Raw genomic sequence first — 144179 nt, 5'->3', positions numbered from 1 at the left:
ATGGCGAGCTCAACAAGAGCCAGCACTCCTGATCAATGCCAGCGCTGCCAAAGGAGATCTTGATGAGATTTACAGACTAAAGGAGTCTGCGCCTTCCCTTTCCCTCCCTCTCCCTAGCCACATCTCTGCAAAACGTCCCAAGCCATTGTTTTCTGTTTCTGTCACTATGCCATTAACCTAATTAGCCACAGGAAACAAAGAAATCCAGACAGTGTTTAATATGCTGAATTTCCAGAATGACTTGCTGCAGCTTTTGTCTGTACACAAGAGGATGCCATAAGAAGAGAAAACCAGAAAGTTTATCTAAATTAATTTCTGGGAATCAGAAATAAGAAACACAGATAAACACTCATTAGAAAGCCCTACTAATTTCTGCATTAGCCTTGATTTTATTTTATTTTTTGAGCAAAAAGTATTTATGGTGCGTTAAACATTCAAGTTTTAAAATTTCAGCATTATGCAAACCTATAGTTACATAGCAGAGATATTAAAATATTACCACCTTGTAATAGTATTTTTTTTAAGGAGCTGGCCATCATTCTGTTAGCATGTATTCGTCTGGTTTATCAAGTTTAACAATTGTGGTGTGTCTCTGGACTATAGGGCTAATATAATTAAATCCTATTAACACATCAGGAATAAAATCCTTTAATAGGCACATGAGGCTTTGAGAGGCAGCTCATTCCTGAGCAGATTTAATATCCTTAAATTAAGCAAGTGTGAATGGGAGGATGAATCTTATTAAAAACTTAAATCTGATTATATTTGAAAATTATTGGTTTCTTAATGCAATAAATTATCCAATACAGACTAGAACAAATAATATATCCTAGCTTCACATAACTCCACTCTATAACAAGTGACAAACGAAATTAAGAATGACTGTGGGGCAAAAAGGAAGGTCTTTTTATAAAAGTCATTTTGCATAATGAAATACTTAAATCATTTTAACAAACACTGGGGGAGGGGACGGAAGATATATGTGCAGATGAGAGCATTAGAACAAGACTCATTTTTCCTGTTCAAAAAGGGAACGCAAAGACAGTCAGATTGGGGTTTTTTTCCTCTAAAAATGCCATTCTGAGGAATTTGTTGTAAATTTTGAAAAGAAAAGCTGAAGCTTATGTTGGTGGGAGCCGATTCCTTTTCCAGAAGGCTAATGCAAATGTAAACCATCTGCCACACATTCTGCTGATAAAGCTGTACTTCCGAACAATGGACCAACAGCACTGGAATACTAAAACATTAGCTCAACATTAGGAAAAAGTTTTGAAAGATATTATAACTTCCAGAAAATAGAGGTATTTTTACTGTCCTTTCATGCAAGGAGAAATTACATAGTATATATACATATACACACATTATATACAGGAATACTTAGGGAGAGGTAAGGGTGTCTGTAATAGAGTCCTCTGCCAAGGCTAAGGTATAAATCACATTAATCACTTAAACAGAAATGCCTCAAAGCTTATAAATAGCATTGCTAATTTAAGTGAGAACTGGAGATCACCATTAATCGTCGAGTACTGAGTGTGTTTGGGTCTCTTACTTTTAACGCTGGGTCATTGCAAAGCGTCAGCAAGTAACAGCCAAGCAAGCAATAGTTTGACAATCAGTAGTATGAGGTCTTTAATCAGGGCAGTGGACACCATCAAAATCCTAATGAATCAAATGGAAAGCCCCAGTGGATTTTCAATCTGGTCCTATGTGACACATTTATGAATGGAAGAACTGGGGACCAGAAATCTTTACTTCCAAATCAGGTTAAGGAAAATAATTTTCTGTGTACGCATGCAAACAAATAGTTAATGTGAAGAAACAACCACGAAAAAAGAATGTTTTTATGGAGGTAAGAAGCTATACAGCTGATTAAATAACATTCCCCAAAATTGTTTCTTCTTAAACTATGTTGATGATGGTAGGCACCAATGTAAGAATCTGTAGTGAAAAAAAAATTACGGTATTTCTATCATGTAATGCAGCAGCTTAAAAGCATTCCCCTATTTCACCGCTGTAATACACTCTTGAGTGAATTCCAGGCTTGGCATAGGTCACCACATATGTATTCACCTCAACAACAGATCTGGATATAATATAGCATGATCTTAAAATGCTAATGATTTAACCAGAAGACTTCAATATCTACTAGTTCCCCTGTGTTAATTATTCAGGCACCAAGCTGGGGGTGGGAGGACAAAACCATGTAATCACAATTTCTCTAAAATCTCTATAATGGCAAAATTTCTCTAAAACATGACACCAGTAATGCAAGAAATATTTTTCTTTATTTTACACAACTGCCTACCAGAGCTGATGTTGTTTCATACAGTAAGCAGGCAGCACTAAAAGGAAGCATCAATAACCCAAATCTCAGAGATACATACATGATTCTGCAAGTCCACCTCCATGTGCACTTGGATAACTTGAATGTCTCTTTAGCTAAAAAGTGTCATTTAATTGCAGGAAACAGTGTTGTGACTTTTTAAACAGTAGTTGTCTTGTTCTTCCTCAAAATTAAGGTTTAAAAAAAAGTCACAACTAGTCTTCCTGCAACTACTGCCTCAAGTTGTATGTGTTTTTTACATTACTGGCAATTTTCCCCAATTCTCTTATTTAAGTAAAATAGCAGATACATGTGTGTTCAATAAACAAAATGGATTATTCTAGAATAAACAAAGTAACTCTCCACCACCACCACCTTTGGTTGCCAGTACTCATTTCTCTTTAAATCTGAGGCAAAAAAGCCCCTAGAGTTCTGGTTGTTTCTTAGATGGATGACAGATTTTGTTCTAATTAATCTAGAGCACTGTGTATAGAAACGACTGCAAAAGCAAACATGTCTATTAACAAAAAGCAGTGATTACTGCTTGGCATTTAGCCAGTAACTCTACATAAGCAATGAATTGATGCCTGCAACTGTCTCAGTGCCATATGGGTTCTGCTGTAGCAATGAATTGGATCCAACGCAAGGTTAAGATGTGTCAAATTTAACTGGGGTTTAATTGATACTGGTAAAGAGGCTCTAAATAAAGAAACAGTGTGTGCGCTATTAGAAACAGGATGCATGTCAGCCTGCATCCCCCAGCTTGTTGGCAACAAAACTATGCTGAGATATCCAAAGGAGTTTCCAAACTCCTCTTTTTTTTTTTCTTTCTTTCTTCTTTTTTTATTTTAAGAAAAGAAAGAGACAGAGACAACAAAAACGTTAGGGTAACAGGTTTACTAGCACTTAATTGGAATTGAAAAACAGAACACTAATCAGGTATACAGGGTTACCATCCTCATACGTTTCTCTTTTTTACATCCCAACAAATCTCACAGCAACGCCAGTCATTTTGCCTGATTGAAAATCCAAGCTAACATTTTGATTCACTTATTTATGAAGAAAATATCCCTAAATTACACAAGTGGTGAGATTGCACAGCTTAATATTCGAGAGCTAAAAATGGTAAAGTTATCTCCAAGAAAGATTATCTTTTCTTGAAGAGCGAGAAAATACTGTATGACCCCTAACCACCCTCAGAAGTTATTCATTGTGTATGATCGTTATTTTTTGTTCCACTGACAGCTTTGGTGCAAAGAGCTTTTTATACAAAGTGACATGTACTTAGAGCATAAAGACCTGAATTGCTCAGTGGGAGTGGATTAGTGCCTGGCCCGGGAAGCTGCAGAGACTTATTCCCATACCTTTTGTGGCCGGAGCAAGCCAGCGACAATGGGGTGCTGTAAACATCAGGGCTGGCCTCACAGCCCAGGACCACAAGCCTGGCTGGCTCCTGCTCTGTAAAGGATCCTGCTCTCTCCATGAGGCCAAATCTCACCCTGAGTGGCAGCAACACCCAAGGGAAACCCAGGACCGGTCACCCCCCAACCCCTTCCAGGCATCTCCAAAAACGCTGCAGTGCCCAGGCTGCATCCAGACCCTTCTCTCCTGCCAGGCTCAAACCTGAGCTGCTAAAGTGCCACTGTCTTTGGTGGCAAATGCTGATATTCAGACTAACAGCCCCCTCCCCCCACAGATCTCAGGAGAGGAAAGGGGATAAGGTGACACAGAAAGAAGAACAGAAACTACTCTAGGTTTGCAGCTTTTCCCAGCAAGGAAGAAGATGGCAACACCCCTGAGTTTTTCCACAGTTTTCAACACCAACTAAATTCCCTGAAAATAGATGAGTGGCCTTTACTTTTCATTTCTCACAGGATCAGGCCCAAAAACATTGCCTATAAATACCTGATGGGAGGCAGCAAAGACAACAGAGCCAGACTCTTCTCAGTGGTGCCTAGTGGAAGTATGAGCGGTAACAGGCACAAACTGAAACACAAAGAACTTCACTTAAACACAAGTATGAAATATTTCCACAGTGGGAGTGATCAAACATAGGAACAAGTTGACCAGAGAGGTTGTGGAGTCTTCAACCCCGGAGATCTTCCAAACTCAGCTGGCCACAGCCTGCAGCAACCTGTTGCAGCTGCCCCTGCTCTGAGCACAGGGTCAGACTGGATGGTCCCCAGGCATCCCTTCCCATCCCAACCACTCTGTCACTTGGTGATGCCATAAATTAGCATAATTTTGACACTGAGCCCAACCATCACCTTTCACAATACAAAAAAGTAGTGATAAAGAAAGCTGGTAAGTAAAAATATGGAAGTGCGGGATTTTTTTAAGACTTCCCGTCTTCCACTTGTTGCATTTCCAAAGATATATGACTTCCTTCTAACTGTTCCTCATACTCAAGTGGCAGCAGCTCATAAATATCTCTAGTTTTCTTAAATCTGTTTTGATTTACTTGCTTCAGAAAGAAAAAAGAAACCACTGAAGCTGAGACCATGCTGAACCTATGATGGCTCAACTACATCCATCTTTCATATTTTACTTTTTTTTTTAATTAGGCCACCTCTTTACCTCATGTTGGAGCAATGCCTGGTGGTGAGGTCCATATGGAAAGCCAGGATTTCTAGGTTTATCTCTGCTAGCATTAATACCTACTCTATTCTAAGAACAACCTTGGTATCTGAAATTCTTCAGTAATATCTTTGCTTCTTCCTCCCAGAGCAGTATACTTTAAGTTAGTTTTTATGAATAGTTTGGCATTATACGTCAAATGGTATCGAGCTTTTATTTGATAGCCTTTAGTCTTTTTACCTGGACATTGAGCTCTTGCGATGTTCTATGGCTATTCTGACAACTTTTTACCACACTGCTTTATAGTGCAACTAACATTTTTTATAATTATTTTGATACCTTTTGCCACTAGTGGCAAATGTTTTCTAGTAATTGTAATGATTTCTTTTCACTTTGCTTTGCTGGCCATGTTCTAATCCTGTAGGTAGCTTTCTGCGTTGTTTTTAACCCTGCAGGGAATAATGACTGTGTGACATATTCAGCAAAGGAACCATTTACAGTAAAAGGACGTTGTTCCATTACTTATATTAAGAAACAAAGACCCAAAAAAAACCAAGACAGGGAAATGGAGTAAAACCAACTGTATCTGTACAGCTAATGTTTGAATTTTGTCAGAAAGACGAAACAGAGTTGTTGTTCTCTATATGCAGACAGTGGAATCAATACTATGCTACAAACAAACATATGACAAAGAAGAAAAAGTTGCTTGTTGCTTATTAATGCCCAGTAATATTACGTGCTCTATATATTTCAAGAAAAATGCAAGCCCCAGTCTCATGCAGCCAGGAACACATTGACGAAAGAATTATCTACTACTGTATATCTTTAATGCCCCACCGACTGTCTTGCCTGAAAAGTAGGAGCTTGATTTTCTTCCTCTCCATCCTTTCAAACACCGTGTGTGTCTGAGAGACAAGATTGCCATGTTACTGCCAATTCTCTAATACACAGTCTTGTACACTGGAAATCAGTATGGAACACTGCACTCATCTCCCCTAACTTTTTACAGCCTTTAAACTGACAGTCTTCTGACTACATTTCTTCAAACAATATTGCCATCTGACTGATATCAATCAAACATATTGCCCTTTGATGTCAGAACTCACAGAGTCATCCCACTTGACTGAATCTTGATTACCTCTCTATTCAGAAAAGTAATGTGTTGTTCCTCAAAAAATAAAAAGCATAGCCACTCCGCATATTTAATAAAAGTACTATTGGCTCCTCTATTAGGAAAATAATGCCAAAAACATTAACTTTGAGATTCCAACTTTGTGTACCTGTTTTGCTTCCTGAGTGGAGGTAAATTTTTTATAGCGTAGTATGGAATGGAGAATAAACATTTAGAGATTTAACCTCTAATATCAGGTTTTCATCTGTTTTGGTTCCCAAATTTCCCATATCCCACTAGTCCTACAGTACCAGTTATAGAAGTGGACATGATTGTTGATTGACAGTGCTATTCCATATGTATCAAAGCAGGGGAGATGCTACCACCCTTTTTTTTTTGTTGCTGCTGTTTCTTTTTTGTTCGTTAAAGCATGACTCAAAGACAGAAGCCTTTGCTCAACAGGGGAAAAAAACCAGATATCAGATTCTCTGTTTAAGTCAGATATGAAAAACTGCACTAGCAGAGGCACGAAGGATGGGAGTCCAACTAAAAGCCTCAGAAACACTGATCATGGTAACTGCTGCATTCAGGCAGTCCATGTGGAAATTAAAAGAGACTGGATAGCTTGCAATAAAATGTCAAAAAAGAAACGGTCTACAAAACTGTGCTGAAAACCAGAGTCATAACCTGGAGGTTCTCTGATGCTAGGGATTTGGGTTTGGGGTTTTTCTTGCATTTATGGTTTTCCTGTGCTTTACTTTAACCCCTGCAGTATTCTCTTCCTCTGTGTTCTTCTCTTTGATTCAATGAATGCACACCTTTCCCTCAACAAAACAAGAGACAACCTCAAACATTACACCCATTGCTCCATCCCTCCACCCTCCCAGAATGATGGCAAGAACAGCAGACTTGCATCCATAAGTCAGAAGACAACATTTCAACAAAATTACCTTTGCAAGAAGATAATTTAAGAGCTGTCCCAACAGATGAAGCCATTGGCCATCTTTCAGCCTGAGGCTGAGGTTAAGTAAACGTTGCTCTACTCCTGAACAGAAAAGACCAGTTGCAGGATGCGAGAACAAAGATTGCCTAAGCATACCAAAGATAACTGCTTGCAGAGCAGGCAGAGAGTATAGCAAAAATCACTTTCTCCTTAAATTCTTAAGTGCTGAGGAGATAGGAAAGATTCACAACCTTAAGAAGTAGGCAACACAAGTCACCATCAGATGCAAATGGCTCCCAAACCTGTGGATAACAGAACTAAAAAGATTAGTTTCAAAAGATCCCTTCTAAGACATAGGACCCCAGGCAGCTAAACTTCAAAGCATTTTAGAGGAAAACATCTTTTGATAGTAAACTAGTAGTTACAAAAAAAAAGAAAAAGAATTCAAGGAGAGCAACCAACGACCTTCTGCACCTTCCTAAGCTTTGTGTTTTGTCCTTTATCTAACTGGATGGGTTGTAACCATTCCTGACTTGGTTACTGCCATACCTGCATTACAGTGCCTGCCCAGCATGCTGCTCAGACTCACTGCATTAGCACAGTGTCTATGGTCTGTGTTTCAGACAGCGTTGACTGTCTTTTGCTTATGTCCCTCATGAAAATTCAAGTCTTTTGCAATGCTTAGCTTTTGCTGCACTCTCACTCCATCACTGTTGCCAATACATAAAGTTCCTTGGCACATCAGGGCAGACAAACTGTTTCTCTGGATGGCTCATTTTTCCAGAAATGACATGTGTCACAAAGCACCTCAGACTCCTTAAACCCTGCATTCATTCCCAGCCAGTCAATATATTCTCATGCCCTTGTACACAACCTTCAGTCCTTGAAAGGAAGAAAAATTAACTTTTATAAAATCAGTCCTCAGTATTCCTAGCATAACTGACTGTACTGTCACACCTAAAGCCTCTGCTTCCTCAAACAGCCTTCTCATCCTTTGGGGGGTAGTGGGGGGGAAGAATAACACCCACTTTCTTAATTCATACCCTCAGAATAAGCATAAGTATTTATGGAGGTAGCAGAACTCCATGCCTTCAGAATTATGTCCTCTTTTTGCAGGAGACAGACACTCTGAACACTCACAGCATCATTTTCCATTTCTGGGCCAAGCAAATTGCCCTAGCCACTCTTCACTGAGTCTGATCAAGCAATAGGACTTGCTTGAGGCTATACATAATTCTTAAAATTGTACTTTGAAGAATGATTTTAACTCAAAAGCGTGGTGGGCTTTTTTTTTTTTTCATTTCAGTCTAAATGACTTATGCTGACACATTATTTCTACTGGTCAGCTGAATAAAAAGATTGGAGCTGCCAGACATTACAGTACATGGGTAGTGCCAATCAGAAAAAAAACCACAAGATTTACAACTGTGTGGGTAGTTTATATCTCTGTTAGTCTTCTTTCTTAGTCTGCTTTTTCCAAGACCATTAAAAATTTCTTTGGAGTTGTACTTATGACACAACTTCTAATATATTAAGAGAGAAGTATCAGTATGAGTTTTCTTTGCTTTTTGCTGTTCTTGCAGACACACACACTCCCATCCCACAAGGAAACATTTCATGCATCCAGTATTCACAAATGCTCCACTTACTATCCCAGTTTTATTGCCTGGCTGAGCGTGTTTAAGCAGAAGCACCAGGGAAAAACTCCAGGCACTGAGGTAAAGACCTCAGGAGCGGAGGTGAGCAGGGCTGCCCTCAGGCTCCTCATGGGGAAAAATGTGGCAGAACCACCCCCACCACCCCCCAGCCATCACAACCTGCACCCGGGCATGGCCCGGGCGTGTGGTGAGGGGTTGCTCACCCAAACCAGCAAACCACAATGCTCAATTGCATTAGGAAATGCAATTCCATCTGGAAACGAAAAAGGCTGTAGTATTACAAGATCATTGTATTTCCTATTTCCCTAGCTCCTCACTTGCCCAGCCTCTCTTCTTTCTTTTTTTTTTTAATCTAAGAACGCATTTGCCTTTGACTGTAAACAAAGAAGAATATAGAGAGAGCTCAAGAATCCAAATCCTTCAATCTATAACTGCATCTATGAAGTGCTTAACAACTAGCGCAAAAGAGCTCCAGAATGACAGTAGGAAAAGCATAAATGTGACTGAAATGGCATCTACAAAATTAAGACTCACATCTCTGCCACTTCCTAGAAGCATCGATTGCAAGAAAATTGCATTAGAAGTCCACTAGCATGAGAAGCCACCCCCCTCCAAGCCACTAATAAAACAGCCCACTGGTGAATGGTAGATTTTGCATCATTCAGAAAAAAAATAAAAATAAAATTTGAGGAGCTGAGCATAGTATATAACAACATTGAATGGTTATTATGCTCTGGTCAGATGTTAGAAAGCTGTAAAAATATGACACCTGCTTTCCAGAAGAAAACCATACTTAAATGGGGCTTATGTCTCTTAAGTGTAAGCAATTCATTTTTTAAGGCACGCTCAGTCACTATTTTTTCAGACATACTTCTTCTTTTCCCTTCTGACAGCCTAACCATAAATCTGTTGTTGCATATCTGATGGATACCACTCCATCCTCTGTAGGAGTCATGGTCTACTTACAGATAAGGAGGCAGTTCCACCACGAAGTCCAAATCATGATCTGCGTTTTCAACACTCCTAAAATACTACACTATCCCACTTCCTTCTTCAGTCCGATCCCAACCTCTTAAATAATTGAGTCCAAGTTTCCACATTATGTGCAGAGTCGCTGCTATTTAAAAGCAGCAGGGAAATTAAAAACAGTATGTCATTTTAGAACAGATACAAATGACAATTAGGATGGGCAGAGATATGCAGGCTATGGACTGGTTTAACAAGGAGAAAATCCATACCCACCCCCAGAAAATGCTCTAGTCAGTGCAGGAAAGGTGTGAAATCCAAAAATTAAAAATCTACCTAAAGGCTGCCCATCCATCCACAGGACTAATGTGGGGGTTGGTTGAAACAGCCAGTTCTTTACTAAAGTCTACTGAGCGCAGAGAAATGGGAAGGTAATATGAAAGTTTACTCTGGTGTTCTTTAGGGAATTAATGAAAAACATAGGGAATAATTAAATAATATTTTGGTCGGGTGAGATGTCCATTTTAGCAATTCAGAGGACAAAAGTATAACTTGAGAAGCTACTGGCAGGCAGTTCCAAAAGTCAAGCACAAAAAAGGTTAGCACCAGAGGATACAATAAATAATAAGTTTTAATCTACCATCCAGAGTACTGTATTGTTCTTTAAAAGCTTACACATTGCTGGAAAACTGTATGCAGTGCTGCCAGAATACATTTTCAATAATATGTTTTTGGAATTGCAGTTCTTGCTTTTGGTGCTCATTTAAAACTGGCTGTTTCTTTTGTAACATGGCTCATCATGTTTTGCTGTTCTGGACCAATTCTTTCCTTCTTGATTTGATTTTTCTTGGATGCTCAGTCTCCAAACAACTTATCTTCTAATTGTCACATTAAATGCAGCACAACAGTCCTACTTTGGGGTATTAAGTATTATTTTTTGAGGGCCTGTCAGAAGGATTGACCTTCCACTCTCTTGACTTGAGTCAGCGGGCTGTCACCAAAGTCTATGCTGAGCCTTTTCTTTTTACATATTTTTCCATCTCTGTATTTTGTCCCTGAAGGTTGCTAACCTCCCAAAAGTCAACAGAGCATCACCTCTTACTGATGGTTCTACAGGCCAATACATCCAGGTACCTACAGCATAATTACACTCCCATGCAAACAAGAGGTGTTGTATCTCAGTGAGGGGGTTTATAAACCGTGTAGTTACCAATACTTCATTTCAGTTCTTAGCCGCTGTGACAATTACCCCCAGGAAAACTAAGCATAAATGCTCAATTTTACCCTTCAGCAGTTCAGAACCAATTGTTTTATGAACTCCATTATGAAGTATTTGTTTATGGACACGTTCCTCTGGACCAGAATATTTGTATTTCTCTACTATCAGCTAGGATTTCTTTCCCACCCCAACCCACTATGGCCAAACTTTGGACAGGCAACAGCACAGGCCAGGGACTATTAGTAGATTGCAGCTCCACAACACAAAAATTTTGAGTCTATTATTCCCATTCTGCAAGGTCTCATCAAAAATTAGCTTTTAACACAGTGAAATACTCAGGCGGTCTAAGCCCTGAAAAGATACACGTTGGCTGTTTTAATTATGAAGCTCAGAAAAGTTTTAGCCACATAAAGTATTTTAAGCTAGAAAAAAAAATACAAAGAAGAAACCATTTATAACTGTCTTTGCAACCAGTTCTGCACTGTCTCAGCCCATTTCACAGAAGCATCTCTGTTCAGCAAAGCAATCATGGACACGTTTAAATTAAGCACTTGCTTAGGTGCTATCCTGAACACAGGTAGTATTTGGGCAGTTTTTATAAATCGGCAGCCCTGTGAAAATTTGGTTGATATATATTTTTGCCTTTTTGTTTGCAAAGGCAGAATACAACCATTAGAGCAGTCATTACAAAACATTGCCAACTGTAGAGTGATGAAGACAAATATTGATAGGACCTTACCTGCCTCTCGTTCCGGCTCTGCAATGTACTCACATCTCATACATACAAAGGATGCGATCCTCCTATGTCATTCATTATTACACTCCTTATTTTAGGACCTTCTAGATTTTTTTGCTATAAATATGCATTTTCAAACAAGACTGGCTCCAAGCTATCCTTTTGACATCAGTGGGACCACTACAGCAGTTCTTTGAAATCTTCGTTCCTTGAGACGGGTTCAGTCTGCTCCAGTACTCCTGCACCGGTACGTAAGAGCTTGCAAGACAAGATATATGGCACTGGGTATTGCTATGAAGCGAGAAGGATTCTCACTCAAGCATGCACGTGCAATAATGTGCTGCAATTGCCAACAGTCCTTTCTATTTAAAAATTTACTCCCTTTCACATCACCTCCAAGCACTAGTACAATAATAGAGATACCTGCAAAGAGGAGCAAAAGATCTTTACAGATCCTCCTGCCCTACCGTAATTTACTGCCTTTACATTCCATCCTGATGGCTGGTTGCTTCCTTCATCACCATTGTGCTTTTTCCATTATGACAGAAAACGATGAGGCAAGAGGAAAAGACCTGCAATCATGAAGCAACCCAGCGATAGCCCAGCTAATAACATGAAATAAAATGCATTGTGCTTCCCTGCTCCTGTAAGAGAAAATGATGAAGCACAAACCCAGCTCTCATCATTCAGCAGTCTGGCTTAAGGATGGGGGAAAAAAAAAAAAAAAAAAAAGAAGAAGATTAAGGAAATAGACACCACATGAAAATAGACACCACATGATGGCCAAAGAAAAAGATTTTGGACTGTGTCATAGAAATTGTCCTGTTTTTTTCTATTACATAATGGAGCGGGTTTAGGTCCATCTTTGTACCCACACCTGCGAAGTTGTCAGACCTGATAAAAGCGAAGAGATACTATAGTACCTGACAATAAATCACATTCTCAGCAAGCGGGAGCAGCCATCATGTTTCAGAAAGCACATGCATGTTCCAGTTTGCCTCCAATAACTCACAATCAAACTTCTTGTTGCATTTTCTATAGTCCAAGAAAAACATTGATGATTGGAATGCAGGAAGATAGTTGCTGCCTTCTGTTTACTTATTTGCTATAAGACTGCTCAAAACAACAACTTTATTGGGCTTAGCCTTTTCCTCAGAAGCTAAACTGTTAGAAATATAATCCAATAACATAAGGAATGTCTTTGCAGTCCATTTCATGATCTTTCGGCAAGAATTGTGGGGTTTGAGCATACTTTCACCATTTTTTTCCAAAACCAAAAAGAAGCATTTCTCATTTTCCACAAAAACAAAACAAAAAAAAAGGTTTGAAAAGCTCTGACTTTCCACATTTATTGCCCCTCACCATCTTTTCTGACAGTGGCTGGACTTTGGAATCCAGACTTTTATTTATCCCTTAAGCAGTCTGACTTCTTGGGGAAACCCACAAGAACAGCTAAAACCAGCCTGCAAAGCACGAGAAGCCACCCGAGCCTCACCAGTTCGGTGGCTAAGGGGGGCACGGTGCCAGCGCGGGGAGCTGGTCACCTACCAAGCGCTTTGCACGCAGGTGTGCCAAGCCCCTCGCAGCAAGCGGTGAAACATGGCAGCATGCTTTGGCTCACGCTCGATCCGCATAGCCATCTCAAACGGAAATGGCCAAGCTGTCCTCCACCTAGCCTGGGCCACAGGATTTTCTGAGCTTTTGAAAAGAGCGAGGAGCCTTCAGTCTCTGCTACTCTGCCTTCAGACGCTCCATCTGAACAAGAAGTGAGTGCCCTTGGGATCAGAGAGGGAAGAGAGCTAAACCTCTTCCGCCAAAGACATTACCAGGCTTCCCTGTTTTTCACTCCTATGATTTTATAGTTAAGTAAACACCATTTTTTGAGAATATTGCAAAGCATTGGGTACAAGCTGAGTAGGTATATTATCAACTGAGGGTTTTTTCTTCAAATTTCCTTCCATCTTAAATACATAATATTACATTCAATTTCCATTACTTTTTTTTTTTGCTATTTGTGTTATCTCTGCCTTACTGTGCATACAGAGACTACATATTCTTTGCTATTTTATAGAGAAGCTCTTTGAAAATAAGCAAAGGCATAAGTCAATTTATGAGATACAGAAGTGTATTAGCCCCTGAAATTGTAGCTTCCCATATTACTGTAGGTCCACATGCAGCATTTTCATTTTTATCAGTGTTTCATCAGAGTACAGTGATAAACGGATGTTGCATACCCCCAGGCTCACAAGCAGTTGAGAGAAAATTTGCCATAATAGGAATATATAAATGCTAGATTTTTTATAAATACGCTGTGTCATGCAGCTGTGGATTGCAGACATATATAACCTATTAGTATTAGAGGCACATACATATTATATAACTTCATCCTAATAATGCATTTAGAGTCTGAATAAATCAGGGTATATGTGATGAGCTTAATTATAAAGAGACAAATTAAGAAGTGCATAATAATCTTCAGCTCAGAAGCCAGCACCTACCATGGTGGCCTTCTGCATAGGAATGCATTTTCTACTTAAAAACCACTGTGCTCCATAATTTGGAAGGAAACAACCTCCTTTGTCATGTTTGCATCCATCCAGCAAACGGAAACTAGTGATTAATGCTTCAGATATTTTCTGCAACGAGAGAATCCACTTCCTCCATACACTTTGATTAACTCTCTCTTAATTTTATGTTGTATTTTGATAAAGGACATTGTACCCATCTATCAGGCCTGGTCTTAATCTTCATAACTAATCCAGTCTCTGAAATACTCCAGCTTCATGTAAGCCATTAGTATTTGTATACAACTGTATTACCAGCTGCTGCAGAAATAAAGGAGCTCCTTGCAGCCAGGCTACCCTTTCTAAAAACCTCAATATTTTCTCTTACAGGACAAAACATAATCAAGACAAGGCACCAGAATTCATCGTGTAAAGCGATATTCATTGGGCAACTTTATGGCAGCAGCTTTATTTCCTGCCAGTTGCCAATATATTGGATTACAAGTTGCTTTCTCTCCGAATCAGTACAAGTGATTTTTTTCCACACGAGGCTTTCCAATACACCCAGTAACGGGGAGAGCCCCCACTCAGCACCGCGCTGTGGGATGCTTTGCCAGGGAGGGGTGCGAGGGGCAGCAGCGGAGGCACCGGGGCTGGCCCTGCCACCACCACCACACTCCATCCCACCTCACGCAGGCCACCTGGCCAGAACCCAGCCCATCCTGACTACCTTCCCAGTCCACACCTTCCTAAAACCAGTGAGCACGCAAAGCACTCCCTTCTCCATCCCGGAGCTGAACTCCTAAACCTCCACAGTCCCCTCTGTCATCTCCCCATCTTCCCTTCCCCTTCTCCGCTACTTCCACCTCAATCCATCTCAGCAGACACCTTGCATCTCCCACACCCTGCGGTCCAGCCAGAGGACAAAAGCCGCACCAGCAGCCATAGCTGGGGGGCTCCTGCCTGTGAGAAGCAGGTAGACTGCGCAGGGACCCCGGGCAGGGCTTGGCTAAAGTGCTTGCCTAAATAAAAATCAAATACCAAAAAGCCACTCCCGATTTTAACTCTAATTTGAATATTTTTGCAAACACTTGTTGAACGAAGCCAACAACTCACCAGCAGCACCTAATGCTCCAGGAGTCACTGCATCACTCCTCAATCTGACAAGCAGTATTTATTCCCTGCATGCTCAAAATGGGACACATGCTGGAAAACCTCTCAACTCCCAGCACTTAGGAGCCACAGTACAAAGCAATGTTTGTTTTGAAAATAAGATTACAACATATACAGTGATTCATAAATATTTGCATTTTAGAATTGTTTCTGCAAATGAATTGGCAAGTCGATCCATGAAGGGAAGGGATTCTCCCCCTATAAAGGCAACAAGCTGCAGAATTGTAATTAGCTTCCTCCTTAGTGCCTGTGAACCCTGGCCACTCTTCCTCTCTCAGAGCTCTTCCCTCATGATGTGCAAGGGAAAAACTACTGATTTTTCCTTTGTGTGTCTTCTTGGAGCTGTGTGGTAAAGGCAACCATTCCCAAAAAGCAACAAGGATGGCAGGAATAAAGCAACAGTCCATTTCAAAATAAAGATGGCATTTCATTCAGACTCCTGCAGTTCCTTCCTTGTATCGTACAGGAGAGTATATATACTGGCTGCCACAAAGAGACAACCGGCTCCAGCTCTTGCAGCGCACAAATCCACCTGTTGGGTTCCAGACAGAAGAACAACCAGTCTTACAAATGCTATTTACAGTGACGTTGAAGAAATCCCTAGTAACACTGGGAAAACCAGAAGAAGCTTAATTAGCCTGCGACACCAGGATAATGCACACCCTCAAGGGGTGCTTTTCCTGAAGTCCAGGTACCTAGAGTGTCAGTCCCACATGTTGTCTTTACCCTGCCTGACCTAAGGCCATGCGGAGGATGGAGATCCTTCCCCAGGCTGCAGAACAGCAAATCAAGAGTACCTGGGGAGGAATTCACGAGTCACTTCTCTCTCTTTCCTCAAACACCATGGAAAGAAAAGAAAGGAACTTCAAAAGGTTAGTGGTGGGGATCCAGGTCACAAAACAACGATGACACAGCAGCCCAAAGGCGAGGTGGTAAACATTAGCAGCGCACAAAGCAGTGACAGCACTACATGGAGACAAAAAGACACCTAAGGCTATAGCTCACAGCCAGAACACCATGAGACAGCCCTCCACTGCCTGGTGGATATCCTACCCAGCAAAGGTTGCTCTCCCAGGCCTCCAGCATAAGGGTTGACCTCTCCTACGAGAAAACGGCATGTGCAGGATTTCACTTGGGAACAATCACTCTCAAGTCCTCTTCTCCCCCACTCCTTTCCACATACAGCTCCAGACAAACAGGCACACACGCTCCACGGTTTTGCTCTTTTTCCTCACCGAGTTGGAATCTCAAAGAGTAATTCGGGCAAGAACACACAAGGCAGAAGTTGGTGCTGCAAACCCATCACCCAGTGGGCCCTCCCACCCAGCCAAAGGGACAGTGCTGTCTTCAGGACTAGTTTGCTTGTCAACTAAACCAGGCTGAAGAGAGAAGATAAGCGTGTCTAAAAACAAAGATAGATTAACACGTTTACCAACACCACAAAGGAACTGTCCACGTTTACCTGACACAGAATAGGTCCCTGTTACTGAAACGATGGGGCATACAAGGGTGCCCCGATGTGCCTAACCCGGGCAGCCAGAGGCACCTTTCAAACCAAGTTGAATCCACTGCACATGCTTAAACTGCAGGAGAGTTTCCTTCTCCATTTTGGACATCAGCTCCTTTCTCTCCTTAGCCCATGTACCTGGCAAGCTCCCCGAGATGTCTCCCAAATTCCGGCAAGTATACCAATTTCGGATCATTTGAATGAGGCTGTTGCTAAGCAACACCTTTTCTCTCTCTCTTTCGTTTGGGTGTTGGAGGGTTTTTTTTGGTTCAATTACACTTTAAAAATCCAGGGTGTGCTGGATATGAGCAAAAAGAGAAGATGCTGCTTAAAGTTTTACTAATGCTTTCACAGATTCTTTAACAAAAAAAAGTTAAAATTCAAAATTTTCAAGTTTTTTTGCCAAAACAACAGCTCAAAAGATGCTCATTTCTGTGGGAAACTAACTGTATTTCCTATACTCAGCCTTCAAATGAAAAAAAGTGCGTTTGTTAACAAATTCTTACCTATAGCCCATCTTATACTCTGGGGGCTCCAGTGTTAATCAGCCTCCTTACATCCATCCCTTCCTTCCCACCCATAATTCTGCTCACATGGGTGGATGTTGAAGGACCCTTTTCCCTTACTCTATTATTGTAAACACATGAAATAAAAAATCCACATAAGAGATGACCCAAAGCATGCAATACTAGGGGGAGATCTTCTTTTAATTCCGACAGATTTTGGATCAGACCCCAAGAAAAGAGTCGGGCCATTTATAAATTTCCTTGCAGACACTGCACATAAAATTATGAAGCCGTTTCTGTAAAGCGGCTCATTAATTTAAAAGGGTGGCTGATCCCTGAAGGGAAGACCCACTTCAACAGGAAGGTTCTGATGTCACACCGGGATTTCATTAGTGCACCAGCTAGAAAAGATGCTAAAATAAAATGTAAATAACTAACTAATTATGCATGCACTACAAAATGGAGCGCCTCCAAAGTAATTAAAAATGTCCATACATGGCAATCGGAACTGTAAGCTGAGCACAGAGGGTTCGTGCTCTCCAGCTATGACAACTGAGTGATCACGAAGAGTTTCTAGGCTGCGATGGGGCAAAAAGAGATGGCATTTCCTAAGTGTGCCACCTGTGACTAAGTTTAAATTAATAAAATTACAAGGGATTGAACCATTGTCAAACCAAGACATTCCAGGTTGTCCTTGTCTATCAGAGAGCACATGTTAAGGAAGGCTGAAGTCTTGCATTAACAGAGAAATAAAACTGGATTGTTTGTAACAGAGCTGAACCTCAGTAAAGACAAACACAGTTCTGTATATTGCCAGTGAAAATGATGGGAGCCACAAGAGAGGATGAACATGGCGACAAGTCAGGAACTAAAACATTTCCTCTTCCCTTCGCCAATTAATGACATGAAAATAATAATAAAAATATTCTACCTGTAAAACCAAAGGATTCAATGTAAATGCTTCATTTTTTTTAGAACTCCTTGTTAGACCTTTTTAATCCTTGGCACAAAGAGATGTCATTCTGAAATTATTTTCCTTCTAATGAAAGTACCATCTTTGCTAGGAGATGTAGGAAACTTCCTTTGTAGAGAACACAATTATGCAGAATGGCACAAATTTTGCTGTCATTTGTAATCCTAAAACTCCTGTGGAGCTATTGAAGCTACATGGGCATTTCAGAGAAGAATCTATTTTAACTCTTAGACACTCTCCACTTTTTTTACAGCAAGAGCTGTCACTTCCCACTCAATTCTTCTGCTAAAACATCACTTCTCCTCTGCTGCAATCTGAACTGAGCCCCATTCTGTCACAGCACTGCAATGCTCAATACCTGGGCCACAGATTTTGTACCTTAAGTCAGGTCACACCTGTAGGAGCATCACTAGCAGCCAGCATAAACACCTGGCTCCTCAGGCTCAGTGTTTCCCTTCTCAAGCCTCCCTTCTGTTTTGATTTAGAAATTGGTTGTCCTGGTTTCAGCTGGTACACTGAGGAAGAGCCTCTCATGTCTCTCATTTTTGGCTGGCTGTTGCGGGTGCTACTGCTACACACTTTTTTGTCATATCATAGTAAAACAAGAAACACCCCTCGGTTTTAAGGTTCTTTATGGTTCACACTATTGGCACCCAAGCCAGTGTTTCCTCTTATAAATCAACTTTGTGCTTCATGCAAATGTCTATCTTGTTGCCTTTGTCATATCTATTCATAACTTCATCTACTCCCAGTGTATATCTGAAAATGCTTCTATCCAGGAAAGCCAGTTTCCTCCTCCTTCCTTCTTTCCAGAGTTATTTAAAGCCTTGCATGTTACAAGAGGCATTCCAGCTCAATCAGCAACAATTTTACATATGTTTGTATAATTCCTTATATGTCACAGGTCTCTTCTGTTTAAATCACAGCAGATTACAAACCCTTGGCCACCATCTCCCCCAGGCTGGTCTCTGTTTTACCTCTCTTGTGCCTTTAGGCAGAAAGCAGAGCTCAGCAACACCCCAGACCAAAGTCCTGCTCCAAAACAGCATGGGGTCTAGTTACCAGGTATCCCCCTGCAAAACAATAGCAGTCAACATCGCAATTGTTGTAGTAACCTAAATTTTGGAACACAAGCTAAATAAAGCATAAGCTGCTTTAACTGTGTGGTTTTGGTGTATTTCTCAAGTCAGGTTTCTGATGTATGCTCCTGGAGAAAGCACCACTGTTCCCCCACTCTCCCCTCAGGCCAGCAAAGCCTGTTTCATTAATAACTAAGGCTAAAAGACAAATAAATCCGAGGCAAATAAACATACTTTCCCAAATCCGGGAAGAGCTGATGGTCTGGAAGAACAGTGCCTTACAGTAAGAAGATCCTAAGATTTTCATAGGCTGGCCTGCACTTTCTGTGCAGTGGGTTTTTTTTTTTTTTTAAAACAGTGATGTTTGTTTACCTCGGGTGCTTGGGGTGTCTCAGCCAGGGCTCATTTTTGTGTGTTTTAAGGGAGGGAGCACACTCCTCAGGAGGGAGGCGCAGCAGAGATGCACACCAGCCTGGCCGTGCAGCAGCGGAAAGCATGGACCCTGCCACGCAAGGGCCAAGGAGGGCTCACCTCACACGAAGCCCCTGCCTCACTAGCAACATACGTTACATACATAGCATGTGGTGGTTGCCATGGCAACCACCTTTATTTTCCCAGGCAGAGTACGCAGATGCGTGCAACCCACCAACTCGCTTGTAAATTGTTTCCTCAAGGGTTCAGTAACTTATGAAGGCTCCTCTCCAGAAGTTGCTTGAAGCGTTATTAAATAAACTTTTGGGGTATTGCAACTACACCTGTGCCAAGCAAGGCAGGTGCCTGCCCAGAGAGAAAAGGGGAGCAAAGGGGCAGGAGGTGGGGTGTGCTGGGGGGCAATGGCCATTAGGCACCTCACCCCCTTTGGAGCTCCCACAGAGCCGTGGAAATAAAGGGAAGCAGCTAAAAGGAGGGATGTCCTATGTAGAAGAATGTATCACAGAAATACAATTTCAGCTTAAACATATCAAATATTGTGACCTGATTGATCGATTATAGCAGGTTTCTCTGGAGCCACTATTTTAAGTCCTTAAAACACATAGGGGTTTTTTTTAGTAGCATGTGATTTTAAAAACCACCTGCAAGTTTAAAAATGTACTAGATTGAAGCTGAAAATTGAGAAGAGGACATGAACAAGTACTTTGGTACAATTATTAAATAAAACTAAATTTTCGTTCCAAAGTTTGAGGTGAAAATTAAACGCTTTAATACAGGCATACGCTGTATACCCTTTCAGAATCACACCCAAAAGAATTTAGAAATCCTTTGTGCATAAAATTTAGTTACCCAAATAAAATAAAAAAAAAAAAAAAAAAAAAATCAATGCATTCACAGTCAATTACTTCTTTGCCTTCGTAAACTTTCCAGAAATAAACATACAATTATTAAACCAGACTTCAACAGAGCAGAAGATTTCAAGTGGTGAACACTGGACACTGAAGAGATGACAGATCCAAAGGGCAAAACATACTCAAATTTTTCTGGAAGGCGTTTGCTGTGTGAGCAGAGCATTTGCAACTCTGTGCAGTCTTTGGCATTTTCTTTTTTTAGAAAATAAAGCAGGGGGGAGAGCTGCTTCTGGTTTACAGGCTACAAGACAGGATTTGCAACATGCCATATTTTGTGTGGTCTAGCAAGCTACTGCTGGTTCAGGGAGCATACTATTTGCAACTGTTTTCCTGGATAATAACACCACGTGCAAGTGTTTTCTAACAGAGTCATATAGAAGCTTTATAATCCAAATGTATAAATACTCAAATAAGCTTGTGCTAAAGCAGGTAAGAAATGCTAGAAGGAAAACAAACAACAAGAAATCCCCTTTTCTTGGGGAAGGAAGAGAAAAAACAAAAAAAAAACCTGAGAAGAGTGAGGGAAGGTGCTGCTACTATTTTTCTAACGCAGTGACGTGGTTTGTGAGGACCTTTACATTCCTGTGAGATAATGTTAAATTATTACCATGCTTATATCCATTCAAATTATTAAAAAGATTATTTAAGCCATCTCCTACCAAAGACTTGATCTGGAGGTAGGAATACACAGGAAAGAAGATGCTTCACTGCTTGCTATATTCTGGAAGTATTACTTAAATTACATTCAAGTCATCAGATAATTATGAACTTTCTTTTCCTTTATATTTATATGGAATATTTATTGAATTGCACAGTATGCTTTTACAATAAAGTGCTTTTTACGTCGGTTTCTTTGTTCCTCCAAAATAAAACTGACAGTTATCCTTTTATAAGCTATTCTGAGAACATTTTCTCTTCTTTGAAACTGATTGATGCACTACTTTAAATGTTCCTGCAAATATCGTTTCAATTCAAGTTTCTGCATAATGTAATAAGAAGATAAAAGAATTCTATACTTCAACAAGAGACATTACAAAGCAACTAGAGACATTATCAAGGGCATTAACAAGCTCCTAATAGCAATAAAACCTTTTAACTGTCTGATGTAGAACATGCTCCCACCAAACCACCACATATTATGGTAATTGGCTCCAATTTCTGAATCTTTCATTGTAAAGTTATGGAGAGTTAGGTAGAACTGAAAAGTGAACCTGGAATCCACAGTTTAGTTGCTTATCCTTTCTTTATTGTTATTATGGTGTTTTCCTTACAATACACAGAATCAGCATGAGTCCCAGCTGCTGCAGCAGCATTTTATATTCCACTCTAAGGAATTCTCATCTTATTCTTGTTTCTCAACACTTAAATGTAAATGGTTTTAGTCCTTCTAACAGCTTATCATTTAAAGACTATTACAACGTGTGAACTGGTCATATCTCAGCCACTTTGTATGTCCATTCACTGGAACACTGGAAGTTTAGACAATCAAATACAACTTAACTTCAAGGCTCTCATTTGCCTTAGGAAATAACACGATTCCTGCCTTTCTTTTTCGGGTTCTCCCCTCAAAACTCAGGCTTCAGCCAGAGTCCCATGAAAATAAATACAAAATTCATTAAACTACAAAAACGGAACCAGAACCTGCAGCAGAAAAGTGGAGAAGTGACATGAGGCTTTCTAGTGATTGACCTGCAGCATAAAGCCATATGTCCTGCTGACATGTCTATCATACCACACCATTCTTCACAGGCTGGCAACCCTATTGGTATCTAGAATTGTGCTCTGAAAAAGAAGCTGTCATTTCATGTCTCTGGAACAATCCCAACTTAATGGGCAAAATGGCAAGAAACAAAGTACAGCAAAAGAAACTACAAGGCAAAAAAAAAAAAAAAAACACACCACCAAACCAACCAACCAACCTTATAACATTTCCAACCCAAAGCTTGGTGTTCGGCTTTTGGGGCATACACGCAAGGTTTGCAGAAGAACCACCAGCTGGAAACACCAAACAGGACAACTGGGCTACACATGTCTTTCTCTCGGAAGAGGGAGGACCTACCTCATTTCTGAAGTTCTTGCTGATGGTGTGAAAGAGTATCACTTGGACTTCACAGAGATCATAAAAGCACAGCATGCAATTTCTATCTACTCTGGAGAAGTGCTTCCCCTATTTCCTGTAATGTTTAATGGCACAATCCTTTCATTATAGTGTCAATTAAAGTAATCCTTTATTATTGCCTTTATCAAAGGCTGCTTTAATTAGACTCACTTAAAGGTTTGTTAAGGTTTTTGACAGAGTACACAATTATTGCACAGTTACAAACATGCTTTAAACACTGTTACTAACAAACCCTCTGAAGCCTACTCAGAACTAAAACAAGACCAGGACAAACTCCTTTTCCCCAAAACCCTGTGCATGCTCTTCCTGCTCCAACTACTGTAAAAGTTTGGGGGATAAAAAAAGAAGGCTTGAGGAACAACAGGAATAGAATAAACCTGCAATGACACCAATCACATAGGTGAAACATTTTAGACAAACATTGTAACTACCGTGACCTCACTTTCACCAAACACAGACTTTTTGCTTGACACCTGATTTTCTTTGTAAATTTCAATGAAATCTGTGTAGCCTCGTCTTTTGCTTATTGCAACATACTATAGCTCTGGTGTTAACTCATTGACTATTATATGTGGGTTATTAGCCTCATGAAAACAAAAATGGCATCACTCAATGCCATATTATCTCACACACTTCTACCATGGATCAAAGCCTGCTGCTAGTGCTGGTCTCTGTCACGGATCGGCCTTTTGAACAGTGGCACTGCCAAAGGCATTTTAGAAGAATTTCGTTGTTAAAACAGTGCATTTTCAAGGCATTATTTTACAGGAAACAAGCAGAAAGAAGCCAACAATCCTAGAGCATGGCAAGGGAAATAATCAAGCACCACAACACTGTCTTTAGTATATAGTCAAGATAAAAATCTCACTGATACCGCCTGAAGAAAGGCAGACGCGTTAGTTATCCCCTGTAAACACGTTACCGCCAGGCTATCGCTAAGGCTGAATGACAGCCCGGCCCCCCCAGCACACCGGCGGGTTCGGACCGAAAGTTTAAATCGCCGTATTAACGTCTTAGGGAGGGGGAAAAAAAAAAAAATCATCCCGAGCGGCACGAGGAATTAATTACAACCCGCATTACACTGGCTGGCGGGGGAGACGAGGGGGGCCGGGTCCAGGCTGCGGGTCCTGGGAGCCCGGGGGGGGGGGGGGGGGGAACCCGGGAGGGAGCGGGGAGGGCCGGGCCGCGGGAGCCGGGGAGAAGGGGGGGTGCCGGGAGAAGGGAGGGGGGTGCCGCGGGAGCCGCCCGCCGCGATCCACGAGCAGCCCCTAGCGGAGCCCGGGGAAGGCGGCGCCCCGGTCCCTCCCGCCGGCTCCCGGGCAGCCCCCGGCGGTACCGGCCGCTCCGCACCCCGGGCTGGGGGGACACCACTGCCAGCCGCCCCCTCGGCCTCCGTTCCGTGCCGCCCTCCCGGGGTCCGGTCCCGCCCGGCTTCTCTTTGTACCCTTACCCGATGCTCCTCCTGGCATTCCAAGAGGGGAAAAACAATCAGCAGGTGATGCTCAGAAACGTCGATTCATCCCGCTAAAACGTCGTTATATTCAGAAAGAAGATTTAACAGACAAGCTGCTGTACGTGAGGGGGGAATCCTATTTAAAAAAACTCCCTCACGTCGCGCCCCTCGCTGTGTTTACAAGGGCACGTACGGCGCTGGGGTCCCACACGGACCCCCATTTTAAACAAGGGACCTCTTGCTCAACGAGGACACCGGAGGTGTCCCGGCGCCAGGCGTGGCGGGGGGTGAAACGTCCCGGCAAGTGCCACCTGCCCCCCACCCCCGCCAAGGGCCTGCGCCGGCCCCTGCCCCGGGACGTGCCCGCCCGGCGGGGGGGCGGCAGCCGCCCCAGCCCCGGCCCCGACAGGGGTGCGGGCCCGCCGGACCGAGCCCTTCCTCCCGTGCACAGAAAGGCAGCGGCAGGATCAGTTTCTGGTTACAAAAATCAGTTTGATTATGATTTAGAGAGAGATCAATGAAATAAATAAGCCACCGGAAGGGGGATAAAAAGCTCCTTTGTAAGTTTCTACCAAACATTACTTTATTTGAACAAGAAAGGGCGGAATGAATGTGAGGAAAGCAAACGGCACGAATAAACTTGGCCCTACCTAATGATTAATAATTGCTACTTACCTGGCATCAAACAGCCCCACAAGAGCCCTGGGGGACAGACCGTGGAGAGGCTTGAGGGGCTCATGCTAAACCCCGGCCAGAGGGCCATCACACAGTGTTTGCCCAGTCTCTGCTATGTCCCTGTCACCCCCAAAATACAGAGGCCTGTACCCACCAAACACAGGAGCCACCGCTCAGTGCCAGGTGCTGTGCCAGCACGGTGGCTCAGACCACCTTGCAGCAACCCCTTGGACCTATGCGTCTCATAACCTCCTCACGAGGACAAACCAAACCACTACACACCATCTCCTCTCCTAATCCTGCCTCCTTTTTACAGACAGTGCTGGATGCTTTTTGTAAGCACTTAGACACACCACTGGGTTAGGGGAGCACAGGCAGCTCGTGTGCTGCTGCTGAGCTGCAGGAGCTGCCACACCACCTGAGAATGTGAGCCCAAGTACATCTGCCTACATCACGAACTCTTGCACGATGCATGACTCATTCTTGCACCTAGGAACGGAATTGCTTTTGCTCATTCATGGAGCTCAGGTGGCACCAGCAGCTGAATTTTACAACCAGCTTCCCAGCTTTGTTTGCTTCTTGCTCTACAAAAAAAAACCACAGCCCTGCATTTTGCAGTGTTCTTGAAAGTCTACCATTTCAGTGTCGTTACATAGTATATAAGACACACTCTGGCTTAGACTAACAATTTTTCAAAACTAAGTGGGAAAAATAGAGCTTTCAAAAAAATAAAACCCAAAAATAATAAAGAAAGAGAGACTCACCTTTGAGATCCCCACCTGAAGATACAGATCTCCCCAGGGTCATTCCAGCATGGAGAAGTGAGCGGGACTGGGCTCTCCTGAGTAAAAGCAGCTGAATTAGCCCACAGTGTTATTTTCAGGAATTTGCTAACCAAAACACCTATAAATGGTTAAATATAACCTAACAAGACTGCACTGGCCAAACATCCTGGACTGGGGAATCCACAGAAAGTCTGAAACTTAGACGTTTGAGTGTCATCATTAGGTTGTCCACCACTGAATTTCTGAACAATCTATTTTAATCAATTCTTGTCTCCCCCCTGTCGCAGCAATATCAAGACTAACTGGCTGAAACAAGGCTTTTACCATCCCATACCAGGTTAACTTCAATAAGTAGTTCCCACACCTTGCCCCAACACAGCCACCAATCCCCCACAAGGTTTTCAGAGATTCACCTACCGTCCATGCTATTTTTTCATCCTCTTCAGGCCAGTTCACCCCACTTCTTGTCTCTGCTGCATCTGGATTCTTCCTTCTCCAGGCCCCTCTTCCAGCCAGACTCTCCTCATCCAGGCCCCCTTCTTCTCCCAGGGCCTATCCTTGTCTCTCCTACATCTGGGGCAGGCGCTCTCCTCCCTCTGCTTCTTCCAAATCTCTCTTCATCTGAGGTCCCTCTTCCATAACCCCTTAGACCTATTTAACTACTTAGCAGGAACCAGCCACAGCTGCACCTTATCCATATCAGCCAGCCCACCGCCCCTGAAGCAAGCCCACAGCTGGATATTATCAATGTTAATTAACCTGCCTTCATTCCTCTATAATTCCTTTACACCCCCCTCCCCGTTTCATAGGCCTGTCAGACAATCCAGGTTGGAAGGGACCATGGGAGTCCTCCCTGCCCAGCCTCTGCTCAGGACAGGGTCAGCCATGAGACCAGACCAGGTGACTCAGGGCCTCATCCAGTTCAGTCTTAAGAACCTCCAAGGTTGGAGGTTGCACAGCCTCCCTGGACCCTGCTGGACAGTCCCTCCTTGTATCAGCCTAAGCCTCTGTTGCTTCAGCTTACCCTCACTGCCTCTCGCCCTCCCACCACACATGGAGCCAGCGTGAAGGGCCTGGCTCCACCTCCATTACCTCCTCGCAGGCACTGCCAGGTTGCTGGTAGGTACCCCCAAAAGCCACCCTCTCCCCAGGCTGAGCAAGCCCCCTTCCCTCAGCCTCTCCTCACAGGGCTCCAGCCCCAGCCATCTTGGTGGCCCTTCGCTGAACTCAAGCCACTTTAAAGATGTCTCTCCTGTATTGGAGGTCCAAGCTTCACGCAATACCTAGAAAGTGGTCTCAGAAGTGCCAAGAAGAAGGGGATATTCACTTCCCTCAGCTTCCTGGCTTTGATCCCATTAACAAAGCCCAGGATGGTGTTGGCCTTCGTTACTGCTGAGGCACCTGCCGGCTCACGTCCAGCATGCTGTTCAGCAGACCCCTGTTCTGCTGAGCTGCTTCCAGACAGTCCATGCCGGGAGAGCCCCAGGGGTTCCTCCTTCCCCAGAGCAGGACTTTGCACTTGTCCCAGCTGAGTTTCACGAGGTCCCTGGCAGCCCCCTCCTCCAACCTGGCTAAGTCTACCCAGAGAGAGCCCAGCCCTCCAGTGTGCTGACTAGTGTCCCTCCCCCAGTCTAGTGACACCTGCAAACATGATGATGGTGCACTCCACCACCTCCCCAGGTTACTGCCAGGGGTGTCAAACAGGCCAGGTCCCAGGACAGACCCCTGGCACTCCACTTGTGAGATGCAGAGTGAGACCCACCACCTAACCATGTTTGTATCCACCTAGTCAACCACCTACCGGGGCCTTAGCATCCTCATTTGGACACTTGTTAGCCGCCTCCTTTTTTAAAAGCTTTTTCTCTTGTACTGATGAAACACAGACAGAAATGTCAGCGTACAAACCCGTTCAAGAGGGAGAATAAGCAACCCAATCACTGGAAAGATTATTTCTCCCAGCAAAGAGTGGAGAAGTAAGAAAACCACAGGAACGTCCTACATTCGACATTAGAGACAAGCCTGTTTATGCAGTTTGCAGCATTGCCTTGTAAGTGCCTGAGCAATTTAAGGAGTTATTACACAGTGTAACAGATGTTTAAACACTTTACACATCTAACTAGCAAGTAAAAGCCACACCATGTTGCTGTCACCTGCTTCAACACAGACAGGGAAAGAGGCGACTCCCCCCATTTTTCTTCCACAGCTTTAACTTCTTTCTTCATAACTGCCGAGTCCCCACTGCCTTTGCCTTTCTGCCTGCCTGTGTCAAGGTCCCACCTCCCCACTGTCCCTAGGGTCCCTGTTTCAGATTCCCTTCTCCCTTCTCCCTCCACTCCTGAAGGACACAAGCAGCCAAAGCCATACAGGCCAAAACAGACTTCTTCCACGGTCAGAGAGGGCCAGGTGAGACTCTCCTGACTCTTCGCCTGTCTCCTGCTGGGGCTCTGCTGCGGGTTGCCTCCAACACTTCATGAGGAACAATTTCCATTACATTCTTCATTTCCAGCTCTCAACCTTCCTATCATATGATTTCAGGTTAAAACAGCAGGAATTTTGTACAGCTTATCTAGTTCAATATGATCTTTCTGCCAGCTGCTGGAAAAAGATTAGTAGACGTTAAAGCCAAAAGCCAAAATCCAGCTGTGTTTCATCTCCAACCTCACACTAGAAACTTAACCTCATCCCAAATACTGGAGTTTTTCTAACTGAAACCAAGGGCTTGTACACATGAACCACCTTCCATAACCTGAACACTCACCACAATACACTTTCAACTGTCATAACCAGATTTTCCTCGGCTGCGCATGTTTTTTAGTGATCAACATAGCACAACAGCTAAAATAGAAAACACCATGTAGTTTCAGTTACTGAACCTGTATTTAACAGCTGCTCACCACCCTGCGGGACTGTCAGTGCTGCTTTTGCTATAGGCAGGTAAAAGAAGAGGGTGAGAAGAGTCATGTTGGCTTAGACCACCAGTGCACCCAGGCAAGGGCTCTAAGCATGGCCAACAGGGAAAAGGAGAACACATATGCCTGCAGGGATAGTCCCCCTGGCCATCTCTGGCCTTAAAGATAACATCTTTGTATTTGGAAAGAAAACATACAAAGAGGAGAAACACCTCACTGGTGTTTCCCATTGCATTCCTAAAAAAAGGGAGAAAGCTTCTGACAAAAGGCGTCCTTCCCTGAACTGATGGTTTCCAGTGCTCCCGCCAGCACAGCTCTTCCAGGAGATCCAGAGCAAGCTCTTGCCCTAAACCTAATGCATAACAGCTCTACAATGTGTATGTGATTTATATGTATTAAACTGGATTGGCAAAGAGAGAAATGTTATTTCTGCCATTTTAAAACTATTCCCACATTTAGATTTCATATGTCGTTTCACAGAAGGACACGTACTCTTTCCTTAGCTGTCACGCCTGTACCCTGTACGAATTTCTTTCATATCTTCCATCTACTGTGTGTCAGAGCAGATTCCTGGCATTGCCTTTGTAACGTTCAGTACATTTTAACGGGGAGGATGCTTAACTCCCCCCATCAGCCCAGCCCTTGCAACTTCACAGTTGCCTGTGGAAAGGCAAAAAAGCTTCGGAGTCACTGTCTGCTTTCTGTTCTAAAGAATAATGGCTTTATAATGGAATTTTCCAATGACAAAATTAATCTAGCCATATAAACAATTAGGATAACTAAGAAATTCACAAAAGTATGTCTCTGCAGTGAAGTACCCAGATTCCAGAATTCTGCAAATCCCAGACACTAACTGGCTTGATCTTCTAATTTACACTGACACCACATTACAATGACCTGCCTGCATCTGACATTAAGCATAATTTAATGCTTGTTAATCAACAATGAGGGGAAGTGTAAGCCCTCCGTTCCTTATCTAATGCTTTCCTTCTCCTCTGCTGAGAGCGCCAGAGGATTTGCCTTGTTCCGTCTATCATCTTCTTTGGTAAACACCAATCACTGGAGTAAATCTGATAAGTAGGCTGACTTCTGACCTCTTTGTTCATATTTTTGTCATATATAAATATGTTGCTGGCAATATTTTCTGGTGGTAAGCTTCTTGGTTGTGTTTGGGGTGGCGGGGGGGGGGGTTAACCATTAAACAGAAATGCATTTTAGAATAGAAAATAAGGGAATTTCAAAGTATTATAAATATAGGATTAGAAAATTTGCCAGCAATATCTATTGCTGACAGCTGACTTTATTAAAGTTCATCAGCATTAATTGCCTCATTGTTGAATGACTTTTGCATGTAATTATCACCAGTCTAAACACAGATTGCCTCAGGTACAGTATGTAATGTGATCATGTGTTCTGAATCCTATTAAAATACCCAAGATGTAGCAGAGATTATTCTCTCCCTAACAGTAAGGAAGTGAAAGAAGCAACAGAAACAGGGGGGATCTATTTTGCTCAGCGTTAATTTCTCTGTCTCACTCCAACGTTTCCAGCGATGCTTTGGTACCATAGATGCTGAAGCAAGACTTAGAGATGCCAATTCTATACCAGTGTCATTTATCTCAAGGACAAGTGAAAATTCCTGTGCCCCACTAGAAAGAAAATGCCTGAGGCATGATTGCTAAAATGGGCTTTAAACGTCATGCTCTATTTTAATAGACAGAAAGATGGATATATCAATGTCTAAAATAATAATTCTTCAATTATATTTATCAGAACAAGGCAAGGCTGGAATTGTAATTTGAAGAAGTCTGAGCTCCAGTATTGTCAGCTAATACCCAAGGAGAGAGGACACAGAGCCCCTTCTTTGAACTTCTATGCTGTTTTAAGATGTTTTCAAGATCTAAAGGCTCAGCATCAAAGAAAAAATTTCATACTTTTTTTACACCAACCTAAAATCTTCACACCGTATTACTATCCCATTCCCAAACCCTACTTTCTCAATAAAAAATAATCAATTACTATTCCCTTTCCTCAATGTACCAGCTCTTTTGAGACTTAGCAGAACATACTCCACTCTTCTGAACCATTACATGCAATAGACACATGAAGGGTTTTAAAAAAAAATTAAATCAAATAAAATTTTGCAATTTTGCTTGTAGATTTATTTAAAGTCTTCAAAAGGATCGTCTTAAAAGCCTCAATATCGTCTTAGGAATGAGTTGCTCGTCACAGCAAATTTTGTCAATGTCAAATACCCACCATTCTTATGTATATGCTACCTTATATGCATACCTACCTATCACCTGCTGGGGCTGTGGAGTGACTTTTCAAACAAATTTATATTCAAGACTGTGTTTCAGCCACAGATTTAACAGCAAAGGACTTCAAAACTATGTTACACAGTATTTAAAAATACAGCATGAAAAGCTATATTGAATAAGGACGCACTGAAAAAGGATTTGACTACAGAACACAGACAGCTTCAGGAATTTTGCAATATTTTTTAAACATCACTAAGCTGTTCTTGATTTGATGAGGTGTTGTCAAGGGCTTTTGTAGTTCTCTTGTAAGGAAAGTAGCTGCAGACATAAATGCTTGAATAAAGACAAGACTTGTCACATATTACCTTCCCTTACCCCTCCTCACATTGCTTTTTCTCTCAAGTTTATTAGCATTAATAACTGGAAGCACTGATGTAGCCTTTTAGGGTATTAGACCAAACCTGTAAATTAATGCATTGGTTCATCACAATTCATTAATCAAGCCTGTGCTGGATTTAACAGACAGCAGATTATTAAAGACACCAAATTACACAGACGAAAAAACCCAGCTCCCAGAGGGTCAGACGTAATGTGAATGGTTTTGCATAAAACCATAAACCTGCTATTAAATTAAAAACAGGCAAAAATTATGTCCGCTGCTTATCTAAAGTAATTTTTTTTAAAAGGGATGTTACGCTAATTTACTTCTTAACTGGTCCTGGTTACACAGCAAAGGACTAAAGGTTAACTGCAATGGTTCCTCTGATGCTTGGTTAAGCAACTTACACTAACATATCCTGACTGAGGTGAAGAAATTAATGAAATTACTACTGTAATTCATTACTAATGGAAAGTTGTCAATGCTTTCAGCCAGCAGTTCACACAAATTTTCTGCAGACATGAAGACCTAGTACAGTGACTCATGCTCTTAGACTTGCTACTCTTATTTCAAGTCCTCGCACCATTCATCACGGCCGAACTTTATGCCATGCTATCCAGCAAAGTTTAGTAACCTCTGCTCTCAATAGCTGAGGTCTTTCTAGTTCTGTGACACGGGTTTATGAAGGAAGGAAAAATAACATGTAATTTTCAGCATCAATCTAAGGAATGCTAAAATAAAGAGAAAAGAGAAGCAAAATCACTGCAACCAGCATCCAAAGTACAACAAACAAAGGAAAGACAGTCATTTGCCAACTAGCAGTGCCAAAAGCAAACAGCGTAAATGGGTGTAAAATTTATGTATCAATTATCAATTTAAAGGACAAAATATTTCTAACAAATAGCAAATACTAACAGTTACTGAAGAGCCTGAACACAACTGGTCCGTTGGACCATGTAGTTCTGGTTTCCCTTTATGTTCTTCACTAAACCACAAAAGAGAATATCAAGCTAAGATCAGGTAGCAAAGTTGTCCATCCCAAAAGAGATTCATCTGTGACTGCTGTAATAGTTGTCATTTACAGATAGCAAGAATATGTTATGTTCAGCGACTTTGACATAAATGAAGTATTTAATGTTACTTGACTGCATATAACATGGAACTCCTAATAGGAGCATTCTTTTATGTTAATTTACAGGACAATGTTGTTTTATTGTTGTGGAGTTATGCTGGGAGGAAGCTAATAAAGATGATCTTTATGATCTTCCCATTGATTTTCTTTTTTGTTTGTGAGCAGGAAAAAAACTGTTTCTGATGGCCATAAATACCCAAGAAGCAAGAATTGTGCAGCACGCTTCTCAAAGCAGCAGCAGGGTTAAATTATGCAAACAAAAATTAAAGGTTTAATACCAGTACAGTTTTCCCCCATGGGGAAGAGCAGAATTAGAAGAGGCAGGGAAACCCCTACCCATATAGGAACTTGAGAAAGCACACCCAAAGCTGCTTTGACTCTGCTCTGTGCATTCCACCATGTGAAATGGAAAGAAGATCTGGCACAATGAGAGTAACACCAGCACAGAGAGAGCTTTTAATGGAAGAAGACAGCAGATTTGCTGCCACATCCTTCCCTCCCTGTGGGGAGTGGGGCTCTGCAGATGATACTCAGCAAGCATGGCCAGAAATTCTCTGTACACCACCTATTTTAAGTGATACATGGTCTCCTCAGGAGAATCCAGTGCAAGCAAAAGCCAAAAGGACGGGGACCAGGGAAGAGCCCCTCTGCAGGTGAAGCCCCTTCCTTACTCTGTCCACCAGCTGCTTTCAGGGAATGAGCGCTGAGGCAGACAGGATTCCCATTGCACCCCGAATGGTATTTCTCAGGCTAAGCTTTTGCAGTGTTCAAGAATCAGCAATTCTCATAACTCAGTGACAAGTATTGCAAGAACTCTTACTCAAACTCCAGCTAACCCTGGTGTCACAGTGCTCTCTGAGGGCAAAGCGATGCACCAGAAGGTGCCTGTCTGCTTCACTTTGCAGTTGTTACTCCTGCAAATTAGTGCAGTGGCAGAGTTCCAAAATTAAGTAATGCAACCTAGAAACCAAAGGAATGATAAGGTCTTCATGGACAAAGGATGCTTGGAATGTTTTCAATGTAAAAGCCTCCAGTTACATTATTTAATACATAAAAATAACTTAAAATTCTAAGTTAATTCTCATTGAAATCAGCTGAGTACTGCCTTTGCCTACACATCTATACTGATAGATATAACATGCTATATCAAGTCCAGGCCTTTTGCCAGTATCCCAGGCCAAATCTCTGCTTCAGACATTGGACTCGTAACACCTTACAATTCAAATCAGTCACTCGTCTGTCAAGTTTGTAAAGCATTACTTGTAAACCCCACTTCAGCATTCAGTGGGATGGTATACACAGTTCCATTCTTTATGCCAAGTGTCCCATAATACTTGGGGGCTTAGGGAGAAACTTAGCACACATATGTAACCCTGCTGCAATAGCTGGACACTTCTGTATACAAGCAGGTGGAAACAAGGACTAATTTAACAGCAACAACAAAGTACACCTTCCTGGCACTACAAAAATTACAAAATTTTAATGTTGAATGTGTTCCTTAATTATATAAAACTCTGCAAAGAATAACATAGTTTAAATTTATTATGCAAATGCTCTTAATTTATGACAGATTGCTACTTCAAATACAAGTATTAAATCTCTATTAGATTCGTTGAGGTAATGCACTAATATGCATCACTAAGGTCTTAAATTTCTAAGCAGCAATAGTGTTTGTTAGATGCAATAAGGATTACCTTAATTAAAACACTATCCTCAGCATCTCAGAAGATTTAATCCAAATCTTTATATAGGGCATATTCATTATCTATCTCCAGTTAATAAAAATATGACCTACTTCGGTTACATTTTAGAATTTAGCGTTGATTACCATTTTGTTAATAGAAATAAGATACTAAAGACTTTAAAGACAAGCCAAAAGCAATTTTGCCAGCCTAATTAAAATACTATTTAATGGCCTCAGAAGGAGCTTTATATTTATTCATAACTGTAGAGGTAGACTTTTTAGAAATGTTTCTAAAATATCGAATTAGACAACAGACTCCTAAAAATATACCTAGGGATAACAAGCAGGATTTACAACCAACGAGCTTAAAGCAGAGCCTGAAGAGATTCAGAGAACTCCTAAACCCCACGGGGACACTTTCGAACATGCGAGCTGTTCTGATAAGCTCAACAAGACTCCTCACTTCTGTAGGAGGAGGCCTATACCGTGTGTCTTTGCAGAAGCAAGGCTTAAATTAATCATAACACTCCAAATGTAGCGTCAAGTTACTGCTAAGTAGTAGTTTCCAAGGAGACATGATGCTTATCAAAACACTCTGATGCGCTGCAGCCTGCCAGATCTAAGACAGTATCTGAATGGGTTATTGCACTTCTTAGCAAAATGCAGCTTATTCTGGATTAAATCAGGGGCACGGCAGGCTCCGTGAGAAGGCAAAGTTTTGGGAGAGCAGCAGGAGCATACATCTTCAACATAAAGCTTCTCTTGTACCTACTACTACCATATTAAACATGTCAAAGGGAGTCCAGCGGGACCACGGCCAGCTGAAGTGTGTGGTCAGTGACCCTGTGGGACCACTGCTTCCCCAGAGCCCTTCACTCACCCCCATGGGTTTCTCAGGCCCATGCACAAAGTTGTCTTTTCAGAGCATTGCTCAGCCAAATGTAGCCTCCCTGTACATATCCTATTCTTTGTACAGAAAAACTGGGCAAACACCTTTTTGGATTGCATCCTACAGAGACAGTGTGTCAGGATTTGTCCTTTAAACTCCAGCCCACCCACCCACCCACAGGTGCCACTTCACATATCCTGAAACAAAACACTTATTTTTGAAGGTAGGAATATCAGGTGATGGCTGAATCCAAAGCCTCGTCCATTTATCACCCAACAAAAAGCCTAGCATATAGAGTTTCTCTTACTAAAATTAATTCAGATTGGTCACCTCTAGTTTTTAGTAGGTTTAATCTGTTGAAGAGTTTTGAGAGGTTGAAGAGCCTCACTGCTTTCAAGAGACACAATGCATATGGCTTTCTACTAAAAGTGATTATCAATTCCCACATTGTAAACCTGCAAATATTACAAGCGAACACTGCCACAAATCTCTCACTAGGGTTCTCACCACAAGTGGAAATTCCCAGTTTAATTAAAGTCAGTACATCCTGTTCTCTCTTGATCTCCATCACATAGAAGCCATATGCTCCAGCAAGGGATCCAGGCAGCCACTGGCTACACCTGGGGTTTACAAAGGCTGGGAGACCAAGTGGCAGGTTCAGACAAAGCAGCGTTGTTCAGAGAGGCCACAGAAAGCTGCAAGGACACGTGCCAAGCTGAGCAGCGCCAAGGAGAGCTCCCTGTGCAGATGTCTCTTGTTGGAAACACAAGAAGCAGGACCTGGGAACCCCCATCCTCTGCTTCTCCCCTGGCGCGGGGCAGCCTGCAGCCTCACCGGCAGCTGGCCAGCACCCAGGCTGCTACCCACAGGGCAGGTGGGAGGCAGGCGTGACCCCCCCCAGCCCCCAGGCACGGGGCGGCCGGGGTCCCGGCACCCACGCAAAGCCTCACTGCAGCCGGTCATCTCCATCCACGCTTTCTGCCTTCAGACGGTGCGCTCCGCTCCCTCACACAGGCTTAGCATCAGTTTCTAGTCCAGTGTCTTTTTCCTTCTCCTTCGTTCAGTGTTTCCACCCTGTTTCTTCTCTACTGTGTAATTCTTTGCTGGCCCTATATCACTAAAAAGTGACATAAAAGCTCCTTCCCAACTCCCAAAGGCACTTCCAGAAAAACCAAGGGTAACGACACGTCTTCCCCGCCACCCCTTCGGCCAGGCTCAGCCCAGCAGCAGTGGCCGATGCAGACAGCCCTTTCGGCTGCCACATGCCCGCGGGCAGCAGCGCCCGGCCCTGTCCCCCCGCGGGTCCCCAGCCCCGCAGCCTCCCGGCACGGCACAACCCCTGCCCCATGCGCCTGCGGGCTCTCCTCCACGACCCCCAAGAGCTAATCACTGAGCACGAGGAGTTAATTTTATGAGAGAAGGAATTTTTTGAGCCTAAAAAAACTGATTACATTAGAAAGCTCATTGTAAATTTTACATAAAGAGGTCTTGTCTCTTTATCATGTACATAAATGTCACCCACTGAAAGACTGTTGTCACAAATGCCTCCCATGAGTGCCGGATCTGTCTGTAACACGGCATATAAGATGCTTGTTCTTCTAGTAATCTGCACTTTTCAGCTATTATTAATTCCTTAAACATTTAAAATAGACCTTTTGAATTGTGCTTTCACCTCTTGAGGTCACTGCAGCAATCTCAGCCCGTGTGGCTCATAGTCCCCCTTTTAGCATTCATTTTCAAAGACACATAAAACACCCAGACAAACCAAGAGTCAAAAGCAGACTCCTGAAGCTAAGATCTGTTTTTCCCCAAAACTCTTCCGTATGTTAATATAACTCCCTTTTACCAGGTTTCATGCATGAGACAAGGGACTCTAAAATATTCCTTATCTCAAGGAAAGCACAATAGTCAGGATTTTTCCCCTTTCAACTCTCAGCTACTCCTCTCCACGAGAGCATAGGCTGGAAAGACGATAAGGAGAGTATTCTAGCAGATCTATTCCTCTCTCTTCCTCAATTATTAAGAAAGCGAAAAAATAAAAAACCTATTACCTCCAAAATGGAGGCAGGCTTTTTGTGAGATAAGCCACTCCTCCACATCGTGTATTCCACCAGAGGGATTCATATTGGGCTCAGTATCTTCTAATGGTTCCATCAGTTAATATTAAATTGGTTTCAGATAGGAAAGAAAGAATTTTCCTTGCACTGCACTAAATAATTTGCCTTTATATAGGCTGCATAAACTACATTTCTGAAGAGGAACAAACAATTATTGTTCCATTTATATAAGTGACAGTGGACGGATTGTCACAGATTGACAGTCTGGATCCCATACTTCTGCTATTTTGCTGTGTAGTTGACTTTCACTGTTTGGTCATTTTCTTACACTTTACAAATGGAAAGACATTCTATGGTAAAACCACAGAAGGATGGTGTTCTGTAGCACAGAGCTCTGGAATTAAGATCTTCCCATCCTTGCAACAGTGAGACAGTCACTAGTGTCAGGGCTAGAACTGCCCATATATAAGAATGACCCATGTAACAACTTGGATAGTTAATGGGATAATGTGACATATAACAAAATGGACTGAGGAGCAGCCTGCTAACCACTGCACATCTCTGATCTTTACCACACTGTGCAATAATTTTCCAGAACTGCCAAATCTTCCTAATTCGGCACAGCCTCAGTTTTCTGTTCGCCAGTGGAAAGTCCACCCTTTTTACTTTGTATGCAAAGGGCAATTACTACCTTTTGGAACAACTCACATCATGTTAGACCTTAAGTGGCTACCTAAGGTTTACTGCAGTTTATTTGTTCACGTACAAGTTCTTGTTCAGGTGTTTTGGCATTTCCAGCATCCCCTCTGGCTTTAATAGGAAAAAATCCAAAACAAAACAAAACCAAAATCCACCCCTTACCTGCACAGACCCATGGTCTCCCAAACATGTCCGTGTACAACCCAAGAGTTGTCACTTCAGGTTGCCACAAGCTTTCTTTTGCCACAACAGTAAACTTTTCCCAGGTCTCTACTTCCTCTCCTGCTTGCTACTGGCCAGTACAAAAAGAAACCTGTTACACAAGAAAAAAAATAACCTTCGTTCAAAATAAAGAACCAGAATCCTTTAGAAAGACTTCAATATTTCCATGTGTGTGGGGTTTGGGTTTTGTTTGTGTTTGTTTTTTAAACTTACGAATGAGATGTACAGATTTGTTAAAAGGTCTGTTACCCCTTCATGGTATGCTTACAGAAGTACATGCCTTTTCTTTCTGGTGTTGGAAAATAACATAAGTAGAATCGCTTGCTGCTGGCTCAGGAAAAAAAAATGTAAATCCTAATTTCTATCAGAAAAATCTTAGACCACTGTACTGCTGCTCCCAAGAGTCCCTGCAAAACACTGAGTAACAGGATTTACACACACTCACATCTTGATCTGCAGTAGCTTATTCCACAGCAGCTGAAATTTTGTAACATTCGTTGCTGTTTTTAATGATTTGCTGGTAATAAGAAATTTTCAGTGAGCTGTAACACATTCCTACTTCAGATCCATTGGAAACCTAAGAGCTAAAATTTGTCTTAGGACTTTCAATCTCACATTCTACCTAAAGGCAGGAAAACTATTTGGCTGCTAAATGATTATCCACAACTCGTTTGTTTCAACACAGAAATGAATTTATAGAAAAAAGAAAAAAAAACATAAAGAAAATGACTAAGAATCAATTATTTTCCTTTTTTACACAGCTATTACTCCTAACTATGCCAAAAAATCCCAGTGATTAGCTTTTAATCATCCTAGCTACAGAGAACATTCCAACTGCCCACCTTTCAGAACCAGCTCTCCCCAATACTGAACAGTTTTACCTTCTACAACACTCTCTCCCCTTGGAACTGATTCCACGGTTTCAATTTAGTTGCCTTTCCAATAGATTTGATCAGCTAAACAAACACTTCTAAGCCATTACCAGAGCTCCTGTGGGTGTTACACATCAAGTACCCCAATTTCCATAGCTGTTTAAAAGCTGAGACCTTAAAAATCATCAGTGTGCTGCCTGTACTTGCAGGCTTTGCCTTTGCCTTTAGCTGTCCCCAATCTCCCCCCACAGAGCTCTTCAGTGCCAGCCACAGGCACTGCCATGCAGATACCTGTTCTCCTCTGCTGAGCACTAACGTCAGCTTCCTCCAGGAGCTGGGAGAGATAGCAACTCTGGACCACTTCAGGGACATGTCTTTATTCCTGCTCTGCTTTATCATTGTCCTTCATTTTCTAATATTTTTTTTTTCACAGCACCAATATGTAAATGAACAGCTTCTCCGGAGGTTTTATCACTGTTCCTTTGTTTGTTTTAAAAAGCATTCCATCGATTCTTCAAAATTAGTCTGAAGGAAACCTGTAGCATCTTTCAATAATTAGTATTGTAGGAAGTAAATAACAGCATTCACAGCAAGCAGCTTCCAGCTCCCTGGCTGCAGCTGCCTTTAAATAATAAAAAAGCAAAGAAAGAAATGTGTTGCATGGCTGGCAGGAAAGGCATGCGCTCTGAACCAGGCTCCAGGCACTCCCCAGGTACTGTGCAGCCCAAAACCTCCTGACTGACACCCTCACACCCAGCTGAGTTTCTAGCATTTGTCTCCTTGTCAATGCAAAGGCAACCTTGAAGTCCTCCTTTGCCATACCGGTACCTCAGCAACACAATTTTCTGGAACTCTTAGCCATTCCAGGGGAGTATTTTCTTTCCCTCCCCTTTTTGCTCTTGTTAGATGTGCCTTATCTAACCCATAAAGAGTGGCTCTTAATCCTGTAGCAAATCCTTGACCCAGAATAGGTTTGCAGCACTGAAATCTTAAACCTTGCAATGCCACTGACCACCGTCATCATCCAAAACGATCTTTGTAATTGACATGGAACCGAAATATGTCGGCATCCCTAGACATTATGCACTACTTGAGCAAGGACCGTGTAAAATCTCCACGCCAGGTCTGTATAGTATCAGTGCAGAAAAAAAGGCTCATAAAAATTAAACACCTACCTGTGTTCTCCGATTCCACACATAAGCAGATATTTTTTTTTTCCCAAAAGCAGTTTGTCAACACTCCTAGTCCTTGCTTTGCAGAATGCCCATGTTTTGCAGATAATCTGCTCCTGGGAGCTGCTGGTCACCTCTTCGATCAATCTTCCCCAACTACCTGGAGGTACAGCAGCCTGGTTTCCCAGTTTATGAAACTTTTGGAGGTTGTTGCCTCAATAAAGCCTCTGTCATCCCTGGGTCATTTGAGGAAAAATTCTAAGAATTGCTCTAATTCCTCTGCAGACAGCCTACAGCTCTTGAGTGAGGTTAGTCATCTCTATACCCATGAAAACTTCCATTACTTGTTCTCAGTTCTACACGTCGTTTCTGCTAACAAGAGAAAACGACAACGAAGCTGCATATTTATTTCAGGCATTTCTACTTGAAGCTTGGATACAGTAGCAACTTCTTTGCTCGTATTCCCAAACCTCTTTCCAGGGAGTAATCCATCCAAAAAAAACTTTCTTTTGGCTTCTCTGAGAGCCACATCACCAGTGTTTTTATTGCCGTCTGTTCCTTTCTAACACCTCCACTTCTACCAAATAAAAATCAGCCTCTGGCATAGCTCTATCCATACAGCTCAGCTTCTGTTCAGCATCTCACGTGAACAGTGTTTCCACAAGTAACTCAGTTATTTTACTTTAAAAAAGAACTGCTGTCTGCATTATCTTGACTGAAAGGTACTCATAGCATCAACTCCCATAAAAACGTACCCTGCCTCTGTATACTACTACAGATTACTGATCAATCAGAGACCAACAAAATCATTTTGTGTTGATTTTCTTCTAAGTGCATCCCAGGAATGGTAAGGGTACATTGATTTTAGCACCTTCAGTCTTAAAATCGTGGTGCTGATCTTGCTCTGCAGCATTCTCGGTGACAAGCGCAGGTGTAAATTTTAGGTTATTAGTCCCTGTGGCACTAACATAAAAGGAGCACCAGGCTGCTCTCCTGATGGAAAGCTCAGATCAAGCAGCAGTCAACCATTTGTTTTCTGCATAGGTGAAATTAGCTCCTTCAATTCTCTGCATAAAGTTCAAGAAATACCCAGTTAATTGCTTCAGTGGAGCAGTTAAGATGTTGCCAAAAGTGGTACCCCACCTCCAGCCAGCAGGTATCAGGATCTTGTGTAACGCAGTGAGTTGGCCTGTTAAGTTCAGCTCAAGGAAACTGTGATCGTTTGACTATTTCCCATAGAAATCAGTCTTCATTTCTTACTTGCAGGAATGTAAAAGGTGACAATAAGAAAACAACACAAACTACAGTCGTCATTCTCATACACAGCTCTCACCAAGCTGAGTGGTGCGGTCGACAGGCTGGAGGGCAGGGATGCCACCCAGAGGGACCCTGGCAGCCTCGAGAGGTGGGTCTGTGCGAACCTCCTGATGTTCAACAAGGCCAAGCGCAGGGTCCTGCACCTGGGTCGGGGCAACCCCCGGTGTCCATACAGGCTGGGCAGGGAATGGGCTGAGAGCAGCCCTGAGGAGAAGGGCTTGGAGGTGCCGGTGGACAAAAAGCTCAACGTGGCCCAACAACGTGCGCTTGCAGCCCAGAAAGCCACCCGTGTCCTGGGCTGCACGGAAAGCAGCGCGGCCGGCAGGTCGGAGGAGGCGACTGTCCCCCTGCCCGGCCCTTGTGAGCCCCCCGCAGCGCTGCGTCCAGCCCTGGGACCCAGCACGAGAAGGACACGGGCCTGTGGGGGCGAGTCCAGAGGAGGCCACAAAGGTGATCAGGGGGCTGGAGCTCCGCTGCGGTGAGGACAAGGCTGAGAGAGCTGGGGTGGGTCAGCCTGGAGAAGAGAGGGCTCAGGGGAGACCTTGCAGCTGCCCCCCGGTACCTAACGGGGGCCTGTGAGAAAGGTGGGGACAGACTTGTTAGTAGGTCCCCTATTTAGATTAGGTTATTAGGTTTACAATTTAGATTAGATGTAAGGAAGAAATTCTTCACTACGAGGGTGGCGAGGCACTGGCACAGGCTGCCCGGAGAAGCTGTGGATGCCCATCCCTGGCAGTGCTCAAGGCCAGGCTGGATGGGTTTGAGCAACCTGGTCTAGGGGAAGGTGTCCCTGTCCATGGCAGGGGGGATGGACCTGGAAGATCTTTAAGGTCTCTTCTGGCCCGAACCATGCCATGATTCTATGAATCTAAGTTTCATCCTAAAATGACTCTTTGCATTCCAGTTATAATAAATAACAATGCATACATACAATGAATCATAGATATTTATAATGGGAAATACTAATAAAGAATTGACCCCAATTCCATGATCAGCTGTATTCTAATGCAGGATACAAATGGATTACTTGTATTACATTGAGAAACACAAAGAAAATCAGAAGGTTGTTACCTTATTAATACAAAATTCAAGCACCTGAATGCATAATTAACTGAAAACATTAATGGATTCATCTTTAGCATCCAAAGAATTTCTTAAATTGTCTTTTAGAAATTCTTCTGTCGCTCTGAAGAGTTCTCTTCACTGCAAGTTAATACTTTGAGGTTAGAAAACACTAACTAATATTGATATAAAAGCCAATATATGAAAATGGCACAGAATAACTGCAAAATGCTATTAGCATATTTACATTTAAAGTTCCATTTATGTCTATAATTAAGCACATAAACAATCATAACTCTTGCATAAGATGACACAAAATTAAGTATACATTCAAAATATAAAACCAGAACAGAGTGCTGCCAGTGTTGCATGTGTTATGCACAAAGAGACAGGATGATAATGCTTAATACTACTTTAAGATATATGAAAGTTGATTCGAGCAATTGCACTATTTCATAATACAAGCAATTTCAGTCTCAGACTCTGGCAGAAATACAGCGTGTGCAACATTTCATCATCTTATTTCAAATGAACTATAACATGATTATGTCTGTATTTTCACAGATAAAGCTGAACAAATCAAGGGACACTAGGTTTTAAATCATCCACATGTACGGTTTATTGAACTATTTTTAAAAGAAAAAATGTAAACAAAATATTTTCTGCCATGAAGTTTCTTTACGCTCATTACAGTACTTATAATTTGTACTGATCTTGGGGGGGTTTGGGGTCATTCACACAGAAATAAGAGGCAAACAGACTTATTATAGGAAAATGAGAGAGAACTGCAAAACAGAAAAATTAGCCTTGTTCACAAAGCAATCAAATCTACTTTCAATTTTTTTAAATTGATTATGTCACAGATTTTTATCTATGAGTTCTTATAGTATCTTATCCTCCCTGTAACAGCAAAACCAGCAAATAACAAAGGGGGGGGGGGGGGGGGTACAAGAATGATAATCTTAATGAGACTGAATAAGTAAAAAAAGCTGGTAGATTCCCAGTACTGATGATGTTCCCCACTAAAGTATTTCCCTGCTCTGGAACTCTGCATTGCTTCCACTGAAGTCATGCTATTCTCCTGAATGGCAGGCTTCTTCACAGTATGTGCTGCTCATAAAGGTTTCTTTTCAAGAGATGGCAATAGCAACCCTTAAATATAAATTGTACATATTAATACTGTAAATAATGCCTTGAAAAATTAATACAAAATAGAAGGGAGTTCTTGGTCATAATGGCAGTCAGTAATAATTCTAAAAACCAAAACTATACAAAGATTGATTTCTTGCAGAATTTAGTAATTTAGTCTGTTAGCACTCTGATGTCCTTGTTTCAACAGGCATCACTACTCTGCCATAGTAGTAGCATACATATATAGCAAGACGTGATGTTACGTATAGTAGTAAAAATTATCTTGGTCTCATGTTACCCTTTGGTTACAGTTTACACTTGCCACACAAAGGGTAAAGAGAGAGAAGTGCTCCTCAGATACCAGACCATCCTTCTCGTACCACAGAAAATGCAGGCATACAATGCATACAAAACATATATTCATATTCATGAATCATATGAAAAGAGCAGAAAAAGCAAATGCATGCTGTTTGCCTACAAACCCACCCAACAGAGCCAGTGCCATCTCTTCCAGAGACTGGCAAATGACCACCCAAGACATTCATTCAGTCGTGGTTTAGCACATCCTTCTGCAGATCGAGCAAGCCTCCAGGACTGGAACAAGTGCTTTGGTGGCGATGCATCCATGCAAAAACAACTGTGCAAACAGGGCTGACACTAGGGTTGGCATTTTTGCTCCTATTCCTATGTATCCTTTCTTAACCCATTTTTTGTTTTCTTCACACATTACGCCAAGGGATTCAAAAAGACCTATCAAACCTCAGCTTTAAATCATAAAAACTTGACTCTTCAAGTTGTCGGTCCTGTTGCAACAGCTTTCATTTTAGCCTGATTTTCAAAGGAAACTATGATTATGCAGATGTGTTGTCTATACAGAAGCACACATATTTATACTACAAAATTCTTCTAGAACTTCTGAATTCAAATCAATTCCATTAAAATGAGAGCTTAATAGCCTGAAAGAAACAAAGTTCCTACAACTTCGACAAAAACAGGCAGCAAAGAAAAATGCTACTGATATATTAACAACTTATGCAGGCAGCACAATCAATATCAGGCACTGGGGAACCCACCTGGGAGAACACCATCATGAATGTCTCTTCTGCAAGAAAGGCTTCATGTGTGCTATTGTTCAGAAACAAGAAAGTCCACAAGAAACGAGGCTTTACTAACATGCTGTTCAAAGAATTATTTATAATACAATATCCACAAGAAATCTAGCTTCGAATTTGTTAAACCATTTTTTCTTTAGAGATTTCTTTTTCCTTGCAGTCACATTGTCTGATTCTGATAGCTATATACACTTCACTAACTTTTTAGACACTGATATGCATTCTTCAACAATTCTCAGGAGTCTTGACTTTGTTTCCCTGCATTTTGTTCTTCTGTGTCCGCTTCAGTTCCTTTGGAGGGTAGAACATGCACCACAGTATGCGTTTCAATGACTTTTGTGCCCCAGGGGCTCACAGGCTTGCCCATCTCTTTTTACAATAAATGCAAACAAACCATCAGTTAACAGACAGCTGCAACATCCTTCCAAAAGAACAACCTTTAAAAATATTGTCTACTTGTCTGAACACAAGATATCCTCCTACCCTTCAAAATAAGTGACTGATTGAAGGGTAGGCAAAAGCATTTGCTTTCACAGAATCAGACTGACATCAGTTTTCATGTTCTCTGATGTCTGAACAGTATCAAGCTGATCAGATTTGTAATTCTCCTGAAGCACATCAAACCAAGCAAAAAAACTGCAGTCCTTCCCTACATTGGACTTGTTGATTTGTCCAATATAAGTTAGTAACAAATTCAAGTATGATAAAAATGCACTGCATAAACTGCTTTTTACAGCTCCTGAAATACAGAAATCATCTAGTTTCCTACAGCTTCATTTGGCAAGAAGATAAGCACAGATCAGAAGAGAGCTGCAACTTACCCAGTTGTTATTTGCTCTTTAAATTCTTTTACGTTTTTAAACTGCCTGCTGCTCCAACCAAACAGTTAACCAAGAAGGCATCAGGCATTAATATTCAAGAAAATACATGAGTTCATACCCGAGTGCAACTGGCAACCACTGACCCTACAAACGGCTTTTCTTATGCTGCTAGTGACAGTAGCTTTTATAGCAGGGAGGAAACAGTTGGGAGAGTCTGCATCTGATCTTGCAAGAAAAGATGACCGCAACAACTGCGTGCCTCAGTTATTTTGCAGTCACGTGCAATTTGAGATCACATGATTATGTACACTATTCAACCCAGTTCTCACAGAAAGGATACACAACTGATGTATATGCATGTTGGATAATGCCCTTGCTAGACTCTGATGGCCAAGACTGTGATATAGGTTGTACTGAAGTACCTTACTATTCTCCTTCCAGAAAAGTGAAGCATTTTAAAGTAAATATCTGGCTGAGGACATAAAATCCATCCAGCAAAACTGTACAACATTTAGATCTGCAGAGAGATACTAATTACGTTTTCTTACGCTGCACATGCATAAGCCTTTTCTTGTTGATACTTGTCAGATCTACCACATAGTACAAGGAGAGAGCCTCTGCATCTTTCAAGACTTCATGCTGAACTGACATAGAATGGGTATTTTAACTGAGAATAGCTCAATTCTGAAAACTATAATTTAAAATACATGATATTTTAATATTTTAAAGATACTTCAGTTTTATTCTTTTTTATAAAAGTAAAAACTTACCTCCACATACACTTACAATGACAGAAAATGAGATTCCCTTTCTCTCAGGAAACCATTTCAAAATAATATAGAATAGATTTGTAAATCTTGTTTAATCCAGTCTGTTTTGTACTGTCCCTGAAGTACTATATATGCTACACATGAAAGACTCATCAAGAAGAGCTTTTGCAACTGACTCACTAAATAAGCCTCAGTGCACAAAACAACATGCAACATACGTATTTGAGACGTTCCATATCAGGAAAATTACCAAACTCCTTAAAAATTTAAGAAACTCTCAAATGGTCTACAACCCTTTATGCATTTGATACCTCCGACAGTAAATGCCAAAAAGCTTAACAGTTTGCTTTAGTTGCTTCTCTAGTGTACATAAAGAAAGAGGTATGATCTTATGGTCTGGGTATGAAACTGGAAATCAAAATGTCTTAGGTAATGATTTGCCAAACCACACTACAGGAGCTAACCAAATCGTACCAGTCTTCACCCAGTACAATGGAGACAAATTAATTTACACTGAATTGATCAAATATTTTCAGTTAACAAAGAATACATGAGTCATTCAGCTTCTGGGAGTGAGTTTCAGAAAGCAGTAAAGCCCATGTTTAGCTATGTGCTAAAACCAACTGAAATGGCATTGCTAGTTACTGAAAAACCCATGACTTCGAAATTTTTACTACTGCACAATTTAGTCTTGCTAGAGAATGGTATCAGGTAAAAGAGAAACCAAAAGGACACTAGTAATTCTAAGAAATAGGTATCCAATTCTCCCTAGGCAAACAGAACTTGCACAACTTAATTTGTAAAACCTACATATATATTTGTAACATTATGCTGAAGTAAAACACAGGCTAGTGGTAAAAAAATGTATAAGCTGGCCAAGGCCACTGACCCATCCAAAAAAAATAATGTTAAAGGTAGAGAAATTTTAATAGGAAGTTACAGCTTACCAGCTTCTCAAATGACAGAAGCCTTGATATAAGTCTTGAGAAAGAAGACTGAAGTCTGTATGCATACTGGTCTGACAGTTTAATAGAATCAAGACATCTGAAGATGCACAGGCAGTAAAACCAGATAAAGTGCAAAAAGGAATCTGTAAACTATCAAAGAAAATATCACTATTGGCTTTACCCTAGTTTTTTAATAAATTAAACTCTCCACTTGGGTGTTTTTATACATTTTAGAATAAAAACTAACATTCAAAAAGACACTTCTGTTTTTTCAGGCCTCAAGTGACATGAGCATTTTCTTTAAATCAACAGTCTAGCATTTACAGTCAAATAAATGGAGAAGGAAAAGTTAGCAGATGAACTCCTAAGGGATATTAAGTATATGCTGTCCTCACATATTCAAATCTGTTTGCTAGGCTTTTTATAGAAATATCTGCACATAAGCTTTCAAAGCAAAATTAATCATGCTTTCTAGCAAGCCATTATGAAAAAACACTACCATGAGAGAGAAAAACCAAAACATTGAAATACAGGGATCGCAAAACAGAGTCTAACTAGAAGACTATTATTTTAACATGATTTCTTCCCAATCTCTCATGCTTGCCATGCAATAATCACAATTAACTCCACATTCCTTGGAAAAAGTGAGCAATACATAAATGTCAACAAGTTATCAATTCTTAATCGATGAATTCCCTTCTCCTTCTTGCAAGAGGATGGCTACTTCTGGCATTTTTTGGAGAAAAGCTTTAATGTTGTTTGCCAAAATAGTCCTTTCATCTTCCATCGGCATCTGCAATCAACTGCTGCTTTGGTCAAAGGTCCAGCATTTTCTTTTAATTTTACTTTAAGAGAGGAGGCACAAACTCAGAGAAAAGAGTTGTAAGTCCTGCTGTTTCAAATTCCTTTTGTAGCTCATCCAGTGTTGAATATTCTTTGACTTCAAACGCCTGAAACCTACATTATAAAAGGGAAACTCATGAATATGCCTAGATTTGTCAGAATGTAATTATCGATTCTGTTAACTTTTCTATCCACAACAGTACTAAATTATACCTTTTATGCTGTGACTGTACTTTTGTCTCACACAGTATACTAATCATTTTCTCTTTGCATTTCTTTCCGCTTGAGTCCACATCTACCTTAGAAGTTTTCTGAAGAATCAAGTACTCCTAAACAACAAAAAAGAACAAAATATTAAATGTCACCTAGTATCTTCGAAGTTTAGTAAAATGTAAAAATCTATACGAAACTTACAGATTTTTTTCAGAACACAGGAATCAAACTTTGAAAGTGCCCATCCCAAAAAGCACATGACTATTTCCATTCATCAGCTTGAAGGTAAGTGCAGTCTTAACTGACCTATTGAACGCGAGTTTGAAAAACCAAAACATCCTCCTCCTATACCACCACAAAAACCTGCCTAATGCAGCAGGAATTCCTAAGTACAGACAAGTTCAAAGCCCAGGTGTGTGCTAGGAGCACCACGTGGTCTAAGTCAAGGAAAGAGAGAGTAATGAGCTCACAATACGTCTGTTATTAATTTCTCATCACAAACGTTCTGTTTTCTAGGGCATTTGGGAAATACAGGAGACAACTTAGGCATATTACAGTCAGGGAATGCATGGAATACAAGAGTATAATCACAGTGGGAAACAAAGCAATACAGGCCACAGATCTACAGGTATAACTGGTTTCTTTCTCACATAATACCTTGTTCTCCTTAAATACAAAATAAAGTTGTTGGGCCTTCCTACTCTTGTAATGATCAATGTGCTTCCAAAATTGTTAGAAAAACACACACAGAATATTCAGACACATAGGTTTCAGTGGTAAATCAATAGAACTAGTCAACATTCATTGTTCCTGCACCTTAATGTTGCTCCTGTCGCCCTGAAGAAGAATCAATATTATCTTGCCCATGAACATCAGTCTTCCAGTCAGCCTTAGATCTGAAGCCCATTTTTCCACAGTTTTGACGTATTTTGCCTTTGCTCTCATGTGATCTAAATGCAAAAGGAGCATCCAGATATGATCCTCTGTACTTGCTCCTTTTGACAAAGTAGTTTTTTCATTGCAAACTGTTGCTGATTGCTTAATGACATCTTTAAGGTGCTGCTGTATCCAAAGGATCAGATCATGTACCATGGGTTCAGAAAGACGCTTCTTTGCTTGTTCAAGTAATTTATCTTTCACATCCGTACATTGGGCTCTTGTAAGCTGGTCTGAGTTAACAGAAATACCTGGTAGAACTGACGGATAATTGACTGGTAAATGAAATAACAGCTTTAACAGTACATCTGTATCCAGCAGTTCTTTCACGCCGATTTGAATTCTAAATGTGATTCCATGCGTCTCTGGAAAGTATCAAAAAATAACCATTAATAGTTTGCTCAAAGTTGAATACATATATATTATTAAGTCATGTTATTTTCTTCAGCAATTCAACTCAAATGACTACCATTCTGTATAAAATAAGGGGTGTGGGTTTTTTTGCAGGGTAGGGGGTTGCAACCAATGGCGCAGCTATACTTACAGGGAATCCTGAAATGAAACACTTCCATATCATACTTAGAAGGAAAGTTATTAACACGTTCTAAGAAGTATTCACACCTTTTGGCTCTTTCAAAGTCTAGACAGGCCAGTAATAAAGACCTGTCTCTCTCAGAAACACCTAAGCAGGCTTCTACAGCTCAACAGCAGGAGCAGGGACAACCAAAAACAGAGACTCTTCTGGATGGACTCAGCACTGCCCTAACTTTGCTCCCAGAGAAATGTGTAAGACTTCTAACATCAGTACCAGCACAAGGCAAATAGACTTGTACCGAGTATTTTTCAAGACAACCATTCAAAAGCAGTTCCACGCTGAAGAAAGACTTGGAAAAAAGAAAGTCAAGATTCTTTGTCCCCTGCAGCTTTCGGAGAAAACATGTTTAATTATTTTCTGCGAACTTCTGTACATTTCAGAAGTTGGACTGATGTAACGAAAACATTTCTGTTGCACATCTGACCCTAGATACTACATACATATATTTATACGTGTATATACTTATATAAGTGTATGTGTATATAATCTGCATATCTACTCAAAACCTGTTGTTGGTCCACTTTAGAACAGAATTATTTCTGGATTGAAAAGGATGCATACATTATGCAGCAGGAAGGGGAAAAGACCACATCCTCCTGAGAAATCACATAATTAAAGATGCTGAATATGAAAGTTATTCCTGCAAGAAAGCCTTCTTGTCTAAAACATGTTTCACAGAAAAACAATACAAAACTTCATAAAGTAAAATGCCGGGACAAAGACCTAACGTACTTTTGCTCTTCTGCCATGAAGAAAAGAGGGCATTAGATAAAAGATGATCTTCTTCAGATGTTCTCTGCTTCACCCCTTTGATGCACTCCAAACATTTCACCCCTTTTCTTTAAAAAACTGCTAAAATGTCAGGTTGATTCATTCTATGAGGGCAGGAGAAGCCAGATTTGAAAGGCAGATTAGAGCAGAGCTGAGTTTCAGAGGAGCTCTTTTGAAGTGACTTGCCTTCTTCTCCCCCTACCTTATCTTACCTTCCTTTACATGACAGTCAGTTGAATTATGTTTGATTAGTATCACTGATGCCACTAACCAACCTCAGTGCTCTCTATGATTTTATATTTGAACCCTGCTAAATAAGTGAAAGAACCTAAAAGTGACTTGGACAGACAGAAGCACTTTAGAGAGCTTAGCCAAAGTCTTGCTTCCAAACCTCCTTCTTGGGTCATATGAAGAACTCTCTAGGTCACAGCAGTTACAAAATAAAATTAGCAAACGCTCCAAACCCAATAATCAAACCATAGCATTATTGTAAAGAGGTCTCCAAACATCTTCAAAACACCGCTAGTCAAATCAAGTGCTGAAAGCAGTGGATGCAAATCCAGTGAATTAAACGAAATTACACCCAATCAAGCCCACACCTAAAGGCACTGCGCGTCCAAGCCTTCCCTGCCAACAGGAGTTGGTCTCCAGTCTTCTAAGACCCTATGAAAGGTTCCAGACTATCTTTAAGGCAAGTTTATTCCTCAGAAACACACCAGTTTGGAAGAGACCCCAGTCTTCACAGTATCCTTGGCTTCTGCTGTCCTGACAAACGTTTCTTATGGGGCACCAGTCACAACAGCTCCTCTGCATCACGCTAGGCTCGGTACACATAACCAGACGTACAAGAAGAAAAGCCTGCACTATACCTCCTGGGACCCCCAGCACCCTCTTGGCCGTCACGGAGGGTCTCCACACACACCTGAGCATCGCACCACACACAGCCAGTGCCTGACGAGCCATCTCCATCCAGCCGCCCCTTACCCAGGGCAGCCCCACCAGGTACACGGCCAGCTGAAAGCCAACTGCATTTGGCTGAACGGTATTAACATTATCTGTTCCTACCTGTGAATCACTTCATTTTAAACTATGTGGCCAAGAAATTGCACAGCCTCTAAATGAGCTGAAGAATACTACTCTATTGCCAGCTTAATTACGGTGACAGAAGAACATGTTACCTTTCTGATAATCCTCCTAGGATTTTTTCACTAGCTTGTCATAACAGATCTCACCAACTCAGAAGTAAGTGAGGGATAAACAGACAGGCCAACCTTGCCCCTTCGGCAAGGGCCTCCTGCTGCAGTGATCATATTCTTAAGCCTGCAACAATCTCACACCTTTCCCTGTGATGATGAACTAATCTGAAGGAAGCAGCGCAGCCTCACATCCCAAGGTGTATCACCCTGAGCCATCACAAAAAGCCCAGCCGCGCTCATTTACATCTGCTTCAGACTTACTTTTAAAGAGGAGACCCAGTTCAAAACGTTTGTGAGGCTACAGCATCTAAAGTTTATTTAAACATTCCAGCGTCCATTTTCTGCACCAGCGCTGCAGACGGCTGGCAGAACAAAGAGCAAACCACCGTCGCCCTGCATAACGAGGCTCTAAAGAAATATTTCCTTTGTTTGCACACGCTACAAGATCTGAGTTGTCTTCACAGCAAAATGGTGATTATTTCTGAAATAAAAGGTTGGGTATGACCATTCTGCTGGCATTTAATGTGCTAATAAGACTAAACTCAATACATTTTAACTCATTCCCCCCCCCCCCCAATAGCTGCATGCTTATCAGTATATTTAGCTCTAGCATACTTCAGATTTTTTCTTATGTTCCATGTCAACCAGACAGATATCCCCCTCCTCTCCTGCCCAAAGGCATTTTATGCGACACATGCAGTCTATTTTTAAATTCAGAAAATGGCACCTACTAAAGTACAAGCTTAGAATATATAAATATATTTTTATAGCAAGCTTGGTGAGCAAACCAGAGAAGAACCGATTAACAAATAAATTATAGATTTCTATCTGTAATGCTAATCTCTGTAAATAGATACATAAGGTAGAAAAAATATGCTGTAATTAGTTTATTTTAATTAATCAACACATTGGTTTTGATAAAAACATATTTTACATTCTGAATACTTCATTGTTAAATTCCAGAAAGCCAAAGTTTTTAGCATACCAAGAGATCTGCAAAAGCATTTTCTTACATTCCTCAAAACCATAAATCCCCCATGGCCTCCTTTTTGATCCTGGGGATCTACACGCAAATTACTCTTAATGTTATTAGAGATAGTATAACATAACAGTCTTGCTGGAAGTTACTTCTGTGCACTCTTTGTCAATGACAATGTATATGTTTTGAAGAGATAAAGCAAACATAAGCTAATGAATACAGCAAAAATTAATTGTTTGCAAACTAAAGGATTCTGTAGCTGCAACGTAAAAGAGAAGCAAACTCCTAAAGTATCAAAATTACCAGTAATCACTGTTGTAAATAATCTTTTTAATTCCAGCAAAAAAACAATGGAAATCAACCAGATATACATGATCCTAACATACCATGAACACAGCTTGGCTAAAGGCTATGCAAGGTCACATAACATCAACATAAATATATAATAGCCTGTTCCCATTGTGCACTTGTGGCACTTCACTTTATGTTCCAGGAAGGCTTCTAAGCCTTTTACATCCTGATAACTTACGAACACGAAATTATTTTTCTGTGTATGAAGCACAGAGAAGGATGCACGTATATTTCTCTAACAGATTTAGAGGAACGGATGTGCACATGCAATGTTCAGATATGTTCATATTTTTTATTATAAAGGTCTGTTAAGCCTGAATAAAGTATTCAAATTATATCTAAATAACATTCCAAGATTTTTTCACTCCAATAAAACTCAGTCAAAACATTTCATCAACTGTATTTTTAAAATACATCTCTAAATACCAATACAAAAATAAAATGGCAGAATTACAAGCCTACACTGGAGCAAAGGGCGTGTCGTGCAGATCTAGACACAAAACAATTCTGCTTTTAGATTACCCCAGTTAACTGTGCTCCATGCAGACACTGCCTTCCTCCCTCTTGAGGCTGTCTACACACAAAGTCCTCTTTCCAAATAACCACTTGCTGTTCTGTACAAATCTATTTCAACAATTATTTTCAAATGAAAGTCTGAGGTTTATTCCACTAATTTCTTAGTAACTTTTTAAAGTGAGTCATTCAAGAGCAGCCACTTGTAATTTCACACCAAAGCAGCATGAAGTTATTTGTACAGAATCACAGAAAGGTCGAGGTTGGCAGGCACCTCTGGAGGTCATCTTGTCCAGCCTCAAGCAGGGCCACCTACAGCAGGCTGCCCAGGGCATCAGCCAGACAGCTTCTGAGTACCTCGGAGGATGGATACTCCACAGCCTCTCTGGGCAACCTGTTCCAGTGCTCGGTCACCCTGACAGTTCAAAAGCGCTTCCTTATGAATCCCAGTTCTTTTGGGCTGAATACATGCACAGCCAAAATCTGATGGCAGGCCATTGGATCCATTTTCACCAGTGTTCCCCAGGACTTCACTGCAGTCCAACCAGCGGGAAGCTGCTTGTGCTGTCCCTTACTCCACCAGGGAGCTGGGCAGCACGCTGCGAGAGCTCCCAGGACAACAGGGAGCAGGAATTGAAATGGAACACACACGTATTCCGTCTGCCTGCGTGTATGTATCTCCAACAAATACACAAAGCTGTCACATCTGGGGTAGGCACCAAGTGAAATTTGCTTACGCTCTGGATCTGAACAGACACACAACACTCGCGCATCCCACCTGACGCTCCTTAAGCCCGATAGGAACTGCTGTTGTATGGTGGAACTACTGAGATTTATTCTCCCTCGCTGAAGGGACATCTTCACAGCACTGTGACAGCACGGACAAGTCAAAGTCACCTCTTAACATTATGTTCTGATCAGTGGCCGCCACGTCTCGTGCCGAGAACGTGGTGTACAGGCACCTACACTCGCCGTGTTCCCAGCCTACAGCATCCAGCAGGGGATGGCAGCAAACACTACAAACCTCCCCACCTTCCTGCCCGCAGCAAACACCCAGGATTGGCCTCAGTACCCCCTAAAACCGACAGCCACACACGTACGGCTGAAGCTGGAGACACTTCGGCACGTCGCAAGGCCCAGCCTGTTACCTTACCCTGGAAAAAGTCAGAGATGACCCAAGGCCTCTCACGCACGGCAACAGCTGCACCCCTACGAACTACTACAGCATAAATCCCTGCTCGTTACACACGAGACGCAACTGCTTACTCCCCTACCGGGCACCAGCCCGCCCCCGGCGCTGCCCTTCGCCCGCTGCGGGTTTCTGCGCACGCTGCGAGCACCCGCCATCGGGAAGGTCGCCAGCTGTGAACGGGCAGCGCCCGCCGGGGCCCGTCCCCGCAGAGGCCAGCGGCACCGCCAGACGGCGGGGCAGGGCGCTGCCGCCCACAGCAAGCGACGGAGGCGGCGCGGCCCCGGGCCAGAGCTCCCGCTGAGCGGCCCCGCAGCGCCTCCTCCCGGGGCCGGGCCGGGCAGCGCGGCGCCGCTCGGGCCGCAGCGGCGGGGCACGGCGGGAGGGCGGCCGGCTGAGGAGCTGCCGCCGCGCCGGGTCTCGCTGGGGCAGCGCGGCGAGACCGTGTCGAGCGGGGCCACCCGCGGCTGTCGGCAGGGGAGCGCGGCCGCCTTCACCTGAGACCGCCAACACCTCGCAGGCGTCCGGCTCGCAGTAGATGGCGGCGAGAGCCGAGAGCTCCTCCAGCGCCAGCTCCGACATGGCCGCGGCCTGCGGGACGGGGTGGCGGCGGCGCCCCCTGCCGGCCACGGGGCGGCCACCCGGCCGGCGCCTGAGGGAAGCTGCCGCGGGCGGCGGGGCGCTGCCAGACCGCCGGCGGCCTCGCCCAGCGCCGGCCTCGCCCAGCGCTGCCCCCCGGCCCGGGCAGGCGCGGCGGCCGGCGCCCCGGCAGGCTGCGAGGCAGCGAGCGGCGGCGGGCGGCAGCAGGGCGGGGGCCTGCCTTCCTCGACGCCCAACAAAATGGCGGCCCGCTCCCCGCTGCCAGCTGCACCGCTTGGCGTGGCGGCCCCTGGCCCGCGGGGGGGAGCGACCTGGTGGCCCTTAGGCTGTGGGCAGCCAACAGCACGGCCACACACTCCCAGAGAAAGTTTTTCTAGAATATAAGTTCATACTTCTTGCACTCGGCTGTTGTGGGTTTATAATCCCATCAGCAGCCACCCCAGGCATTCTGCAGCCATGGCAGCACAAACCGCCCAGGTGCAGTCACCTCAAAAGAAACACTCAGCGCCTCCCGTTATTGCAAAACCACTTTTTAAAAGCAAGGGATGGGCGGGTTACTTTTTCAGGAAAGCATGTCATGCTATTTTTAATCCCCCGAGTTCTGTTGAAATAACAAGAAACACGAGCGTGCGGAGCCGGGAATGAGGGAAATGTGGTGAAGGGCGGGAAGACAGGAGCTGTCAGCACTGCCAGGAGCCCCGTCCATGCCACTGTCAGGCGGCTTCAGCAGAAATTAGCCTTAAAAGTGCCTCATCCTATTATTAAAGAACTTTCTTGCCCGTGGTCTTTCCCCTTCTCCTCATCCACTTTGCATATTCCATTTTACATGTTTAAATAAAAAAAAAAAAAGTCGATGTAAATGTCTTTTAAATTGACACTATCACAAGACACTGAGGTCCCTATGAATAAGTTACTGCACTCTGACATTTGGAAGTCATCAAATGAGACAGTATAATGTCAGCTTGATATTTTTCACGCTATGAAAATATCAGCTTCATGTCAAAGATCTAAATTCCATCTTAACGTAATAAATTTTCTTGTATTCGCAGACTAGTGAAAATGCTAAATATTTAAATTTGAAATGAACTTCCACAGTTACAATCTGGCCTTCATATTCCATTATTATTAAAGTGCAAGTCAAGATCTTATTTTCTCCCCCCTCCTTTTTTTTTTTATGATTTCTTCAAACATTGCAGTGTTTGATAGAATAACATTAGCCATATTCATTTCTCTAAATGGATGTTTTCCTATCAACATGTGGCAAATAAAGTTCAAAAAAATCTTGCTTTTTAGAGTCAGCCTATTAAACCAGCTCCAGCATCCTGTCATAAACAGATATGCCACTGACAATACCAGTATTTTCCACTTTGCCTGACAAGGCAAACAGAATGCAACCTTTCCTCCATAGGTAAGATTAATCTTCCCAGTGTTATCTGCAAAAGTAGTATCCTTTGCTTTCCACTCACTATAATTACAGCCCCAATCAATTAGGTGTTGCGTCAACAACCACTAGTGATTACATAGAAAACTCAGCATTTAGACCCGTTTTCCCCTAACCTGAGCGGCAAATAAGAGACGGGGGAGTAGACATTTAGAAAGAAATGTCCTTTGGGAACATCCATCCACATATCTTTACTGTCATTTCCATGCCAGCCACCCTGCCGACCCAGGTACCACAACTGTAAGCAGTCCTAAAAGCATGTACTCGAGAAGGCATTAAAGGACCACTAGGAAGAGTCTAAAAATCACCGCAGTTGCCCATTTTGGGGTCATAAGACAAATGCTACCAAGGAACCCATAACCACAGGGAAGTGTGATGGCTAACCTATGCAGCACAAATCACACCCGTCTTTCGGCACTGCTGTAGGACAGCTGCAGTCCCTATATTTTCTGCTACAACACTGTTGACAGCTCTAATGCAGGCAGAATGGTATTCTTACCAGTTAGAACTGTTCTTAACAGAGTTAAATAGCACTGGTTTTTCAGATACTTCAGAAAGAAGCTATTCTTTCTGTAGTAAATACTGTAAGTGTTATTGCAATGGTAGAAGTTTTCCCAAAAGTGGCTTGTACAAAAACAGCAGAGAGAAAGCAACATGAAAACCTGTAAAAATCACTTCAAATAAGCTAGAAGTCAAAAGCTGAAAGAAAACAGAAAGAGAACCAACCCCTGTAACCCTGTAATTGTGAAAATTTGCGATAAAACATGGAGATTTTTTCCTCAGAATTCTCAAGTACAGCCAGCAGAAAAGTTGTCTTTCTTTTCCTTTTTTTTTTTTTTTTCCCCCCAAAGCATGTGTTTTTTTAAAGCTGGGATAAATTCATTTAACAAAAAATTCATGTTGCAAATTAAAGCTGCCAAAATTTTTGTGGTTTGTTCTAAGGTTAAATTCAGCATTTTCATGAGGTTTTTTCTCTTCGGTTTTTGAAAATGAGCTAATGAATTCTCATAGATATATAAAAAAAGCCTTCTCTAATTTGAGAAAAAAACAAATCATGGGAAAAATCTTTTCTATTACTTTTCCTTGTAAGTATTTCAGAAGCAAGTTTTTCAAGGATTTGTGGTCTAGCAGTGCTTTTTAAAGGCACTTGCATTTATCCTCCATGCATCAAACTGCTCTAAGTCAATTCCCTAAGACACTTAATCTTTTGGCAGATGGAAACTCATTTTGAAAGTCTACTAATGATCAATTAAAGCATTAGCTATCTCTATAGACAGGAGGTTTATGGGGTCACAGTCTTCAGGAGCTGGAGGCAAGAGCAGCAGCATGTTAGAAAAATAGCTAAAACCTTCTGTAGTTACCACAAAATTGGCAAAACATTAAGAAAAAACAAAATCATGACTTAGTCTGTAATGGACTTGTTTTGCCATAGTATGTTGAAAACAAATGTGATGGTTTCTATTTTATAAGAGACGCCATGGTCCAAACAATGTCAGCAAAGGAAACTGTTTTTTTAACTTTCTTTAATGAAGGCTAATAACAATCCCAATACTTCCAATACATTTACATTATCCTTTGAAAATTAAATTCATTCAGACTCCAGTCATAAAAATATGTACCCATGCTGCAAATATGCAGACATGTCTTGTGAGTAGCTGCCATCAGAATCAGTGGTTCACTGGTAAATAATGCATCATTTCACACATGCTCAAGGCCACACATTTACGTTTGGAGTCAAGACTAGTACCCTGCCCACAAGGTTCCGTACAATTTGATGTACAATTAGTAAGACCAAATAAATGCAACTGTCACATTCGTAAAATAATTTTAAGATTCTTTCTCCAGGAGTTTGGTAAACCATTTCTTTCCTGAAGGAGATGCACAGAAAAGTGATTAACCACTTAAGGTAAACTAGAAAGGATGCTTTCTACAAAATGACATCTCTACTATGACCATAGGTTTTTATTATTACTAACATTGCCAAGAGAATCAATATTTACTTGATTCACTGGATATAGATCTTTGCCTGCAATTTACCTTGTGCAAAGATAGAACAATAAATAGAACACCTTTTCAGCGACAGTAAAAATGCATGAAGTTGCCCACTAAAAATTTGTAGAAAACTAGCAAATATGGTGTATTTTGAAAAAGAAAATATGTAATGATTCTTGTGGGTAGTGAAGGGTGTGACACTGAAGACATAAGCTCAGCTAGCATTATGAGTGTATATTCTATTCTCAAAATAAGTTCAGCTTCCACATCAAATACATCTGCTTGTGGAACCTTACCACATGGATTTTCCTCCAGCTGTAAGCAAAGGGAGACCAAAGATTAAAGTGTCATTTAATTTAGTAAATGTTGAGGACAGATAGTAGTGGTATTTTTGGAAGGGACATTTCTATAAAACCCACAACATTAGTAAGAGTCCAAAAATTAGGCGGTTCTCCTTCATTTACCAGTTCCCTTCATTTTTAGCTGCTGAGATACAGCAACCTTAGTATCTGTGCCTTCATCTTTGGAACTTTGGCACATGAACTATTATCCCCCAACTTTGGCACAAGAGTTGAATGAGCAAAATGGGAGTGCATAAGATGACAGACTATGATCATCTTCAGAGCACCAAGAGATCCTTTGCCACTCTTACACCTTTTGGACACAGAACAATATTCACCATCATATTTTAGACTTTAAATAATTATTTACAGAGCACATCGAAGTCCTGATAGTAAATACATTATGTAAACATTAGGCAGCATTGTTGTCCCATTTCACACTAAACTAGCATACCTCTTTCACTCATAAATCCAAAAATGCTAACCCAGAACACTTTGCTTTTTCAGTAAAAAGCCAGCACTAATCACCAATGGACACAAATACCTTTTACCAGCAACACAGTCTCTTCCTTCTATAGCAAATTAGGGCAGAAATTCTAAGGCTTAGTTGAAAAATTCTTCAAAAGATTGAAGCTAGGACCATTGGCATATGAAAAGGAGGAGCAAAGTTGTTTCTAGGGGAGAAGGAAATAAATAAATAAAGGGTAACAGAAAAGTTACCATTCCCCTTTCCAAACCGCCTACTAGTACAATGCAAAGGCAAAATTTTATAGGATGACCCAACATAGCCAGGAAATCCAGGCATCCTGAAAGGACAAGCCTGTGAATTACTCCTTGTCCCGGTAACAAGTACCATGCAGCTGCTCGCTCACTCCCCGCCTCAGGGCAGGATGGGGAGGAGATTTGGGAAAAAGGTAAAACTCACTGGTTGAGATAATTCCATAAGTAAAATAAAATATAGTAACAACATTTGTCATAAGAATGAGAGGGAGGGAGGAATAAAATCCGAAAGGGAAAAAAGGCAAGTGATGCACAACACAAGTGCTCACCACTTTCTGACCGATGCCCAGCCAGTCCCCCAGCAGCGATCGGCAGCCCCCAGCCAGCTTCGCCCAGTTCATATACTCAGCATGACGTTCTATGGTATGGAATATCCCTTTGGCTAGTTCGGGTCAGCTGTCCTGGCTGCGTCCCTTCCCGATTTCTTGTGCATCTGCTCACTGGCAGAGCATGGGAAACGTGCAGAGTCCTTGATTTAGAGTAAGCACTACTTAGCCAAAACCAGGACACTCTCATTACAGGGTCCTCACGTTGGCCAGATGCTAACAGGACTTACCGTGGAAGAGCAGAGAGCTGCACCAACGTTCCTGAGTAGGGAGGGTGTTGTAGGCACAGCAACCACGGGTTTGGTGCCCCTCTAGACTGCCAGGCACCCTAACTGCAGGGCAGTCACTGGCTGCCTGAAGCGATAGACAGCAAGAGCCCAAATCCAGGTATCCAAATGCAGAAGGGGCTCCCGCTCCAGGGAAGAAAAAGATCAGTCCCACTCTTAACTATATATGACCCAACACCTGGTTACAGTTGGAGTGTTAAGCTGGAGTTCTTTTCTATCAATCTGTCACAGAGACTGCAGTTTCTGAGCACTGCAATATCCTTGAAGGAGGCATCTTCAGCTGCAGAACAGGAGCTCTCTCCTAACTTGTTTTAACTGCAAGAGTCAAACGCAATAGGTCAAGCAGGGCTTTGACACTGTAAAGCAGAACACAGGTGAATTTTAGCGATCTAAATGCACAACTGATTTAAAAAGTGGCCCTGCTGTAGTTACAGTGTCCAGATTTTTCCCTTTTGCATGTACCCAAGGTTAGCCTGGTTTGAGATGCTGGGTTCTGAACTTCTGCTTCAGCCTGACTGGGATTGGGAACCTGGTGCTGCTGCAGAATTCCATGAAAGGGCCTGTCAGGATACTTCTTCACTTTTTCAAGCTTCATGAACTCTCCATACCTTTCTGTACTTACAAAGAAAGGATATAAATGTATTTATTTATGCATATACACTCACACATACACACACTACCTTTAATCGAGCCTAAACAATAGTTTTACAGTTAAAACATCTTCCTGAAGGGTGAAAGGCATCAATTTAAATCACTGTTTTTCAAGTTTATTTTAGACTTCTAATTTCTCTGACACATGTAATCTGAGAAATTGTGAACTGCTAGCATCATGCATAAAGTAACCCAAACCTAAAAGAGAAAACTGCATGTTTACTTAAGTTTTACTGCTTGTAGAAATGAATTAATTTCATTCATACTTCAAGGATTAAAGAAAAAAAAATCCTTGCATTCCCCTCCTAAGTTAGCTGGACTAAGAATGAATTTGTTGCTATATGCTCTTACTCTTGAGAGCTGTTGGTTTGCTTGGCAAACATTTGAATTTAGTCCTTGGGTTTTGGTTCTGTATTCACCTAAATAAATGAGTAACATCTATTCAAAGATATGATAAGTTGTAACAGACTATAATCTCATGACACATGCAAAAGCTCATCTTAATAATCTGTACAGGTAAAAATATGATCACCAAATACCACAATTAAGAAAAGTACATTTATTTGATTCTTCTTGTAGTTTGATGACAAAGTAGTATATTTCATTAACAGTAGCACAGAAAAGAACAGGTTTGAATCTATGTGAGATGGAACATAACGGAAGACGGTAAACGCATCAAGTAGCATGTGACACCTTTCACCAGATTTAGCAGCAATTACAATTTCCATAATGCACTCAACATCATGCTTCCAAAATCAATAAAGCAAACTCGTTCTTATGAAGCTTCTGAAGCGCTCCTTACACTGGCGTACCTTTTCCATCTCTAGTTGTGAAAAATGCAGAATCTACATGTATCAAGTTACCGAATGTATGTAACAAACAAACAAAAAATCCCACCCCAAAAAACAGTAAGCCTCAGTCTTCACTCTAGAACAGAGAGGAGCAGCTCTTTATCAGATATGCTTCATACAAGCTCACATTCTTCTCACATATCTCATATATACATGGCCTACTCAGATGGAGGGGGGTTTTGCCCCAAACTATTTTTCATTTTTATATATATATATATATATGTAAATACATATATGAATCACTAAAAAGGTGAAAAAGGAATGAGGAAAGTGGATAGGGGTAAGAGTGTAGTTTTCTCTTAGGATTCTGGACTTCTGGGTACTGAAACATTGAGGGGCTTTCCCCTCAGGAAAAAAGAAAAAGCTTCCAATGTCAGTTAAAAATCACAACTTTCAAGAAGTGAATGTACAGCTGGTTCCCCATTGAGGTTGTGAAGTGTCCTGAAGGAAGTTTCTCCCCCCATCTGAGAAACTACAACGTGATACTCTTACTCCTTCCATTCTCAAGTGTTTTGCAGGAAAAACTCCTTCTCAAAAGTAATACATATGCTGAAAGGGAGGAATAATTTAAATTTAGGGGTATGTGGCACCTGAGATTTACCAAGCCATGCAAATTTAAAGCTATTACAGTGGAAGACTTAAAAAAAGAAAAAAGTAAGTTTTCCCTTATTAAGCACAAACATTACTCAAATCTTTAATCCGCACACCATTAATGTGCATCACTCTTAGAAAGCACTCAAATCAACCTTATTTCTTGGTAATTTTGATACCCTTTTAGCCAAGTTATATAAACATCTGTAATAAGTCTCACTATAATTACTATGCAGAAACATGTATGACCGTGTAGTCATACACCGTTGTGCAATTCCATAATATATAAAAAACCCTCACTATGGTACAGTTGATGAAGTGAAGATGCAAAATACAGATGCACTGCATGACAGTTTCTTTAAATAAGGCTGAGTTCTGTCCTGAATGCATTACAGGACACACAATAAAGACATGAAAATACTAAAAGAATAGTTCTCTTACATCAGAAAACAAACCTTTTAAATTACTTGAATAAATAGCCATTAAATATCAATTTAATCTCCTTTTAGAAACGTTGTTTTAAAAGTCACTCACACTCATTTTGTTTCTAATAGATGCTCTTCTGTTCAAAGATAAATTGCAGATTAAGGCCCGAGTATATTTTCCTTTCCAACCTAATACACCTTTAAAAATATTCATACTATACTATACTTCCTTTAACAGAATAAACTTGACTGAAGTTTTCTGAGGAAGTATGTATTTGAACAGGTAAAGTGCCCATTTGAAAACAATTACATGGCTTTACATAGTTATTAAAACATGCAATTTGAAACAGTCCAGATCTTCTACTCTTTATTCACCATCTAAGTATCCAAATACTCTTTTATTTGTATATGAAATTGTTTATGAAATTTCCAGTTTTCACTCTTTAAGTAATACTCAAAGCTCCAGTCAGAATCAGAAACCTAATGTATTTGATGCAGCACTGGAGTCATGAAATGTAAAGGAAAGTTTATGCAGAATCTGCAACTAAGTAAGAAAATATTTCCCAGCTCTTAAGAAAATTAAGATACATGTTTTTGCTGCTTTAATTTTATTATTTCAAAACACCATAATGCATCAGTGTACTTAACAATGGATTTCCCCATTCTCCCTTCCCATCCCCAAAGAATAGTGGTGATGATGAAAATAATGACAGTTGCAGTGAACTTCTGTTTCAAGTCCCGGTATTAACTTATCCTTTGTCTAGGAGGAAAGTGGTTTACTTCTCGACTACACACCACAGGAGTAGTTAGGAAGTCCACCGCCACCAAGCTACCTTCATTCTGTCCCATACAGCTGAGAGAGAGTCAAATGCAGGGCGAACATCCAGGACAGTGAACTGGTAGTTCTTATCTACTGCTCCACCATCATAGTAATCAATAACATATCGCACTTCTTTCCCACATCGGTCAACAATCCAGTCATGTCTGTCGAAGGGAAGTTCATATCTGGAAAGGCAGGTAACAGACCACACACATATTTTAATGGTTATTAGGAACCTGGGAGAGGGAGTGGAAGTCCTATTTAAGATTTATTTATCCAGGTACTGACATAAGATCCCCACTACTACTTCTGTCTTCTGGTAATTTTAACTTGGTAATTTTAACAGTTCTGAGACATCTTAAAATTAACTCTACGCCATGTTTTCAGACACATGCCCCTACCCTCCCACCTCACTGGAAGGCCTTCTCTCCTGCCAACATACCCCATCCATGAACGTATTCTGGCTCTTGGTGAATACTCCTTTGCTTTGCCTCCAAACCGCATCAGTGATGGTCCACAGGGACATTCCCTGTGCACACAGTTAAAAAAGGAAACAGGTTTTAGCTTTTAAGTGTTTTATCCACTATGGTAATTCAGTTTAGTAACAGAAAAAACAAATATTAGAAAGAGCAACAGTAAAAAAATAATTACAAGTGATCTAAACCAGCTTCCAGAATTATTTTTTTTTTTTAAGGTTTGAAAAGTCCCCCAGTTTCTGACAGCACTTACTGCTGGTATGGTAAAAGTAGCTTTGTTACGCTCCACATCACTTTGTAACTTCTCAACAGAGCAGTTCTCAGCAAATCTAATCCATAGACTTAACAGTTTAGAGAACAGAAAACTGCAATCCGAACTACTGTGTAACAAAGGTCATGGAATTTCAGAGAAAAATTTCTATGTGCAAAATACTTAACTAGTCTGTCTCTTCTAGGAGCACAGACTATACTGACCTAAAAAGTGAGTTTGTTTTACACCTGTCACTTTTAATCTAAGTTTACATCTCATATATTTTTCATAACATGAAGATTTCAATTAAATAACTCCCAAATAGATACGGTAAGAAGCTAATTTCTCCAAATTCACATTATACACACACCCCCCACCAAAACGTTCATGAGTTTTAACAATTTAAAAATTATTCAGTTCTAGTTAAGCTCTTCTGGATAATCTTCTTCCATATTAATGAAAATGCAGGCTCTTACAAGACAAAAATTTTTGAGGTGTATCAGCACCAGAATATTTCTGAAGAGTGAAGAGACATTCTACTTTCAAAGAATTACAAAAGCAAGAGCTAAACCAAAGGATTTGCTTTTCATTTCATGTGTACATACCCAGCATGAAGAGCTTCCCACTTCAAAATCTCCTTCCAAGCTTGCTCGTTATTTTGATTGTGAATCTTAATAATGTTGGTCATGTCTTCACTTGTTATGTCATCATCTTTCCACCTCCACCTAAAAAAATAAGAATTTGAAAACGGTTTACAAGCATTACAGCATAACTACTCCACCTTCCTCCATTTATCTGATGGGCTTTTGAATCAAGAGATTTAAGGTTTTATGCAGAGACACAAAACAAGTATAGAAACTTCTGGCTCATCAGCTTAAGCATCTTGAGAACCACTTCATTTTCTGTGTAAAAGTGTAGTTATCAAAGTTATCATCATAGAGATCCACAAATTCTAGACAGCTAAATTAAGAGCTTAACTTGATCAGAAAGTTATCAGTGCGCAAACATCAGCACATCCATGGTACTCGTAAAAATGCTTAGGAAAAATCCCACTTGCATTCCTAAATGCACAGAACTCCTGTATTCAATACATTCTGCATATACTTAAAGTGCCTTTCATCTCTCTGACCCTGTGCTATGACATGCTTCCTTTTCAACAGACATGCCACTGAGCACATTTAGGTGTTTACAGGATCAAAACTTGTGTGTTCAATATAGACTGCTTATGACATAACGTCTTAAAAATACTGATGTGTAAACAAAGAAATTAATATTTTAATAGTAACCGCCTTTACAGTTGATCTGTTTGAGAATGACAAAAAAACCATTACAAAAGGATGAGGAACCAGCAGCACAGAAGGTTTTTTAGGCCACAGGAAACATTTAACATTCACTTAGATCTTGCCTACACTGATTTTTTGTGAAGATTAAAAACATCTACTTGTCAAACAATTTTCACATTTTTAGCAATTCTGTAAAGTCAAGTTAGTTGTTCTCACAATCACAGAGCTTTTGCTGTCAGTTTATAGGAACAGCACGAAGCCAACCGAGTTTGAAAGCCGGCAATCATGCAGTTTGTTTATAGCTATGCACTGACTTTTAATAAAATTTTCTGAGCTAGTGACAGTTGTCTGACATTCCCTACCATCTTGCTGATCACTAGAGGAGACATGGGCCTTTGAGACCAGCTCACCCTTTAAAACAAAGCTGTTGATATAAAAATTGTAATTTTAAAACCAGCTAGTTATAAACTCTTAAATAATAACGATGAATAATAACTAATTGTATTACTTCATGGATTTCAGATTCATAGACTCCATCCGATAATTCACAGTGTATTTACCCTTTTCTCAACATAGCATTCCAGAACATTTGCTCTGAAGGGTAGACCCATTTCTTGTCAGAATATGCTCTAGGAATGGAAGATTCTTCTCTAACAGTTGACAATGGAAATGGTTGATCTGGAGATGGCTGCTGATTAGGAGGTGGCATCTAGAAAACAAGGAGAATCAACAACAAACCAGAGCATGACTTTTTTTTTTTTTTTACATTACAGTGTTTGAGAAAATTTAAAAGTGTAAAAAAAATTCAGTCAGCTGCTACAAAGAGCAAGAAGTTCAGCCTTTACTTAAGTCCACCAAAATTATCTTTCTCTTTTGCAGCAGAACTCTTTGCACAAGTCACCTAAAGACTAAAGGAACCCTTCTGCCTAAACTTTTTAAAAGAGCAGTGCTTCTTGTAAACCAAAGTAAATCTTGGAGAGGCCTCAGTCAGAACTTACCCATACTGCTATTACACAGAACCTAAAACCCACTATTGTAGCATAAAAACCATGCGTGTAATTAACAAATAGAAACAGGCAGCAAAAGATATTTACAAACTGGAAAACCACCTTTTATCAAAAAGGTGCAGATCTGAAGGAAATGGTTAAATAAAGTGTAACTTGTTTTTATAAAAATATTTGCACATACAACGAGAAAAAGCAGTATTCAAAATAGTTATTTGCCAGAGTTCCCACCTGAGACATTTACCACTACGTACATTTTGAGGATAGCGTTTCAGAAGAAACAAGACTTTAGAAAACATCTGAAATAAGCAAAAGTTACCATATTGCTAGGATCTATGTCATCTTTCATTTCAGATGCACCAGACTTCACCGGACACGCCACAAATTCATACGCTCTTTCTTGATGTGCAGGAACATCGTCTGTGTTCTCAGTTCTATGATCAGAAGTCTTCATGTGCATTGGACAACCTGAAATACAGGAAAAAATAGCATCTATTTTGCCACAAAATGAAAACTCTTAAGATATGACAGGAAATGGAAAACAGTACATTCAATACTCATGTAAATACAAACTGAATTTTGCTGCTTCTTCCAAGCTTTACAAGTTTTGACTGTTACGTTGCCTGCATTTCAGGACCCAGCACCCTGGTAAGAACTAAGTTTCCTGCATAGTCATTGAATGCTCATTCCCCACCCCATGCTGGCCCCTATACCAAACTGTTTGCACTTAACATTTCCACAGCAATGTTAATCCAACACATGTTGATTGCGTCAGTGGAAATGCTGATGTCCTCTCTCTCCAGACATTCATTTTAGCCCACCCTTCTGTTGTCCTTTTCTAGATGCATGTTCTCTAGCGACAACCACCTGCTCCCAGCTACCACCTTCACAGGGGCTCCTGCAGCTCCCTGACCCTTTGTGGATGGACGACTGGATGGGAACAGACCTGCAGGGCCCCTGTGAAACATGACAATCGGGAGTGACCCACAGGTCCTACTGCAAGCACCAAGTGCCTCTGCTGACAAAGCAGCTTGTACGCTGTTCTGGAGAACAACTGACTCCTTTCCGTGAACAATCACTTGAGAGATATTTTTGCTAAAAGAAAACCTCAAGTTTTTATTTGTAGGTCACTTTCTTTTTCCCCCCCAAATATTTTTTTGTTTTCCACATAAAGAGTTTATTTCACTTAAGTTTCAAGAATAATTACCGCTCATTTTTTCCTGGTGCATTGGACACTCCGACGGTGGAGATGCCACCTGACGGTGCTGGGGCGCACTCAGCGGTTGGCCCGCAGCAGCCGGAGCGGAGGCCGACAAACCCATGGCTTCTGCACGGCCGCCCGTTCTACGCCGGTTCTAATTATAAAACCAAAAATACATTTAAAAAACAAACAAACAAACATCAAATAATACAAAACTACGCTGGTTATTTATTAAGGTGAACGCGAGTACAGGTTAGGTTGCTACATCACAACTTAGAAAATTAAATTAAAAAAAAAAAAAAAAAAAAGTCTTTGTAATAAACATCCAGCCTAAATGAGAGGCCGCGGCGGCCGCCAGGGCAAACAGCGAACGGGCCGGCGTGGGCCAGGGGGCGCCGGGCCCGGGACACCGACACCGGCACCTGCCCGCCGCCCGCCCCCTGCCCCCCGCCAGGCCCGCCGCACCGGCACCGCCGCACCGCTACACACGCCGTGACCGACCCGGCGGCCGCGGGCAAGGTCAGGCCCGCCCCCCGAGCCCAGCCGGCCGGCCCGGTGGCCTGCGACCTCCCGCCGCGCCCGCCTCCCGCCGCCGCCCCGCGGCCGCCGCCCCTCACCTCACCTCAGCCCAGCCCGGCCCGCGCCTCCGCCGCCGGCCCCCAGCGCGGCCCCGCGCGCAGCACGCCGCCACGCGACCCCTCGCGAGACAGCCGCGCCGCCCGCCCGCTCCGCGCATGCGCCCGCCGCCGGCAGGGGCGGGGACAGGGCTGCGGCGGCACGAGCCCGCCGGGCGCGCGGGGGCTGGGGGCGGGGCGGCGTTGAGCGGGCCCGGCGGCGGAGGCGGCTGGCAGCGCGCTCCCGGGGCACGGCCGCAGGCACCTCAGGAGCCGAGGCCGCGGGGCCGCGCGCACGCAGGTGGCTCCGAGCCGGCGGGGCGCGGTGGCGGCCCCCGTGCGGCTGGGTCACCGCTTGTCCTCACGTTGCGTCGTTGGCGGACCATCATCCCTCGCAACTGCAAAATGGTTTTTTGGAGCATATTAGAAGCAGTGCACGCGCCAGCAGCGCACGGGGAAGGTGCACCCCTTCGAGTCTTTAAGCCTGCAGAGATACTGTGGGTCCTTAAGGTGCGCTTTAAACATCAGCTCGTCAAGCCAAGTACCACAGCGCTGCAGGACGCACTGAGAACGTTGCCTCGCCGCAGTGCCAGGAGATGCAGTCTAGCTGTACGTGTGCAGTGCTGCGCTAACGCTGCAGCATAGTGGTGCACAACGTGGGGCTCGTTTTGCACCAGAGCAACTCCTGCTCCTGCCCCGTCCCTTTCTGAGCAACAGATGTAAGAGGGAGCACTAATCCTGCACGACTACTTCAATGCTCATCCCACAACCTGGAGTCTCAATAGGCTGTCAAGCACAAAAAGCAGGTGGGGAGACACAAAACAAACATTCTTTATAAATGTGTAACAATCAGAACTGATCAAAAAACATTTTTTTTGAAACATCCTATTTCACTGGGGCAATTAGAAATAAAGTATGGAGGCATTTAAGCTTCAAGTGGCCCAGTTATTACATTAACTGGGGATGAAAAAAACCCAAATTCAAGTCTGGAAGAGGAGCCTCCTATGCTCTCTGTTTGTATTTTGGTGTAAAGAAAGAAATGAGTGATTATCGCCCATTTCTCTTGAAAAAGATCAGGAAGATGAATAAAGACAAATGCTAAATCACACTAAGGCAGTTCTAACAAGTGCTACTTCAAATGATATAGCTACCTGAATTAATAAACTTCTTTTATACATTCCTCTCAAGAATACTTCAAAAAACATGTTCACATACCGTCTTTCAAAATTGGGTATTTCTTATTAACAAGGACGTGGCCATTTGGTGCAAACATGGAATAAAAAAAAAATAATGCAATATAAAATACCCATCCTTTCACTCATTTCTGCCCTTTTTATAGTCTTCGTTATGCAAAAGGAAATTGTTTGCATGCAGGAATTATTAGCACAGCATACAGAGAACTTGAGTGAGGAAAGTGGCACCACGTGAGTAACTGAGTATCATACACCTTAGAGAACAACACTATTGCCTCCATCGTTGCCCAAGTGTTAGGCATATTTGGCTTTGCTGAAAACTCTTAAGACTCTTTGCAGTAACAGCTGTGTAAAAGCAGCACTAAACAAGATAAACCATTTCAGTTTTCACTTGCTGCACTTGACAACACAGTTTAATAAAAAGAGCCTCCTGCAGACCAACTGACACCTCTGCTTCCAAATATTTCAAGACAGTGGCAGAACGACTCTTAAGGTAAAAACGCATTTTTCTCTCTCTGATGTTCTCAAACACGGAATTGGTTCTACACCCTCCTCTCAAAGGACATGATGTTGTTGATGTCAATATGCTGCCCCCCTGCTTCCCACCATCACACTCCACCAGAAGCAACAACTGCACTACTTATTGTCATTGTATAGACAATAGTTTTCACCCTTTATAAGACAAGTCAAGTAGCAAATACTTTCTCCTCAAGGTAAAGCATTACAAAGAACCCGAAGATCACAATCCCAATGAAGCACACAATCTACCTTTAAGTGTACTGCACTGCGAAGTCCAGAAAAGCAAAGCAAAATAAGAAGATACAACAGTAGTCCACCATCTAAAAAGTGACAGATACGCACTGTGAAGACTAAATAAAAAATAAGTTTTAAAACCCTAATGCAGAATTATCACACCAATAAAAGTACAGAAAACATTTTTCAGCAAGAAGAGAGCAATAAAATTAAATTTGGGAGAAAACAAAGAGCAACTTTGCACCAGAACGTGACAAAGAAGTGGCTATACAAAATACTTTCTATATCCTACATCTTGGGGCGAGGCATGTTTCCCACACTTTAAGCAAGATTTGTTGGATTTGTCAGGTTAAGAATGGCTCACTGAAAGGCAGCCCTTGTTCCCAGCCATACTTAGCCCTTCCTTTCCACCATTCAGTGCTGCAAGCTGCCCCGTGCCAATCGAAAGTCTCCCACCAAGCCCCCATTGTCCTTCCTCAAGCGGCTGGAAATCTGACCTATATAGCATCTGACCCCAAATAACATTGCCAGACATTCTGTCACTTCCAAAGAGACCGACTAGTTAATAAGTAGTTTTCTACACTAACAGTGTAAAATTAGTATCCTAAGAATATAATTTACAAGTGGAACTAAATACCCCTTAAAAGACGAGATGATAAAAGTAAAACCCACTGGAATGCTTTGCGTTTTCTTCTAGTAATTTAACCATTGCATGATACAAAAGAAAACTCAAAGAACCACAAGCAGTTCCTGTGCTTGGAAACCAGTGGTTAAGAAACTGCAGCAACCTCCTCTAAGGATGCTCGCTCCCTACGCATATATTCACTGCACATACAGAATCTAGGAATTGCCATATTAAGGAACTTAATTGCCCACCTTAGCATTCAGAAAGGGACGGTGTAGTGCATCACATCTGGAATACGCTGGCAGCATGTGCTGGGCCTGGCCGAGCCCCCAGCAGCCCTGCAGTGCTGTGCTCGCACCAGTGCCCGGTGGCGGTGACAGCCCACTGGGGTTCGGGTGCTGCTGAGCGGGGCTCCCGCAGCATCACGGCTTCTCCAACCACCCACCCCAGGCTGGGGGGGACAGGTCTTGGCAGGGGACGCAGCCAGGGCAGCTGACCCAAAGTGACCAAAGGGATACTCTGTACCGTATGACATCTGCTCAGATATAAAAGCGAAGAGCGAGGAGGAGGAAGGCAGGGCATTCGTTATTTACGGCATTTGTCTTCCAGAGCAACCGCTATGCGTACTGAAGCCCTGCTTCCCGGGAAGTGGCCAAACATCACCTGATGATGGGAAGCAGAGAGTAACATCTTTTGTTTTCCTTTGCTTCCATGTGTGCAACATTTGTTGTTGTTTCACTAAACTGCCTTTATCTTAACTTAAAAGGTTTTTTCGTCTTAAGTTTTCTCACCGCACCATTCTGCTGAGGAGGGGAGTGACAGAGCGGCTTGGTGGGCACCTGCCATCCAGCCAAGGTCAACCAGCCACGTAAAAGTAGCTCTTTATCCCTAGAGCCTTCAGACAACTGTCCAGCTTATGTCCTGAAACATGTGACATTACAACACAGTGCAACATAATCATACCATCCAATGCAAGCTTTTTCTCTATACACAACAAAACTCAGTGTAAGTTACATTCCTGGCCCCAGTGATGTCCTACATAGAATTTCAGGCTTTAGAAGTCCAGCCACCTGAACAACAGTGTGGCTCAGAACCCATACTCCCTCCTTTTTCTTTTTTTTTAAAAAAAAGATATGGAACAGAACTTCAAGATACCGTATAAGCCAGCTGTTTCTGAACTGAACCCAAAGAAAACTGTTCCTTCATGATGCATTCATTATGTGTACATAAGCTAATACCATATTAAAAAAGAAAAAATTCACAAAGTAAGAAACTGTGTTCCTTTTCTTTATTATGAAGTACTGATACCTTGCATACAACATGCAATTTATTGCTTATTGACATTATTGCATATATCAAAGGGGAAAAAAAATCAGCCAGTATCATTTTATGCAAGCTCCTAAACTGTTCAAACAAAATACAGAAATGCTTCACAATACCACTGAAATGCAAACAAATAACTCAGAATTTTTTTATAATAAAAAGTAAGTTTAAACTTATAATATTTAATCATTTGCTTTACCATAACCGATTACTTTTTATCACTGATCTGCAGAATTGTTATATTGCATTTTTAAGTTTTTGTGCCGTGATAAGGATTGCTACTACAATCAGGCCACATTATAATTTGAACTTAATAATGTGATCCTGACATTTTGTGACAGCATTAGTATTTACTGCAAACCAGATTGTCAACATGACCCAGAAATCAGTCTAGCAGAATTTACAGTTTTCAGCCTTGCTCTGCACATAAGTTAGATACATTTATAAAGTTTCTTCTTAGACAGAAGATTATATAAACATTTTTGAATTACAGGCTCCATTACTTATGCCTAACTTGTAACTCATTTGTTCCCAACAGATTTTGTGATTTGGTTTTATATCAAGTTAGCTGTGCTTACGTGTTAAATTATTCTACATATATATAGGTACCTGTCAATATTAAAGAAAACACTGTTTGGTATATGCATGCTAGAACCAAATCCAGGATATTTGGAGGTGTGCAAATGAAGTGTGCAAATTACATAGCCGAGCTCATGATTAGCCCTTTTCCTCCTTTTCCCCCATCGTGGGTTATTTTGTGAAACTTGAACAGGGTTACAATAAACAAAATATCCAAAATATCCTGCATTCAAAATGTTATGTATTACAGCTTAGTATTAATATTTAAATGTTGCTTTCAAATGTAGCAGATTTTTAAATACCAAAATCTAAAAAACTTACATGCAACATCTTCCACTTGGGTGCAGATTCTTATATACTTAAACATTTATAGGCTCATAAAAGCATGTCCTGTCCACAAGACAAGTACAATGTTTGACATCCCACGCATAGATTAAAAATAAAGATACACTACAGTATATTATATTTGCTTTTGTATTTTCAATTTCAGTAAGTGGGAAGTTATAAATAGCACACTGAATCATTATATGGTTGATACCAAGTCATGCTGAACTCTTCATAATTCACTCTTTTAAAGACGTTTCCTTTACCTTACAACTAGATTTAAAAAATTTATGTACGTGGTTATAATCAGATGCCCTCTCAAGTGCAGGACATCACACAATGAAACTGATCTCGGAAGAAATTTTGCCAAATATTTCTTATACCAAACAATACAATTTATTCTTCATAGCTACCTTCTATTCTTTACTGAGCTATAAAGTGCTTGGTTATTATAAATAGAGCAAGAATGTCAAAGGAGGTAGCTAGTAGAGATTTATAACACGTAAGAAACCTTATCAAGTGTTAGTCACCTAAAAGTATGATCTGATGCTTAATTCCAGATCTCTAAACATCCCAAGATCCCACATATCTTTCACCTTCTCTACCATAAAAAGAACTTGAAAGTTGTGTTCGGGAAATCCTCAGACCTTGGCCTGTCCAACAAAGAGATTTTACCTGGGTTTGGATGAATGTTAAAGTTCATGAATACTGATCATAATTTCCATTTGACTGCTGTCAGGATCTCAGCAATGAAGTACTGTTCTTTTTCCAGCTGTCAGATATATTCCACAGATAGAGAAAACCCACCAGGAACAAATCCTTCCCTGTAGCCAGACAATGAGGTTGTACAGTAGGCTATTAAAAATATGCAAGAAGGTTCTCCATACATTTCAAAGTCATAGAATGGTTTGGGTTGGAAGGGACCTTAAAGATTGTCTAGTTCCAGCCCCCCTGCCACAGGCAGGGACACCTTCCACTAGACCAGGTTGCTCAAAGCCCATCCAGCCTGGCCTGGAACACTTCCAGGCAGTTTTTAGTCTGAAAATTCTAGTCCCTTTCTATTTGCTTTATTGACAGCCAACACTGCACCAGATCCTAAGCTGGAGTAATTATCAAGCAGCCCTTTATTTTCCTCTGAATGGTTCAGCAGAAGCATCACAAAACAATTTTACAAATTTCTCTATTTATGGAAAGCTTGTATGTCCATGTACCTAAAACACACAAGTCCAAGAGAAAAAGTCCTCTTCATACAGCAAACAACAACTGATAACCCACACACAGTTTGAAAATTTTAAATAGATTAGTTTTCCACTGTGAACAGATATAGAAATACCTAAACATTTCTGCTATGTATCAGTCTGCTGTTGTCTCAACCAGAGCAGTAGGAAGACATCTGGATCTTTGTTCTTGTGTTCTCAAAGTCTCCTCCACCTCTCCTCCACCTGATTGAATGCATTTGCTCATTTGTGTAAGCTTTTACTCATAGGTTAACGTTAGTTCTGCAGTATGAGTAATCTTCTGTAATTTTCTAAGTAAAGATGGAAGTAATTCTCTTCCAGACACTGATTAATTTAAGAAATTTTAATACAAAATTTGGCATTGTTAAGAACTGGTATATAAAATCAGCTCTGCTCATTTTCCTGTGCATAGGATATTTTTCATTATTCAATAGATTCTATGTTTTAAGCAATTAAGTTATTAAATTGAGCTCACTCAAGATAGCATGTATTTATAGAGGTAGAGTAGGCTTCAGAGATGTCATTCTTACCACTGAAGAATGCACACAGATAACCCATAAAGCATCTCTGTAGCGTAAGGCGCTCTCGACTTCACTGAAATCCACCGATACACTCACTGAGAAAATGAGTATTTGAAATACATTTCTTTTCTGCAAGTACCGTATCCACAAATCAATTATAAAAGCAAAACCTGACATGCCATTCCCCTGTAGTAGTTCTGAAAGTGGTATTTACTCATCTTTTGATGAAGAAGTTAAGCCATAAAAAAAAGGAAACTTGCATTCCTACATACAGCCTTATCAATACAAACAGACTCTCCCATGATCATCGTGCTAATTTTATGTCACCTGGTACTGAAGCATGTAGAAGAAAAGAAAACTAAGATATCTGAGCAATTTTAACAGGATTAACTCCTTCCAATTGATATGTCCATGCCAAAGACACCCGGTGACACACCAAGAGTCTGCTTTTACACTAGACAATGCATCTGTTAAAAATAGAAGCTTTAAGCCACTAATAAGAGAATATTACATTCTACAGGTAGCATTTATTACAATGCTACTTATCATGCATTTACTTTTTTGCATAAAAAAGCAAAGACACAAGCTTGCAACATTAAATTTCATCAATGTTTCACCACAGTTTTAAAATAATAAAGTGCAATTGAAGAACAGGTGCTGCAGTTATCTAATTTGCTGTATTATAAGCCTTTAATGCCAGGTAAGAAGTGCCCTACACTAATGTATTCAGTACATTACAACTTTGCAGCCTGTTTACTACACTTCTTGCTGAATACACAAGTGTTAATGATTTTATTTTTTTTTTCATCAGGAAATTGTCTTCTGATACATAGTAAATACGTAACATAACTGCAATATATTAAAAAAAAATTAGAAAATTTAAACCTAATGCATTGCAAAACATTGTTTTTATTACACCAATTTTGTATAGCACTCCAAAATCTTACACGTTTTAAAATAATCGTCACACTGCCCTTTCATTCTGGATTGTTGCCTTGTTCCCTGAAGTGTATAGTGCAGGGTTTTGGGTAGGGTTTTTTTTGTTGTTGTTTTTAATGTAGTTTTAACATAATTTTATTATATCTTGACCTACTTCCCCCCCCCATCACATACAAGTCTATGTGGAAGTGAAAGAAATGGACCATTTTAATTAATGTTCTCCATTGAAAATAAAAGATTTTAAATCCTGAAGTTAAAGATTAATGCTAAGAAGGGATGAATTTCAAAAAAATTTGTGAGTTATCCCTTTAAGAGTTGCTCCCAATCAACTTTTTTCCTCCTACTTCCTGAACAACAAAAGCAGATTTCTACTTTCAAACATATTCTCCAAAGTGTTTGAATTTACTCGATTTAAAATTAATTTTGGAAATGAACGAGCTATTACAAAATGGTTCCCTGATCTAGTGACTTAAAAAGCAGAGGAAAAAGCATTTAATGCACACCTTTAAGTCATAGAGGTGACAGAACACAGAACCTTCATACGTAGCATAGCTTTTGCATTAGATACACTGAAATCACTATTTTAAAAGATACCACATTCTGCAAATTAGTGTAAAAGGGAGACTCTTTCTTTCAGCAAAGCAGGTCACAGGATCAGCTCTCGGGCTATGGATTTACTGGTACCCAATAAGGTACCGCCGCTCGCTCACATCACACCGCTGAGCAGATTGCCAGCTTTCCCAAGGCATAAACAGATCTTTTGTCTGTAGGCTTGTGAGGTATTAGTAAGCACAGAACCCAAAAAACACAAGTATTAACAATCCTTGATCTCCCTTAACAAGGCAGGATTGGGAAACGGTTTTGGAAAAAAGCCTGCCCAGCTAAACAGTAGAACTAGGCTTATAAAAGTGCATATCACGCTAGCCCAAACAATGCTCCCTGGCATCATTTTAATTGGGGAACTACACTCATCACAGCTGCCCTGGTTATAAGGCATTTCTGCCTGAGCAGTCCTCTTGGGGTCTTACAGACACCAGAGTCCAGGAAAACAGGAACACTCTATCCCTCACCTGAGAGCACGGTACTGGGATGCTCACACCTCCAACCACAGCGGGGAGAGCTCATGTCACCCCGTGTCCCGGTTTCAGCAGCTACATGGGGCTTAGTCACCGGCCAGGGTTAAACCACGACATCCAGCTTTGTTAGAGGAAACAGGGCAAGAGCAAAACTAATCAGCCTACACAGGGTAAATATTTTACCTTTCCGTTAAAAAATAAATTGCTTAAAGAGCCTGCTACAATCATTGGGATGTGCACTAAAGTACTGAGCCAAAATGGACACTTTCAGCACACCTTACCAGAAGGTATAACAGATAAGAAGTAACATTAAAAAAACACCAAACAAACCACACAAACCCCCCAAACCACCAAAACAACAAAACCCACACCAAGAAAAAGAACAGAAATTAATCAGTCCCAATTCAGATGTGGTTTAAAGTAAGCAAAACAAAACCAAACTACACGCAAATACCGCCTTCAAAATCATTCAGAAATAAAAAACAGGATTTCCTCAAATTGTATTATAAATTAGATTCAAGACTACTCCTAGGTGGTAAGATCACTTCCTGATAACCTCCAAAGCTTGAAGTTTGCAGAAGAAGGAACAGAGTACCTACTGACAAATAACATGGTTTAAAAAACATAAAACATGTCGTCTACAAAGTGAACTGTCATTATTCTATGGAATTACCGTACAGCTTTACAGAAGTTTGGCACAGTTAATTAGAGAATGTTTTCAGCCAACAACTCAGATTTCTGATGCGATTAACAAGGAAAGTGTGACAAAAAAAAAAATGAACACTTCACATCAAATGGGTCACTTCTGTCACAAAAGAAAAAAAAAGTATTACCAAACATATCACATATACAGAAGAATTATCTCCTTACAATTCAACTTCATATCCAAATAGCCAATGGTTAAAAATACTCCAAGGAGAGTTGCAGCACTTCTCAAAGGTAGTAGCAGCAAAAGAAAAAGCACTCCAGTAAGAATTATGCGGTTTCCACACATCATTTACCATATTAACTTATGCAAAAATTTCCATGGGCAACATAGATGTACTATTGCATGTAACCTAACACAGCAAAAGTGAATCCTTCCCATCAAAATCAGAGAATCTTCACAATTTTTAAAATATTCTGTAGTCTTATAATACAGCATTTTAGATAAAATTATTTCATAAATCTCCCCAATTGGTTTGCATTCACGTAAGGCAGAACAAAAAGCAGTAAAAGACTTCACAGAATCAAAGCTACAATTTTAGCTTTTCTTGCAAAAAATTAAAAAGTTGTCAAGAATGAAATCTTGATTGTTATTCCTAGAAGAAAACATAGAAACGTGCCAGGAAAATTGCACTGTATCTGGGGTTTGGGGATTTTTTTTTTGTTTTCTAAAAAAAAAGAGAGATGTCAGTATTCACGGGATTTACAAAAGACATTAATCTGAGAAACCTGAGTGAAACACTTTGAACACACTGGTGGACAAGCAAGTAACCAGTCTGCTCTTTTCTAATTTCAGTAGCTTGTAACTGCTTAGAACAGACACGTGGAACTCATTTGTGTGAGCTTTTGCTTTTACTCCTCACTGGACAGGATCCGTAAAGCATGGCCCTGTGTGTGCAGGCAGTGTGGCTAGGGAAAGAGTAAGGTCAGTACAGAGGTAATACCTTGTTTCCTTAAAAGGAGCATTCCATGGCAGAAATGTGCACTGTTTCAGTGAACCCAAATTATTTTCATAGCAGAAACTTCATTTTATGCATATGATTTCTAGTCATATTTTCCATTTCTATGAGTTTTGGCTTCCTCCTGTCCAATAAGACAAATGACTTTGTAGCATCCTTTTGCAATTTTGACCATCCACATCACGTTCATAACATCCAAGACAACACTTGAGATAATCCAGGCGCTCTGGGCTGCAAATCCTAATCTCTGGAAAGCCTCTGTTCCAAATGAAGAAAGTACATGGCTGTAATATATAGGCATGACGGCAATCCTCACCACGAAGAACACAACTGTCATCAGCACACCATTGACGATGTTGGCCTTTGAAGATTTGGGATATCCCAGTACTTCAAAAAACCACCTGCAAAAGAATTGTTCACAGATACCAGGCAGACTTGAAGCCATGTCATTAAAAAAGGATTTTATTTCATGGTTTTTCTAATTAATGATTTACTTTATTAATTGCTTCTACCCTTATCATTTCTAAATAACTGCACTGTGTCTTGGCTTAGTTACAAATTCCTCTGCTTGGCTGCATTTTATTTTCCCCGCTTAAGCAGTGTGTGATATCCAGTACATTGCAGAACAATGCGTAGAAAATCTTGCTTTGAATTGTAAACCAATTGACAGCCAGTGTGCATTTCAGTGACTATTGTATAACACACTATAACTCAAAATCTCTTTTAAAATTACAAATACAGATTTATTACTTGTTACTACATTTTGCACCGATAGGCAACTAAAATTCTATTTGTTTCCCTGAAAGCAATTCTAGCATTGCATTTGGATATGGTAATCTAGATACAGCTTTAATTTCCAGTTTCTCAGATTCAGGATTTTCTCACTGCTTCTGTTCAGCCCAAAACCAGAACTTCAGAACCAGACATTGTAAACGGCACTGGATCATGTCACAGCTGGGTATATTACTTAATGAAAAAGATAAATCTAACTCCCCAGCCTTTCCTACTACTGGGTCATAAGTGATCTTTAAAAAAAAAAATAATAATCTTGCATATTAATTCCCTAATAGACAGGAATAACATCTATTGCCTAGAATACAGATCCTACAGCTTGAATTCCTAGGAAAAGGGCCAAACTCCTCCAATTCTTTAACATTTACACTTAAACCAGAATAAAAGCAAGGAAAATTTGTGCAACAGTGGCAGGTTAAAGACAGGACCAGAGGAAAACTACTAAAATTACTGTATTCATGATGGGGGATGGGGAGGGGAAGTGGAATAATCAGTTTCATTCCAAGAAGATATGGGGGTAAAACTATTTAACAAAATAACAGTTTTAAAACTGGTTTTAAAAGTATTTTTAATTTAATTACCTACAGATTACAACTTAGGTAATTATAGATATACTAAAAAGATTTGCCAGACATCCAGCTCTAACAGAAAAAGTCCAGGAATTCATTAAACATGCAACTAAGGCAATTAAAATCCTGGCTCTCAAGGTAGCAGTTCAGCCTGGAAGCAGGATACCTCACCACAGAAACACTTACTGGGATGATAAAGAGAGAGACCTGGTATACTTGGTCAGACTAACAGAGTCTACAAATTCATCGACATATATGATGCAGATTCCAAAAGTAGTATCAAAAAAGGTTGTAAGATATATTGTGATGTGCCAGTATAGGCAACTGGACACCTGCTTAGCAACTTCCCTCTCCCAGCAAATTAAAAAAATAACAGTCAGCACATCACAGTTATCATTACAATTTTACCCACCACAGTTCATAATTGATTACAGAAATGCTGATACCAACATTAAAAGATCTAAATGCTTGGCATGGAGACAACCTCCAATTAGACACCCCTAACAACACAGACAGGAAATACAGACAGTTCTGAGATTAGAATATCTTCTTATATTTTAATAATAGCTCTTTTGGCAATAGTAAGAATGCAAACAAGAGACATAATGTAAGTCATTATCATTATCCACTACTTACTGTCTTCAGGGTCTGGTTCTCTTCAAATTTAATGGGAAAAAAAAAACACCCACCCCAAAACCCAAAAAAAACCGCAAACATTCATGCACTAATGAGATGACATCCCTTAGTGCGAGGGACTTTATCTCCTACAGTGACTTCCATTTCTCTGAGAAAGCAGTAAATGTTGGTATTCAACGACACATGATCTCACCACAGGCGTTTTAAAAGTATAACATATATTACTTCTAATAGCCAGATGTACCATGATACTTCCAAACGCCTGCCCAAAAGGCAAGCATCAGTATAGGTACCACTTAAACCCAGGATGAAATCCTGTCTTGGTAGATGTCAGCTGGGAGAACAGCCATCCACCAGGACATGAATTTCAATATAGAAACCTAAAATATAATGCCACCTTTTCCATTTTCTTACTCTCCTCTTCCCTGTATTACTAAAATAAGTTTAAAGTGTTAATTTTCTCCTCAGTTTCTCTGTGCACATGAAGCATGGACTGCATTAGACTATAACCTCCTACTCAACTGTGCGTGGGCAAATGAAAGCAACCTCTGAGGAGCTCCATTATCCCACCCTGCCCTCCTGTAAGTTGCACTTACCAAGCTAATGATCTAAAGGGATTTCTGCACAATCTTTTTTATTCTTAGAGATCTGAGGAATGGTCAAGTCTCATAAAATATTTCAGAGTTTACAGTCATAATGTAGTAACAGGTAATACTCAGGTACCCTATTTGCAGGAGGATTACAGTTCCTATTTGCCTTACAAACCTTATCATTTCTTTACCAGGCACCTGGAAAAGAAAACAGATGCCACACATGTACGATCAGTAAAGTAAAAATATACCCCAAAAAGTACACTTAAGGAACAGGCAGCTGATACGCTGAAAGATCTGACCCTACATTGCAAAAAAACAGAGGAAGAGGAGAGAACCGTAGCACTGCTTATACCAAAGCCCCTCTTCTGAGGTGAAGTCTTCCTGGGGCAAATCCCTGTCCCCAGCTGGGTTATGGTGGCTACAGAGTAAGGAGAGAAGCCACCCTTCCCAGAGCACCGGGAAACTCCACTGACTGCTTTCCCCTACCTGCTGTACAGGGCGTTACCACGGTCCGTTTCTGATACTCACAGCAGCAGTTCTAGTAGCAACACTATAACCAGAAGCCGTATCAGGCTTTGACTCCCACTGAGGTCTGCAAAAGAGCCTTCTGCCATTTCTTCTCTGATCACAAGTGTGAAGATTAACCATTCCATTTAGATGCTTTACTGTTTTTCCAATTTAAGGGATTAAAACAATCTACAGAACTATTTTTAAAGTAAATAAAGAATAAACATTTATAATGTTCTATGTATTCATATGCCTATATTAATATTGATCTATAAACGTGCAGTATTGCAAAATAAACTTCAAACGATCTAGGGCAATGCAATTCCATTCTTGTACTCTGATGACAATGCTATCTTGCTTCTTTTCCTGGTCCATAATACTAAAAGAAAAACCCCTGTTGAAAATTATGGCTTTATTATAATAACTAAACAAACATACAGAGGTTAAACACCAATATTATTATTTGTGAAGTGTGTGTTCAGTAGTTTCATAAAAATCTGGCATTTCATATGAAAGCAGGTCTACTCTAAAAAGGAACTTGGGTATGAATACATTAGTTATACTGTTGCAACTACAGCAGAAAAAACTTCATAGCAAAAACTGTATCTGCATAGCAATCCTTAGTTCAATATATATATAAATTCCCTTTCAGCAGACATTCAACAAAAAAGAAATCCTTCTTAAGTGACAGAAATAATAATACAGATTCAAATTTAAAGTAACTACACAAAAACTCCTTAACCACTTACCGCTGATTGACAAAAGGAGTGGAAAACTCTGCAAGCAGACGGAAGTTTCCAAAATAAGCCAACAGACCTTTGCTCTGGTTAGCAAAACAAAATAGAGATACAAAAATCAACAATGTACATGTGAAATCTTGATTAAAATCTTCAAGTATACACAGAATGATACATCTCAACCTCCTTATTAAAACTCATAGTGAGTTTGGCAGCTGTGGCCAACTTCCTTACAATTTCAAAATGAAGTTTACTACAAAAGCTGCAGTTGTCCTTCAGGTATCTTGAATCAGTAGTTCCTTACTTTACCTTTTGGATTTCTCAATGTCTAAACAAACTGAACAGAAACACTGTAAGCTAAAGAAAAGTGTCTCTGCATTGTTTTAGGAACATAATTTGCCAAAGTGAAGATGAACCCCAGCTCTTATTTGGCAGCAGAAAGATCACACAGAGCCCTTCTCTCCTCCACATGACAGGCAAAGGCTTTTCCACCAGCTCTGCAGCAGTCCCTGCCATGCCCTGGCCGTCGGAAGAAGACCACATCTTCTCCTTGCTAGCATCCAGGTAATGGTGTGGTACATTTACACTGATACGTGTAAACTGAGCCCTTTCCTCCAAGTGACAAAGTACACATATTCTCTGCTGGCAATAGTATCCCATTACACAATGGTTGGATAAGCAGCAGTTTGCAGATATAGAAAGATTTTTTGAAAAATTTTGGTAGGTCTCCTGAAAAACCTATAGAGTGTGTGTCATGATTCCTAGTTCCCCCCCCGAGCGTGCTAATGCCCACTACTTCAGGCATTTCATGTCATTTCACACTGAAATACCAAATAGAATTTGGTATACCAAATACCAAACAGAAAATTTGTGTTCTTAATCAAATTCTCTCCTATCTTCAAGAGCAATATTTGAAATAAGATACTTAGGAATAACGTTCTCTGAAGATAGAGAATGACAGTAACACAGAGACATATCCAAATAATAACTGCTTTTAAAAAGTTCACACTAACACTATGCTTTCTATCTATTCCAGAAAAAAACTAATGAATTTTCTGCATCAGGGATTAGCCTTGGCAGTGGTATTTTCATTTCTCTAGTATTCAGCTCTAATTCACTTTCATTCGTGATAACATTAGTAGATCGAATTATTTTCAACCCGAAACAGAGCATTTACTTATCCGTGTACTTCATCCTCTTTAAAACATTACATGGGAAATCTGACAGTAATCTGGCATCTCGACACTTTTAATATTGTAATCCTGGGATTCACACAGTAGGCAGGGAAAGAAATGTGGTAAATGAACTAAATTCTATTTTATAAAATTTATTTATTTTTTGAATGAGCTTTTCAGAAGAAATTCAGAAGCATTACTCTGGAGGTCAATGGGATTTGTACCAAGTCACATGGGCATCTCCGAGAAATTCCAGCAGCAGCAAAGAGTAACCAAGTCTTTATCCTCAACAGTATCCTTCTCTTCCTCTTTTCCCTTTAATGTACATATGACACAGATATTTGTGGATATATACAGTTAATCATCCATTGTTTCCCCACAAAGTAACCTTAAACAAGAAGCCTCAGAGGATCAGTTTGTATGACAACAGATTTGGGGGGGACGGGGGGGGACGGGGGCGCGGTAGGGTGTGTGTGTGTGTGTAAATCCCAGGAAAAAACACACCCAGCTGTTTGTAGTACATTCCTCAGAGCTAGGGATCACTGACCTATGGCCTCTGCAAATAAGAGCAGAACATAACCACTTGAAACCATTTCTTTCTAACTTTCTAACTAACTAGTCACACTTGTGATTTTATTTGAAACCCTTTTCTATAACCATGTGAAAAGCTCCTCTATCAAAGTCTCTCTACAGCAAAAACTGAGAAGAGTTTTAATTTCAGCACTTTGATAAGTTACACATTTTTTGTTGAAGGACTGTAACATTGAAAAGGCATGCACTTACCGCAAATGACTGATAAAACCATTTAGAAAATAATGATGATTCAAAATATAAATATGCCTTTCACGAAACTAATACACCAACCAGTGAAAAAAAAATTTTAAACACTAAGCAAATGAGATCTCTAAAAGCATTGTCTTCAACGTCATCTGCTTGTTATGTTACTGGAAAATAGAGCACTCACCAGTACAAAATAGTAAGCATACAGAGCTGCCAAGTGATGTATTACAAAAAACTTGTCACCAATTGCCTTCCAGTAGTAAATAATAAGCAACAAATCTACAAGAGAAAAGAAATAATGATAAAGAACAATTTATTACACTACCACTGACCTCAGAATAGCGTTTCTCTAAGTTTTAGAGGTATAAATGCCAACATACAGCATCAGTAGAAACTCTCTGAATTATCTGTAAACAGAAAAACTTTATCCTAAAGACTTTACTAGTCCAAGCATTAAGAAACAGTATTCTTCCAAAAGTTGCCATAAATTATTACTTTCCACATAAATGGAAGTACAGAGGTGACAGCTTTAGCTGACATATTTTGGAAGGAAAAAGTGGATCCCAGATCTTATAGCATAACTTCACACTTATGAACCCAAAAATTTGGAACAAGTGACCAAAAAAAATAAGGGGGGGGGGGGAAAGGAGGAGGAGTGGGCTACGAGCGGCATAGCCAATATAAAAATACATGCAATAAATGCAGGGATCTATTATGGGGAACTTCTGAATCAAGAACTAGTTATATTAGCAAATGGAACCATTTACCAAAAATATTTTGTAATGGGCACTTGGAATGAGTAGCATGTTTACTTAAGTTAATCAGAGTTTTCCAATTACCACAAAAGTAATATAGTGGACCTGAGTTACTGTTACCAGGAAAGGTTTGACACAAAAGTTCCTTCTTCTCCCATGATGGTCTGAGATTTCAGAAGATTTTCTTTTCTGTAGTGGAACAAGCAATTTCTGCCCCTACTATCTCCAAATGAGTACTTTGGACTGGAATATTAGTGACCAAGGTTCCAAATCAAAGACTCTTCCCTGTGCCTTTTGTATCTCCAGTGATTACCTTGATGTCTTTTATATTAGCTATCCTCAGGCAAGACTCCATCATCTGACTTAGCCATGCCACTTCCTATCAATAATTAAAACATTAACTATATAAAGAAGCGAGAGAGAATGAGTGCCCAGGTTCAGGTCTCTGTTCAAAGGCATTCATTAATTCATAATGAAAGTCTAATGCATAATTATTCAAAAATAGATACCAATGAATTTAAAGATGGGAGCTGAAGTTCTTACAAAAAAACAGACTTAAGCTAACCCACAGTTTAACTGAGTGTGCTGATCACCCCGTTATCAGTTCCACTAGGGTGAGAAATGTAGTCTGAGATAGAATCAAGTGCACAGCCCAATCTCTGACCAGAGACTCCATCCTAACATGAGAAATTTTCCCTGAAAATAGTCCAAGTCACAACAGGTTTTTGCTTTGGTAAGTCAGTATTATCCATACACGCCACAAAAGAAAACTCCAAAGCATTTTGTAGCAAAATTCCCATGCCAATTTTAGTTGACAGTAAATGAGGAACACAAAACATATATAGGGGTAAACGCCATACCAACAAAATAACTAAATTTTCCCTGTTTACACATGACTAAATTTTGGCTTAAAGTGAGACTGAAAGGTGGACAGGCAGGATCCTATGGCATCGTTCGCTCAGCTTGTATTGAGGGTTACTAAAATGCTTGTGCCAGCATTCTGAGGTCACAGAAGAAACATGATAAAAGAGCTACAAGTTGTAGACACTCTGAAGGGAGTGAAGGGCACCGCTTTAACACCTTCTCAGCTGGCTGAAAAACAACACTGAGCTGGAGTTGGTGGTTGTGTATCAAACCATCATAAAGCCACACGGTGGCATTTCCTCAGTGCTTGGGGAGATATCATTCCATCTTCCACATTCACTGGCAAGATCCTGTGATTTCACCACAACCCACAACTCCATTAGCAATTTTAAAAGCCACAGCAGAAACTATTGTATACACATCTTATCTCCAGCATAGTGGCTCAATATAAACATATAGGCATAGTGACTCAATATAAGTATACAGGTTGCGTGTGTGTTATATACATGTTGCATAATTACCAGAAATGAGGTAGCCTGTGGTAATAGCAATATTCAGTTTCACAATTGAAGGGTCACCCCTGTAAACATACCAAAAATACACAGTTACAGCCTTTATAACAAGGTAATTTGCAAAGGACATACACATATCAAACACAACGTCCATCGGGTCACCTTATTCTTATCCCATCAGTAAGACCTTATGAGATTTGGTTAAAAAAGGTCCTAGTCACGCAAATGGATTACTTTTTACCCAGATATAAGACTAACTACCCTAACCAGGACTACCCTCTGCCTTTGGATAGAGACTGCCCCCAAGAGCCTTGCTATTGCTAGGGTCCAGCACTGAAACCCAGCCAAGTACCCTGAGCTGTCTTCTCTGGAAACACAGAGCAGGACAGAACAGCGCAGGCAGTGGCTCTTTAGCACTTTAACTGACACTCTTGTGTCTCCATTTTTGTTCTTCTGCCAGTGTTAAAACTTTGTTAAGGGTGACAAAAATATCTTGCTCTACTGGTGCTTTTCATATTCATAAGAGGATGGATGCTTATAGGGATAAGCAGAGTAGAAGAAGACATGAAAGGAATTATTTGCCAGTTCTTTGGAGCCAAGGAGCCTTCAAGAAGAAATGCTTTTCAGAGTAGTTTCACACCTTCTGTCCCTTCCCTTTTGGTGCCAAACATTCAGCAGGCAAAGCTCTTAGCACACACACAACTTCAGTTCCTCTAGGATTTTCAACAAATCCAAACTTGTGAATACAGCTCAAGAAAGGGCAGCATCCACGTTAAAGCAAGTAACATTTGTTCTTTCCTCCGCTGTCCCCTCTGCATTCCTACTTTGAGGAGTTTCGTAAGCAGATCTCTTTTCCTCAGCATAGAGATCGTAACTTTTATTTTAACTAAGTTGTGCATCTAATCTAGATGTTTTCTCTAAGTATGAATTGAGCTTCAAGTGACAGATCCACAGATTTATAAAACGTGCACTGCTCCAGACAAGCTGTGACAGCAATCTTTGTTGTAAACCTTTTGAGAAAAGAGGAACATAACTGTGCTTACAGCCACCTCCAATACAAAGTCTACCTCAGCCAGAAAGCAGTAAAATGCTATTACTTAGCTATTACTTCTTAATCCTATTGGAAGGAAACAGTGGGAGAGATTTCCTGTATTATTAAAATCTGCTCACTAGATTTTAAGGCTTTCTTAGTGTCTAAAACTAACTGCTTCTCTGAGCGAGAAGGGTAGCTTACAGGAAAATAGGACTCACAAAACCAGAATTCTGCCATTAGGTGAGGAAAAGGATTACCAGGAGAGCCTGAAGCTCACTCCATCTCTTAACGCTGGCCACAGAAGCTCTCTTAACTACAACTTGAGACAGGAACATCCTTCCACGGCTTCAAAACCTGGTTTCACGAGTTACATAGGTTGTGGGCTAAGCGCTTCTTTAGGGGTAGCTCTTCTAAAACTCACAGCTAGACCCCGAGCACAGACAGATGTGTTCTCACAACTAGCAGAAACAAGAGTTACAGCCCTCCATTAGATCTCCCAGCTGCAGCAGCAGCAACGCCACAAATGAACTTGTTGTTGGGAGGGCTCCCAACACACATCAGCACCAAGACTGAGCCTGTGCCCAAGAACCTTCCTATTCTTCTCTAGAGAAGATGCAAAGGACTAAGTACGTGAAATCAGTTCCTTGGTATAGGTAAACATGAGTTAACTGGATGAGACAAGGAATGACTCAATTCCCTTTGTTCTTTGCATGAGAACAGCCACCTTGCAACAAACCTTTTCTAGACTTTCTAAACCAACACTGTAACAACATGTATGGCTGCACTGCCCATCTGTCACATCCCTTCAAGAAGAGTCCATGTTACAACCCCCAGTTAATCTCAACCAATGGAAAATCTAGAATTTAGTCTAAAATCTTCTACATCTCCTGACCCATCTCCTTGAATAGGAAGTGCAATGGAGCTTATAAACCCTGACGTTTGCAGCCTAGTTTTGATGCAAGCAATAGCCAGGAGTAACAAACAGGGAGTGACTTAATAAGCAAGAGGGAAGAGCGATCTCTTTTGTGATTGCTAAGGAGGTGTGTTGGCAAATGAATTGCACGTGAACATACATAGGCAGCTATAAAAGTCCACATGACCAACTTTCTTCAAACTTCTTTGCAGATACAAAGTCATATATTGGCAACTGTAAAGTGGACAGTCATATGAAAAAGCCTGCTCTTCTGTGAAGCTACAGCTTAGTTTACTTATTTACATTTTCTCCCTCTCCTAATCTGATCTCTACCACCTCCACATGTTATTCTCACCATCTCAAAAACAATTTCTACATCATCTGTTAGCTAGTCTGTTTTACATATAAAAAAAAAAAGGCTAAGCGTTATGAAGTCCTAGACCATCAAAAAAAGTATACATACACAGTGCTGATGCCTCCCTGTAACTTATCAATGCTCCAGACTTTATTATCGTCTGTTGGCATCTGTCATATCTAGTTTCAGTCACTACCTGGCAATAATACCGTATCCTCTCTCTATTGAACCCAAACCCTTAGGAGAAGTCCTGATCCCTTTCAAGACATGTCAATAACATGCATTTGAGCCCAGAAGTTAGGCTGACATACACAGAGGCTCAGAACTTGTGACTTTCCATTATAGGTATAGGTATCTTTTTAAATCCCACAGAAAAGAACTGGTTGGGTATGTCATAAAGTCAATGCCTACACAAAGAGGATAGCAATAGCTAGAGGGAAAGAATGGATCAAAACCATCTCAGTAGTCTAAAATTGGTGCATCTGTGTAATGTTTTCAGGCTACCTGAGCAAGAACAGTGCAAGGAAGCCGCACAAAGGACTCCTGAACATTTACTTAAACTACTGAAACTAGATTCACAGATGTTTCTTGTATTGCTAATAAGAGATTCCTACAAAAAGGCTTGTCTGTGTATACAGTTCATATACATCTCTGTGTGTGTGTATACCTATATATGTATATACACATAAGGCTCATATCTGTAAATGACCAAGCCCCACAGCTTTATGCCTGCATTTCAAGAGGGTATTAGATTTCCAGACTGAACAGCCTTGCAAAGGTCCATCTGGCACTTCCTGTATAACTTGGGTTTTTTCCTCTTCAGTCTTATTCAATTAAAATCGAGACTATGTGGATTCAGCTACAAATCAATGTAAAAATGATAAGCAACTTAAGACTCAGTGTACAGCTAAGCCATAAAATAGACTGGGAAAAAATAAACAGTTAAAGCTCCACATGGTCAGCTAAGGCTTTAATTACTGTGTACCACAAACCAATACAATATATGGGGGAATGCAGAGACTAATGCTAGCATTCTCATTTTTGAAAGTAATGTACATTTTCTTCTAAGGCTGACTTTTACATCTGTAAATTCTGAGGAAACCACCCTATGATTCTACTTCACTGGCAGAAGAAAGTCTAACACAAAGTTTTATTTTACTCACACGCTGCACACAAGTAGTTGTAAAGCCATGGGCAATATTATGTTTGGTCCTCCTTTGCACTTAATCACTTGCATGAACATGAATTCAAATCATTGCAACTGTTTTAAATACATTAAGTGATACTTCACACATTTTAAAACCATTAGTTGAATAACTAAAAATACTGATTTCCACATCTAGAAGGTGTGCTGTGCACTTTTAATTAACAGACTCCTGAAACCACTAAGATAATTTTGACCAAGAAACCATTTACAGAAATACTGCCCTGAAATGAACCTGAAGTTTTCATTTAAAACACGGATTGGATATACTTCCACTAGATTTTAAAATATATCTAGTTTTCCTTACTCTACCAAATGTAAATAAAACCACTGACAGCAATTGTTGTAAACATACCCAAACAGAAGAAACTATTTAGAAGCAATATTAGAAACACAGAAAAAAATCCCCCAACGGCAGACAGATTTTTTTTTAAGATTTAATGTTTTTACATCATCTAGGATGCTAAGGCTCCATAAGCAAGATTAAGTTTTCAATGCAGAATTCAAAAATATCTAATATAACATTTCGCGAACTTAGTAAGAACAAAAAGTGGCTCAATTTCTGCTCAATGTGATATTTTCATGGAATTATACCAGGAAACTTTAGTAAGTGTGAAGACTCTATTTATTGTCACCAAGAGGCTTTTATTTCTGCATGACTTCTTTTGTACTGTTTTAGAACAAGGTCTAATCAAACAAACCAGGGTAAAAGCTTCAATCTGATAAAGTTTACCACAACATACACTGAGAGAGTTATAATAATGTGCAGCTTTTCACACAGTTACCAGATCTCATAAGACATTCAGACCATATGTAGTCTCACTAAAAATACCAGAACACAATGAAAAAATCCAACACAGACAAGAAATTAATCATATATCACTACATACATAAGAGGCCAATCTTGCCTAAATTTGTGTTATGAATTAGTGCTACATTTATTAAAGCCACATAACAAGTCAGTGGCGGAGCATCTGAAGCACCTAATCCTATCTACCACATGCTGCATTATCATTAATTTACAATATGAAAAGAACCAAACAAGCATCATACAGTAAATTTATTTAAGTTTAAACTAACTCACAGTGTAGTCCTTTGACAAAGTTAAAAACAACAGTCTATGGCAGAAATATGAAATGAAACTTAAAGTAGTTAGTCTTCAGGAAAAATCTGGCCTCTTCCTTCTCTAGGGAAGGAGTTCTAGAAGGTAACAAGTGAAATGTCAAAACACCAATAGCAATCTATAATTAACTCCATTAAAATAGAGCCATCTTGTTCCTTCTCCATCAAAGAAGTGTGAAACAAAACAATATAACTAGAAATCAAGAAAAGATAAGCTTAATATAGAATATTTTGTTAGCTAGAGAAAAATACTAGAAGTCCATTTATTAAATATTCCTATTTTTGTGAAGACAGCACTTGAAACTTTCATACTTTTAAAACAAAGATTGATAGAAGTTTTATGAAATATAAACTTTGTAATTTATCAATTTAGACACATATTTTATACATATAATAGGCCACTCCAGCTTTCCCCCCACCCACGCAGTCCAGACATGGAACAGCATTTCAATTTCACTTTAAAATTATTATAGTAAATAGCAGTCATGATGACTTACAGTTACACTCTTGGTTGTATGCTTTAGTAATTTAGTATGCTATTTCAAATCAATTGCTTTATTTTACCTATTCCCCTTCGCGGAGACACAATGCACCAAGACATTAATACTGACAAAAAAAATTGGTATTATCAAATAGTACAGACATAAAAATCAACACATCACAACTGCCTGTTTTAATGGGAAATGAAACAATTATTTTGGTAATTAGGACCCTGCGGGGTTATTTTTTTCCTTCTCAATTATGTTATTGTGTAAACACAACATATACATAACAAGCCTTACCAGAGTCGGTCAGCATTAACAGCGTCATCGTACATCAAAATATATAGGCAAAACCCACCAACCACCAAGGCGTGGAATGTGGACACTGTCCTGAAAAAGAGATCACAATCACGAGGTGGTAGTGCCATTCACAACCTCCTGTACTGCGCTTAAGGTAGGGTGTTTCCAAAGACATTCTCAGCTGCATCCAGACACCCCCATGAAAGACAACCAGCTCTTCCTCATACTACATCCAAGCACTTATACAATGACAGGTGGGGAAAAAAAAAGGCAGAAAGAAGGAATCTGTTAGACTGGAGCAGAGGGTGGGGTACGTTAAATAGCAGGGTCTTAAAGTAACGGAGATCTACATTTTCCTCCAATTATCCCATGTATTAATATATTCTTAAAGACAATACGGGATCCAGTTCTCCAACAAACACTGTATTGTCCCATTTGCTGGGAAATCTGTATGCATTTCATATTCAGACTGGCCCATGAGTCCTAAAAGTTTCTCCTTTTAGGCACCAAATTAATAGATGACTCATAATAAATCTGCCAAGTCCAGGTTTCAGAAAGAAGGGCATTGAATGAGAAATCCTATCAAGGAAAGCTTCAGAAAGAATTTCTAGAGCACTTGAAGTAGATTCTGGTTTCCAAAGAGAAAACTTGTATAACAAAAGGTTGTAGAGGAGTGCCTGAGGTGTAACAGCTACGGGTTCATGTGAACTAGCAGTTCACAGCTTTATTTTATACTCCTCTTGCCCCACATAAAATCACAGTCATCAGAGCGGCCTTATCCATACTTCGGTACTAAACACTTTTTTCCCCCCCAAAGACGCCCCTCTCAAGCATACAGGCTGCATGCAGACTGCAGATAAATGCTGGATGTTAACAAGCCCATGAAGGGAACTGCCAATTTGCAGAGGCCTGGCAGGTTTCTGCCAGCTCCCGGGCCAGGCCTGCCCGTTCCTGTTCACATGTGGCTTGGAAGGCAGCACAACGCAGCGGGCATGGGTCCAAAACGTGTGGCCTTGTTCCTCTAGCCATGGGTTTAGCACTACTGTAAACTGCATCCCATGCTGTTTAGCTACAGTCTGCTTTCCCATTCTTCAAGCGTGACTAGGAAGAAAAAAAAAAAAAAAAATCTACGTGTCAAAACAGCTCTTATCAAATCACCGATACTATTTGAAAGATGAGTTCTTTAAAGTTCAATACTGTGTGACAGGAAACACCTTTGCACCGTATTCACAGCATTAAAAATATGACAAAAACATATAGATGCTGTTAGTTATTAGTCTTTGACCATACCGAATACACGTATTGGGAAGTTATTAATATTTTAAATGTGCTTAAGTCACTCTCAGGAGTCTAAACTCTACCACACGATTTGAAGAAAACATCTTCAGTCTTGTGGAAGACTGCAAAGTTGGTTATAATCCCCAGTCTGTTTCCAGAAGTTATATTCTTGTCTATTAGCATTAGATTCTGTAACTTTTAATAAAAGAAGTCTCCAGTTACAATTTGTTTAAAGAGCGTCATCGTGGTGTTTTCACCAACTTTTTCAACAGTGTTCCAAAAACCAAATGCAGATTAATATAATATGAATAATCAAATGTAACAAGCTGGATGAGAACATTTACTAACTATCACAGCACAGCTGCTTTTTTCTCTTTTTTTTTTTTAAACAAAGAAAAATTTAGTTATCAGAATTTTAATTAAACTATTAATTACCATTAAAAAGTCTACTCTTGCAACAGAATTAACAGAGAGCTAGGAACATGTCTTCCTTTTTAAAAACAAAGCATGGCATATATTACTGTTTGAGAAATACTTAGGATTTTTGAACTTTACGAGAGCATAATGCTGAAAGAAGTACAATTTGTCCTAGAATATAGCTCATTAATTTACAATTATATTTCATCTCAGGAGTGACTTTATCCAAACCTTAGTGTTTAGAATACAAGCTATACACAAGCACAGCACTTCAAGGAGAAGGGGCTGGGGCGGGGGAAAGCAGATTTCCTCCTGAAGTCTGGACTTTGAAGTTCCTCCATAGACGAGAGGACACAAGAAGGGAAATAGTGCAACACTCCACTTTAATATGGAATCTAGGTCAAGCTATCAAGCTCTGCACATTTCCTTGAAATTACTGTCAAAGCTTGCATCCTTTAACTCCTCATTAAACTGCAAAGGAAGAAGTTGCACTGATAAGTTGCATACTTGTTCCTTTATCATTGTATATATATTTTTTTCATAACTGCTTAATAGCAGTACAAACGTGTTATAGAAGAGGTGAAAGGAATTTATGCACAACAGCTTAAGGAGTTATGCTACATCTGTGTCGAAGTAGCTTTTAACTCAGCTTCAGCATCTACATGCTAAAGATTCCAGGAGCAATTACTTTATTGCTTCTTAATTCTTGGAAGGTCAGAATGAAAAAATTGGCAGTATGAAAAACACAGTCCAGACTTGCAGCTCATATGCTTGATTACAAAACCCTCCGAACTGCAACAATATATTTTCAATGCTACAGCTCATTTCAGGCAGATGCCCTCTTCCAGACCCAGCTGAGCTGATAAAAATGCATAACCATCCTCTGTGCCAGTTTCCTTCAGGACTGCCAACAGAACCATTTGTGCGAGCACTCCCCACACCAGTTCAATATAGGACAAAATAACAACCATCTACTTCTCAATCATTGATGTTAACCCAACTCATTTTACCAGAGGATAGTAACTTTCTCTACCTGCACAGCTGTCTGCAGAGTACATATGTCCATCTACATTCTCTGAACATACAGGATATTCCCTGGGGTGTCTCTTCGTTTTGGTGAAACACTGGAGTGATGAGGCAGTTTGACAAAACACCGTGTGGGGTTAGCAGAGCTAACAGGCAAGCTTTTCTAGAAGTGCAAGCACAGTTCGCCTTTCTTTCACTTCATGCCCTCCTCAGGTGTAACATCAACAACCTGTTGATGAACGATGCTTTGTGTTTCATGCCTTCTGACTCCAAACTGGATATAGCACTGCACCATGACTCATCCGTGTACTGACATCTACATCCTATCATCAGCCCCAAGGGAAAACATGGGGAAAGAAGTAAAAAAAATGACACAGCCTGGGATGCTGTATTAACTTCAGTAGTTAAACACCTTACCACAAAGTAGCCCAGAAATTACAGAGCAGCTTATTTCCAGCACACTTATGATGTGTAAAACAATTGACATGTTATTATGAAAAGCACTACAACTTAGCATAGTGCTACCAGGCATGGGATAAGTTCTCAGAAAGCCTATTATGCAATTCAAGGGTCACTTGATGTGGCTTAGAGACAAAAGTTCAGCTTCAACATGATTAACAGTTTAATTTAGTTTCCCTGTCAGCCTGTATTGTCAATTGTAACACAGAGATAAACCTAAGCTGCACTGATATCTAGAACTGGCATCCTACAGTTGTTCCAGTAGATTGGTAATTATTCAAAGATCGAATGAAATTAAGATGGTGTCTTTAAGAACACTGCAGGTGGACATTTGCCAAATGGCAGAGCAAGACTATTTGAGTTGCTAATGCTGCCTAGAACAATGGAAACAACTTTAAAAGTATCCACCTGATACTGCCTTTGAACAGCACTGAGGAACAATGATACGAGTAATGCATTTTTAGTCCAGCCACACAGTACACATTTTTGAGCTTCAAATTTGAGAAACACCTGGCAAATATTTTAAAGTTGTAATAGGCTACTCAAGCATAAAGTTATACTGTATCAATTCATTTCAACTGGAGAAGCTTGTGTACTATATGTACCCTTTTCAGAGTATATTGCAAATAAAACCTCAGTGATCACCCTGTTTGCAATTACTACCCTGTACTTCTTTTATAGCTTAAAAGAGAGGAAGGCACCCAGGAAATTCACAGGGCTGAACAAGTTTTTAACAGTGCTGTCTGAGGAGACAAGTGTAATACAGGTCAAACTGCCTGAGTGACGAACTGCAGAAACACAGGGGAATGAGGAAGGTTTCCAGATGGAGTTTCCACAACTCCCATCCCGAATGTGTAACCCGTGTCTGTCACAGCTTCCCCCTCCGCTTCTTGTGGTCTCCTTCCCCACCAACACACAGATGTACCGGTCTGACCTTGTCTCACTCCAATGCTACACTAAAGATTCATCAAATTTCTTAGAAAACCGTAACTTATACACAACAGGTTGTAGTGTAATACAACCAGGAGAAGAGCGAACAATTTACTTTGCACCCAAAAGCATAACCAGATATAAAGTAGCATTTACATCATAGAATAAGTTGCGATACTTTTGATTTTCATGTATGTTTGGGGGAAGGGAATTTTGTACCTCTTTAACAGAAGTGTCACAGGAGAGCCATTTAAAATTAATCCACCTCGGCTTATTAACACTCACCAGTCATCATTTTTCTTTCTTTACTGACTTTCACATTTCAGCATTTGACATTCAGAGTTTGTCAAGTGCCTAGAGCCGTCCCTCTAACCTTTACAGATGTTTAACTAACAACGTTTTCTGCAGCTTTACACATACACACACAGGTGGTTCATTTGTTGACAATTTCAGATAGGTCATTAACTGCGGTTTGTTTTGAACAGTCTACCTGGAATTCCACTCGATCTTCCTTTTTTCGCTGAGATTGTTAAAACCAGGTGTTATTCGTGTTGACACCCAAGAACTTAAAACATGGAACAGGAGCTGAAATACAGTAAAACTGGCAACAGCGATGCCAATAGTCAGGTTGCTGAAGGATGCCATTGTTCATCAGCCTGTGAAGAGAAGCAGAAGGTCATTTCAGTCCATTCTCCATCTAATTATTTTAAGCAGCCACAGAAAGTGTTTTTGAGAGCTAACATTAACAGAAATACTATTCGCTAGAAGTTTCATCCTGTTCAACGTTCCTACTTAAGCCTTAATAGTACAAAAGTATCCCCAAACTTTTATACATGAAAGTTGTATTTTGGTTTGGGTTTCGGGTTTTTTTTAACATTTGCATACTATAAATTTTTGTTGTCTAAAGCGGCATGTATTTTATCACACAGAAGGGGCAGGGAGGACAACTGACCAGTGCACCTGCCACCTCAGAAGCCTCTACTCCTGTCCCAAGAAGCTGCAAAGTTAAAACTCATCTCATTCTTACCAGACTGACTGCTGCCGACAGGATTTTGAAAAGCAACAGTGAAATCAGATAAGCGTAGTAGACAGATTTTCAGGTCAGCCTCAGGAAGCAATAGCCTCGCTGCAGCATTATGTTTGTATACTTTACAGACAGCAGTTCTCAGTTTGCACTTCATTCACAGTTGAGGAATTCTCTTCGTGACAGCAAGTAGCCTATTGTATTTGACATTTTTTTTCCTTCTTTACATGGAAGTCTAAACTTTGCATAGTTTCAGAACACACTGAAAAGCTTCCTATCATCACCGCAAATGCACTTTTCAGATGCTGGACGTTTAGCTATCTCATGAGGCCTAAATAAACAGCTAAACCATTCCAAACAGAAATGTCAGTCTCTAAATGCTTCAATCATTTCTCCTGAGTCGCCAGTATTTTGCAAGACTGAATATTTTCCCAGAAGCCACAAACTTCTGACATACATCTCCAGTTTGATCGTGTTATGAACTGTTTTACGTTCCAGGACTAGCACAAGTTACAAAGTTATAAAAAAAAAAAAAAAAAGGGGGGGGAGGGGGGGAAAGAAGCCAAATGGCTTAATTTACAGTATTTAAATTGTTTTTACTGAAGAAAATATCCAAAAATAAAATTAAGACTTAGAGGCTGGCATAATTTGATGTTACTACAACAACCTAGTAGTCAGCAAAAACTGATAAAATTATATATTTGTGTCCACCTTTATTTCACATGCATTATGGAACGAGGGAACATGCCTTAGATTATTTTTTTTTTAATTTCATCTGCATAGCAGATGGAAAAAAAACGCACTTGGGGGCGGGGGGAGAAGGAAAAGTCCACCAGTTAAAATAATAAGTTTTTAAAAAATTAAGTACAATATTCTCACTTGGTAGTGTGAATGGTGAATATACTGAAACATGATTTACATTTAAACTCAGAACTTTAACAAAAGGTGTATAACAGACCAGGAATAAAAAATACCTTTCTCTTCAAAGACTTAGAAGCTTACAGCTCAATGATCTCAAAAATTTCTCCCTCCTCTTACAATTCCCACCACCCCCCCAGGAACTGAAGAGTAAAAAAAGAAAGTGAATTATCTGAAAACTTTATTTGACTAGTACCCATAGTAAAAGCTACAACTATATAAGCAGAATGCAAGACCAGTAAGAGCAGACTTGCCGAGTGAAACCTGCATCTATTATCACGTGGATTTCAAGTGTTTACTTCAGACCAGCTTTAATTCTGTACTAGGGACTCCGCACTTGTCAGATTGCATTTGATCTGCTCTTCAGGCCTATCTTCCTGCTCAGCTTAACACGAAAGGAATCCAGCTTGCATGCTCTAAGACAGCTGTGCCACACAAACCAAAGGGCAGTAGGTGGGCATGATCAGAAGATTCAGTTCCCAAGTGCATTTTTACTCCAAACCAAATTGCAACAAACTCTGGTTCACTCCAGTTGTTTATCTGATGGCCTGTTCTAGTTCAGCAGCATACTGGTCTTGCACACTTTTTAATGTCAGTTTATTAAAACTTCCAACTTCAAACACTATCCTGAATATCCAGTATTCTCTCAAGTACTTCTTACACTTTTCTCCACATACTTCTCCATTTGCCTACTAACCAAGAAGATACAAATCAAATTTTATGTACTTTTTACAGCTTAGAGTACTAGAGACAATGGGTATTAGGCTTGGTTTTCTAAAACTTTCCCATTTGAAGTAATGAAACAACCAATTCAGTTTTATATCTTCCAGTTTAAACCCACTGATAAGCACTGTACAGGGTCCATTCCAGATTCTACTCCCAGGGCCAAAACTTCATTATTACATCATCTCATTTGTAGTAAGCAAGTCCTGTCTTGGACCACGTAAGAAAAAAAAATAATAAAATCTTAGATGCTTTAATTCCTAAAGCAAAGCAAGCCAAAATGCATGTTGAAGACAATTCTCTTCAGAAAAACAGTAAAATCACTGAACATCAATCACACCTACTTCATCCTTTTGACTAAAATATAGCAATTCTCATGATGCTACCAATTTTATTCATCTGCAATAACTATACTAATACCTCTGAGTTTCAAAGACACTGACATAATCTCTTGGACAAAAGAAACCCATATTTCGTTTTGTTTCCTTAGTATCAGAAGATTTTATTAGATAAGTAACATTTCAGCATGTGACAGGTGTTCATTTTAGCACAGGAGATTATGGAATCAAACAAAAAACCTCCCATGCAAAAAATGCATTGGAAGAGCTCATCTTTCTTCTAAGGAGCCTGTACAGGGAATTCGTTTTAAGAAAAAGTACTTGCATGAAAAGTGTGCGATCTGACTTTCAGAAGCATTATGTACCTCTCTCAGGAGTTTTAGCATCAAGTGTAGAACAGTGATGCCTACGAAGGTGAGAGGTATGATGGCAGCAGAGCTGAAACTAGTCACCCAGCCTCTCTGGTTGGTCTCACAGATACTCCTAGGAGTTTTGCAAGACTGATTTCAGAAGGTGATTTCATATATGTTTATCAAGACGCTGTTTAATACATTAACTACCAAGTCCAGGAATAATTTTATGTTTTACTTAGACAAATCAAGTGCTGCATTTTAATTCAATTCAAGGACCAGGTGTAAACAGCATTTCACATGAGATGGAAGAACAGTTCACCTATGAACATTTTCTTGCATCTCTTAAGTTTTCAACCATATCCTGTTTCACATGAAAATTAACTGTTGTTTACAGGTTGTTTTTTTTATTTAAAAGAAAAATAATTTATGTTGTTGAACCAAAGCTTTTCACTTAAAAGAAAAATAATAAGCTTCTGATTACATACAATTTCTTTGCCCTGAGGACTATGGCCAAAGTTAGTAAGTCAAAGGTGGCTTCAACTACACCGTGTTTTTTCTGCCCCAGTATCTTCTTATAGCCGGCCAGCAAAGCCTGATCAAGATACAGAAGTTCATGGATTATATATGAGCAGACACTTTATCACCCAAACTGCATAGTCATTGATTACCATTCAGTCAGCTGATACCATTTCTGAGTTAGTGGAAGGCTGGGTGGGGAGATAGTACTTTTCTTCCTGAATTACAAAGTAGTTCTTTTATCAAAACCCTATCTCCAGTTTGGCTCTTCACAGTTACTTTTTTAGCAGTGGTCTCTTCCTAGCTTACCCAAAAACTACTGTCTTAGCCATTCAGTTAAGACAGTAGTTACTAATGATCAGAACTTCACTCTTGCAGCTTTTCAGTGCAGTCTTTAGGTAAATAAGTATCAACAAACACTTGAAACTAACAATCTTCAGCTAGGTATTGCTTACACATGTCTAATGCTGTATCAGGTTACTCTGTTGACCCCAGTATTTTTGAAAAAGCTAACAACACAGCTTATCAATCACACTCAGTAAGAGCGGAAAGTACGCTCTTTTCATGTGCTATTGCCATGCTGTGGTTTTCCTGCAATTCTGTCCTACTAGAAATTTAGAAGAAAAAACCCAACAACATTAAGACTCAACATTCATTCACCCCCAATACCATACCCTTAAGAACTTCTCACAGAAACAAGTCAGCACTTAGTGAAAGAGGATAAAGGAATGGAAGAGTTACCAAGCGCTGTACCATCAACGGCATTTAGCATTTATCTTCTCCTCATTTCACTGTTTCCACAGCAATTTTTACATCATAAAAATAGGAAACGCAACTGTATCACCACAAGACTCAGCGAAGAGGCCCAGGGGAAGGCATAAGGCCTGCAGCCCTTGCTTTCTTTAAGGCTGGATTTCAAGATGAGTGGGATCAATTTCCAAACAAGATTACACCTAAAGCTGCCAGTGATACCAAGACATCCCATTCAGCCACATGCTCTCCTGATCCGTTTAAAACCGAAAGCCAAATCCAATCACCATAAAACTTGCCACACTAATTTGCAGAGAGCAACGCGGGACTACTGACTGTTTGCACATTTTATAATAAACCCAGTAATAAAACATCTGCAGTGCTTGAGTTTTGCTGCGCTGTTGGTTCTGAATGGTGGTTTCCATTGCTCCTACTCAATGAGGCACCCTGCCTCTTACTTAGCTCAATAAGCAGCACGGAGGAGAAAACACAATAGAATTCGAGCTACTCACAGCTTAAGCCATTCCTTTTTCTGCGAGGGCTAACTAACACCCCACGCTCCGCTTTGCTTTCTGCTCTTAGGACCCCCAAGCCCCTCGATGAGCACGCTTTTTGTAACGGCTGGGTAAACGGGCTGCGCGGCCGGCTCCCGGCACCGATCCCCTCCAACCCGGGGAGAAGTTCGCAGTCGGAAAGCAACAGGGAGGGGCAGCCCCCCGGCCCGGAGCGGCACCGGGACCCCGACGGGCGAGCTCCCGGGCGGCGCACGGCTCAGCAGCAGCCGCCGGGCGCTCCCCCGCGCCGGGCATTACCTGGCTCTCCCCGTCGGCCCAGGCGCCCGCCGCTCGCACCGCACCGCACCGCGCCCGCCCGCGGCGACAGCCCCGGCGACAGCCCCGGCCGGCAGACGGGCGCCGGGCAGGCGGACGCCGCACACAGCCGCCGCGGCACCGGCTGCGCGGTCGGGCGGCGGGCGGAGGCGGGCAGCCGCCGCACTTTGCGCGGTCACAGCGCCCAGCGCCGCCGGCTGCGGCCCGCGGCCCCGGGGGCGGCGCCGTGCGGGGGGCGGCCCCTCACCGAGGGAGGGCAGCGGCCGCGCCGCGCAGCCCCGCGGGGTGGGGGGGACAGGGCTGCACCGCCCCCGCCCCACCGGCCCCTCAGCGCCCCGACAGATCCGCCGGCCCCCCCCCTCCCGCCGCACCTGGGAGCGGGGCTACCGGGGCCGCGCCGCCGCCTCCGCCATGCCTCCCCGCGGCGGCGGGGACGGGACAGCCCTTCCCAGGCGCAGGATGCTCCGCCGGTGGCTCCGGCTGCGGCGATCGGGTTACGGCAGGCGTAGCCTTAAAGGGGCCGAGCAGCCGCCGCCACCTGCCGCCGGGCTCCGCTCACCGCCTCTGAGGGGCCGGCGGCTTCCCCCGGCCCCTCCCCTCTCCGCAGCGGCTCCCCCTGTCGCTCGGCCCCGCGGGCCTGGCGGCGGCTGAGGCGCGGCCCCCGGCAGGGGCGCTGGGGCGGCGGGGCTCGGCGGCGGCGGCCGGCCGCGGTAACAGCGCCGAGGAGCGGCCGCCTGCGCGGCACGGCGGGGAGGCAGCCCGCGGCCGGCCGCCCCGGTACCGCAGCTGCCATCGCCGGCCCCGGCGCCCGCTGGCCGCCTCTGCCAGTTGCCCCGGGAGGGGCTCTGGCCCCCGGGTCCTGCTGAACGGACGGGGCTGAGAACAGCTCCCGCCTGGGGGAGGAAGCCCCGCCGTTAAGCATCGCATCCCGCCCGCCTTCCCGCAGCGCCCTGGTCACGCTGCCGTGCACGGACGCAGCCCCATTGTCTCAACCCGTCCCCGCAAAAACGCTAATGGGACCGTCCGCCCCCTTGAACCCGTTTCTGCGCTCCCTGATGGCGCTGCGCAGCAACCTGGGGTCACAGGCAACGTGCTCACCACACTAACAGCTATTGCTGACACCTGCTCTTTTTATAAATTGGATTTGACTAAAATCACATCTTTTTTTATTATTTTACATTTTTGAACTGTTGGATAATGTTGAGAAATCAAAGAGAAGCAAAATTACGTTGACAAAATTAAATATGATGATGATGCATGGCCTTAGGTTTTATACCAACTGGAAAGCATAATGGTCAGGACTCTTGTTGCTCTTGCCATGTCCTGCTCCCATGCGCATCCTAAACCACCTCAGCTTTCCATTTCCGTTAAGGATTCCTGATCCTTCAGATCAATAATTTAAAAATTCTCCTCTCTCAAACAACATAATGTCGAAGGTATTCACGTGTATGTCTCCCTAGGTTAAGCTACAGCTGGCAAATCATCTCCCCCAACTACGTACACTGGTCTCTCTTGCAAGATGTCTCCCAGGGCAGGAATGCTGTGGCCTGAGCCTGAACAGAAACTGATGCTGGCTTGCCTTAATGTGCCGGTCTGCAACACACAGAAACTGGGGTACTGATTAATGAGGCGTTGAGCCATTCCTGCTGTAGAAACGGTAACCTGTGGGAGGTGAGCAGGGCACCCCGCCAGCATCTGTAACTGTTTCAAGCCAACTTGGCTTAATCCACTGCTGAACATAAACTGTGGGTAAGTGTGACCATCAGAACTACTGAAGTTTGGACTATCCACTTGTGTCTTATGGTTGACCAGCTTTTAAACTGATTTTTGTTAACAAAATTCCACAAAATGTTCTCAGCTGAGTAAAGGAAGAGATCCCATTCCTGCTTTCAGTCTTCTTCCATTCCAGAAACAAACAGGTAGACAAATAAAAACAGCAGTATCATACCAACAGAGTATCTTAGTAAAACTGGGATAAAACCCTCATCTTTTACTCTGATGTCATTTTATTCATCATATACAGGAAGATTTCAACCTATTTTTATTGTGTCTACAGTTTTTAGTGAAACAGAACAGCCACTAAAACCTAAGAACTGCATGGTGGGATCGTAAACCATTTCCAAGATGACATAAACTACAAACATTCAGAAAATAATTTTTGTTCAATAATTCACCTTCCAAAGAACAGTACTTTCTGCTTAATCCAACATCACTGACTTTGAAGTTTCTTTGTACATACCACTTGCCCTTGTAAGTTGTAACTCTGACAACAGCCTTCCACATGGAGAAGCTGTGGACCTCTGGGGTGACAGAGGACCTACAGTGGCAGTGAAGGCAGGAATGGTTGTTCTCAGGTCTGTGGATGCAGGCAATGACTGTTTTCGCTCATGGTTAACAACCAAAGGCTCTGAACAACAAGCTTCAGCAGATTTAGCTGCTGTGTTTTAAGATGTGATTTCTCCCAGCTGCCTCAGGTCATGACCGTTCTAGCAAAGGACAACAATGAAAGTCTGTAGTTTTTTAATATGCCAGCCTGTGACCTGGAGTCCCCACCGTAAGAGTGTGGCAATACCTAGCAGCAAGGTAAAGCAGACAGCTGAGAGTGGCAATATCTTAAACTGAACAAGTAACTCTGCCAAAGACCACCTATCAGGGCTCTAAGCCTCAAAACAACACGTCACCATCATACACTTACAGGTTAGGAAGCATCTAGAAGACAAACCAGACCCTGCCCAAACCCCTCTATATCAGAGAGCCTGTGTAGCGCACAACCTACCAAACAATTCCTTGGGCCCAGTGCTGCGTGGGTGAAAGAAACTAGTTTGACCTGCCTCACCACTCTCTCCTTGGCCCATGTTCAGCACATTTTGGAGCACACAGCAGATCATGACCAGAGGCAATGCCATCTTTCAACAGCCCAACAACATGTGCTCATTGACTGTAAAGCTGAGAATGGCGATACAGTATGGATTCCTGGCTGGCGACTGCTCTCCGTGAGAGCACTCAGCAGGATATCTCTCAGATTTCTGATAAAGAGAATTTGCAGATAAAAGAGAACTGGCTATAGGGTATTGTGGGAAAATTACTTTGGAGGAGATCAGGGAAAACTGGGACCTAATAGAAGCATAGTATTACAGAAAGCTTTTTAGGGTAACATACAGTTACCACTTTCAGGGTGGTCGGCATGCACGGAATCTACTTTACCATGGCTCCCTAAACAGCACACCCTGCCATCTTACCACGTGCTGTCAGCAGTAACGGGTGGCGCAGAGTGGAGACACCGCAGCCAGGCTCTGTTGTACTCCTGCAGGAATGGGAACTCGATGGTACCACACAGCTGATAAGCTACATAGCACTTGTCAAATGAAGAATACACGCGATGCCCACTGCTGAGCCAACAACTGTGGCAAAATTACTTTCCTCAGGCAAACCTTGCTCATTATAATCTCATTGCAATACCACACGCACCTCATCCCAAAGTTAACTGCCTCCAAGGCATGACCACCCTTCACTGAGCACGCATTTTATGTTTTTATTTGACTTTACCTTTAAAGGTAAAGCAAGAGAATTTTACACCTATCAGTAACAAAAATATGTATGACTAGAGTCACCCAAGCTCCACCTAAATGTAAAGAAAAGGTATAAAAGTAAGTTAGAAAGAAGAGAAATTAGGGAAGACTCCATCATAACTTCTGGGATCAGCTGATGGGCTGAACCTGTCTTCTCCATAGGGACACCTACTGGGTAGGAACTCTATTCTATGACGAACTCGTGCTAGCTGTTATTAGGAGTATTGGTTTAAGCTTGTTTTGCAGTCAGTGTATTATCACCAGCAATGTTTGAACCTTGTCCTGTCACAAACTTGCATTTTGTATAATAAAAATCTTCAGCTGAAGTTCATTTTGTGTAAGTCTCCAGAGGTCTGAGTAGTTGACATGAGGGATCTGACTAAGTGATGCTGTCAGCAGGGGACCCTGAATAGGTTAGTCGAATCACCCTCCAATACGGCGGGCTATCAAAATGCAGGTAGTGGACAGACTGGTCAGACACAAGGGTCCCATCTTTCTTGGGAAACTGACAGGCTGATCAAATATAAAGGGTTAACGGAACCCCCCCTTTCTAACGTGACAGGTATGAAGGTATTGCAGTAGAAGGGAGGCCTGTAGACATGATTAGATGCAGCTGCCAGAAGTCCAGGTTGCCTTAGATTCATTGTCTGTCACCTTTTCCAACCAGAAATGTTCTCCAGGAAGATTCTGAGAGCCACCTGTGTGTCTGGGATTCCTGGTATCTAATAATCTCATCAAGTTGGATGTTACTGCGTACGCGCAGCAGCCTCGCCTTGGGTATCCCATGTCCAACAATCCCAAAGAGATCCTCAGAGCAAACACACTGGGCCTGTATTCCATGTGCAAAGCAATTCCAACAAAACCAAGAGTGTACTCTACCACTCCTACAAAGCGTCGCATGAACTTAATAATTACTTTGAGCATTTCCTCAAATGTATGAGGCTTACTATACTTAGATGATGCAACTTGTGCACCTATTTGTGCATCACAAATACAGTAGCAAAGGGCGGGATAAACAGTCACCGGAGTGGCATCACAGTCAGCTGGTTGCTACACAGTGACCACAGTCTGGCTTTCACAACTAATACATCTCTTCCACACTCCCTTGTGATACACAGCCACCATTCTCCAGCAGCTGCAAACCAAAGATGCCACCGCTATATGGTAAGTGTCAAGAACTCCCCCAGTAACAAATGCCCCTTCTGAAGCCAGGCTTCAGCAGGGTAGGGAACTACAGGCAATGGGCTTGCTAAGGTGATGTGTAGAACAGAGATTTAGGAACACAGGGCAAAAAATGAAATTATATTCCATGTTGGGCACATAGGTTGAAAGACCATAGGGACGGTAGAACATGGAGATATCGCAGTAGCATTCACAGATAACAGCATAATTCTGTTGGCTTCAGCTGAATCATCTTATTTACACTGCATAAGAGAAAAATTGGGCTCTGCTTTTCATCTATGCTTTAATTACAATTAAACTTCTTTGATATATTCATCGTTTTCAGCTTTGTGCCAATTAGGCCCAGGAACTCCATAAACAAGGAACAAATTTTGCTGAAACGGACAGGGTCTGCTAAGACAGGGTGGTAAAGAGGAAGGCAGCCCAATGTAAGTAAGTGGAAGTCTGCAGTAATCCATCCTCAGCCAAGTTGTACACCCTGTTCCATACCCTTCTCATTCTGTAATTACTTTCAGGGTGGCACTTCAGGTATGGTAAAAATATGTTGTCAGGTGACTGCTTGTAACTCCCACTAAAATCTGTGAGAGGGATGTGACCATAAATAGAAAACTACACAGTACCTCTTCCCAAGCACACCTGTAATTTCAGAACTGTGCTTTCTCAGAGCTGAGCCTACTTCTGCCGAGAATGAAGCTTTTATCGTGGTTGCTGTACTGAAAAGTGAGGCATATGTGAGAAAGGAGAATATTTTCAGAGCATTTGAAAATTACTTTGGTTGTGGTTTTGAACTTACACAGAATGTAACTAACCTTTCTGTCTGAATTTACCAATTGTAGTAAAAATAGACTCTTAATGAATGGTAAAGCCTGATTAGTATATAAAAAAATTATATAACATGGTGTTGCAGCAGCAGTGGATTGAACTCAGTGACCTAAAAAATGCTTAAATTTATTTCTGTCTTAGGAAGTTCCTAGGTCTACCTGTCAGCAGCAGGAGATATTCCCAGAAAATCAATTATACATGTAAGCAAAAATATCATGGAGATGAAAGAACGTATGAAAGAGCAAGCACAATTCTCCTTTCACAACACTGTGAATCAAGAGTAACTCCACTGAAGCCAAAGAGTTACACTGGTGTGAGTGAGAAAAGAACCAGCTCCATTGTCTGAAAATTACTCGGGCCACCCATGGAGTCCAATCACAGTAACTGTAGGCAGCTAATATCACAGCATTTAATTCAGAAAGCCCAAGACTGAAAAGAGGAGACTGGAAAAAAAATCCAAATTTGGTTTTAGCTAAAGCTGAAAAATGTCGGGAAAACAGAAAAGGAGAAAAAAAAAGAAAAAAAAAAAGACTCCATTTCTAAAAAAATCCTCCCTCCCTCAAACAAAAATTCATAGAAAAAAAGAGTGAATCTACATGCTTCGTTTGTTGTCTTTTTTTAAACACCCTACATGTACCCAGTTAACAGTTGCTGAGCTGTATGCTTCCCTGAAGGAAAAGTGTTATCTTCATTTTCCAAACAGCAGACACATTTTGTGTATTGATACGTATTGTGTTACACCTGCTCAGATTGAGTGCTACAGAATGTGTCTTACCTTTCCAGCACAGGTCACTGTAACAGATCCTGGTACATTTTTAGGTAGCACTGTACTAAACAATACTTTCACGTTCCCCTGCTTTAGTTTACTTCCTTTAAACACACCTTCCCTTTTTCATCTTAAGTCAGTTAGTTTAGCTTCCCTAGCTCCTGCCACCTCCCCTTTTAAAACAGCATTTCTGCCAGTAGTACTTACTCTCAGTAATGGAACAAGGGCTTGTTTCTGGAAAGCTGTCTGGTCACTAACCTCTTCCTCTATCTCAGTCTCCCTTCTTCAGTTTTCTTCCAGTTTTTCTGTCTTCTCCATTTATCTCTCATCACATGCTGTCTCTTTCACCCTGTTACACCTCACCTGCAGCATTACCCTCTCTATTGGTATTACTGTCCTGATTATAATCATCCAGAAGCTATTGAAACCTGTAAAACAGCACGTTGTGGGTTTATTATGCTGCATTACAAAGCGCTACACTAATGCACCATGTCAGCATTAGGACAAAACATCAAACCACATTAAGACAGATGCACTGATTATGATCCACAGAACTCCACCTCTTTTTTTTTCTTTCCCAGGTCCTTCTGACTTCTCTTTTGGCCCTCTCCCATTTTATCCTTATCACCTTTTCTGTCACTTCATTTTCTTCCTCCCCACAGTCATCCTCCCCTGGCTTCCTTCTTTGTCCACTTCACATTCCTCCATGCATTTTCTTTCCTTTGACATGCCTGCACAAAGGATTGTAACAGAGGCAGTACTGCAGCTTTGTTAAATGTGTCCTTGGGTCTTTGGTAAACAAAGCTGCACCTGGGTGCATCTTTGGGATCAGCAAACTAGGGGTCTAGAAAACATTCCATTCCCAAAGGCTTAAACCAGAGAGCTCTGAGATTAACATGACTTTTCGGTGCCCTGATCTCAGAGACAGAGCACACCAGAAACAGCTGGAAAAAGCCTGAAATAATACTGGATTCTTCTCTTCACATGCACATATTTCCTTTTGCCTTATAGGAGTCTGGGCTCTTGGCCACAAGAGCACCATAGAACCAGGTAGTGACTAGAATCCGATGATGTCAGAACAGCAGAAAATGAAAGATGTACTTTGTAATGGGATACAACTGAAAAGCATTAAATTGGTGCCAAGGGGTGCTAAAAACAATTTCCCGACAATTCAACATGCAAAGGGTCAGAAAGCAATGCTTTTTTAAGATGTTCAGACTGTCAATTAAAATCAGCATAATTCAAGCAGAGAACACGGTTCTTGGTGATGTTAGGTATTTTGATTTACATGATAGATTTTGAGGAGCAGCGCATCAGGTAAAAGGACAGAGCGCATGCCTGGGACAGTATCACTCATCTGTATGCTAAAGATTGCTTCTAAGCCTCGCTTAGATCAGTCTAAACTTTGGCACATGCCATAGCAGCTGCACAGCATTTAACTATGCCTCTTTCAGCATGCTCCACAGTGCAGAAAGAATGTTTTATTAAGATATTTTAACAGCAGATACATTAGCCTGAAAAGGTTAAGTAGTTTCTTCAGACAATATAGCGTCCCCTGAGTGTCTGCCAATTTTTAAGATTTTGCAAAAATGTGTCTATAAGTTTTAGTGATTTTTCCATCCTCTGTTGATCTGTAAAAGCCTTGAGGAAACAAGGAAGGAATATTACTTAGTGGCACAGGAAACAATGAAACCTGGTGCACACTCCCATTATATACACCTAAATGCTGTTGAAATCCGTCAGAAAAGCCCTGAATAAGAAAACAAGGAGTTGTTTTTCACTTAGTTCTCAAATACAGTACTCAGTAATACTTGTAATAATTTTATATTTTTCGGAGAACTGATTTCAAAATTGATTTCTCTTAAATAGTAAAGCTTTTTTTCGTATTTTGACATAGATATTAAAGTGTTATAATACACTGTTTCAAAAGGAAATACACTTTATGTCCTAATTTTGTCAGTTTAGGAGCCGCAGAACGTACTATTCATTCTTCTTTCACTTCTGATACTGTCTTCTAGCAAAGGCACTGCTTTCAGCAGTGCTACTTGTTAATATTGTCATTATTTGCAAATTTTGTATTGGCACTATTATAGATTCTTACCTAGAGTTTAATTCTTAGTCTCCATTGATACCAGCAGGTCTACTGTTTTCCCCCCTGTCTAAAGCCTGGATCTGCATGTTATTTCATACAGACAGATTTCTGTCCCTCTGTGCACTTCCAGCCATGTGAAGGCGATTGTGCTCCTTACCATAACTTCCAAACCTAAGATTTCATACAGCAGTCATGGTAAGAAAGATACAAAGAGAAGAAATAGTACATTTAAGTACATCAGTGCTAAAACACAGAAATAAACCTTGCCTTCCAGATCAAGTGGTGAATTATTTTAGGTTTCCACTTCCAATTACACTGTTCAACACCGTCTTGCTGACAAGCAACACTCACTCTGATCGGCTTACTCTGATATCTAAAAATATTAGAAAAATACTGAATATAAAACCAAGGATAATTAAAAATAAGGAAAATAGAAAAATAATCCTAATTGTATATGTGATATATATGAAAAAAATGCTAAGGTGGAAGAGTTCTACCTTAAAAATATATCGTGTCAACATTGTAAGTAGTTTTGAAAAGCCTTTGTGAATTGCAACAAATATGTTGTCTAACTGAATAAATTGCAGAAAAATTGTATTGTAACATACACTAATTACATCATCTTGGTTGTGTGGGGTTTTTTTCCAGTGTTGCACATTTATTTTGTTGTAAACACACACATTGTGCCATAATAATGCTACTGGGACTGCTTGAAGAGCCAACATTTCAGCACCTGTTCATTTGATTTGCTGAGTAATGGCTATTACACATCTGGCGTTCCTCTGGTGGCGTCCTCTTTTTCTGTGTGGAAATTATGCCTCAGTGGAAACAGGAATCTCACCACTGAAAGTGGGAACTTCCAGATTCAAGGTATCTTGGGCAACAGTACCTGCACATATGCAGACCAAGATGCTCTAGTCCAAGTCCAACATCATGTTCTGCAGTACACAAGTCAGATGCGTTCTGGACATACTGTACTCCGTGCATATGCACTGAGTGTTAGACTGGACATCTCTGACTCACTGGCTGTGCCAGACATACCATGCAGCAAGTCCATGATGCTCAGAATTCTGCAAATTTGATACTCATGTATACCATTCATCTGGGCACTGAACAAACCCTTATATGTCAATTTATCCTAGGGAAAAATACATGAAGCCAGGTGCTGGAGCAGGTAATACTGTGCACCTTGTGTAATTAATCTTTCTTTTAAAAAGTGCGTATTTCAGTAAATCTCCTTAAAACAAGGACAGCCTTTTCATTTGACTTTTGCATAGTGCCTGTCCCAAAGAATTCCTGCATGTTGTAACAATAAAAAAAAAATAACCCAGACAAGAACAAAGTACTGCACACTGCCCCATCACCACTGTGGAAGTTACAGGAATAAAGGTTTCTTATGATCTGGTTCCTAACTACAAAAATACACCACAAAGGGAGAAGGTAACAAGTCCAGGGCAGTAACTCTTCAGTTTCACTTTAAACAGACTTTTTTTTGTCTTTGTGTGTACAGTACTCTTTAAAGGTGACTGAAGTTTACCTTACAGTTTCTCAATTATTTTCTTTTAAATAATAATAATAATAATAATAAAAGCTTATACAAGCTTTTGGCTTGACTGTTATCTACTTAAGAACTGCTTGTAAATACAATTGTACCAGTCTTCAAACAAAGGTACAATCAGACAACATAGTTTGTCTTCAAAGTATTCCAAAAAGAATATGAAACCACTTGTAAGATCCCTATTTGGAAATCAGGTGAGCGTTAGTAAACCAGAAGCTGCCATGAAAACTCCTAAGTGTTTCCACATGCATAACATATTTTTAATTTCCAGTAATATATTAATCATCAGTCAGCAAAATAATTAATACCATAACTCTAAGCAACTGCCTTATTATCACTGTTTAATTCACAACAACAGGAATCAAACAACTCTCTTGACACCCTAACAATGCATTAAATTCACAATAACTAATGCAAATCATGTGTAATTTCCTAACATTTATTTAACCTGTAACATAGGCAAGGGCATTCTCTTGTACTACTGTATACAAGCATCGACAGAACAGTGTTACACATCACCTGCGTTTGATGAAAAAAATGTGAGGGGGATCTGGTTTTAAATTTTATGTAATCACATAATTAAAGAATGTTAAAATATGGTGCAGAAGGAGAGTTATATTGGCTACAGCTGGACTTTTAACTATGACAGCTTTCTGTTAACACTGTTTACTGTGCTTGACATCTTACATGTCTTTAAAAAGGTAGAAGCAATAGAAGGAATTTCAGATTTCAAAATTTTAATATTGTCTTGCCAGAATTATATACAAATGTACAGAAATTAAAATGCCAAGATAACTTATCCAGCTCTTGCAAACTCTACAAGTAATTCAATTTATCTCCACTGAGAGCTAGTGGAGTCATTACTTTCACTTGACTTTAACAGGATTTGGGCAAATCCCCAAACCTGACATCCCCAAAACAATAGTCAATAAATGACATTTTTAAATAGAACTGCATATACAAAAGACACAAGAAAAATGGGAGGAAAAGAAAATCAAAGACAGTGTAGAGCAAAACCAGAACACATCATCTCTTCTATTTTAATATGATCAGTTCAGCACCAGTATGTCATTAATTCAATGCTAGGCTTTTGGAAACCTAAAACAGCTCACAAAACTGTCCTCACTTTCATCTCAGAAACCTGTCTTTACAGTGGAGGGTATCAGTTCTGATGCATTTTGTACGCTCATAAGGAGAGGGTGGAGAGAGCGTTGAAGGGTGAGGGGCCTTTTTTTCAAGCCTAGGAATGCTGAGGGCCAAGTACTGAAATCCAGATGGCCTGTGATGGCAGCAGCAACCCCCCCAGCTACCTGATTTTCAGTCTGAGAGAGGAAGAGGTATGCACTGAAGCAAGCTGGTAAATGAGACCAATGCACAAGCAATGGCCAGTCTTCTGAACACAGGAATTCAGGAAAGACTAAAAAAAAAAGCGCGCTTCTTCTCATCCTCCTGACAGATCCATGGAAAGCTCAGGAAAACCCGTCAAAAACCTGCAGTGAGTATGCAGAGAATGCTACATTCTAACCTCCAAGTACCCCTGCAAATTTCATTTAATGTTGTAAACAGATTTTAAGATATATTTCCAGGAAGGTAATATCAGAGTCCAAATCTATTTTTAGCAGTATTTTTTTAAAAGGCCTTGTTTTTACAGGCTGAGAGGCCAGAGGCACCCAGTGACCTCCAGGACGCTCTGTACTTTTAAGATTTGAAACAGAAGACTCTTTCTCCTGGCTTTTTGAATAGACAGAAGAACATTAGTTTACATTATGTTACAAGGACTGCTCCCTGAACATGCTACCCAGTAATTACAGCAAGTTGCAATATGTAATTTTGGTGCTGTATACTACAAATGTTCTTGCTTCATAAAAATCACATTCAGAATGCACCCAAAGTGTCACCAAACCTTGTGTCATCAAAGCTACATGCACCAGCTCTCTAGCCATGCTGTCAGATGTAGTAGGTTAAAGAAACATCTGCTAGCAGTGTGGCTCATCCCTGTTAGAAAAAAACATTTTTCCCTACAAATTGCTTCTTTGATTGTAAATTCTAACACCATATTTAGACCCTGACAAATTTCTAAAAACAACCTCCTCCCCCACTTCCAAAGACTACATACAAAGACCTTAGCGATTCCAGGAAATCTTTAAATAGTGGGAGGGAAGGATACCTTATTTATTGAGTTTGTGTAAACTCACAACCACTTTGCTGTTTGTCACTGATGGCAGTTAGACCCCACAGTACACCACTGGAAATTAAAGTGTAAAGAACGGCAAGCATGCATGGGAGAACTAATTAATTTTCAATAGAGAATAAATCTCATTATTTGGGGAATTTCATTCTATCTTTTTGGCTATTTAGGACAAACAGTGTATAAGTGCTTGCAAACACTTTGCATCTAAACAAATGGGGGTCATTTTAAATATATATGAGAAGTGCTGTTATAACACGAAAACACAGAACTAACTGTAATGTTAACATAAATATTACAGATGTTATTGATTACAAATACAAATCAGGACTTCTAAGATTACATTCCCATAATTGTAATGACTCACAAGAAAGTAAATTGCACTTAGCCCAAACTAATTGAAAGTAACTGCTGCTAAAAGGGACAAATTTTGCCACAGCCCAACTCTGGTAACATCCTAATTCTGCCATCAAATGAGATCAGCCAGTAGCTTATATATTTATCAGCTGCCCCCTTCATCTTGTCCCCAGTTGATCCCCAATGGTCTAGTCCACTGATTTAATAAAAAATCCCTTTCCTTCCCAACAGCAGAACTCATAATATTGCTGCTGTTCTAGAGTCTTCCACATGAGCTTCCATTTCTAATGTTAAAGATTCACTAGAAACCCATTCAGAAGTCTTCAGGTTTTTCTAATCAAAAAGCGTAGTATCATTGCTCTTTATGTTTCTAAAAACACCATAAGCATACAAAAAGAAAGAATTGTTTCCTGTAGGAAAAAAAAATAATCAAGTTTACTTATATAACACACCTTGATTTTCAAATCACTTCTCCTATGAAATAATCATGCAGAAACTAAGGCAAACTACATGTCTGAAGTTTAACATGATAAATGGTTCCACGTTACAATTTTTCCAGTAGCAAAGCCTGAGTAAGAGGTTCCTGCTCTTTTCCTCACCCAACTCCTTCCACCCTATTGCTCTTTACCCCTCCGTTCTGGTCATGCAACTGCTTGTAGAGTTGCATTCTAAGCCAAAACAAGGCAAAAAGACCTTATTCAAGAAAACAACACTACAATCACTCTTGTTCATAGGTTTACTTTTAGAATTTGTAATTAGAAGAAAAGGAAAGCAATTATTCAAAATGCCAGTGAAGAAAACATGAATATAAGGTGTATTTCAGCTGGCTGGAAAGACTCTATTGTTTAACAGTTAATGTTAAATCACTTGAAGTGGAATCTCAGAAAGTGAATGGCCACCAGATAGCCAAAGCTGCTTACATTTCATTTCAGGGAAAAAAATACTTCTGTTTACATTCCCATTGCAGCCTTTCCCACTGGAGACAAAAGAAACTGAAACATGAAGAGAATGAGTCTTCCCCAGTTCAATTTATTACTCACCAGTGTAACTTTCAAAGGAGACATGCACCAGATGTACTAGTAAGCTTCCACAGAGAATATTCACATGTAGAAAGAATAGCAGCAGGTTTTTCTTCGGAACATTGTTTCACAAATGGTAAATGGAAAAAACTGTACTATTGTATAAAAACCTGTTTTCTCCCTATTCAGGAGTTTCAGGGTTTTCTTTTGAGCAGTGATCAATTATTTAGAATGAATGTGGCTTATTTCTCCTTCAGTAAGTTCAAAGCTAACTTCCTGCTTTAGTAGCAGAGGTACCAGAGACAGCCCCTACAATTACTGCATTTGCATCACTTTCTGTCAAATGACTTTTCAGGGCAAATGCACTGCTTCCTCCCAGACAAACAGGTTATACCATCACTTGCAGTATTATTAATTTTACAGACTGGAGAACAGTATGCAGCACTAGCCATTGCCTTTCTCACAGAAGTCCTATACTTCGTGTTATTTAGCTAACGCTACCATGCTGTGCTAAACTTTGGGACAGTTACTGCTTTTTCATATTAACTTTCACATGTATGTTTGATGCTGAGACGAAGTATTCTCAAGGCACTTGACAGATGGGAATCAAGCACCAAGCAAGCAGAGCAACTGAATAAGTGCAGAGCAACCTGATTGCTCTGTTACTCATAACAGTTCTTGGACTGAAGTCTCCCTGGTCCGGAACATTGTCTGTATTAAGTGAACAGGGAGTTGCCATGATGAAAACACACAAATACAGAAATGTCCTACTGAGAAAAGACATAATTAGCAGTGTTACACGGCAAATGGGATCTTCATGGGCTCTACTCAATTTTCATAACAGAAAAAAAAAAAAAAAGCCTGCAAAACTTTATGGCATCTAGCTTGCAGTCCATTGCTTCAATCTTTAAGTAGGTGTTTTAACTAGTCTCACCAAGCCCTGACTCTTCCCTCAACCCTTGCAATCTGCTGTGGATACTACTTGAAAGCTATAGTCTTTATTCAAGCAGGATTCCCAATGAGCAAGATTTCCAACGCTTGTTCTAGGAGTTTATGAGGCAATCTCACTGGTTAGCTTTTTAGATTTATTGAAAGTCAGGATGTTTGCTTTGTGTCAAAGGAACTGTCAGATCCTCATTTTACAGCCCAAAGAACAGGTAGGCATCACTCTTATTTCTCCTCATTTTTAAATGACCTGCCTAGCAAAAACCCCTACCCTTCCAACTTCAGTCGTTTTAGGTCAGTTCCTCATCAATTTCACCGAACGGCCTTACAGAAGAATTCTATATAAGAAGGGGAAGTACATACATACAGAAGAAATAACATGAAAAGGAGAAAATAAGTTGAAGTTCTTAATGTCACCCTCTGCTGATGAGATTCAGGGATTCTTTCTCTGTATTAAATGCCTAATAGAAAGCAGTTCTTTAACACTTCTCATGGTAGGAAGAATAAGAGCAAAAGGGAAGATATAAAAAAGCCTTGGGGAAAAAATTCTTTACATAAAACAATTGGTAGCTGTACACCCCGTGGCAACCTGGGATACATTCTGCATCAATTATATTATTTTTACTGATGAAGGTACAAAAGGGGAAAGATCACCACAGACAAAATTAGTATTTAAATTGCCCTATAGAATTTACTGTCTTGTTTTAACGTAGTGGTTTATTTTCTGACAAGGACTATGGTGTTTTCTTCCTCTTCCTTCTATAACTTGGACTTGGGTCTCTGTTGTCCCTAATTACTATTTTTATGTAGCTAATTAAGTGGAAAGATAAATGATTTTTTGACATTCATACATCATCAATATAGCTATTAATTAAAACCTTGTTGTTTCCAAATGTCAACAATGATTAAGCAGTGAAGTATTTTTTCCGAGGTTACTCATTTGGGTGGAAAATTTTACCATGCTAACACTGGTTTTAATAGTCTCTGCTTAAAACAAATGCAAAATTACATGCTGCACTGATGCAAAGAAAACCAAAACATAATCTGTAGAACCGTGAGACACAAATCAAAAAGATTCACTTTACTTCAGATCCTAAGATGGCAAAGGGAAGCTCAAAAGTATATATTTTACTTGTAAATATGCAATAACCACTGGAACCCTCAACTGGCACAAGTTTCTGTTAAAATTGATTAAGAAATGTTCAGGTTCCAAGGCTGGTACGGACACAAAAAGTCCAACTTGTTCAGAATGAACAAGAGGAAAAAAATCCAGCCAGAAAAAACATGCAGACAGATGCAGAATTGCAATGCGTTTGATCTATTGTGTTTGCGGTACAAGTGCACAGCCATTGTGTTTCATATGCTTGACAGGTCACCCCATAAAGCAATGGTGTCAAACCACTCCAAAAAGTTCTAGAGTTCACTCATCCTGATTCACAGGTCAAGAGGAGTGCCTTGCTCCCTGGCAGATAATTTGAGGACAAGGATGAACAAACTCCACCTCCCCTAATCCTAAAATGTAGTATCTGGCTCTTTCTAGGAAACGCACATCCCATCTGAGATTAGTCCAAGGGCTGAATCATCACCATCTCCCCAACAAAGAATGGATGCTGACAGAGATGAAAAGAGGGCTGACCTGTTGCTCCACACTTCTTACTGAAATAAAAAGCTAAACTATTAGAATGAATGTAAACAACAACCATGAGAGGCAGTGAAATATCAACAGTCTTCATTTTATGCCTTATTGTAGGGTATGTAAAATTATAGTCACCTGTAAGCATACATACCTGGACAAAGATTATGCCTGCGCACGACTGCAAATTCCTGCAGGAATCCGTACGCGCCATGGAGCCACATGACTCCTTCGGCCTGCATTTCTTGATTTACAAATTTAACTAAAGCAGTGAGATTTCTTTCCGGCTGACCGCAGTTCATGTGGAAAAGGCTGGCCAGCGGCACGGCAGCTGGCCCGGCATGCGGGGCTGTGGAACGGTCGGTGCTCACGCACCCTCGCGGTCAGGCTCCTCCACGGGGGTATGTTCGGGGCACCAGGGCCCCGGCCGAGGAGCAGTCCCAGCGGTGACGGCCGGTTTCCGCGGTTCCCACGGACAAAGGACAACTCTGCTCTCACACGCCAAACACAGGGGCACAGACGAAGCCTTTCCACATTTAGGAAGCGCCTCACACTTTATTACCGCTGACATGCACCGCGCACCCGAGGGCTGCCGCGCGGCCCCGCTCAGGCGGCGGCCTGCGCCTGCACCCGCGCCCGCGCCCGCCGAGAACAGGCCGCAGCGGCCCCCCAGCCCAACCCGCCGACAACAGGCCGCAGCGGCCCCCCAGCCCAACCCGCCGAGAACAGGCCGCAGCGGCACCCCAAACCGGCCCGGCCCGGCCAAGCCCAACCCAACCTGGCCCGGGCCCGGCGCCGCCGCCCCGGCTCAGCCCAGCCACCGCCTGCCCCTCAGCGCCCGTCGCTCACGCTCGTACCGCGAGCCCGGCCCGGCCCGCTCCCCTGAGGGAGCCGCAGGGAGGTTTGAGCCGCGCCGGCTGCCGTACGGGGGAGGTGCCACCGCCCGCCTCTGAGCGGGGCGACGGGACGGCTCCGGCCGCGCCATGGAGCCCCTGCGGGTGGTCGCCCTCCTGCTCCTCTTCCTTCTCTTACTGCTCGTCCCCTTGGGGCTCCTGGCGAGGAGGCGCCACGGCCGGCGGACGCCTCCCCTCAGGCTTCTGGTGGTGGCCGGCTCCGGTGAGTGGGGTTGCTGCCGGCGGGAGCGGGCTCCGCGGCGGGCCCCGGGAACTACGGCTCCCGGCGTGCAGCGCGGAGCGAGGGCCCAGGCGGCCGAGGCGGCCGCGCCGGTGTGTGCCGGGAGCGGCGGCGGGCTGAGGGAGGCGGGCTGAGGGAGGCCTGCCCGCCGGCGGCCCTGTGACTGCGCCGCTCTGGCCGCGACGGCTGCTCCTGGACCCCACCTGCGCCGGGCCCAGCGCCCTCGGGGCCGCCGCCTGCCTTTGGGTTTTTTAGCTCTTGATTTGAGCAACTGTTAAGCTTCAATATTATTTGCGGCATTTTCGGCCGTATTAGTGCCTTACGATTTGGTTTCTGAACTTTTTCATCGGGCAGCACATGCGTTTCCCCGAAATCATTAACAAATACGTTGACTAAAACTGATGCAGGACAGCCCTGTGCAGCTGCTGGAACTTCTGACAGAAGGGGCTTGGCGGCGATTCAGGGCAAGGCGTTCCACAGATCGGGACCCCCCTTACGTGTGAGGTGTTTTGTAGTGATTTTACCCGAACCACGTTTCTGTGCTTTACTTACGAGAGCCTCACATGAGTCTGACAGAGGCAGCACCGTTGTCCGAGTCACCCCCACACTAAGGGGACACACACGCGTTTGCTACTCCTTGTTACCTCCCCAGAGCTGCAGAGCAATTAATTTGCCTCCCAGAATTAGACTACCTTGAAAATTTGCAGTTGACAAATCCAGGCAGGCTTTGATTTCATGACCTCAGTATCTCCGTAGTTTTTGTGCACTGGCTAATTGAGTGATAATCCCACGAGCTTTCTGCAATCAGAGTTTGACTGGCACTTTACTTCCGCCAGGGCTGGAAACGTGCTTGTTTTCCTTCAGTCCTTTGGAATCCAGTTTGTACATATTACAAAAATACATTCACTGAACATATGCTTACTGCATGAAATAATTCACAAGTCAGTTAAGATTCATATAACATTCAAGCCTATTTTTCAAGACTTCTTTGAAGTAGGAATCTCCTGCTCTTCTGTGAATACTCAGATGATTGCATTAAAATCTGTGAAACCTTCAAGAAACCATCACTCACAAGAAAATCCCTCCAAACACATTTGAAAAGTAGTGCACAGAATTCTGTAGAAAGGTGGCAAACTTGTGTCTAATGCAACATCGTTGCTCTTGTTGCTTGTGGGTTTGCCAGCTAAGAGTGCTTGATTTGTATAGCAAAGGTCTCTTAGGAGGCTAATGATGCTGGACAGCAGGAGGTAGAAGGAATACATTTTGTTTACTATTTCGGTCTTCAACTTCCAGCAGAGTGAAAAAGTAACACATCTAGTAAACGCTTATGCTCATACTTAGGGGTATGGTTTGATGTTGAGCCAATCCAGCCCAAAAGTTAAAAGATGAGCCAGCTCCACTTTACCTACGCACACCATCTTCCCTCTCCCCTCTTCCACCATTACAGGTATTCCTGTTCAGGAAACGCAACTGACAAAAAAAACCAAACCCCAAACCAAAAACCACTCCCCAAAACCCCAGTAAGTACACCCTCCCCTTCTCTCCAGTTTAGAGCCAATTTAGCTACCTGAACAAAGTGACCTTGCAGTTAGAAGGTTGTCAGCACCTGTCCAAGGGCAGCGGTTAAAGCACTTGGCAGGAGCTGGACTGTTTCTTCTGTCAGCACTCAGCTTTTACACTGGCTAGCTGCAGAGCGAACTTGCTGCCTGCTTCATTTCAGTATTACTAGCTGGGATAGTGCAGCCCCTGCTCTTACAGGTTGTAGGACTGAACACTGGGCCAGTGGGAGTTAACGCTCCCGTGGTGCAGCTCTAGGCTGGATGCTGTTCAGTTTCATTTTGACTGTTGCACCATGGTATGGCTTTTGAGCATGGACTACAGTATAACTCTTTGCCCAGTCATTTTTGCGTCATGTACAGGATGTTAAACATAAATGTACTTCTGTTTGATCCTGGTTCAATCCTATTTAACTGAAGAACTTCCATCAATATGGCTTCAGTGAGAGCTGAACCATCTCCATGTTACTTAAACAGTCTCAACCATCCTTTAACTGAATCCTCCACTCTCAGAAGTGTGTTGCTGAAAGTAGTAGTACTAAGAGGTCTTAAAAGGAAAAGGGACTGATTTAGCTGAAGAAACTGAAAGTTACAAAATCTTTCATATACTAACTGCATTTCATTTTGTTTTTACAGGTGGGCACACAACAGAAATCCTGAGGTTACTTAGCTGTTTGTCAGAGTCATACTCTCCTAGACATTATATTTTTGCAAACTCAGATAAGATGAGTGAAGCTAAAATACGTTCTTTTGAACAAAAAAGGGCTGAAACATTCCCCAATTCTCAGGTAACTTGTTAAATATGCTCTTGTAAGATAAAATTATCTTAACATGACATTCTAATTAAAGGCAATTTCGAAGTGATTCTTTAAAAGGGTATTTTTAAGATCAGCAGGTGCTTTTGATTTTCTAGGTATTGATAGTCACTTGCACTAAAGTTCAGCTAGAGGTGCTGTTCCGTCCATACTTGTTTTATGGTTCTAAAAGCGAACTAAATAAACACTATTGATTAATGTTGTGCTAGAAAGACACTGAAAATGCAGAGTAAATATACCTAAAAATAGCAAAAGCCATTGTTGCTACCAGTTTTCACTACCACCTTCCTTACTTTCTCTTAAAATGGTCTCTACCTCCTTTCAGTCCATTTAAAGCAATGAGGGAACATAATTGTAGTGAAAGTGACTGTACAAAGAAGACTATGTCTTGCTCAAGAAAAGCATGCATGCTGAAAACAAATCTCTCAATTTTTTGAACTAGTTAGCCATCAAAGTGTTAATTTTAGCTATAAAAATACTGGGGCAGAAGTATCGTGTTTTTTTTCCTTTTATTTTGGCATTTCTCTTGGTGCCATGTTGGTTTTTTTTTAAGAAATTATATGTAAAAGTATTTTATTTAAGGAAACCTTAATTGAAATTGTATTATTTTTGTGTTCTAGACTGTGTTTTGATTGGATTTTAAAATTAAGCATTTAGTTACACATGTTTAGAAATTATGCAATACCTCTTGATATCAGATAGTTTTCTGGTTGATGACCGGAGCAAATGCTGAACTCCTAAAAATCATGGGGAAAAAAAACCCTGAAATTACCTTGTCTATCTTTTTATTAGATGTTTGCTTGCTTTGAGCTAGTCTGCTGTATGATTAACAGCCAGCGGTATGACTCTGGTGACTTAAAGTGTTACCTGATGTCCAGTTAAATCAGTAGAAAGATTATATTATTTTTCAGAAACTGGAATAAGTACAATGGAAATGAATGGTCTAACTACAAAAACCTTAGTCCTTTTGAGCAAGTAGTACAACACAATAATTATTTACCTGGTATTGATTTCATATGGTGCACTTCTGATATTTCTGTTGTCTTCAGAAGTGCTACTGGGACAAAAGATTTTAGGACTGTACCAATGATTTTCAGAAAAAAACCCTTTTAATGTAAAGCAGCTGCTGCTGAGGTGAGCAACAGGCTCACTTAGGAATGACATTTTTAAGTTTGCTTACCCCACTTCCCCATGGAAGATGAAGGTTCCTTGTCTACCACAAGCTGCTGAACGAAGTGGAGATGACTTTGTTTAAAGCTGAGCGTGCTATCTCTTCTCCCATTGTGCATCAAGAATGAAAGTTTAGTAAAGTGACTGGAGGTATTTGCTGTTCAGAGAAATCTTGTTTTTTAATTAGTCATTCACACAGTCATACTCACTTCTCTGAAAAATGTCCAACCCTAGATTATTAAATTTCTTAAAAATACGTATTTTGAGTATTAAAAGATTGTGCTATTTTCCACTAGTTTACTTAGTTTTGCTAAGCAGCTTCCCTTCCATATCCCCTCCAACTCCTAAAAGATCAGGTAGCTGTATTTTCCTTCAACACTGAAAGTCAGAGGAACATTTTTGGCTGCATCCAAGGTTGCTGTCCAGATAACATTTTCCTTTGACCACTCTTTTTCCACTGAGCAAAAATATTTAGAGTGAAAGTGGAAGATAACTTTTGGAAAGTAAATGTCACATGCCTATAACATATATCTGCTAACTTTCATTATGGTTTCAAGTAGTATGTGTTTTGGCACCGTGGATGCTGGAGATCATCAAGCATTTAAAAATCATGTGTTAGTAGCTTCTTACAGCTTTGAATAAATTGAAAGAAAAAGTCTGAATGCTTCATCCTGTGGTCATTCCCTTTCTCTTCTCATCAGGAAAGTAAATTTTTCCAGAACTAAGGACTGGACAGAAGACATTACAATAGTGACCCAAGGTGAAATCAGTGTACTCATTTAACAAATTGTAATGTAAACCCCCCCAAAATATTTCTTTTTGGTCTGTGGTCTAGCCCAGTTCTAAAAGCTACAGTATTCAGGGAGAAGGTAAGGAAGCCAGAATGAGCATCTTGCTTACAAGAAGCAAAATGCTGCGCCTCTACCCACTAAGTCTTTTTGAGGGAAAAAGAGATGTCCAAAATGCCTCCTACAAAAAGTGTCTGGTCCTGCTATTACTTGTCTTTTTGTTCTTTGTTGCCCTCAGCCTGTAACCACGGCTATTCTACATGGATGCCCTCAGAGCTGTTACTCAGGGAACATTCTGTGCTCAGCACAGAGAACCTGCTTCAGCTCCTGCCAACCTACTCTAGCAGCAGAAAGACAACTTAGATTTGTTGACTGAAGAACATGAATTCTTCACTGGATCTTATACCCATATTTGTCATGTCCAAGATGAGCAACTGGATAAACTAACCTTCATGTAGTGCTCATCTGACCACATGTTCTTTTCCATTTTATGTTTCATGAGAGGTATCATGCTAAGAAACCTTGTTGCTCAATATAAAAAAAAAAACACCTATGTAAACCCAGTTTCTTTGCAAGCATTGCAGTACATTCAGTTGAGCATATTATTGTAGTTCACAGCAGTATCAGTTTTCCACCAACTTCTCCTGGCATGTTTGCAAAACAACAGCATTAACTAGGTAAAGGACTACATCACTGGTTTTGAAATTGCAGTACCCAGTCAACCATTATAGACTTCCCAGTTTGGAACATTTGTCTTCAAATAACAAAAAGATTTCTGACTCCACTAAAAATGTAAGGAAAAATAAATGCAACAATGTGACACCATAGAATATAGGGGAGCAATTTGTCTGCTTCTGATATCAGACATGTACTCTGCAGTTTTCCAGCAAAAGATACAGGAGATGCCTTTGTCTGGAATACTAGCAGTACTCCATCAGATGAAAGGCTGGGATTGCAAAAGTATCTGGCAGTGGCTTTTAAACAAACAAAAACCAGCAACAACAAAATCCAGTTTTGTTTCTCAGCCTAATATTTAAGAGTTAACATGTGGGCTGAAGTCCTAACATATGACATAGCACTGATGTGCAGAGTTTCAAGCATGTTTTTTGAAGATTATAGATAAAATCAGTGTGATCTTTACTTGAATTCTGCAACTAAATTTCTACTTTAATACTGTTTGGGGTCCCTGCCAATTTTTGCTGAAATTGTTTTTTTAATGATGAAGAAAATTACATACAGTTTTTTGGGAAATACTGTTTAACACCGTTCTTACAGTGAAGGGAGCATCTGCATAGTTCCCCTGAAACCTGATCTGCCTAAAACCACCTTATCATACACTTATTCCTTGCAGGACCAAATACTATGCAAGGGTCTAAACTCCACTTACGGCATTTCTTTTTATCACCTGAACACTTCCAAAGCTTTAAGAAACAGAGGCAGCGATAACCAGAATCCTGTTGAATGGGGAGCAGAGGGCATGTTTTTTTCCATATTCTGTTATCAGACTAATGCAATCAGAGTTTCAACACCTGCAAATAAAACATAAAACAAACAGTTTGTAACATCTGTTAATGCTTTCCACTATCACAGCAATTAAAAAACCTTATCACAATGAAACAGGGTAATTTCAGTCAAGAAAATTAACTTAATATTCTGCATTTGCAAGTGTTGGGGCTTTTTTTGTTCTTTCCACGTTATTCAAGACTGATTTGTAATTTGTATTTACTGTACAGCTAGCTTTTGACAACGTAATCTTTCCTGGGCACACATCACCAGAGCTAAACTATGACAATTAGCAATGGTATATTTTAAGTAACTGGGGAATTTTCAGTATTTATAATGATAATTAGGGTCTCTCACTCCTAATATGACTTCTTCCAGACTGGTAGTGATCTTCGGTCCTACGAAGCAATCTAAACAATATGTCAACATCAATGAACAGTGCACTGCAGCTATTATATTTGTCTTTCATTTAAACAATCAAAAATCAAAACTTCTGATGTAGCAGTAGTTCTTAGGTGTAGTTCCTCTGCATCAGTCATCTGCAAAGAGTACAAGAAACCTAACTGCAGTTAACTGCTTACAGTGTTCCGAGACAAAACACATGTGTTTTATTAATTTGATGCCTTTTACACACAGTGAATAAGCTCTACTTTTTCCTAGGGAAAGAACAAAGAAAATGATTTCTTACGCTTATTTTTTATTTAATGATAAGGTGTTATTTCCTGTTTCTTTATGCAATTTTCTTGCATTTTGAATATGCGTTTTGCGTATCTTTCGAATACTCATTGAGTACTTGTTTAAAGGATAGTGATATTTGCTGTTACATTTTTAGTAGTGTGCACCGGACATTAACTGAGAAAAGTTACATTTTGTGCAATGTAAATCCTCGAAGAATTTGAACAGGCAAGAGACAGAAGAGTATCACCGGGTTGGGGTTGTATCTAATCAGACCCAGACTTGTGTCTCGGTGGCCACGAGGTGGGGCGCTACGTTAACATACTGCGCGTGAAGCTGCTCTAGCCGAATTGTTTATTACGTTAGGAATGTTTTAAAGTAACGTGAGACGAGATTTAAAAAATAGATATACAGTTCTAGTATTACATTTTACTTTATTGCCAGGAGCGTTAAGCACGACACTAAACAAGGCATCTAAGAAAAGTTTTCATACCCAGACATTTCCAAGCTAGATTAAAAAAAAAAAAAAAAGATGGCATAGACAGATCTAATAACTATAGAAGTAGCAACAACATTCTTTAAAAAAATAACAATTCAGCTTATCGTGCTTTCTTCTAGTTCACCCTTGATAGCATTCCCAGAAGCCGTGAGGTTAGACAATCTTGGACCTCCTCAGTGGTAACAACCCTGTACTCCATGCTTTACTCCCTTCATTTGACCTGCAAATGGAAACCAGATTTGGTAGGTAAAGTAAATTTTAACTTATTGAGAACTTGCTTATCTTCAATCATAAAAGCATTTGTAATATCGAGACATTGCATATGTATGCTAAGATTTATGGTTCTCAGAAAAAGTATTTTTGAATGTAAAATTAAAGCTGAAAGAGATATAGCAGCAATACACCAAGAAAGAAAGAACAGGTTGCACTGCTGGTGAATTAGAGCAGCATATACTAGTTTCCCCTCTCAAAGTTTGCAGGTAACATCAGAGAGCATGTCACTCCCTTGTTAATGCTGGTAGAGCTAGCAAAAACAAGGTTGCAGGTTCTTGATACTATCTCTTCAGGATTGCAACAGCACAAACTGTGCCTGAAAACCTGGTTGTCCTGTTGGCTGGACTTGCTCCTGAAATGGTATGACCGGTCTGGAACAGGCAGGTTCAGACCAGCAGAAAATACATACAAATTCAGTTCTTGTGCTTACCTGGACTTTTCAGCTACATGCATATTTATTTAGTCTTTGGCTGACTAGCATTAATTGCTTCAACAAAAAACATCACTGCTGAAATGGCAATGCCTCAGCACTTCAGTAACTTTTTCAAGCTGTTCACAAAACTGCACTCTCATGCTAATTACAATATTCCACAGGCTTAATCAAGTCAGAAGCATACAGGGCTGGCAGATTATAGAACTAAAATAGAGGGAGGCAATCAATAAAGTTTTGTGTTAATCCAAGACTCAAAAGGCAGCACATTGGACTCCCAAGTTTAAGTTCTACTGTTGTTTAAGAGAAATTTTGGTTAAAGGTGGCTTTCTGCTAGAGTTGTTGCTATCTTAAGTAGTCAGTTATCCAAACGAGTTTTTTTAAAAAAGTATTATTTTAGCAGAATTTCAAATTAATATGGTACGGGGTTTAAAATATTTTAATGAAACCTGTAAAAACTTGTGCAGTTTCAAGATATTTTTCATAATTTAGTAGCAGCATATATACACCCATAGAGGATCTTTGTAAGCAGACTTATTTTTTAGCTGTCACTGTGAAGTGTATGGCTAATTCTAAAGAGGCTCATATAGATTTGTGATGTTTTAAACGTTTAGAGAAGTTGGGAATAAATTTGATCTCATTGTTTTCAATAGTACCGGCAGTTCCTAACAGATCAAAAGTTACTTGCTGGAATTTTCAGAGCAGTTTAGTGAGCAGAGCAACAGAGGTAGCTTTTTGCAGATCTTGTTTGTCAAGCCTGTTCTGAAAACTGGAGATAAAGTTGGGCAGGAGGAAGAGATGGCTTACTATTCTTTTTACAGTGGTTTTAATTTGAGAGGGGAAATAGCAGAGGGATGTTTACATGAAGTAGACATCTTAGAACAAACATGGGTAACAAATTTCGGAATCACTTTGCTACACCACTGGTTTTAGTTAATGTTTTAGTTTGGGGTTTTTTTGGGGGGTGGCGTGGTTTTTTTACTTATTATTGCAAAAGTAATTGACTGGAAGATCTCACTGTGTAGCTTAATATATTACCAAAAGTGTCAACAGGGCACATCATAGAAGAGCAGGAAGTTACTAATCTAATTCCATGGTTTCTCTGTTTACAAGAAGAATTTAAAGTGACAGTGGGATTTACACATAGAATTATTAGAAATGGTGTTGGAGTTGATAAACTGTAATAAACTGGTAAAAGCCTAATGCTTTTGAAAAACACTTGTCCTTGTAAAATGAAGGATACATTTTAGCAAGGCCCTTAAGCCCTTTATAGTGTTTCAGGGAACCACTGACTCAAAATGCTATCCAAAGAGTCATCCATGACATGAGAAGGGCTTGAGGGGAGGGAGTTTCCAAGTGTTTTTTTGCCAGATACCATCATCAACCACAATAGCATCTGGTAACTGCCACTGGCAAAAGCACCTCTGGTGTTACGCCAAATCTTACACCACTTGAAAGCTGCTTGCATACTACTACTTGTATGCATATCTTAGTTTAAGGATTCTATAAAATATGGTAAGTCTGAGAGCTGTAAAGATTTTAAAACATTTATCAAAGTATAGTGATTCAGGGATTAAAATGCCTCAGACTGCCAGTGAAATGATTATATGTGGTATGTGAAGCAACTGGTAATATTTAATCACCTTTAGAAGAAAATGTTCACAGTGAATTGCAACTCCTCATACCCTTGGCAAAATGAAATGCTTAGTAGTTTAAAGAACTAAAGGATGGGACAAATCCTGGCATTTACAGGACTCATCTACAGCTTTTGGCATGGAAATCAACACCCGAGTTTAGAAACAAGCACAGTATTACATCATGCTGAGAGCTTCGTATTTTTAAACAGTGGAGCTCATGGGTACTGTACATTTTCAGTCTAGGCAACTATTTTTGTTTAACTGCAGGAGGAAAAGACAGCTTTTAATTGCTTCTAAGTCATTTGTATGTATGAGTGATTCCTAAATCCTTACACTCTATTTTAGGCGTGTCAGAAACATGTGCATGTTTGAAGGAATGACTGAAGTCCTCCAGACACCCAAAAGCTAGAGAAAAGCAGAAACGTTGCAGTTTTCAAGGAATGCAGAAGTACTACAAAGGGAGCCTGAAACCATTAGGTGCACAAAAGCAAGATTTGGAGCAGATAGGCTTAGGCTGGCATAACTAGCATATCTGTGGAGCCAAAATAGCTGTAAAGGGGAAACAGAAAATATAACTGCACAGGAATTACTTTATATGTGCTTATTTACATGAGCACTGTGTCCCCTTTGTATCTCACACTGACGTTCTGGCAAAGCTTCTTAGTTTACTTTGCATGAGAAAGCGGTTCCATCTAACCCTTCCTCAAGACAGCGAGTTCAGAAAGAACTGAACAACTTCCAGGAGACCTTTGCTGTCTTGCGGGACTTGACCCACACTTGAAATGGGCCCCCAGAGAGTTTAAGAAATGTAAAAGTTAGCTTAGTTGTTCAGTTTGAGATCATCTTCAAGAGGCCCATTTCTGAGTTATGAACATCTGCACTCTGCTAAGTTAAGTCCCTTTAGATATATTAAGCCAAGTAACAGAATTAAGATGTCAGAAGTGATGATTCGTTTATGTTCCTATAGCCAAAAATTATAGGACTACAAGTGTCGGTGTTCTGCATGTATGCTGGGCAGTTTTTACGTGTCAACCTTAGATAGGCTTCCTATGCAGAAGCCTTGAATTCCAGGAAAGAAAGGTTTGTGCCAACACACACTGTCTACACCTTTCTTCCCCCAGAAAAGCTTTTAAAACCATTCATCAGCTGCAGCCAGGTTTAACATACAGTCATATCTTCAAAGACCGCAAATTCCTACCGTGAAAACAGGCAGCTGGTTAGAGAAGAGAGACTTTTATTGCCTTCATTGAGAGAAAAGCTGAGAAGAAACGTAAACCCAGAATGAGATGTTAGAAGATCTGCTCTCTAGGGAAAGATGAAAATTCTTCTTAGTTACAGAAAATTAGACAAGCTGCACAGAGATTTTTCCCAAAAATAGAGAAAATTACTGAATCTTACATAGATCATTTGATGTCTAAGAAGGAATAAACTAATGTTATGGCCTTCCTATAATATGCTTGAAGTCCGTCCACAGGTACAAGTTCAGAGGAAACCAGTCTTAAGTTCTCTTGCTGCTTACAGAACTATTGTCCTTGTCTCTGGGCCAGTTTATTAACTCTGAAGTCAGGTCTTCAGGTGATACAGCCCTTTTGCCAGATGTGATTATTCCGGTCATTCTGGCATAGCTGAAATTAAAACTGAAAAGAATTTATATGCGTGCACCACACAGCAGTAAGCTGTACAGAGATTGCATCCAGTCCTTGTTCTCAGCCATAGACAGGCTATGTAATTGGGTCAGCATTTTGCTCTCCTTTAATGTAATTACATTAAATTTCACCTAGAACTGTGCAGAAATGCTATGTAAAGCTCCATTCATTAGTAGACTGTGCATCCTGGACCCTTAGGATGAGACTTTTTTTGCTTTTCTGGACAACATTCTCAGCAGTTGTTACTGCCTGAAATAAACAGATACTTTCAGATCACTTCTATTTGGAAAAACCTGGGTTAAATCAGGCAAAGGCAGCAGTCCTTCCACATTAGGGCCTCCTTCCCGTGGGAAGTCTGTAGTAAGAAGTTTACATTTGCACAGCAAGTACAAGGTCTGCTGTCTCCCTCCCCGCCAGCGGTCAATTGAATGAGTCTCTCCTTTTTAAACTTCCTTCTAGAAGCCTGAAACCTCCACAGCTCATTATGCTTCTAGCACTCTACCAATTCTTTTATGACTGCACATCCCATCACACATGCCTGTTCCCCTGGCTGGTTAAATTCACTACAAGCTTCTGGAGTTGTTACAGAAGTGTTCACACAGTAAGCAATATGAAAGGAGATCATTATTTCATTTAGCTAAGATTTTCCATTCTTTGTGCCCTGCCTAAAATGTCTTAAGTTCATAGCACTTTAACAAATTACTATGACGAATAGTAAGTTACTGTCCTTATATATCACTGTTCTTATTAGAACTTTGTGGAAAGCTACAAAATCTGGGTGGTAGCGTTTTTTCTCTATTCACTTCATAACAAGTGAACTTTGTATAATGCAGTATTGAGACTAGCTAGTGCATTCTTTTGTACACTGAATCTTTCCCCACTATTCATAATTCTTCTGAACCAGATTGACAATATGTCTGATGTACTATTGTTCTTCTAGGATCAAAACAGTCAAAATAAGGAAGAATAAGAACATCAGAATAAGACCTTCAGTGACACAAATCATATAGTCTAAAAAGAAAACAAAGTTAACCCATCAAAATTTGTGTTTAACTTCTCAGTGTTAATGAAAATACGAGTCTTATCCCTCCTCTACCTTGTGCGCTGTGTACAGCTACCCTGCAGCCACCGCTGAGCACAGATAAACATCTAAAGCTATTCAAAACAGTCAGTTTTGAGCTAGGTTGTAGCTCTGCTCTTTCTGTGACCGCCAGTTAGACATGCTTATAGACACCACGTTTCAGACAGAAGATGGAAGTAGCAGTAAAGATGAACTGACAGCTTAGATTGAAGCAGAGTCTATACTAAAGACTGGTCAGTCTTAACCCATCAGCTATCAGGTTCATTATGAACCTAATGGAACACCCTGGTCACACTTCCATGTATGTTATAAAGCATGGATTCAAGTAAACGGTCTTGCTGAATGTGACCACTGAAGCAGGCCACTGGGAAGCAGGCCACTGGTATGCAGATACAGACTGCTAACACCTCTAAGTTTTGTGTTGTGAAGACATTTCAGGCAGGTATTTGATGCAGATTCTTGCTATACCAGCTGCAGTGATTAGGCAATAGCCTCAAAGATGTTTGTATACGTATAAAAATATCAGTTCTAGCTAACTTAAAATGCCACTTTCAAGTTCTAGTAAAATGAATGCTTGACTAATGCAACACACATTGAGATTTGCAATTAAAGGCTCATTTTAGGCCATTATTAGTAATATGTTTGATTATATTCATCAGTCTTTGGATGTAATTTCTCCTTTCCTTTTGAGTAGAAGCAGGTTGCTATAATAAGCAGTAGTCTTTGATATCAGGAGGTGAAATAAGCCCTTATTTTTAAGTAGGGTCTGTACGGTTAGATGGTATTTCTCATGGTGCTCTGACCAAGAGACTTTGGTCAGGTTCAGACTCAGCCAAGGTGACATTTAGAACAAGAACACGTAGTTAAGGACTTAGTTTATTCTCCAGCCTGCATCTGCCTTGGCAATCTTTTAGTTTTTTAACCAGCCTTCTATCTATCTCCCACAGTTTCTCACAAGATTCACTGCTGCCACTGTTTCTTGACACAAGCCTCTGGCAGAGGTCATGATGTTTGGTTGGTCCCACTGACAGTCTGGGTGTTAGTTTAATGTTTTAATAACCAACACTAATGTTCCCACAGACTTGGGCATCAGTACTACTTTCACACCTGTCATTTATTAGTATTTTCCATTCATTGGTTCTATGTTTCTCATTTTACATTTGGCAGTTAGGCTGGGGAGTATGCTGATGGAAACTACCACTCCAAAGACCTTTTAATCCCACTGATGGACCTGCCACCTTTCACCTGAAATAGAGACAGCTAAGTAGTGTGCCTAAGGTTAGCTTCATACTAAAAAAAAAAAAAAAGCCAAGCCTGCGGTGTTTCTTTATGCGTCCAAATCTAGATTCTCAGACTTTCCTTACTAAACTATTGCCTAACTTCTGAGGTTCTTAATGGCCCCAGTTATCTGCCTTTTCATCAGTAAAGCCCCTAGGCATACCCAGAAACAGACCTGAGCTGTTTAAGTCTTTACAGCGTCAGATAGCCACATGCATAGCTGAACTCCTGAGCTCTGCTGAGATCCAGAAACTAGTAGCTTCCCTCACTATGCATGTGGGTTCAGATCCAGATCATATCAGCTGGACTTCTTTTCTTTTCTTTTGCCCCTGAGGACACTGGGCTGGTAACTTTGGTTCAGGCCACTAAGTGCCTAGAAGGCAGAAATGACAACACCTGGTGCTGTTACCATTAAATCCTGTTGTCAGATCTAGTTCCTAGTGGTTTTGTAGAAGCTCTCCTTTTCTCCCATAGAAAAATCCACTAGGTAGGATTTTTGTCTCCCTCTCTCCAAGCTTTTATAAAGTGCGAGCTATGGAAACGAGGGGGTTGGTCATGCTTCCCAATATAATTCATCCTACGATGAAAATAATACTCAGGGGAAAAAACAGTGCATGTCAGAAACCCAACTGCACAGTATGCTAATTTAAGTCCTTTCTCTTCTACTTCCCTCTTCCCCATGCTGGCATTTACCTAACCAGGATAAATAAGATCCATGATCGGCCTGTAAGACCACACATGCCTCTGCTTGTTTTGAAGAGCATCTCACCTACTGTGTGTATTGTATAACAACAATGGGAACCGTACCAACAAGATACAGACGTGGACTAGAAAGGTTTTCATGGCAATGCTACAAAGCTATAGCTGCTGACCAGCCTGAACACAAGCTGTTCCTATAGAACGCTGTAGCTATCTTTTTGCACCCCAGATGATTCAACTGATTTAGACAGTAGAAGATAAAAGTGTACCCAGGGATAATTCAGTTCTACTTGATTGTCTGATTTATATCAAACTACACATCTAGATTATTTTGTCCTAGCCTGCATTCCACAGGTAAGTTCAAACAGCAAATAGGCTGTGAAGTTTTAGCTCGTTTAATGTACAGGTTGTGGGGGGAAGCAAACTGGATAAGATCTTAATTCTTCAAAAAGAAGATCTTTAAGTAGTAGGTAGCTTAATGACCTTTATATTGTTCAAACAGTACCTGAAATTCTTCTTTCTCCCCATCAATAACAATAATAAAGAATTGTTGGAAAAGGTTCCTAATTTTTTATTAAAAAAAAAAAACACCTTAAAAATATTAACAAGTCTAACGTAGTTTTGCTTGAGGTTCAAAACTTGAATTTTCAGACATGCTAAAGAGCTAGACTAGCAAGAAGAGCTTTAATAAGAACGCTCCCTCCCACACACTTAAGTATTTGAGTTAAGGATAAATCCCTTTCTGTTGTAAATTCTCAGAATTGTCTTGTTTTTCTGATTACTAAATAAATTTATATTCCATAAAAGAGATCTTGTTTCTGTCATAACTGCAGTACCTCTGTGTAGAGGAGCAATGTATTTCTTGATACTTTTTACAGTTATCTCATTTAAGAAAAAGTAACAGTTTTTCTGTTCACCATCCAGGTGAACTAAAGTTGCCGTCAGAGTTACTAGCAGAAATTGATTCTTAATAAATAGGGCCTGCTATATCTGAACGTATTAAAAAAATAATTCTAGTCAAAAGAAAATAGCACATATATTTTATCTTATTCTCAGAATATGCTACTGACTCAAAATGCATGCTAATAAAAGCAATACTCTCCATACCTGGAGATCTTCACTGAGAAGGACATACAGGAATTTTGATGCATCCCTTGTGAGGAGTAAGCTATTGTTTTCCTGGTGTTAAAGTAAGAAATACCAACGTGAGAGAAAGTAAATACTTTGCCCCAAATCTCATGATAAGTCCACAGCACAGCTGTGAGTACAGCCCAGGTTTCTTGACTCTCCAAGCTTGCATCTTGGTCACGAGCTCATCAGGTAAATCTAGTTCCAGTTAAAATTTGAGGTATCTGTTCACTGATGGGTTTGTTAATTTAATTTCACAGTTAGAGCATCTCCAATATTAAGAAAGCAGGTCCCACAACTGCAGGGCTGTAATGCCTGCAGTTGTGTTTCCCACAGGCTCAGGGGCTGTTCGGGAAACACTGAGTAGCCGGTGAAACCTGGGCCTTGTGAATCACGGGGCAGGAATAGGAACAGCTGAGGCTGAGAAGCCAGACTACAGCTGCCTTTTCAGGTAGCACTCCGTACTTCTGCAGGTGAAGGAAAAAAATGTTCGGCTGGATTCTTCACCTCACAGGGCATTAGTATGAAGTTTTCAAAACAGTAACATGATACTAAAAACAAGCAAGGGCTGATGAGCTCATGAGATACTGTAATTTACATAGCAGAATACAAATGAATTCATTGCAGATTCTCTTGTGCCACAGAAACAAACAACCTCCCCCCAGCAAAACAAAAAAACACACAAACAAAAACATTGGTTATTCCACTCTGAAAGCATAAAAGGCAGTAAACTCCTGAAACATCAAAACCCCTAGCACCTACCTGGTGAACGCAGGAGTCCAAAACTAGCCCCGACATAAAAAGGAGTACAGTGGGTTTTTTTTAGTTTTCCTTTCAGTGTCCAAGGACCTCTACTCAGCTTTCACTAAATGTGACTGCTTAGTTTCCCTGTCACTGGAGTCATTCTGTACTCCATTTCCCTTGTTTCTGAAAGATCCTTCAGGTTATTTTTTGGTCAGATTTGTAGTTTCACGAAGGAGGCTTTCTTTGAGTGAAGACCATGTCTTTTACACCCTTTTAGTTTTCTGTATTTGTGTGTTAATGAACTGCATTTATTGTTAAGCCTTTCACAAAGGTATCAGGAGTATTATTTTTGTCCACCGTTATTTCTAGCATTTCTTAAAAGCTGGTTTTTGTAAGGTTTCCATGTATTGTAACTTGCTATGGCACTTTGGGTTTGGGTTTTTTTGTGTTTGTTTTGGGGTTTTGTGTGTGTTTGGTTTGGCATTTTTTTGTTATACAAGTCCAGCTACCAACAACCCAGCATTTGGGTATCTGTCCTCAACTAAGAACACACAATGAAAACAAAAATATAACACACATAGACTGACAATCCCTTTAGCTGCTTTCTCCAGTTGGTGCGTTTCCTTTCTGACCTTCAAAGACTCATTCTAAAGCCAGAATTCACTTTGCCTAGGAAGGTGGAAACCTGTCAAACTGTCCACATCAAGGAGCATTCTGCTGAAAATACCTTTGGCTGAGGAGTTTTGGCACATCTGTAGATAGTGTAAATTTTTCATCAGAGCCAAGTGAGATTGGTTTCTGCTCCTCCTTTTTCTTGATAGAGGAATTAAGGGATTTGTTTTGGGTTTTTTTTTGTTTATGAATGAAGTCTTATTTGCAAACAGGCAAGCTTTGTTCTCAGGTCCCTTCTTAGGAAGCATGGCAATATGGCTGTGTTTTAAAACTCCTTTTTCTTCCTGATGTGAACTTCTTTTTGGTCATAGTTCAAACTGGTTTCCCACTTCCTCTCTTTGATATTTTGTCATTTTTTAATCCCCTTTTCCCTTACCTTCCTTAAAATATCAGGAATGGCTGTTCAAATTTCCTTGGCTTTTCTTTTTTTTGTCTCCAGCTGTTAAATAGCCATTGAAACAAAGTACTTATCAACAAAAGCTGAGTTTTAGCAGTCCAGCAAAAACACACACACAAAAAATTATTAATAAGTTACTGCTTTAGGCCCACAGCTTTTCCTCAATAAGTAGAAAATAGCTAATTGTTTGGAGTTTTTTCCTACTTTGTTAAAAAAAGTAGGTCTGTTTACTTGCTTGGGTGTACAAAGATCATGCTGCTAGCCCAGCTTGGGTCAGTTCTGTATCACTGCACTCACCTTTGCCTCTTTTAGTAGTTTTCTATCACCACCATTCTATTCCCTTATCTCCAGTTACTTAACACTGTGGGGAAAGGAACATTACCAAGACTAAGGAGGCCCAAGCAATGTCCTAAACGTGCTCCAGGAGGTTACTCCATAGCTGGCAAACAGCAATCTTCAGCTCACATATGTGTATCATCCTGCAGCAGCAAGTAGCCTTCCCCCACCACAAGTCCACCCAGCCCCAGAAAGCTGGGCAGTTTTTCTACTCTTGTCCAGGTGGCAAAGGGCAATCTCTGTGGAAGTCATTAAGGAGAACAGCAGGTGTTCACAGTTTCTTATGCAAAGCAAATCTCACATTAGTTTTCCATTTTCTTCTAAGTTTAAGGGGACTTATGTAGTCCTCCCTTTGACTGTTGTAACTTGTTCAGTAAAGATACAGCAAATGTATGTTTATATATTTATGAGAAAAACTGCAAGCTTTCTGCTTTACTCATATTTGTTTTAACCACTGGCCTGACATTTAATCCCAGTGAAGCTGTGAGCTATGCTTTCAGTGTCTTAGCTGGTAAATGTCACTCTGCTACAGTGCTGCATTCACCAACACTAAAGCAGCTTTTATCAGCAGTGATGCCATGTGCCAGTGTTCCCAGTGTGCCAGACTGCTGGCTTAGCTTGTTTTCTTTCAATGACTGTATAAAATATCTGAAACAGAAAGGCAAGAACTATTCTGGTTTTATATTAAAGTGATTAATATGAAATTAGATTTATCAAGAGAGTTGCTAAGTATAAGTGTCGTATTCTGATCCTTTACTTTTAAACCTCCATGAATATACAGATTGATTAGTTTATTGTACTGTTTAAAAGTCTAGTTACATTTAATTGCTGGAGGATTTTAGTATGTAGGATTTAGTTTATAGGCCTGTGAAGCCAGGCAGCCAGTGAGCCAATATAACAGTTACCTGGACATTTCTTGCATTAGAGGTGAACGTAAATGGTGTAGGGAGACCTGTAGCACTGGCTTCTGGAATGATCCCTTACAGTTTGTTGGCAGCAAAGTCAGATAGTCCAGTGACCAAGAAAGTCCTTAGGCAGTTGCAGCTCAAGAGGTCACAAAGGTGAGACAAAAATTGTCTCCAAACCTCACCAAGCAAGGCTGAACCAAATAAACTGGAGATCCTCAGCGAGACCTCGTGCAATGCAAATATTCTACAGGCAGTCTTGTAGCTAAAGTAAACAGATATTGGGAAACACTTACCCTGAATAGCCTGTGACCTTGTAGAGGCCCTGGTCCCTTCTTGCCCAATAGATGCCTGCTTCTTCTCCACAGCATACTAATGATTGCCACTGGATTCCCTGAGAGATGTTTGTATTCTGCTGGAGGGGAAAAACAAAAGCCTTGGTCTTTTCAAGGTGGAAGACATCAATCATTCTCCAAAATTTACTTCTGAACAATGTTTTGAAATTCACTAGTAGGACAGCTCATCTTCTCTTACATGTTTAAGGAAGGCTGTAGATGATTCAGTTCCTTTCCACCATCAACAGCTTTGAATACTGTCAGCAGCAGGACAGCAGCATTTCTAGCTTAAAGATTCCACAATGGTTCCTCTTAGTAATGTGCATACTTGTTTTCTCAGAAGTTGACTGTATGATGTTAGATTCCAAGCAAAAGGAATACTGGTCTCCATTCCTGCTGACAGTGTGAGAGGGAGTAAGTAAGGACTGGTCAGACCAGATTTTTGGAGGGGAATTGCCACTCCAACACATGAGCAGCTGCACCAGTCCTAGGTACAACATGTCTCCAGACACGTACTGAAGGTTAACTGAAGGTTAATTTTTAATGATCAGAAAGATTGATTAATAGTTCTGACTTACAGATCACGACCCCAAATTCAGATAGGTATCTCTTTGTCTGTTGGCTTCAGCAGGTTTGTACCAGAGTCTCTTTCAGGGATTTTAGAGCAAGAACATCTATAGGCAGATGAGTATTTTATGGGAATTTTGCATACAGAGATCCTGCAGAACCACATCTCCTTTGTCCTGTTTGAACCAATATGTGTGGAAGGGGAAAGAGCAGAGGACGTGAGTTATGATCATGGGTTTTTTTAGAGATGCCTAGTCCATAATTTTCCTCATCCTTTTTCCCCGCATGCAAGTATTTTTCCATTAATCAAAGGGCATCTGAAAAGCAGCTTACAAGTTATAAGAAAGCAATAGAAGGTATAAACTGAGTGCATTATATTAAAACCTGGATATAGTAAAGGTAGTTTATCATGATTTTAATTTTGATTATCGCTTTTCTGTTTTGCACTTCAGCAAAGTAATAACAGCAACTCAGTGTGGCCTTTAAAGCTACACATAGATTCACAAATAGACCCATTTACTACTATTTCATTTCATGATCTTTTAGTTTGGAATTCATTCTAGCATTTACCTTTGTGAGTGCATCTAAACACAAGAATACCAAAAAGACTGGAGCTTCTAGCCAAGTTTAATAGAGGAGGGAAGCACGATGAAGCATATGGCACAGTGGCTTGATAAAGACCATGATTGTAATAATTCAGCTTTTTATAAAACCTGTTCTACAGTTCCCAACTTCTGGGCTAAGGAGAATGTTAGGATGCCTACCTGACCTAAATCATGTCTGCGACTGGTATTTTTTCATGTCAGACTGCGGAAAGTAAGAGACCAAAGTGAAACTCTCTACTTGCTTTAGACGACTGGATTGAGCTTACGTAGTGGAGGGAGTCTACGAGAGCGCAGAGCCAGTACAAGTCCAGAAGGAAGACAGGTGGAAGGGCGCCTGGGAATAGGAATGCAGAGGGAGATGAATACCGGAGATCACAAAGAAAACCAGGGAAGAGAGGAGACATCTGAGGGCTGGGTAGAGCACAGAGAAACATCAAAATGAAAGACACTGAAGAAAGGACAGGGGAGATTAATGCAACAGAAAAAGGGCTTGGGAAGCAATGAAGATCAGACAATATTTGTACTCTAGGTAGCTCTACTAAAGGAAAAAGAAAGTGGATTTTCTGTTTAGCAATGGTGCACATTTTTATCTGTTTGCTTAAAGCTGAATATTGAATCTGAAATCAGTAGTCAGACTGAATACTCAGCTCACAGAAAAAAAAGGTAGTAAATAACTTTTTTGGTCTGTTTTCGTGTTTCTTATGTATTGGTCTGAAACAGACCAGATTCCGTATCAGGGACCCTGGTGGGTTTTGCCTGCAAACACAGGAGAATGCTCCAAGTTGTTTCCTATGTTTACACCACAGTAACAAATGTTACTACAAATAGAGATACCTAAACATGCCTTAACTGAAATATCGGTAGCCATGTACCAGTAGCACAATCAACATCAGTGCAAATTCATCAAACTTGTCAAGAAATAGGGCAAAATGCATGGTTTAGTTCACAGGTATGGAAACGTTTCTTTGAAATAAGAAAAGGCAGCGTGTGTGGTTATATCCTTGCTTGCCATGTATAAATGTATAAAAACCAGATCTTCCTTCTCAGCAAGTTGTATAGTATGTTTTAAAGTCCCAGCATGGATTTATTTGCAATCAGGTTCAGCAGGTTTGAAACAATAGTATATTACTCTGATTTCAAAAATATAGTATGCAAAGTTGAAGTGTTCAGCTTCTTTGCCTTTTAGCTAAATAATTGCTAATATAAAAGAATTACACTTTTGCAGTTTTCTTATACAAGTATTTGTTGCTGTTGATAACCTAAAATTTCAAAATTAAACCAGTATACAGCCTGTTGCTTATAAGGGACTTCTAAGAAAAAGTCAGTAAATCTTGCATGAATAAATAGTTAAATTAAGATCAACAATAAAATCAGAACAATTTTGCATACAGTATTACATTCTGTTGATTCTGATAAGAAAACCCTGCATCACGGTCATCACATCCCCAAGCTAGATTTCTGGCATCATCTTAAAGGCAAAGGAAAGTATAGGTGATAGTTTGGAACTCAGTAGCATCAAAACTGCTGCTGCTTTTGACCGAGGCAAGGTGCTGTTAGTCAGTTCATCAGTGGGATCTTGCCACAAAGCAGGGAAGGAAACACTCTGAAATGATTGCTACGGCCCTGAAACAGAAACTAGTATTTTTCTTTCCCCCCACCAATATATCTTTCAGGTACTGCTGTATTTGGAGTTAAGACATGTGAGTTTATAGAATATAGGGCCATGATTTTATAAAAGAACTCTTTATTTCCATATAATCCCCAGCTGTGCAGAAAAGTGCTGATTCCACGGTAGTAGTTAAATTTACTAAGAAACATCTTGCCTGAAACCAATTTTGATGCCTAAGTAGAGTGCCTAATGTACCCTGGTAGATTCTGATGAAGGTCCTAATTCATCAGCACATTTTTGCTGAACTCTTCAGTGTTTTGCTGACTTAAGCCAAAGTTCAAGAGGTTTATAACTGGATCCCAGGTTTAGTAAGCCTAATTAAACTTCTTTGGCCTTATTATGCCTTAATCTGTGCAGAGATCTCATGATTGAGACGCAAAGCTGTGACTGAGGTTGAAAGCTGGTTTAGTTACATAGCCACAAGTCAGGGAGTTCTTCCTTCATAGAAATTAACTGTGCCCTTTCAGAGCTCTTTTCCTCTTCCTTGACATGTAAAGAAAGATTATCTTTTTTGGTAGCTACTTTGAAATAATTCCTTTTGTTTGTGCTGTTCCCCCCCACCCCACCCCCTGCCACCCTTTTTTTTTTCATATTCACTTGCCTCTTCTGTTTTATAAAATATCTTTGGAAATATTTTTTTAATGTAATATTATATGAATGTGTGCACTTTTAATTCTTCACCATATGAAAAAACCTCGTGCTTTACTTGTGTAAAATGTTTCATCTCTTTTAGATATTGTGCAATGGACCAGGAACATGTGTTCCTGTCTGTATATCTGCTCTTCTTCTTGGGCTTCTAGGAATGAAGAGAGCAATCATTGTGTATGTAGAGAGCATCTGCCGTGTGGAAACTTTATCCCTGTCTGGAAAGATTCTGTACTACTTTTCGGATTATTTCATCGTTCAGTGGCCTGATCTAAAGGAAAAATATCCCAAGTCAATATATCTTGGTCGAATAGTGTAACAACAGAAGACAAGCTTTACCTAAAATAAACTCTGCAAGCTCCTCACTGAAGAAATGCATTCATGTAGCAATTTATTTTCAAAGATTCCTGTTAAGAAATTAGGCTGGTACTGGAAAAGGAAACAATAATAAAGTTATCTCTACATTTAAGCACATTTTTGTGTAGTTGTATTTATTGCCGTCATGCAGGTCTGTTTCACCAATACCTCATAATGGCTTTAAGTCTATGCTGTCTGTTTTCATCTAGTTTTCCTGCTATGTGAATGGCAATTTTTGTCTACAAATAAATATTGGAATTTGTATGAATGTAACATTTCCTGTAAGGAAACTTTGTGTAGTTTTCTAAATTGTAAGAAACAAAGTCTTGTTCTAGCACAACAGACTTTATTTCCTGTATGCTAGCAGTGAAGTCCCTTGTGAATCCTTAGAGTATAAAGGAAACAGTTATGTTAAGTTGGCTTCATGACAGTTTGTACTCTGCAGTCTTCCAAAACCCCCAAAGCATTAAACCAGTATCATTTTTCCTCTAGGCTTGTCAAAGCTGTCCTTATAATCTGTAGTGCACCTTTTGAAAATTGTTGCTCGCTTAAGATAAATAAAAAGGTGATCAGTGTCAATGCTACAGGCACAGTACTTAGAAGTACTTTCTTCAAAGCTTACGTGCAAACATCCTTAGCAGATTTACATCATGAAGAGCAAACTGCCACTTGGGAAAATTGAACTGGTTCAGGCTCTGAAATATAGAAAAAAACCCCCAAAGTGTTACTATCAGCAATAGGTGAAAGAACAGAGTTTCCCTCTTTTCCTGATGCAGTGAATTTGACTTTCATTATATCCTGTTTTCTTACTTTAAGCACCTTACTTTCAGCAGTACAATATGCACTTAAGATTTTGTCATGGAAAGTGGTATTCTGTACATCGGAACAACTGTTAAAAGGCATTTTGTTGGAGCTAAGTGTGTGAAAGTCTACTTCAGTGTTTCACATTCATCTGGCAAGATGTAATCCTGCACACTGTTCCACCTATAAAGCAATGTAAACACATCTGTCATCTGTACACACGCAGAGCTATGTGTCTGGCTACAGAAACACATACAAAGAAAAAAGCTTGAAGAGATGTAGAAACACTCGACAGACTGCACAGCCTTATTCTGGTGGAACCAACAGCTCCTCGCGCTGCCGCAGGAGGAGACTCACGCTCTGCAGCCTTTGCCTCAGCATCAGATGTCAAAACGTTGCAGCAGCTATTCTGGTAGGGAACAGAAAGAGTGGTTCCTGCTGTTGGGAAACAAGGGTCTAGAGGAATAGTCTGCTTTATGCAGAAAATCATTAGAAATCATCAGAAAATGTTATGCTACTGTCATGACGTCGTGAGGCCCTCTGGGAAAGGCAGCCATCATGGTTATAACCTGTCCAACAGGCTTAATAATCCTCAGCATAAGCAGAGTCCCTTGATGTGGTCACATGTGAGTTCAGAACAGAAAGTTTTTGCGGTTTTTAACCTTGATTAGTCTGACATGAAAGAATAGTTAATAGGTTAAGACTATGTGAGGACTCTGTGTAGTACGTACTCATCAGGTCCTTGAAAATGACCTGGCTGAAGTAAATCTGATGTGTTCAAGGGCTTTTTTTCCTTGACCTGGGGTGAGGACTATCTTATCAGGACTTTCTGCACAGTTGCAGATAGTTTGGTAAATTGGAGATACAATGGACTTTATTATGACTAATGGTAGTTTATTTTAGATTAGTGCTCTCTGCGCTGAATTTTGCTTTCTGTTTTTCAAGGGAACTGGAGGAGAGGGGAGTGAAGACAGAGGCGGCCTCTTCCTCTGCTCTGGGTAAGGGGCAACAGCACAGGATCAACGCCCCGAGGCTTAGGGAAGCATGAGAAGAGAAAGGCGATGAATGCTTCCATTCATGCACCCCATCCGTGCCCGAACAGCAAGGCAGACTCCTAGACTGCCTTGTCCATAAACACAGCAAAGGCTCAAACGGCGCTGAGTTCACATGCTGCTTCTGTTCAGAGCAAAGCAGAACGTAGCCCAGCCTCCTCCTGCTCTAGATCTATACCTCACCGAAAGCATCTCCGGCTGCTCGGTTCCTCCCTCACAGCCCTGCCCAAGGCAGGATTTTGGGGTTTGGTGTGCATTCAGACTGTGGTTCATAAACTCTGTGCGCCTGCCTTTGAACATGGGGAGTTCCAGGGGTTTTCTTCCACCTGTCACCTGCACGGCAACGAGTGCTGCTAAAGGAAGGCGCTTGCCTGTTCGGACTTGTAACCTCCGATGTAAATGCTCTGAAGGTAATGGTGGATTTCTTCACAAGAAGTTGTTCTGAAAAACCAAACCACTCCAGGTGTGATGTGGAGGAATCTCATTTTCAAGGACTTGGGAAGACTTTTCCCCCTTTGCTTCACTGCCAGCCTTTTGGCAGACCAAAGCTGAGAGAATCTCTGCCTGTGCACCCCAACAGCGTGTTCTTTACTCCGTTTGGTCAACCTGGGAAACACAGGTTAAAATAGGGCATATAAAGTGGTTTTTAATCCAGGTAATCAGCTGAGAGAGGAACAGTACCCATTTCCTTATATTTGTTGCTATTTTCCTTACCAATTAATGGTTCAAATGCCAGCTTGAGTTAAGGACACTTCTCAGCAGTTTTTTAGTCTTAGCAGGTGAAAACTTGGATTAGAAAAGACCCAGAAGTCTGTAAAATTGAAGCAACAAGAACAGCTCAGGAGAGCTCAGGAACAGAAAGATCACAGCCTGACTCTGACCAAAGCCTTCAACAAAACGCTGCATCCCAGCCATCGGGG

At 40.9% G+C, this 144179-nt stretch overlaps 4 protein-coding genes across 10 annotated transcripts; 1 reads left to right on the top strand and 3 right to left on the bottom strand.

Annotated features, from left to right (window-relative positions):
• Positions 1–42171: 42171 nt before the first annotated feature.
• Positions 42172–55481, bottom strand: RWDD3 (RWD domain containing 3). Its single transcript, XM_080407500.1, has 4 exons — positions 55170–55481; positions 48959–49443; positions 48143–48258; positions 42172–48043 (listed from the first exon to the last, which is right to left on the bottom strand). Exons 1-4 carry the CDS (start codon positions 55252–55254, stop codon positions 47929–47931), a joined length of 801 nt encoding a protein of 266 aa, XP_080263626.1. The 5' UTR covers positions 55255–55481; the 3' UTR covers positions 42172–47928.
• Positions 55482–61634: 6153 nt separating this feature from the next.
• On the bottom strand, positions 61635–68724 carry HCCS (holocytochrome c synthase). The gene is made up of 7 exons (XM_080407499.1): positions 68609–68724; positions 67998–68145; positions 67110–67258; positions 66347–66495; positions 65109–65228; positions 64220–64306; positions 61635–63962 (listed from the first exon to the last, which is right to left on the bottom strand). Exons 2-7 carry the CDS (start codon positions 68110–68112, stop codon positions 63764–63766), a joined length of 819 nt encoding a protein of 272 aa, XP_080263625.1. The 5' UTR covers positions 68113–68145; positions 68609–68724; the 3' UTR covers positions 61635–63763.
• Positions 68725–72450: 3726 nt separating this feature from the next.
• Positions 72451–118065, bottom strand: LOC308071695 (TLC domain-containing protein 4-B-like). 5 transcript variants are annotated; one of them, XM_080407503.1, is made up of 8 exons: positions 118017–118065; positions 102103–110535; positions 96770–96935; positions 92170–92259; positions 86770–86828; positions 84814–84908; positions 82687–82760; positions 72451–79241 (listed from the first exon to the last, which is right to left on the bottom strand). In XM_080407503.1, exons 3-8 carry the CDS (start codon positions 96922–96924, stop codon positions 78926–78928), a joined length of 789 nt encoding a protein of 262 aa, XP_080263629.1. In that variant the 5' UTR covers positions 96925–96935; positions 102103–110535; positions 118017–118065; the 3' UTR covers positions 72451–78925. The 5 variants fall into 5 exon arrangements, with proteins under 5 accessions (XP_080263629.1, XP_080263628.1, XP_080263627.1 ...); XM_080407502.1 differs by lacking the exon at positions 118017–118065 and having other exon boundaries at positions 102103–108498; positions 110172–111383; XM_080407501.1 differs by lacking the exon at positions 118017–118065 and adding an exon at positions 111052–111383 and having other exon boundaries at positions 102103–110963.
• A 777-nt stretch (positions 118066–118842) lies between these two features.
• ALG14 (ALG14 UDP-N-acetylglucosaminyltransferase subunit) lies at positions 118843–141523 on the top strand. 3 transcript variants are annotated; one of them, XM_080407506.1, is made up of 4 exons: positions 118843–118978; positions 121189–121340; positions 126122–126244; positions 141138–141523. In XM_080407506.1, exons 1-4 carry the CDS (start codon positions 118846–118848, stop codon positions 141366–141368), a joined length of 639 nt encoding a protein of 212 aa, XP_080263632.1. In that variant the 5' UTR covers positions 118843–118845; the 3' UTR covers positions 141369–141523. The 3 variants fall into 3 exon arrangements, with proteins under 3 accessions (XP_080263632.1, XP_080263634.1, XP_080263633.1); XM_080407508.1 differs by having other exon boundaries at positions 126122–126248; positions 141205–141523; XM_080407507.1 differs by having other exon boundaries at positions 126122–126248.
• Positions 141524–144179: the final 2656 nt, after the last annotated feature.

Source organism: Falco punctatus, assembly GCF_963210335.1.
Source record: "Falco punctatus genome assembly, chromosome: 11".
Taxonomy (NCBI): domain Eukaryota; kingdom Metazoa; phylum Chordata; class Aves; order Falconiformes; family Falconidae; genus Falco; species Falco punctatus.
This window is presented reverse-complemented; position numbering and strand designations above follow the sequence as displayed.

What these genes read in the sequence shown, in the direction of transcription:
- HCCS (XM_080407499.1), bottom strand. Translation starts at nt 68,112, where the DNA reads ATGGGTTTGTCGGCCTCCGCTCCGGCTGCTGCGGGCCAACCGCTGAGT. An exon ending in GCACCAGGAAAAAATGAGCG is followed by an intron (nt 67,259 to 67,997) that starts GTAATTATTCTT and finishes CCTGTATTTCAG; the next exon opens with GTTGTCCAATGCACATGAAG. An exon ending in ACATAGATCCTAGCAATATG is followed by an intron (nt 66,496 to 67,109) that starts GTAACTTTTGCT and finishes CTTGTTTTCTAG; the next exon opens with ATGCCACCTCCTAATCAGCA.
- LOC308071695 (XM_080407503.1), bottom strand. Translation starts at nt 96,924, where the DNA reads ATGGCATCCTTCAGCAACCTGACTATTGGCATCGCTGTTGCCAGTTTT. An exon ending in GTTAATGCTGACCGACTCTG is followed by an intron (nt 86,829 to 92,169) that starts GTAAGGCTTGTT and finishes GTATGTTTACAG; the next exon opens with GGGTGACCCTTCAATTGTGA. An exon ending in CACAGGCTACCTCATTTCTG is followed by an intron (nt 84,909 to 86,769) that starts GTAATTATGCAA and finishes TTTCTCTTGTAG; the next exon opens with ATTTGTTGCTTATTATTTAC.
- ALG14 (XM_080407506.1), top strand. Translation starts at nt 118,846, where the DNA reads ATGGAGCCCCTGCGGGTGGTCGCCCTCCTGCTCCTCTTCCTTCTCTTA. An exon ending in AAACATTCCCCAATTCTCAG is followed by an intron (nt 121,341 to 126,121) that starts GTAACTTGTTAA and finishes GCTTTCTTCTAG; the next exon opens with TTCACCCTTGATAGCATTCC. An exon ending in GCAAATGGAAACCAGATTTG is followed by an intron (nt 126,245 to 141,137) that starts GTAGGTAAAGTA and finishes CATCTCTTTTAG; the next exon opens with ATATTGTGCAATGGACCAGG.
- RWDD3 (XM_080407500.1), bottom strand. Translation starts at nt 55,254, where the DNA reads ATGTCGGAGCTGGCGCTGGAGGAGCTCTCGGCTCTCGCCGCCATCTAC. An exon ending in CGAGGTGTTGGCGGTCTCAG is followed by an intron (nt 49,444 to 55,169) that starts GTGAAGGCGGCC and finishes GATACTTTCCAG; the next exon opens with AGACGCATGGAATCACATTT. An exon ending in GTACAGTCACAGCATAAAAG is followed by an intron (nt 48,044 to 48,142) that starts GTATAATTTAGT and finishes TTTATAATGTAG; the next exon opens with GTTTCAGGCGTTTGAAGTCA.